Source organism: Ursus arctos, unplaced genomic scaffold, assembly GCF_023065955.2.
Source record: "Ursus arctos isolate Adak ecotype North America unplaced genomic scaffold, UrsArc2.0 scaffold_15, whole genome shotgun sequence".
Taxonomy (NCBI): Eukaryota; Metazoa; Chordata; class Mammalia; order Carnivora; family Ursidae; genus Ursus; species Ursus arctos.
This window is the reverse complement of record NW_026622819.1, coordinates 46,214,689-46,341,323: the sequence shown is the minus strand read 5'-3', so window position 1 is coordinate 46,341,323 and position 126,635 is coordinate 46,214,689. Positions and strand designations below refer to the sequence as shown.

At 40.9% G+C, this 126,635-nt stretch overlaps 4 protein-coding genes across 10 annotated transcripts; all 4 read left to right on the top strand.

Annotated features, from left to right (window-relative positions):
* The first annotated feature begins 5,298 nt into the window (after positions 1 to 5,298).
* On the top strand, positions 5,299 to 7,918 carry GARIN3 (golgi associated RAB2B interactor family member 3). The gene is made up of 2 exons (XM_026510661.2): positions 5,299 to 5,907; positions 6,725 to 7,918. Exons 1-2 carry the CDS (start codon positions 5,299 to 5,301, stop codon positions 7,916 to 7,918), a joined length of 1,803 nt encoding a protein of 600 aa, XP_026366446.2.
* A 17,792-nt stretch (positions 7,919 to 25,710) lies between these two features.
* Positions 25,711 to 33,154, top strand: MED7 (mediator complex subunit 7). 2 transcript variants are annotated; one of them, XM_026510857.4, is made up of 2 exons: positions 25,711 to 25,794; positions 31,818 to 33,154. In XM_026510857.4, exon 2 carries the CDS (start codon positions 31,835 to 31,837, stop codon positions 32,531 to 32,533), a length of 699 nt encoding a protein of 232 aa, XP_026366642.1. In that variant the 5' UTR covers positions 25,711 to 25,794; positions 31,818 to 31,834; the 3' UTR covers positions 32,534 to 33,154. The 2 variants fall into 2 exon arrangements, with proteins under 2 accessions (XP_026366642.1, XP_026366643.1); XM_026510858.4 differs by having other exon boundaries at positions 25,787 to 25,899.
* An 11,371-nt stretch (positions 33,155 to 44,525) lies between these two features.
* HAVCR2 (hepatitis A virus cellular receptor 2) lies at positions 44,526 to 60,782 on the top strand. Its single transcript, XM_026510855.4, has 8 exons — positions 44,526 to 44,678; positions 46,808 to 46,867; positions 48,091 to 48,429; positions 49,523 to 49,606; positions 53,212 to 53,252; positions 54,710 to 54,836; positions 58,168 to 58,204; positions 60,237 to 60,782. The coding sequence occupies exons 2-8, from the start codon at positions 46,813 to 46,815 to the stop codon at positions 60,394 to 60,396; spliced, it is 843 nt and encodes a 280-aa protein (XP_026366640.2). The 5' UTR covers positions 44,526 to 44,678; positions 46,808 to 46,812; the 3' UTR covers positions 60,397 to 60,782.
* Positions 60,783 to 73,961: 13,179 nt separating this feature from the next.
* HAVCR1 (hepatitis A virus cellular receptor 1) lies at positions 73,962 to 96,204 on the top strand. Of its 6 annotated transcripts, XM_026510852.4 has the most exons (9): positions 73,962 to 74,572; positions 74,924 to 74,981; positions 77,485 to 77,823; positions 80,738 to 80,821; positions 83,799 to 83,903; positions 86,735 to 86,790; positions 90,078 to 90,189; positions 91,082 to 91,118; positions 93,510 to 96,204. In XM_026510852.4, the coding sequence occupies exons 2-9, from the start codon at positions 74,936 to 74,938 to the stop codon at positions 93,622 to 93,624; spliced, it is 894 nt and encodes a 297-aa protein (XP_026366637.2). In that variant the 5' UTR covers positions 73,962 to 74,572; positions 74,924 to 74,935; the 3' UTR covers positions 93,625 to 96,204. The 6 variants fall into 6 exon arrangements, with proteins under 6 accessions (XP_026366637.2, XP_026366638.2, XP_026366639.2 ...); XM_026510853.4 differs by lacking the exon at positions 80,738 to 80,821 and having other exon boundaries at positions 74,339 to 74,572; XM_044388545.3 differs by lacking the exon at positions 73,962 to 74,572 and having other exon boundaries at positions 74,589 to 74,981.
* The last annotated feature ends 30,431 nt before the right edge of the window (positions 96,205 to 126,635 follow it).

The window sequence follows — 126,635 nt, the reverse complement described above, 5'->3', positions numbered from 1 at the left end:
GCCTACCAGCTCATTTTCTTTGTAACCCAAGGCAGAAGCAAACTGATTTGCATACTGGCCCTCAGGGGAAGAGTCAAGGTGACTGCAGTCTTTTTCTGACAGCCAGAGGTGAAACAGAAATCAGGTTGGCTTCCTGAAGTCCTAGGTGCCTAAGGCTAACCACAGCTCATCCCACGCCGCCACCGTGCTTAGCAGCATTGACATAAAAGTACTGTGGATTGTATTTTAGGCCAGGGGATTTACCCAGCAGATACATATTGTGTACTGTATGGAAATCTCCCCACCCTCACATCCTGCCCTCGCTCACAATGCCCTCTTGGGTGGCATATTCATTAAAAAGGCTATATATAGCTGTCTGCTTGCCTTGGTTTTCAAAATAATACATGGGGAACAAAAGTTATTGACTTGAAACCTCTTCCCATGATAAATATGCAGACTTCAATCACCTATAATCTTGCAGGTCGAGGTCGACATATACTCAATATATCATACATAGTGTTTTCACTTTGCACGTCTCTTTAATCTTAGGCCAATTAAAAATATATGGAAAATTATGCTTAGAATTGTGGCTTTGGCAGTTTTTTTTTAAAGATTTTATTTATTCATTTAAGAGAGAGAGCACAAGTGTGGGGTGGGGGAGGGAGAGCGAGAAGCAGACTCCCCACTGAGCTGGGAGCCCGACATGGGCTCCATCCCAGGACCTGGAGACATGACCTGAGTCAAAGGCACATGCCCAACCATCCAAGCCACCCAGGAACCCCAGCAGTCTTTCATACAAAATAATTACTGTTGATTTTAATATCGGGATGGGTGTTACTAGGTTTACCATTCATTCAACTCATTCACTATTACCCTAGCATATATTTAACTGCCCTCCTGTTTTGTTCTCTGTTTCTACCCTGTGTTCTCCTGGATAGTGAGCTTTCTGAAATTAAGGTTGTGGCTTACACATGCTTCACTATCTTCTTTGTTAAGAAAAATTACCCACTGGGCGCCTGGGTGGCTCAGTCAGTTAAGCATCTGCCTTCTGCTCAGGTCATGATCTTGGGGTTCTGGGATGGAACCCCACATTGTTGTTGTCCAGCTCCCTGCTCAGCCGGGAGCCTGCTTGTTCCTCTCCCTCTGCCCCTCCCCCTAGCTTGTGCTCTCTCTCCCAAATAAATAAAATCTTAAAAAAATAAGAAGTAAAAAATAAAAAATAAAAATTACCCAAAACTTGTAAGTAAAAAAATTGAAAAGCAGGCCACATGTATTTTCAGTGCCATATTAAAGCATTCCTTAACAAGCCAGCCCAAGGATTATTTAATTGTCTAAGAGAAGGAAGTAAGACAATGGAATTGGATCAGTAAGTTATGACTGAAGTATTGCTATCTATTATTTTTAGCAGCTTTACTGAGATACATTTCACATACCATAAAATCCATCCATTGAAACTGTACCGTTCAGTGGTTTTTAGTATATTCAGAGTTTGTAACCATCACAATGTAATTATTTGAGAAAATTTTCAGTCCCTAAGAAGGCTATTGACTATTGATTCAAGTCTCAGAGTCTGTGAAGTTCTGTAATAACTTATAGATTTTTGTTTAGAAGAGATGCAAATGATTTCTGGCTTGTAAAAAAAAAAAGATAACCCCAAAGGTTAAGATTTTATAGCCCTGTAGAGATTTAACCAGTTTAGTAACTAACCTGGCAATGTTCACCTGACATTCTTTTTCCAGTGCCAATGACTATTCCTTGATTCTCCTTGGAACCAGCTTTACCATCCTGCTGGTTCCCGCATTGATGGATTAATTAAATCTTCAAGATGTTTTCATTCTATATTTGTATGACAGTCATGTTTAAAAAATTTTTTGAGACTTACATTTTGAAAACCTGAATGCTCTTAGCACAATAATGGGCAATAGAATAGCCAATCAGTAAATATAGCCTGACTTATTGATCTCCATTTTACTGATAGGGGATGTGTCAGACTTTTAAAGGTTGGGAGGAGAGAATAAATTTTTGAAAGGTCTTAAAGAGAAATCAGAAAATAAATTTGGAATGATTTTTTATATTTTGGTTCTCAATTTCTGAAGTTTTGAACTAAAGAGAGTTACCTTCGAATGAAGCTATTTACTTACTTCTTTTCTATATCAAAACCTGAATCAATGAATATTCTAAGAATAGAGCTTTACTGAAATGACATTTTTATAAATCTATAAATCTTAAAATATTATCTATTTTTATGTAAGTAGTATACGCAACAAAATAAAATCTGAAATGTATAAAAGAGAATGCCCTGGAGAGCAGTCTCCATCTCACCATTTCCTTCAGCCAACAAGTTGCCCTAAGGTTGCTCCTGTTTGTTGCCAGTTTCTTGCACTTCTTTGCACACATACATACACACACATAGACACACACATGTTTTAAGAGTTTTGATTTGAAAATATATGGCATACCATACATGCTATTTTGCAACTTGCTTTTTTTACTTACTAACATCTATTGAAAATTGTTCAACACCAGTATATATAATAGTTGCCTTAATCAAAACAGGTGTAGCAACTGATCATTTATCACTTCTTATGCTGCTACCACACTCGTCTTAGCCATCATCATCTCTTGCAGAAGCCACCTAGTCTCCAGTTCTGTCCCCCTGCACCTCTACAATCTCTTTTCAACATGGTGGTGAGAATGATCCTTTGTCTACGTCAGTCCGATCATCTCCCCATTAGAGCAAGCCAAAGACCTCACAGTTCTACAAGGTTTGTCCCACACCATATGCTTCTCCACTGTTGCCACAGTTGCCTCTTGGCCTCATCTCCAACCACTTTCTTCCATTCCAGTCTTGTCACCATCACCATAGACCCCTTGGTGTTCCACTAACACACCAGCCATTCTCCTACCTCAGAATCTTGGCTCTTCCCATTCCCTTTGACTGCGAGGCTACACCCCCAGATGTCTGCACAGCTTCCTCCTTGACCTCCTTTAGGTCTTTGCTCACATATTGTTTCTCACTGAGCTCTTCTTGACCACCACCTCTAGCTCCCCATTCACACAGACTCCCATTCAGTTTGCCTACTTTATCTTTCTCCGTAGCAGTTATCATCATTTTACTCATTTATTGTCTGTATACAAGCTCTGTGAGAGCTAGGGTATTTGTCTGTTTGTCCACTGCTTTACTCTTCGCATCTAGAACAGGGCCTGGCACAAAGTAGGCACTGAATTGTCATTAAATGGGTGAATGTATGCTGCACAATACTCGTATATGTGTGTTCTATTTGTGTGACTCAGTCTGGCATAGTTTAACCACTGCCACATGTGCTTTTGATCTCTTGTGACCTTGAAGAAGTTGTTTAACTTCTCTCAGCCTTGATTTGCTCCTTTAAAAAACATGGATAGTAATTGTACCTAGAGCTGCTGTGAGGATTACATTTTTAAAGGAATGTGAAGTGGTTAGTAACATGCCTAGCTTATAAGTTAGAGCTGCTGTGAGGATTACATTTTTAAAGGAATGTGAAGTGGTTAGTAATATGCCTAGCTTATAAGTTCTTAAAAATATGATTATGTTTCCTCTCATTATTTATCATTCATCAGAAATAAACTTATGGGAATATATGGTTGACTATAATATAGAAAAACCTAACTTCTTATTTTTAAACCTTAGAGTGTTAACTTTTGGTGACTGTCTCCTTATAATAGAACATAAGCCACTTTGTTCTTTTTTTTTTTTTTTTTTTTGGAGAAGCCACTTAACATCTTTAGGAAAAAAAATGTTTAGCTCTTCAGAGGTACGACCTTTATCTCTGCAATTCCATTTTCTAGCTGGTCCCCAAATTCATACTTGCTCAATCAGTTTTGTGGAAAAAACAAATAGAAGAATTAATCTCAATGGCTATAAGGAAGTTTGTATTTATGGGAAGGCAACAATGTTTCTGGTACTGTAGTAGGCGCTAAGGATATAAAAAAGAACATTTTGGGGGCACCCGGGTGGCTCAGTTGGTTGGGCGTCCAACTCTTGATCTCAGCTCAGGTCTTGATGTCAGGGTCATGAGTTCAGGCCCCGTGTTGGGCTCCATGCTGGGCAAGGAGCCTACTTAAAATAAATAAATAAATAAAGTTTTAAAAAAGAACATTTTGGGGTTGAAATTTATTTTAAGACCTCCACATGGTAATTGTTGAGTTGGGGGGGGCACATTTTTATTTTAGAAGTAGTCTTCTAACTGGAGGAGGGGGAATTTGGATTCATCACCTGTACAAAGTAAAAAAAAAAAAAAAACCCTCCAGAAAGATGTCTTTGCCATAATTTCTCTGAAGAGCTTTTCAAAGAAGCAAAACACCAGTGATTTATCAGGTAGACATCAAGAGTGAAGCAGCAGACATACCAGTGCGGGAAATCCTATGGTGATTCAAGATCTGTATGAATTCCTGTGGTTCCCAGTAAGTCCCCACGCATATTGCTAACCGCAAATAATTCCATATTTGGTGCAGAATGAGAGTCTAATGGTAAGCCGTGCACCTTGAGGCAGAGAAAAAGTCCTGACCTGAGTCACAAGACCTGGGATGGAATCCAGCTCTGCATTCTGGTGCTGACCAAGATAATCCTGAGCCTTAGTTCATCACCATAAAATTGTGGTTTTAAAGTGTCACCTCCTTCATATGAGAAAATGGGTGAGAGAAGCCTCCATACCCTGAAAACCACTCTACAAATGGAGCTCTGGTTCTAACAGGTAGCAGAAGCCCCTTTGGGCCATTTACTCAGCAACTCCTGAGTGCCTACAGCACTGCGCTCTACACCGGGGCATGCAGAACGGCAATCCCAACAGGATCCCTGCCCTTAGCAAGCACACAGTCCAGTTCCAGGATTGGATCCTCAGGACATAATTTAGCAGATGCAAACATACACTTGCAGGAAGATAATCACTATAGGGATATCTGTAACAACAGTGAAACTGGAAGCAACCCAGATATTCACAAAAGCAGAATGGTTTCATACACAATACATCCTAACATCTTGACTGAAAGAAGATGCAGCCTACCCCCACCTCCACCCTGGCAGGGTCTGCCTGTCCCCTGGGGGAGGTGTTGGTTAGTTTGGGGGGGGAGACTAGTGACCCTGCCCCCAGGGGGTGGCTGCTTGGAGGCTGGGACAAAGGGGTGTGTGATGGGGACAGGTCACAAAGGACGGTGGAGGATAAATGAGGTGGTGAGAGGAGATTTAGGCAGAGCCCTGCAGGGAGATGGGCAGTTGCCTTCACTCCCTCTCTCTCTCAAGGACTCGATTTGTGGCTGGTGGAGCTGTCTCAAATGAAGAGAACTATGAGCAGCGAGTGTTTGTTACCTTATTACACGGCCCACAGCTACCGTTCAATGGGCGTGTTCAATACCTCCATGGGGGACCTGCAACGACAACTGTACAAAGGAGGAGAGTATGACATTTTCAAATATGCACCTATGTTTGAAAGCGACTTTATCCAGATCAGCAAAAAAGGAGAGGTGATCGATGTACACAACCGCGTCCGAATGGTGACCGTGGGCATTGCATCCACCAGCCCTATCCTCCCCCTACCTGATGTCATGCTGCTGGCTCGACCAACAAAAATCTGCGAAGAGCATGCCAGACACGCCCGGACCACCAAGGGGAGAGGTCGCAAGCCCACAAAGACCCTAGAGCTCACCAGGCTGCTTCCCCTCAAGTTTGTCAAGATCTCCATTCACGATCGCGAGAAACAGCAGCTGCGCCTGAAGCTTGCCACTGGCCGCACTTTCTACCTGCAGCTGTGTCCCCCTTCAGATGCACGAGAAGACCTCTTTTGCTACTGGGAGAAACTTGTCTATCTCCTGAGACCACCAGTGGATAGCTGCAGCAGTACACCGACCCTGCAAACTGGGGACGCAGCCACCCTAGAGGATGACAAGTGCCTAGTGGTAAGCATCAACAGAGACTCAAGAGCATGGGGCAGGGTGCTTTGGGAGAGCAGCTCAAAGCTGGCCCTGCAGAAGCTCTGGTGCTCTCTGAGGCTCACCTGGGAAATGCATTCCACTTGAATAGGCTCAGGGCTAAATGAGCCCCGACTAGGGGACTTAACACCCCTAGTGCTTCTTTTGTCTTGTGGTTCTGAGTGCTTCTCCCAATTTTTCCACGAGGCTGAATTTCAGAGAGACCTCACGTATCAGCTGTTCTGGTCTCATACCCAGGGTTGTAACTCGTTCCATCCATCTGGGCATCCTGATGGCCCAGTCTCTTCTCGAACACTTACCCCAACCCAGTGAGCCTCAGCAGCTATGAAACATTGCTAGCAATTAGGAAGTCTTTCCTTCATTCCATATCCCTGTGACTACCATGTGCTGATCAAAATCCGGACCACCCATGTGTGTCCGCACATGCACGATTTTCGCAGCCACCAAATGAAAATGTGTGGATCCCTTGACCCAGCAATCCTACTTCTAGAAATCAGTCCTGCAGAGATATAAACACAGGTGTGTAAAAGAAAAGTATATGAGGATGGTGAATTGTATCAGTGCTTTCCCTGGCACTGGCATTAAGTAAAAACCAAGTGACCACTTGGCAGGGGTGCTATAGATGGGACCTTGCATCGAGTGAGAGCATAGATTTGATCATTTCAAGGGTCGTTCCCATTAGAAGCCCTTGAATTGCTCAGCTCCAGCGCCGCGTTGAGAAAGGAGCGGACGGTTCTAGTCTCACTTTATCATCTCTTACCTATTTCTCCTCCCCCTGGCGCAGGCCGCAGAGCTCCATAGAGAAGGGGATCAGGATGAGTTCAGGCTTCACAAGCCCCGAGACGTGTCTCGAGCCACCTCTTCCGCGTATGCGGGGGGAGAGGGAATCCACCACGCCTACCACAGAATGCTGGGCTCCCCTGCAGTCGCGAGGGCTGCCGGGAGTGCGGAAGGAGCAGGCGCCAGGGCGGCCGCGGGCATGGCGGGGGCGGCCACGAGCGCTACCACGGGCTTGGCCATGGCTGGGGCGAGAACGAGCTCTTCATCAGGCGCGCTGAGCGTAGCAGCAACCAAGGCGACAAGTACAGGCCAGGTAAGCGCGGCCCTGTCTGGAGCCACCAGCAGATGTTCAGGAGAAAGTGGATCCAGCAAGGCCCTCGCAGGTGCTCTCAATATCTCCTCAGAGGGTACGAACGTGGCGTTGGGTGCTGCAAGCATGTCCTCGGTCGGTGCTTCCACCCTCACGACGGGGGCTGCCAGCGTCTCCCCAGGGAGCAGCACGAGCGTGGTGTTTGCAGGCGCAGTGACGACGGGCCCACCTGCTGCAGAAAAAGCCGCATGCACCGTGGTAGGACCCCTGGTCTCCACCTTGCAGAGTGAAGGCTACATGAGTGAGCGGGATGGAAGCCAGAAGGTCTCCCAGCCCGGTGCTGAAACCCGGAAGGGAAAGAAAGAAAGAAGAGAAAAGAAGGACAGAACTTCCACTAGGAAAAGTTCCCGTCACCACAGGACAGGGGAAAGTCACCACCGGACAGGAGGGGACAAGTCGACCCGGAGATCATCCTCCCACCGGTCCATATCCGGCCACGACAAAAGAGATGACAAAAAGGAAAAAGGGCAGAGCCACGGAAGAAGCAGAGGACACAGCTCTCGCAAGAGTAGCAGCCACAGCCCCACAGCAAAGGAGTCAAGGACAGCTCACAAATTGGGGAAGATCAAATCTACAAGCAGTTCAGGTGCTGTAAGTAAGAAATCCAGTAAAATTGGCTCTTTCTTCAGGAACTTGAAAGTCATTCCTGGCTCAAAAACAGTGGTCACATCACAGGATAGAGGGGTAGACTTCGTGGCTAAGTCAATAGAGAAGCGCAACATAGAGGCCAAGTTAGAGAAATGCCCGGGCAGCGAAGATCTGGAGATCTCTGGTACCGTGACATCCGAGACAATGGAGACCATAATCATTGAAGGTAAATCCATTTGAATAGGAGACCAGGCAGGAAGCTGCAGTGGAGACCCAGCCTCAGGGAAGAATCCCTAGAGAGTCAATTCTAGCTTTCTCTAATAAAGGAAACCATGCAACTCCAAAAGAAATGCTTTCTCGTTTGAATGTCTATATCCCCTAGCCTGGGAGTGACCTCACAGTGGCTCCTGTGATGTGACCCATGCTGCAGCCTGAGACCCCAGTCTCCAGTCAAACACATCCTCACCTCCCACCCATGACCAGCAGAGCCAGTAGGAGTGCCGTGCTTTGCCTCAACCCCTTTCTGCCTTTGTTTTCCCCAAGACCATGGCTACAAGTCACAGACTATAGGCTGGAAAGCACCACCAATACCATGTTCCCATGCTCTTCTTTCTCTTCCCTAAAGGTCCCTGAACATGGACTTTCAATCCAGTCCATAGACTAAAGACAGGATTCATGTCTTCTTGGGATAATCCGGAGGTAAAGGGGGTATAGCCGCATTTGTAGACGTTCAGAATGAGGAGTTTATCATCTAGATCAGGAATTGGCAGCCGGAGAACCAAATCTTGCCAACTGCTTGGTTTTGTAAACAAAGTTTTATTGGAACATAGCCACAGCTATTCATCTGTATATTGTCTATGGCTACTCTCATTAAAATGGCAGATCTGAATAGTTACAACAGAGACCTTATGGTCTGCAAAGTCTAAAATATTTACTATCTGGTACTTCACAGAAAAGGTTTGCCCACTCCAGATCCAATATTAACAACTCTTCCTCCTAGGTATATACTTTGGAGAAACTTTCTCATATGCTCACCAGGAGATAACTAGGAGAATGTTTACAGTAAAACAATTTGTAGTAGCAAAACTCTGGAAACAGCACAAATGTTCATCCAATAGGAGGATCTATAAATTGTAATATATGACTACAGTGCATATTAGGTAAAAGTGAAAATGGATGGCAGCTATTCATGTTAACATGGATGAATCTCACATAATATCGAATAATAGAAGCAATAGAAAAATACAAAGGATATAGTTCCATTTGTAGAACAATTCAAAAACAAGATCAAACAACATATTTGGGGGTACATATTTACTTAAAGTGTAGAGAAAAACGAAACAGTAACACAGCATTCAGAATTGTAGATATCTATAAAGTGGAAAGCCGAGAGGAAGATCTGGAAGGCACAAAGAACTTCAACAGAGTGGAGATTGTTCTGTCAAACAAAGGACTGTGCCCATGGTAATTTATTATGGAATCTTTTTTTATTTTAACATCCCTGAAATCAGGATGGTTTTTAAATTGTTGTCAGCCAGGTGGCAGTTGCCACCTTAGAAATACCTTAACAAATTTCACTTACATTTTCCTATTAATATATGCAAAAAGAGGTAGATGACAAAAGACCTAAATCTGAAAGATATCTTCCAGTCAGTATAAAATAAAAATTCTAAGTGATATAAATACTCAGAATTCAGGAACACAGAAAAGCCATAGATATGTTGTTAAGAAATAATAGAATAATCGAAAAGGTTGTGTACAAATGAACTGTGTAAATTATGTATGCATGTGGAAAATAATTCCAAAAATAAAAAGTCATACTACATTAGGAATGAGATTATAAATTTTAAAAATGCCTGTTGTGAAAAAGAAATAACATTGTCTTTTCAATTTAAAAAAAAGTTGTAGATAAGTTTCACAGGTCTATGAAAATCATTAAACTGTTAACAGATGATAAAAGTTGGTTTTGAGAAAAATGATTCTGAGAACCAGGTGTGTTTGTATAAGCCTGGAGGTCATCGCCCAGCTTTGCAATTCTTTGCTTATTCTGACAGTCGTGTCTGCTAGGATGGAAGTTGGGTTTCCAGTAAAACCTGGGGACTTTCTCTGTAGAACAAATTTGTGTGGCAAAGTGGGGGAGGTGAGAAACGAGTTACTCTCTGGAAGGAGTGGTGGTTTGGGAGCATCAGGGGGAAGTCCTTCTCAGTTGCTCTGGTGGGTGGCTGGAAAATCCCACCTTGTGATTTCCAATATGCAAAGACCAATAGATGCAGGGGATTAAGGTGTCCTTGGAATTGACTCTTGAAGCAGTGGGTACAAGTAGAAGGAGAGAAAGAGTCATGTCCTCAAAGACATGATAGCGCCTTTGGAGAAGCCTCCTGGGAATGTGTGAGGTTATGGGGTATGGGAGACAGATAAAGGGGGACTCATTCAAAAGCTTTTGACTCAGAGTCCCAAATTCAAGCTATGCCAGAGATTGAATTATTGAAGATACAGATTCCTTAATCACATGATTCTGTAGACCATGGCTTTGTCTTTTGTCCTTCTCTTAGTCTTGTTCTGTGCATTCCTACTTCGACACCCCAAAGGGCTTCTTTAATATAAACCTTGTTTGTCCACCATGCAGGATGTTAGCTGAGAAGACCCATGATTTACACAAATGCCTCCAAAGTAAAATGGAGGTGGGGACTTGCACACTACAACGTGCTCTGCCAGGCACTTTCTCTGCATTTCCTTTTCTATCTTGACAGCTCATCAACAGACTCATGCATAAATACTTACGTATTTAAAAACAACAGACCTCTTCCTCCTGAGGGAGATATCAATTGGGGCATCAAGTCAATATACCCTATCAGATAAAGTCAATATTTTTGACAGCAATATTCATCACCATGGTAGCAATTCTGCTGCTGCAAGTACAATGATGCAGTGGATGGTTGATTACTAACCAGCGTCCCAAACATAAAGTCTGGCACACACACAAAAGACAAGAAAGGGATCTTTGGCCGGCAGCAAAATAAGGTTATTCATGGTGTTGTTGTGATCGAATGGAGTCCTTCAGACACAAGATGTGCTATGGTGGGAAGAAGCAAGGTGCCTCAAAATGTTGAAGGCAGTGTCAAGACTGATGGTGAAAATGATGGGAAAAAATGCAGCAGGGACAGGCCACACAAGGCTTTGAGGTCATCTAAAGGATTTTAACTTCTGACCGTAGAGTAATAGGAAGCCACTGAAATGTTTTATTTATTTATTTTTAAATATTTATTTATTTGAGAGAGAGCATGCAAGTGAGCACGCTTGCACACGCACTCATGCAAGTGGGGGGAAGGACAGAGGGAGAGAATCTTCAAGATGACTCTGCACTGAGCTTGGAGCCCGATTCAGTGCTGGATCCCACGACCCATGAGATCATGACCTGAGCCAAAACCAAGAGCCAGACACTTCACCGACTGAGCCACCCAGGTGCCCCTGAAGTGTTTTAAATGAAGGAGTGGCTTGATCAAATCTGAACTTTGTAAAGGGCACTGTGGTTGCTGTGAAGGGAAATATCTGGGAAAGAAGTTGTTGATATGTGACCTTTTGTCATTTCCTGTCTTTTGCCACAGGACCCATAAAAAGAAGAGATTGGAGGGGATGTTTTGAAAGATACATTTCCATTTGAAATATCCATGTGGGGTAGTCAGTCCTTCAATGAAGGACTTGTAGCCACAGCTGCTAGGAGTGCTGACCATGGACAGCCTTCAGCTGGCAGTGAGTCTGGAAATTGCCTCTGCTTCAGAGAACTCCCTCACCCAAGTAACATTTTCCAGAGCACACAATAAGAGTGGATTGATGTGGAGTGTGAAGATCTGGCCATCTTATCCCAACACAGACCAACTCTCAAGAGCCGTTCTAGTTCAAGAGCTCCCAGTGGAGCCTGCATCATAGCTGGGCTTTACCCTGGGTGCACTCCTGCTTGCGTCCTTCCCTTCCACAAGTGCTGGTCCTAGGCGTGCTTCTTAACATCCCTCTCACAAAATGCCATCTCAAAATCTGCTTCTGGAAGAACACGACCTGTGATGCTGTGCTAGCATAATGTGCTGTGATCACCTTCCCCAATTCCACTAACCTTGTGAAAATAGTTGGTGATAGCCGATAAGGGTATAATGCACTCTACACGGTTTGAGTTTAAATCATTTAAAAATGAAATACATTTCCCTATTGCAAAATTGTATCTATTTTAGAAATTTTAGAACATGGAGATATGAAAATGAAGGAAACATGCCATTGATTGCCTTGATAATGCATTGCTTACCCCAAGATGGACCAGTTAGACTTATGCTTCCAGAAAGATGGAGTAGACATATTTTCTCTATTCCTCTCATTGTTTATATGACTAAAGATCTATTAGAAGACTCTGAAAGATGGAGAGAAGAAGACAGACCAGCCAGGAATTCTAGGAAATGAGAACAACATGGTGATGAGTTCCTTGGGTTTTCTTTTTGCCTTATACATTTCAGACTTGGAGCTGCAAAGAAGCTGGCAATCCTGGAAAAAAAAAAAGTCCCAACAAAAGCTTTATCTCTCTAGCCAAAAGACCAGTAAAGGAGCAGCCAAGAAAGACACTAAGCTTTAAGAAAGAAAGAAAGAAAGAAAGAAAGAAAGAAAGAAAGAAAGAAAGAAAGAGAGAGAGAGAGAGAGAGAGAGAAAGAAAGAAAGAAAGAAAGAAAGAAAGAAAGAAAGAAAGAAAGGAAGGAAGAAAGGAAGAAAGGAAGAAAGAAAGAAAGAAAGAAAGAAAGAAAGAAAGAAAGAAAGAAAGAAAGAAAAAAGAAAGCTTTTAGACAAGGATTAGCCCAGCTAAACATCCCAGAAAGAAACATGCTCCCTAACTTCCCACTCATGCAGGCAAGGGTTAAGGGGGAAGTCTAGACTAATAAGGCATCCCATACTCCCAACTGGGTGGTGTCAGAGAATGGCAAGTAAGCAGCTAGGGCTTATATCCAGCCAGCTGGCAACGAAGCTCCTCCCCACTCATCCCCATGTCATTGGAGACCATGTGGGGAGCTGGAAATCTCACCATGCCAGAATGTAATGACAAGCACCTCCAACCTCTGCTATAGGAACTGAGGCCAAGTGGGATATCTGGACTCCTACACTAGTAACAAGATGGTGTCCTTCTCCCACCCTCATTCCCTTGCTGGAGTAGTGTCAGAGGAAGCTTGTTAAAAGAAGTTTATATAAGACACAGAGTCTGCTAACATAATACAAAAATGTCCAGGCTTCCACTGGTACATCACTTGTCTTACTGAGAAACAGGAAAATCTTACACTGATTAAAAAAAAAAAACAATCAAGAGTGCCTGGGTGGATAAGTCAGTTAAGTGTCCAAGTCTTTATTTTGGCTCAGGTTGTGGTCTCAGGGTGCTGAAATGGAACCACACTGGGCTCCATGCTCAGCGGGGAGTCTGCTTAGGATTCTCACCCTCTGCCACTTCCCCTGCCCTGCATACATGTACACATGTGCATACACTCTCTCTCTCAAATAAATAAATAAATCTTTAAAAAAAGACAATCAATAAATGGCAGCCCTGAGATGGCAGATGTTAGAATTATCTGACAGAGATTTTAAAGCATTCATAAAAAAGCTATTTGGAATATGCCTAAAACACATGAAAAATAGAAAGCCTCAACCAAGAAATAGGAGATGAAAAGAATAACCAAATGGAAATTTTGCAACTGAAATACAATAACTGGAAAAAGAAAAGAAAATCTCAGTGACTGGGCTCAGCAGCAGAATGGAGGGGAAAGAGGAAAGAATCTGTGAAATGGAAGAGAGAACAATCAAAACTACCCAATATGAGCAACCCAGAGAAAATAGACTGGCGGAAAATGAACAGCGCTTCAGGAAACTGTGGTCCTAGAACAAAAGATCCAACATTCACATCACTGGGGTCCTGGATGGAAAAGAGGAAACGTGGGGCTGAAGAGATGCTAGAAACATCCAAAATTTGGCAAAGGATATAAACCTACAGGGTCAAAAAGCTGAGTGGATCCTAAACAGGAGAAACCTAAAGAAATCCACAGCAGTCCAAATCACAGTTAAATTTCTGAAAACAAAATATTAAAAGCAACCAGAGGAAAATGATGCCTTACCTATACAGGAAAACAATTTGAATGACAGTGGATTTGTCATCAGAAACTAAGGAGGATGGAAGACAGTAGCACAATGTTTTTTCGAGTGCTGAAAGAAAAAAAAGGAAAACCCAAAACCTATGCCCAGTAAAAATATCGTCCGGGATATTTATTTTATGAAGCTAGTGTTATTCTGATAACAAAATCAAAGGTAGTACAAAAAGAAGACCATTATTACTCATGAATATGGATACAAAAGTTTCTAACAAAATATTAGCAAATAGAATTCAGCAATATATAAAAAGAATAGGACACAATGACCAAGCGAAGTCCTCCTGGGATCAGGAACAAGGCAAGGATGTCAACTCTCATCACTCTTATGCAACATAGTGCTCGAGTTTTAGGCAGTGCAATAGGCAGGGAAAAAAAAGGCATGCAGATCAGAAAGGAAAAAAATAAAACTGCCCTCGTTTGCAGGATACATGACTATGTACATTGAAAATCCCAAACAATTTACAGAAAAGTTCCAAAAACTATGTGATAAAAAGGAGATAAAAATAATAATAAAAAATAAAAAGTGAGGTCAAGTTTGAAGAATACAAAACAAATCACATTTCTATATATTAATTACCAATGAACTCATGCAAAATTAAAAAAATTAAAAATACGATACCATTTACAATAGCTAAAAAAATACTTATATGTAAATCTAAGAAAACTTATACAGAATTTGTATGCTGAAAATGACACAATGTTGAGGAAAGAAATCAAAGGTCCAAGTAAATGGAGAGATATATGTTCATGGATTGGAAGTCTCCTCATAGTAAAAATTTCAGTTTTCTCTAAATATAATATAATTCCTATTAAAGTACCAGAGAGAAATTTTGTAGATATAGACAAGAAAGAACTAGAATAGCTAAAATAATTATGAAAGAGAAGAATAAAGTGGGAGGAATCAGTCTACTTAATTACAAGACTTGTTGCACAGCTATAGTACTCAAGACTGTGACATAGGTGGAGGGATAAGACACTAAGATAAATGAACAGAATAGAGAACCCAGAAACAGACTATACAAACATTCCCAATAGATTTTTGATAAAGGTGCAAAAGCAGTTTAATGGAAGAAAGAGTGCCTTTTCCAAATACGGTGCTAGAGGAATTGGATATCTATAAGCAAAAAAATTAGCCTTGACCTGATTTTACACCTTATTTAAAAAAAAAAAAGAACTCAACATATATCACAAACTTAAGTGAAATGTAAAACTATAGAACTCTTAGGGGGGAAAATAGGAGATAATCTTTGGGATCTAGGGCTGGGCAGAGTTCTTAGATTTAACACCAAAAGCATAGTCCACAGAAGGAAAAATTGATAAATTTGACTGCATTAAAAGCAGAACTGTTTGCTCTTTGAATGATCCTGGAAAGACAATGAAAAGACAGGCTACAAACTGGGAGAAAATATTTGTAAAAGACACATCTGATAAAGGACGATTATCTAAAATATATAGAGAACTCTAAAAATTCAACTATAAGAAAACAAACAACCCAATTAAAAATTGGCCAAAGACCGAAATAGACACCCACCCAAATAGATACACATGTGGCGGATAAACATACAAAACAAACAAACAAAAAACTTTCCACGTCATATGTCATCAAGGAAGTGCAGAGTAATGATGAGATACTGTAACACACCTATTAAAATGACCAAAATCCAAAACACTGACCACAACATGGGCTGGGGAGGATGTGGAGAAACAGGAACTTACTCATTGCTGGTGGGAATGCACAATGGTACAGCCACTTTTAAAGACAGCGGTGGTATTTTACAAAACTAAACACACTCTTATTATGATCCAGCAGTTGTGCTCCTTGATACTTACCCAAAGGTGTTGAAAACTCCACACAAACCTGCACATGGATAGCAGCTTTATTCATAAGTACCTGAACTTGGAAGCAACCAAGATGTTCTTCAGTAGGTAAGTGGATAAATAAACTGTGGTCCATCCAAACAATGGAATATTATTCAGCAATAGAAGGAAATGAGCTATCAAACTGTGAAAAGACATGAAGGAAACTTAAATGCATATTACTAAGTGAAAGAAGCCAATCTTAAAAGGCTACATACTGTATGATTCCAACTCTATGACACCCTGGAAAAGGCAAAACTATGGAGACAGTAAGAAGATTAGTAGTTGCCAGGGGTTTAGAAGAAGGGAGAGATACATAGGTTAACTCCAGGGAATTTTTAGGGCAGTAAAACTTTTATATGACAGTCTAATTGTGGATAAATATCATTATATATTTAGCACCAAGAATGAACCCCAATGTAAGTTATGGACATTGTGTAACAACGATGTGTCAATGTTGGTTCATCAATTGTAACAGATGTACCAGTCTGGTGGGGAATGTTGATGGTGGGAAAGGCTATGAGTAGTTGGGGGAAGGGGTTATACGGGAACTCTACACTTTCCACTCAATTTTGCTATGAGCCTAAAACTCTAAAACTTTGAACCCGAAAGCTCTAAAAAGTAGAGTCTATTTAAAAATTGTACTTACAGAGCTTTTCAGTTATGGAATTACGGAGCTTTCTCCTGAACCCTGGGAAGAAAAGCTTTTTATCCCTTTGGGCATGACTTTTCACATGCACTTTGAAATGCGTGAGATTGCTATCTCTAAGGTGTATATACTCAATGATACATACCTAGGGTGATAACAATAGAACTAATCAATGTCAAATCTTTTTTAAAACTTAGAAGCCATGTGATTTAGTGACTTCCAAACTTTTGGTACAGTTTGACCTTTAAACATTTTTTTATATGAAATCTTAAATAGAATCTATTAAACAAAGAGTCATGAAGGTGTAGGTGCTCTGGCTGAAGGTGGGGATAGAGTGATCAGGCTAAAGACCTACCAGTTAGGCTGCCCTTTGCCTCCGTAGATACCTGGAAAGCATTTCCATGACTTAGAAGCTACTGATTCTGCCTAAGATTCTCATTTTGCTGAGAAGAGATACGGCTTGCCTAAGATTATCTACCAGTCTGGTGGAACTCTGATCTTTTGACTCCCAGACCAGAGCTTTCTCCACTCTGCTCAACTCTGATTAAATTGGAGGGTTCCTCAGCCCAGGTTAACATGTGCTGGAGAACAAATTGGGACTCAGGTGTCAGAGCCAGAGGAAGATGATAAGGGGACAAAGTAGATTCAGAAGGAAGATAGCCAAATCCTGCATAAGTCACAAAGACTGGAGTCTGTATACATAGGGTAAAGGAAAAAATGGGAGTCTGAATTCATAAAATCTGTCTCCACCCTTTGGAGGCCCAAGGTTCTAAGAGAAGTTCATTTTGGACCTGAAATAGGTAGAACCAAGTGGATAAAGACCTTCTCAGATAACCGCAGAGAAACAGCTCCCGGGCTTGCAGTGGGTTGGGCCACTCTAGCCACAGCCCCTAGGATAGCAGCTGACATTCAGTAGATGAGCAATATATATTGATGAATGAACAAATTTATTAGAACACAAATACGTCATTAAACTCTAGAAATCTGTCTAAGAGGATATTGCCACCCATGCTTTCAGGAAAATAATTCCAATCTTTGAATGATAAGAGTCCCTCAGAAGGACCTCTCCTCTTTAAATGGTAGCACATGAACTACTGATCCTGTCTTTATTTAAAATTGTAATATTTTATCCATCATGGATGGAATTTTTTTGCCTTAATTTTTATCTTTAAAATATTTCAGTTAAATAATATTTATCTTGGGGCACCTGGGTGGCTCAGTCATTAAGCGTCTGCCTTCGGCTCAGGGTGTGATCCCGGCATTCCGGGATCGAGCCCCACATCAGGCTCCCCTGCTGAGAGCCTGCTTCTTCCTCTCCTACTCCCCTTGCTTGTGTTCCGTCTCTCACTGGCTCTCTGTCAAATAAATAAATAAAATCTTTAAAAAAATAAATAAATAATATTTATCTTGATTACTGAGTTTTGCTCCCCCTCCTTAATTTTGCATCTGAGGCAAGTGCCTCACCTGACCCTAGTCCAGTCCCAATATGAAGTGATATCAAAAGCAGGCAGCCCCTAACTGTACACACTTGCCATTCAGAAGACATGGAGTTTTTCTTCTTTCTTTTGCTTTTGTTCAATATCAATTTTTTACCAAAAATATATTTAGCCCTGGCTATGTGGGAAGTAATGTTGGGAATGTTAGAGCTGATGCCAGGTAAATCAGGAACTGAACTCTCGCCACATAAATAAAGCAAGTGGATAATTACAACTTAAGGAAGAGAGGTGCTGTAAGTACAGAAGAGAGGCTATAAGAGGTTTTAGAGGTAATTTGTATTTGGGTGATCTTGGAGAAATCCTTTGGAGAAGGTCACATTTGAGATGGACCTTAAAGAGGACCTTAAATGGGTGGACTGTAGCCTAGAGTCTTTAGGGAATGTGTAGGAAATAAATCAAGCAACCTATGAAATGGGTAGATCTTGTGATGATTCCAAAACAGTTACGATAATGGCTGGGCTACTTTTTCTTTGGTGAAATTCCACATCATAATGTAAATGTGGACTCTAACTACAGTAACAGCTACAACAAATAATCCGAAAGGGCTTCCCTGCCTTTTCGTAGGATTCTAAATCCTTTTTTAGGTTCTTCCGCTTGTGAGAGCTAACTGAAATTGTCCCTTAGTGGGACCTCGTATGCGGGGAAACAAATCTTGCTGTCATAAAAGAAAGTGTGAACTGGGGATCTTTCCCAAATGCCAGGGTTACTGCTGCCCCCTCCTGCCATAGAAAGGTGTAGCAAGCAAAGCAAACTGCCGTCATCCTCTCCTCCCATTTGCCAGAGGCAGGTCTGGGTTGTTGAGATTGTTATTAGTGAGAAGGTCTGTAGTACCCATGAGACAATAACATGAAAATGGTGGTTACACATTGAAACTATACAGCAGATTGTGGGGGAACAATACATTAGCCACGACTCTCACCCAAAGTGCATTGTTTAAACAATATATATGAGCTGATAAAAATCATATGACAGGAAGAAACAGGGACTGGAGATGAAAAATTTAATTTTCCAGCCTCCATTTTTCTATCTGGGCTGATTAACAAGCAGAGACACAGTGTAACTGACTAGTATGAGCTCACAGATTTTTATTTATGAACTTGTCGATCAGTGATAGAGGTAGTTAGACCAACAAAATCAAAATCAGAGTAAATAGTGCCAGAACAATTGGACTCCCACATGCAAAAAAAAAAAAAAGAAAAAGAAAGAAAGAAAGAAGAAAAAAAAGGAAGAAGAAAAGAAGAAGAAAAAGAAGGAAAGAGGGATGCCTGGGTGGCTCAGTTGGTTGAGTGTCTGCCTTAGGCTCCGGCAGGGTGATAATCCCAGGTTCCTGGGGTGGAGCCCCACATCGGGTGGGCTCCCTGCTCATCAGGAAGCCTGCTTCTCCCTCTCCCTGTGCCCCTCCCCCTGCTTGTGCTCGCTCGCTCTCTCTGGCAAATAAATAAATATGTTGAAAGAAAAAGAAAGAAAGAAAGAAAGAAAGAAAGAAAGAAAGAAAGAAAGAAAGAAAGAAAGAAAGAAAAGGGAGGAAAAAGGGAAATATGGGAAGAATCTTTGTGACTTTGGGTTAGGCAAAGATTTCTGATATAGAATACAAAAAGTATAAACCATAAAAAGAAAACAATAGATAAATAGGACTTCATCAAAACTAAAAACTTCTGCTCTTTGAAAGGCACTGTTAAGAAAATGAAAAGATTAGCTACAGACTGGGAGGAAATATTTACAAAACCCATATCTGATAAAGGATTTACATCCTGGGTGTGTATGTGCACCTGCAATCTTACAACAGAATAGTAAGAAAACAAAAAAGCCAATTAAAATTTGGACAGATAGCTCTCCAAAGAAGGTGCATATGGCAAATAAGTACACAAAAGATACACAACACTAGGGAAATGCAAACAAAAGCACTAGGTAGCTATTAAGAAGTAAAAGGAAAATACCAAGTGCAGTTGAAAATGCAGAGTAACTGCAAGTCTCATAGTTTGCTGGTAGAAATGAAAATGATACAGCCTCTTTAGAAAACTGCTTGACACTTACATAGCTAAACATAACTATTATAAGGCCTAGCAATCCCATTCCTATGTAGTTTTTCAAAAGAAATGAAAACATATGTGTATATGAATATTTATAGGAAAATAACCCAAATGTCCATCAACTGGTGAATGAATAAATGACTTTTGGTGCATCCACACAATAGAATACTCCTTGTCTGTAAAACGGAACAAGCTATTGAGGCATTCGACAACACTGATGAACCTCAAAGGTTTTTATGCTACGTGAAATGTCCACATACTGTATGATTTCATTTATATGACATTCTGGAAAAGGCAAAGCCATATGAACAGAATCAGATCAGCGGTTACTAGGGGCTGGGGGTGAAGGGAGGGGGTTGAATACAAAGGGTGCACAAGGAGAACCGCTTGGGGTGATAGAAGTATTCTATATCTTAATTCTGATGGTGGTTGTTCTAGGACAGTATGTATTCATCAAAACTCATCGAACTGAAATTAACCTGAAGTGAATTTTATTATATGTAAATTATTCGTCATCAAACTAATCTTAAAAAAATCAATAGGGTAGAGAAAATATTTCTGCTGCCATTTAGGCTCAAATGATAGTGATGTCTTTTATGATGTGCCAAGTTCCTAAAGGTAAGATGCCAGTGACCATGGACCCCTGCCTGTTTCTGCCCCTTATCTACCACTCTTTCTTGCTCACTAGGTTGAGAGCATGCAGGCCCCCTCTGTCTCTGTAACTCGGGAAGATCATGGCAGCTTTGGGCTCCTTGTACTTGCTATCTTCCAAGTCCTTGCATTGTTGTCCCCTGTCATCATTCATGTCCTATCTCCAAAGTCACCTCTGGGAGAGGCTTCCCTGACCACTCTCAATAAAGTAGCTACCCCCAAAACCACACAATTATCACATCATTTTATATTGTTTTTTTCCTCCATAACCCTATCGCTATCTGAAATTCTTACTTGTTTGCATGTTGCTGTCTGTGTCTCTCCATTAGAAGGCAAGGCTTTGTCTTTTTTACCTTCTGGAACAGCCCCTGGCACAGTAGATATGCAGTAAAGATTTGTCAAATGGCCATATTCCTTGTCAGGCTATAGAAGACATCTTTCAGGAGTAAACTTTCCGTTTAGAGTCTGAAAATATAGCCACATAAATAAATATTTATTACATGCTAAATTTTCACTAGCCTCTTTCCTTTCACAGTATGAATTTCGTATCATTATTTATTTGTCGTTTATTGTAAAGAACACTAGCCCGAGAGTTAAGAGTTCTAGATTCTAGCCTCGATCCTGCTACTGCCCGAGAGACACTGCACCTCTGGGTCCAGCAATTCAATTTTCGGGAGTTTATCTCAAGGAAAAAATTGGACCTATGTACAAAGAGATATGCACCAGGATGTTCATCCAGTGTATTAATAATAGCAAAAATTTAGAGGAAGATAATTTCACACAATGGGGCCTTGGCTAAGTAGACTGATTTATCCTTCAATGTCACACAGTGAATTCATTTGAAAATGATGATTGAATTCATTTTGTTATTTATACAATTAATATCCATTGAGTACTTGCCAATTTCAGCCACCATTCTGAGGGCTGAGAATGTAGCAGTGAATGAAACAAAGGCCCTACACTCATGAACCTTGTATTTTGATGGGGAAGAAAGACAATAAAAATAAATATACTGCATAATATGATATCACATGATGATAAGTTCTATGAAGAAAGGATAATGCATTGTAAAGGGATTGGGGCAACCCCCAAGAGAATGATTAGGGAAGCTGCTCTTTTATACAGTGACCAGGAAAGACCTCTCTGAGAAGGTCACATTGAACCAGAGACCTGAATGAAGGGAGAAAGTGAGGCATGTCAATATCTGTGGAAGAGAGTTCCAGGCAAATACAATGCCTCTGAGGCAAGAGTTATGGTGGCAATTTTGAGGGGAAGAAATAAGGCCTGGGGAAGAGTGAGCATGGAAAAAAATTGTAGGAAATTATATTGGGGAAGCAGCCAAGGACTGGGTTTTGTAGGGCCTTATATAGGCCATTGTGAGGACATTAGATTTTTATTGTAAATATGATAGAAAACCTTGGAGAATTCTGAATAATGATAATTCTTATATTTTAAGACTGTGATAAAGAGGCTAGGGGAGGACAAAAGTAGGAACAAGGAAACCATTTAGAAAGCTATTTTGGAAGTCCGGTTTCTAGTCCTGTGGCATGGATTAGGACCATAGCAGTAGGAATGGTGAAAATTGGATATATTTGGGAGTTTTACTTATTCTAAATACAAGTAATACAAAAGGCAAGTGTGGTAGTCTCAGTGGTGTACAGCAGAAAGACAACTAAAAGGTAAATTTTTAGATTTGAGTCTTTGCAATCGAGTCAAGTGCAATTGAGTAAAGATGTGTGACAGTGTTGGATAAGGGGTCTGAGGACAAAGGAGAGTGTGTTGCCAGGGTCTGGATATCACCTGGATTTTATTACTTGGATGAAATCCCACTAAGAAATGAGAACTGAGTCCTGGGGCAATTCAAAGGATCAAGTGTGCCAAATGTTGCTGAGTGTGGAGTAAAATGAGGACTAAGAATGACCATGGGAGGTCCTGGTGTAGGTCACACTGAATAAGGAAAGGGTTAAGATCTAGGCAGGAGAGATAGGAGGCCCCTGACTCCCCTGACTCCCCTGACTAGGCTTATGCGGGGCTACGTGACCAGGCTCACAGAAATCCCAGATGTGGAGAAATGCTGAGGCATACAAAACCAGAGATAAAGGGAACAAACCAGATCGCCTGGCCCTGAATGTTAGGGAGTTTTTATTTTTTTTTTTTTTTCTGGCAGCCACATTGTAATCACAGAAACTGACCAGACCTCAAAGAAGTAAGCCATTAAGGATGTTATCAACAGTCCTTGCTCAAACCAAGAAAGCAGAAGACTTTCAAAGCCACAAACTTCCCGGTCAGTTCTCAGTAAAAGACTGCCAGTAAAAGCCCACAGTGGCAACCCCTCTCACTCTAGAGTGCTTTTTTCTGTCCTTTCTGTTCTCTCCTTCACTTAATAAACTTTCACTTCACTTCACCCTTTTGTGTGCGTGAGATTCATTCTTTGACTGTGAGACAAGAATCCTGCAACCCTGTAACAACATTGTTCTTAGTTGGGGAGAAAGTCTGATTGGAGTATGCTCAAAAGTGAATGGATTTCTTCAACAAATACATTGATATGGGGGGAAAATAGAGATGGAGAAGGCTATTAAAAAGAAATCCATAAAGGGGTGCCTGTGATCAGTCGGTTAAGAGTCTGAGTCTTGGTTTTGGCTCAGGTCATGATCTCAGGGTTGTAGGATCGAGCTCAGTGGGCTCCATGCTCTGCCGGTAGGCTGCTTCTCTCCCTCTCCCTCTGCCCCTCTTTCCCTTCACGTGAATGCCATGTGCTCTCTTTCTCTAAAATGAATAGATAAATCTTAAAAAAGAAAGAAAAAGAAAGAAAGAAAGAAAGAAAGAAAGAAAGAAAGAAAGAAAGAAAAGGAAAGAAAAGAAAAAAAAGAAAAGAAAAAAGAAAAGGAGACGAAAAGAAAAAAGAAAAGAAAAGAAAACCATTCAGGTCCAAGGTGGAGTCACTTGCCCCCAGGATAGCAAACTAAGACTTCACTGCAATTTCAAACTTCCCAGGAACAGAATTATGTTATTGGTATTTTTAAAAATTTTTATTGAAAGTTTTTTTTCTTTTTTGAGTTTGTGATCTGAATTTTTTAAAAAGATTTTTATTCATTTATTTGACAGACAGCGAGAGAGCACAAGTGGGGGGAGTGGCAGAGGGAGAGGGAGAGGGAGAGGCAGGCTCCCGGCTGAGAAGGGAGCCCAATGCGGGGCTCCATCCCATGACCCTGAGATCATGACCTGAGCCAAAGGCAGACGCTTAACTGACTGAGCCACCCAGGGTCCCCAAGGAGTGGAATTTTATTTGTTTGTTTATGTATTTATTTATTTATTTTATTATGTTCAGTTAGCCAATATATATTACATCATTAGTTTTTGATGTAGTGTTCAACGATTCATTATTTGCACATAACACTCAGTGCTCATCACAACATGTGCCCTCCTTAATACCCATCACCCGGTTACCCCATTCCCCACCCCTGCTCCTCCCTTCTGTAACCATCAGTTTGTTTGCCGGAGTCCAAGAGTCTCTCATAGTTTGTCAAGGAGTGGAATTTTAAGCCAATCAATCTGGAATTTTCTGGTCAGCACCAAATGAGGTAATCTGTGGCATGGGCCACTGCCCCTCACTCCCAAAAGAAGATGAAGTAATCTTCACAATAAGGCCCCTGCTCTTCCCCTTAAGGAAGTTTTGTGAAACAAAACTTTCTTTTGCTAATAACTTCTTTGCTCCACCCTCCTTTCTATAAAACCTCCCATTTTGTACAAATCCTTAGAGTTCCCCTTTACTTACTAGATTGGATTCTGCCCAATTCATGAATAGATTAATAAAGCCAATTAGATCTTTCAAATTTACTGGGTTAAAGTTTTATTACTTCAAGGAACCTTTAGATTAAAAGGTAATTGAAAGACACATCAGCCAGTCACAAAGATTTATTAGATCCTGAAACAACTGGTATCCAAATACTGACTTGATTTTGATTATCTTTTTTTCCGTAGGGATAGAGAGAGGTGGGGGAGGGGCAGAGGGAGAGAGAGACAATCTCAAGCAGACTCCACGCTAAACACAGAGTCTGACTTGGGGCTTGATCTCATGACGCTGAGATCATGACCTGAGCCAAAATCAAGAGCCGGACGCTTAACCAACTGAGCCACCCAGGTGCCCCTGATTTTCATAATTTTAAATAATTGCTAATTTATTTTTAAATGAAATGGTTCTGTGGTTATGGGGAAAAATAAGAGTCCTGTTTTAGAGATGCAGGTTGAAATAATGTCTAGTTCTAATGGGTAGATACTCATTGAAGGTGGATGAGTACATTTCTTTCTACTTTTTTATATACTTGGAACCCCATAATTTTGTAAACAATGAAATTCAAATAATCTTGTTATAGAGAGGTACAATTGAAAACTTTTATTAGAATAACAACCTTATTTTTTATGTCCAATATGCTCTTGTAAGATTCCCACGAATTTATAAGTTTGTGACTTATGAAAATTACCTCCAAAAGAAATCCTTGACTGATATATTTTTTAATTTGTTCATCTGTTAACTGTTAGTATAATTAGACATGTTTCAATTTCTAAATGAAAATAAATATGAATGTATAGTTAAGAAATGGAAATTGAGAATGTTATTGATTCCCAATCATGTTTACAAATATTTCCAGTTTAAAAAGAAATTTAATGTTTTTTTTTTTAAGATTTTATTTATTTATTTGACAGAGATAGAGACAGCCAGCGAGAGAGGGAACACAAGCAGGGGCAGTGGGAGAGGAAGAAGCAGGCTCATAGCGGAGGAGCCTGATGTGGGGCTCGATCCCATAACGCCGGGATCACGCCCTGAGCCGAAGGCAGAGGCTCAACCGCTGTGCCACCCAGGCGCCCCTTAATGTTATTTTTGACAGTGGGATTAGAGTAGATGTAGTTTAAAAACTCTGCTTATATGTGTTTTCTAACTTTCATGTAAAGCATATGGATGCCTTGTTTAATTTTAGGCGTTAAAAAACAAGAAAAAAAAAGGAGTGACGCTATCAGCCGCTACTTTTACTGATAGAAGTACTAATACACGTCCCCACTTCCAATCTCGCAAACAACTGCCTAAAGAAGGAGATATGCGCAGGCGCAATAGCGAGCTATTGGTTGGAGGCGGGACTAGAGCCTCGGCTAAAAGACAGCTCTTTCAGCCAATCAAAGGACAGCTTCAGGGGCTTCTTCCTGGAGGAGGCGGCCGGAAGTCGGATTTCGATTGCGGAGGCGAAGGCGGCTCCAGTGTAAACCCTGAGCTGAGGTGAGTGGGCGGCGACGGCTTGGGGCTTCGTTCCGCGTGCATTTCTCCTTCCGGACCCCGCGGCTTCCTCAGGGCGGGCTAGGAATGGGGGAGCCCTGGCATGGGGTATGCTCTCTCACCTTCCTGTCGCGCAACCCTTGGAGGTTGCGGCCTCGCCACTGCTCGTGGGGCGCCGGGTGGAAGGTGCTCTCGGCGCGGCGGGCTCGGGGCTTCCTCCGTCTTGGGGGGCCGAGTCGATCGCAGGTTGGGAGACCTGAGTTCTGGTCCCGCGCCGCTGGTTTCCTAAGCTGTGTGGTCTTGGCGAGTCCTTTAGCCTCCGGCCTTTGTCAACTGAGAATGACCATCCCTGCCATCCCTCCCCGGGGAGCGATCCTGAAATCGGCTGAGTTAGTGGGGGTGCAGGAAGCCGGCTGATCCCAAGCCTAATGGTCACATTCATCTGTAAAGTTAAAAGCTGCCTTCTACCGGCCCCATTCACCGTAGACGAAACGAATCAGGTGTCTGGGGGCGGGACCCTGGAATACCTTCTTTTTGGTTAAGTCCCTAGCTTGGAGCAAACAGTATAGAAGGTGGATCTTGAGTCAGATAACCGTTTGTAGCGCTTGGCTCTGGTACTGAAGACTTAAGATTTTGGAAAATTTCATGCTAGAGAAGTGATAGAGAAATAAACGTAACTTGTGTAATATGACAAGTTCCTTTTGTACAGTTAAGATTCATAGATTACTGATACAAGAGAGCTTGTACTGTGTAACGAAAAAGACCCAGGATAAGAATTCTTGCTGTGCTTTTTACTAGCCATTTGATCGGGTGCAAAACGCTTCACCTTTTTGAGACTCGGGAGCTTCCTCTCTAAAATGAAATTGACAGTAGTATTTAACTCATAGAATTTATAGGAAGACTGAGAGGATTTAAAACGTACCTGTCACGGAGTTGGCCTTTGGAGTTGGCCTTTGGAAAACGGCAGCTCGAATAGAGGAATGCCCATAAGTGTTGGGAAGCCCAAAACAGGATGCCCAACTAAAAATGCTTGAGTGAGTTGAAACTTGGGGTGTCTAAAATCGCTTTTGAAGTACCAGATCAGTGCTAATTCTCGGATTTTGGTAGTAATGTGGTTATAAGGGAACATTCTTATTTTGGGGGAGACCAATAAAACAAGTGAGGGAAAACGTTAACATTTGGAGAATCTGGATGAAGAATATGGAATGTTCTTTGTACTTTTCATTCAACTTTCTATAAATCTGAATTTATGTTAAAAAGTTGATTATCACTATTTGCAGCTATCCTGTGTTATAAATCAGTGAAACAGGACACGGTGTTTATAACCCCGGCCCCATGAAGTTTTACCCCTTTTTCCTTAAGGGTTGCATTATATTATATATACATATTCTATCCACTCATCCTGATGTCATGGATTATTTCCGACTTTTCCTATTCTTTTCAAACATTGCTGCATTAAACACCCTTAATACAGATTTTTATGTACGTACAGATTTTTATGTACTTGTGATGTAGGAAAGATGTTACAATTTGAAGCTGTGGCTGCTGCTGCCTGCCACCCCAGGATTATGTGGAGCAAGTGATTTTCTACCTTGGGGTTGAGAGAAGTAAAGATAAGGGGAGTTGCAAAAGGACTTTAATATGTTAAAGTCTCGCAGGATCCTGGAGGAATGTTAAAATCTGCCTATCTCAAGTATTTGCGAATGGGCTGCAGGTTGTAAGGAGATTTAATTTTATCTACATTCCTTCTGCCTTTGTTTCCCACATCACTTTCTTTCATTTTTTTGTTGAGAATGCCATCCCAGTTTTAGAATCAGGCTTTTAGCTATTCTGGTCCTGTAGGGAAACCGGTTGGGGTGGAAAGGACCCACTTACCTCAGTTCTCACAGAAGCCATCATCACAACCACCCCTACAACACTCTTGGATAGTGGGCCAGTACCACCCAAGAGAATATGGGAGAATTCTCACACACAGCTGACAGGAAAGGAAACAAATATATATTTGGAATTTAATTTGCAGTATCAAAATTCTAAATGCTGATATTCTTTGAACCAACAATTCTACTTCTAGAAATTTATCCTGTAAAAATATTGGTACAAGTGATGTGGGAAACAAAGGCAGAAGAAAAATTATTAAATTTCCTTACTACCTACAGCCCGTAAAAAAGTCCTTGAAACAGGCAGAGTGACATTCCTCTAGGAACTCAGTGGCCTTGATGTTAGTACTTCTCTAAGGGAGTAGCTCAACCCTCAGGATCCTGTGAGTCTACTTTAACATAAAAATTCTGTTGGAAACTTCCTTTGTCCCTGTGCCCCAAATACATGTTAGCAATCATCCCCCAAGTATATGACCCACTTATATACATCTGAAGGGTCTCATGACTGAGTCTTTACTAACCAGTAATGACCTTTCCTAACAATAGCTGGACCTCTCAGGATCTTGGAAACCTTGTTCCCTGGGAGGCTTAGACTGTCCCTAACTCCCTCTCAACTTGAAAGTATTTAACGGGTCACTCCTCAGGACCCTAGTGCCCCTCTTTCTGCCCACTCATCTGTCCCTGTGCTTTAATAAAACCACCGTTTTGCACCGAAGACGTCTCAAGAATTCCTTCTTGGCCTTCGGCCACCAAACCTCACCAAGAACATTCCAAAAGAACTACGTCAAAAGGATAGTGTGACCTCTGCTGGAATCCAGTGCCTGTTACATAGAAGGTGTTTTAATATTTGTTGAATAATGGAATATTTGAAATCTTGATAGTCTGTTAGATGAAAAGCATACTTTTTAGAAATTTGCTTTTATAAGTGTATCAATCTGAATATTTTCCTGCCTTCATTCAGCGTATGCATTTTCCTTGTCCTCTTTTTTTTGGACAGGTTTTAAAAAATAGAGGTTAAAAAAAAAACACCTCATCCAGGGGGCCTTTATTGAGGATCTTCTAGGTGTTGAGATGCTGCAGGTGGAGTTGTGTACAAGACAGGCAGTTCCTGAAGTCCTGGTGCTTTCCTTCTGGTGGGGGTGGAGTCAGAAAATGTTTTTTAAAAGTCAAAGTAGAATTTCTAGTATTTGCTCTTGGTTAGCTTGCAAGCATTTTTCTCCCAGAAGAATGGGACTGTCTTTTAATTTTGCTTATGATACATTTTCCTACTGGAATTTTTAGATTTATTTTTGGTAGTTAGATTTGTTGGTCTTTTGTAGTATTCTTAAAACTTGGTATTAGTTACTTTTTGGCTGTTTCCCTTGATAGGTTGTAAGTAACACTAGGATGGAGGGGGTGTTTTTTGTTTATCCTTGAAAGATAGTATAGTGTAGTGTTTGAGATCTTTAGGCTCTGGATCCTTTACTACTTAATCTGTGACTTTATGCAAGTGGTTCAACCTTTCTGAGCCACAGTTGTTTCATCTCCAAAATGGAAAGAGCAGATTTTCTCACAGCCCTGAGAAAAGTAAAATGTCTAGCACATAGTATGTACTCAGATATTATCTGTTGTCAAAATCATCATCCCTGGATACTCATTGTCCTATATTAAACAATAAACAATCAGAAGAGTGAATACACATGAAGGGTGTTTGTACCTATTTCCAAATTCCATTGATTTCCAAATTCCCTCTTGAAATGGATGAAGCTGCTCAACAAATATGAAGCCTCCATGTGCAAGGTTGTGGACCTAGAACTATGATACAGAGTTCTTCCCCTCATGGAGCTTATGATCTGGTCAGGAAGAGAAATCAGATACTGGTTCAGAGAATAAAAGAAGGAAGGTAGGATCTGTTTTTGATGCCAGATCAACTAAGTTACTTCTTTAGAGGTGACATTTTAAGCTACTGCCTGAAGCAGGAAAAAAACATGGAAAGACCCAAAGGCAGAAGAAGTGGGTATAGTTAATAGTGTGGAGATACTAGATTAAAGACAGTTTTGCTAGGATATAATGAAACAAGGAATGTGGGATGAAAATAATTATGCTGGCTATTATTTGGAAGAACTGTAGTGAAAGCAAAAAGCAAAATGGTTTCCTGGGGAAACCATTATATTCCTGGCAAGAAGAAATGGTGGCTTGGTCAGAATTGATGTACTTGAGATGGTGGAGGTGTGGAGTCAACAGGACTTGATAAATTTGTGATGATAGGGAGGAGAGGAGGTAGTTCTTGGGGGGGCGGGGGTCTGAATGCTATATGAGCTATCCAGAAGGAGTTCAGACAGTCTGGATTGGAGGTAGAAAGTACAGAGTCATAAACATAGAACAGGGTTTCTCCACTTTGGCAAATTTTGTTGACACTTGGGGCTGAATAATTCTTTTTTGGGGACTGTCACATGCATTGTGTTTAGCAGCATCCCTAGCGTTTACCCATCAAATGCCAGTAGCACCCCAGCCCCCAGCTGTGACAAGTAAAAATATCTCCGGACCTTGCCATATGTCTCCTAGGGGACAAAATTGCCCTTGGTTGAGAACACTGGTAGAAATGGTGTTTTATAAAAGCCGTGGAATTGACTGATACCACCCAAGGGAAAATAAAAAGCAGAGGTCTAAAACTGTTGGGCCATAGACCACAAAGACTGTTGTAGATAAGTTCTTCTTGACCCCACAGAACTTGACGATTTCTGGAATTAATTACCTGTATTTAAAAGTTGAGAGATTCTGCATAAAATCTGGATTTTTGCCCTCTTTTAAGAAATCAAGAAACTGAGGAATAATGAGTGTTCTTTCCCACATGAATGCTAATGGCTGGAGGTTTTGAGTCGTAATTCATATGAATCCCTGCCCCAGAGTACTTGACTGTTTATGTTGCCTGCCTTTCCCCTTTGGCACTTGAGTTTGTGATTCCCAGTTTAGAGTGAGAAGAGGACCGCAGAACAACCCTCTGAGACAGGTAAGTATTAAAATTTGGGTAGAAGAGTGGCAGTAGAGGATATGGAGAGGGAGTGGCCAGTGAGGTAGGAGGAAAACCTAAACGGAGGCTCACAGAAGCTGAGGGAGAAGGGACGTGTGTTGAAAAAGAAGAAAATACTGCTAAAAGATTGAATAAAATCACCTTAGAAAAATACCCGTTGGATTTGCTGGTGTGGTGATTGTTGATGACCTTGATGAGCAGTTTTGTGGAGTTAAGAGGTTGAGGCCAAATTGGATAATGACAAAAATGAATATACAGAAGCAGTGACTTACGAGTTGGTAAAGTTATAGTAGATCATGATGCCTTTTGACTACTGCCTCATGGGTTCTCAGCAGCACCCTATTCACCATTGTGGCTTGGCAGAACCTCAGGGCTGCTCTTGTTCCCCTTAGTACCTCACAAATCCAAGTGTAAAACTGCCTCCAGTGTACTATTTGTCATCTTTGGTGTTGAATGATGGTGTCATACCTTGAAAATCTGGTAAGAGCAGTTTAAATGGCACTCAGGATCTTCTCATTTTATCATCTACCTAAGCTTAAAATGGAACCTCTGTTTAGAGCTTATGTGGCCATAGGGATACATTTGGGTTTGAAATTCTGCAGTCGATATAAAAAAGTTAACGTGTCCATAAAATGTAGTGTACATTGCAAGGAAAAAGGTATGGAATTAGGCCATCATTTCATCAAAGAAGTTCAGGTGATACCAGCTATCTGAAATACAGCAGTGTTAATGTTATAAGTAAGTGTTTGCTTTTGGAAATCAACCTATGATATAAAACAAGTGATTGTGATATGAGATGGTGAGATAGCATGTGTGATGCTGTAGAGAGGGGTAGAGAAATGACGTATCTGGTGAGGGGTGTGGGATCCAGATTTTATTTATAGATGAAAGTATATGACATACATATTTTTTGTGTGTGCCAATGAAAGTCTTAAGCAGAGAAGGAGAAATAGTTGGATGATTGAAGATATGCTAATTAGAAAAAGATGACAGCCTTTCCATGTTGTTTTAGAAACTAAGGAGATCATTTTGTCCTGGGCCCCAAACTGCCAAGGAAAAAAGGAAAATATTGTCTATAGTACCCAGTGTGACAGGTTTATTTTGTAGCTCTACTATAAATCTTTTTTTTATTTCCATAGGTTCTTGATCTTCCGCTATGGGTGAACCACAACAAGTGAGTGCTCTTCCACCACCTCCAATGCAGTACATCAAGGAATATACAGACGAAAATATTCAGGAAGGCCTGGCTCCCAAGCCTCCACCTCCAATAAAAGACAGTTATATGATGTTTGGCAATCAGTTCCAATGTGATGATCTTATCATCCGCCCTTTAGAAAGTCAGGGCATCGAACGGCTTCATCCTATGCAGTTTGATCACAAGAAGGAACTGAGAAAACTCAATATGTCTATTCTTATTAATTTCTTAGACCTCTTAGATATCTTGATAAGGAGCCCTGGGAGTATAAAACGAGAAGAGAAACTAGAAGATCTTAAACTGCTTTTTGTACATGTGCATCATCTCATAAATGAGTACCGACCCCACCAAGCAAGAGAGACGTTGAGAGTCATGATGGAGGTGCAGAAACGTCAACGCCTTGAAACAGCTGAGCGGTTTCAGAAGCATCTGGAACGAGTCATTGAGATGATTCAGAATTGCTTGGCTTCTTTGCCTGATGATTTGCCCCATTCAGAGGCAGGGATGAGAGTAAAAACTGAACCAATGGATGCTGATAGCAACAATTGTACTGGACAGAATGAACAGCAAAGAGAAAATTCAGGTCATAGGAGAGACCAGATTATAGAGAAAGATGCAGCCTTGTGTGTCCTAATTGATGAAATGAATGAAAGACCATGAAGGAAGTTCCTTTTTCTTTTTGCTTTTCTCTTTTCCTTTCCAGTAAATGGCATATATTTGTTAATTTGCTCTTGGAAAGTCGAGAGAAAACTAGAAGTCATGTGAACGGCTTGACTTCAATTACGAAATGTCACAGGCACTGTATGGCAAAGCAGAGGCAAATGAGTATATGTGTACACACATTAAGAGTAATCACCTTAAAAGGAAAGTGCTGCAGTGTGAAACATTCTTGGATTTGGAGTTGCAGAAAACGTTGAAGATACCCTCAGTAATAGCGAGCTTTCATCTTTGAAAAGTAGATTTGTCATTTGCTTTAAGAATGATAGATAAATAAAGGATATCAAGCTGTATAAATGTGAAATTATAAAATCTTTAGATTTATTTTAGTTAAAAATTTACTTGATCTCTAAAAATGTAGTATAACGTGTTAAAAGAGAGGAACCCCATAGAGTTATAAAACAGCAGTTTTATTTTTCCTCTTCACTGCTTCTGTAAACACACTGTCTCAGCTTCTTGTTCCTACCCTGGATAGGTCTATTAACTTTTTTCCAGTCTCTCAGATAATAAATCCTTTGATCACTTTTTGTTACATTCATTTTAGTAAAATGTCTATGTAATTAGCTGTACGTTTCGTTTAATGCTATACTCAGACTTGCTAAGGCTGGAAGTCTGCAATGGGATGTAATGGATTGGCAACAGAGACCGTTGGTTTGTGTACTGGAGATGCTTGTTCCCCTGAGAGAGAGCTGCCATGCCAGGGTCTACATTTTTTCACTCTTCTTGGGTCTACATTCAGCCATGGAACTAAGTTCTTAGCAGTGGAATATGGGTGCAAAAATTCAGGCCTCTTCCATAACAATTTCTTGACGTTTTCCTCCATTTTCTTCTCAGCTGCTGGTTGGATGGCCACACCTGGGATAACCTTGGAAGCCACTTGAAGATGGTAAAGGTTCAGTCAGTGGGGTCTTTGAATGAGGACTAGGCCCTCCATTTATTAGCCACCCATCCACCCTTGCTGATTTGACTATGTGGGCGGGAAGTCAGCTTGTTTTTGAGCACTGACAGTTTATTTCTACACCTTCTTTCCTGCCATCTATCCTCTCTTCCACCAGGGTCTTGGTGGAGAATGTACTTTCTGTTTGAAGTTCTCTGCTGGTCTTTCCCTTTGTATAGGCCAGTGGTTCTCAGAGTGTTGTCCAGCAGCATTAGCATCGCCCGGGGACTTGTTCGAAATGCAGATTCCCAGACCTCGCCCTAGACCTACTTAATCAAACTCTGCGGGTAGGGCCCAACAAGCTGTGGTTTAAAAAAGCTCTCAGGTTCTGATGCACGTTCAAGATTAAGAATCACTGATAAGGGGCTCCTGGGTGGCTCAGTAGGTTAAGCAGCTGCCTTCAGCTCAGGTCATGATCCCTGGGTCCCAGGATCAAGCCCTGAATCTGGCTCCCTGCTCGATGGGCAGCTTGCTTCTCCCTCTCCACCACTTGTGCTCTCCTATACTCTGTCTCTCTCTCTCAAATAAAATCTTTAAAAAAAAAATCACTTATAAGGGGGCCCTGGTTGACTTAGTCGGTTAAGATCAACTCATGATCTCAGGGTCCTGCATCAGGTTCCCTGCTCAGTGGGGAGTCTGCTCCCTCTCCCTCTGCTGCTCCCCCTGCTTGTGCTCTCTTGTTCGCGTTCCTTCTCTCAAATAAATAAAATCTTAAAAAAAAAAAAATCACTGATAAAAGTAGTACTTTTTCCAGATATCTATTTTTAAATCTTCCCCCAGTTCTTTGTTCCCAGTATACCACCCTTCAGGATTTGCTCTGTTGAGGTTTCTAGTCCTAAAGCTGGCAAAGTCCAGTTTAATGTGGCCACAGGCTTATTCTGTATGTGAAACATTCATGCATCCTTTTCTTTTAAAATCTCAGGAGTGTAGACTGTTGCCAAGTAGATACCTCTCTATTAGGCAGCTAGTTGGCCAATTTTTTTTTTCTGTATGTGTTTGATACAGATTTTCTGACACAGGGACCACAGTCCAGGCCCTCAAGATTAAATTGGAGGGGGAGAGGAGCCCCACATCTGCTTGCGGAGGAGCAGCTGGATGTTACATAACACTTAAGCAAATCTCCAAAGAAATCTTGTCTTTGGCTTCAACCATTTTATAACTTGGAGGATGTTGGGCTAGGAGGTACTAAACCAGTTTTTGGCTGCTTTGAATTCTGGAAAAAGCTAAATAAGTCACGTAAGAGTCACAACATCATTTGTATGAGTGTGTGTGTGTGTGTGTGTGTAGGGAGTATTAGGAGTTAAAATTCCACGAGTAATCTTAAATTCTGACTTCGGGAGGATCTGATCTTGGAGGTCTGGGTGGCACTTGACCAAAACTAAATACAGTTCTAATGTGAACTGTAATTAGAATGAGATTGGGAACACTAGTGGTCTGATAGTTGTTACAAGTTTAAAAGTTACAGTCTTTTAATCTTGTGAAGGTCAAAATACATCTCTGCCTAGTGGAATCTCTGGAACAGTCTGGTACCTCCTGAAATTACTGATTCCCAGACCACAGAGATTCTGACTTCATTGTTCTGGAGTGGCGCTTTGGCGCTGGTTTTAAGAAATCTCTAGATGGCTTGACTGTTAGCGGGTAGATTGTATTAGTACACTCTGCTCAACCTAGTTGAAGCAAAAATTTTCAAAAAAATTTGAAAAGAAAACTATCCTGTTGCAGGATTGATGGATAAATTGAACATCCAAACTATGAAGAGGAGTAGTAGGATTCCCAGGGCAACTGGGACTCAAACTCCATTCAGATCCCTTCTGTTTCTCTTGTCTGGTTTCTTTCTGTTTGTTCCATTCTCTTTACAAACCTGCTTTTTTGTGCATGGATGGAGAACATGGCTGCTAGCAGTTCCCAGGTGTTAAGTCTTTGTGCCCCATTGTTGGAAAAAAAGGAAGACTAATTAACCAGCCCAGAGGTGGAATTGGGGGTGGTATTTCTGATTCCAGCTGGGCCAATCAGTTGGGTCCTGAATCCTGTAAGAATTTGGCAGTCCCCCAAATGTCCATGTATTGGAGAAGGTAGTCCACCTCTCAGGAAAGGAGGTGCTGAGTTGATCATATTGTAAAATTGAGCACATGTAAATTTTAGATAAAAATAAACAGGTTGTGCTTATTTATATTCCCAAACTCCCCACCATCACTGTTCATTTATTAAAGTATTCATTTAGTGAAGAGTGTGGTCCTCTGCCTGACACTATCTAGTTACCATGGAAATGGAGAGTGGGGAGGAAAATGGAAGAAAGATAAACAAGAAAACAAATGAATTAGTTTTTGAAGGTCTGAGTTTGTGTCTTAACTATCCAGCCATTGCAACAGTCAGAAGAATCTTGCTTCTAATTTTATTCCTATTACCTGCTCAGAATTCCTTGTCCACATTATCTTTTCAAGTTATGTTTACATGTTCACATTTGTTACGGGTTTTGGAAGGGAGCTTCATTTGTTTTGTGCTGTATTTCAAAGAAAAGGCCTGTGCTTGGTTCTGAGGTCGCTGAAAACTGATACAAGTGTCTCGTGAGGAAATAAAAAGCATGATTTGGGTGAGAAAGGCTATTAATGGCTGCAGCATAGGAAAGAGGTTGGAGCTAGAGAAGCAGATGGAGGGCAGATTGCAGGCATTAGATGGTCAAGGGAAGAAGTTTGCTTTATCCTAAGTAAATGGGAAATCAGTGGCGAACAGAGAGCTTTGCTAGCGCTGTTATAATCACTTTACATACGTAAATTCATTCTATCCTTACAGCATCCTGATGAAATCAGTATGACTGTTTACATCTATATTACAATGAGGAAGCAGAGGTTCAGAGAGGTTATGTAATTTACGCAAGGTCACCAAGCTAGTGAGAGGCAGAGACGGGATTGAAATCTAGTTTCAAAGCCTAAGCGCTCAACCTCCGTATTTGAGCACCTTTCTACTGCATCGTTTAACTAATAAGTCACAGTGGAGCCTAGAGTGGAATCCTGTATTTTGATCCTAAAGTCCATACTCAAGACGCTACAGGACACTGGGCTAAGGGAGGAGATTTGTAGATGGAAATGATAAGCTTCCTTTGAACATGTTAAGGCATTTATGTCTTAGGTATCTTGAGATACTGTGTTTATAGCTAATCTTCCTCAAAAACTGCTCTTGGTAGGTGTTGTTCCACTTTATGAAACTTGAGATTCAGTTTTGTGCCTTGCCCAGGTGGTGTATCCAAATTAGAATCTAGGTCAGAAGTTGGTAAACTTTTTCTGTAAGGAGCAGGTTAGTAAATATTTTAGGCATTGAGGACCATGAGGTCTCCGTCTCAACTACTGAACTATACTATAGTACAAAAACGGCCAGACGGTATCAAGCCAATGAGTGTAGCTGTGTTCCAATACAACTTCATAGACACTGAAACTTGATTTCGATAATTTTCACATTGTGAAATATTCTTTTGATTTTTCCCAACCACGTAAATAATCCTTAGCTTGTGGACTGTACAAAAACAGGCAGCTGACTGGATTTGGCCCACAGGCTGTGATCTAGGTGGTTGGATTCAAAACCCTGGAGGGTGCTCACAAAACCAGTAATAACCAGAGAAATAAAAATTATAGGATTGTTGTAAGGCCTAAATGAGGTTATGGCTACAAAGCACTTAGCACAATTTCTGGTATTTAGTAAGCTATCAAAGGTCAATTAGTATCTTTCCCGGTAAGTCCTTTGTCTTCATTGGGCATTGGACTCCGAGATTGAAGAACTGTTTTCAAATTGCAATGTGAAGAATCTAACAGTAAGTGGCACTCTTATCTCAAGTTCAGAAGCTGCAGGCGTTGAGTGGGCTGGAGAAACTCAGGTGCTGCTTTTGATACTGAGCTTGTTTTTATTCAACAAGTGAGACTAGTTGCCTGTGCCTTTGGCCTGCAAGATCTTTTCTCATGGAGAGAACAGGGTGTGAATTTTTCAAAATACTTAGTATTATGGTGTGAATACAAGTCTTTTGATCAGAGTCTTTCTTTCTTGGACAAGACCTGGGGAAGACCTCGGCACTATTGGTTAGTACTGAGTGAATAATGGTGACAGATGCTTCTCACATTTGCTTAACGTACATGACGAAGGTCTGGGAAGCTGCTGGTTCCCTGCCCCCCCACTCGGATTTGGAGTAAGGGAAGATAGTCAAAGGATGGGAGTCCGATGGGGAGGTGAGGCTGGGCTGACCAGGAATGCATTGTATCAACTACAAGGAAAGTTGTCTTTTGGGTCTTTACTGATTTTCTCATTCATTCATTCATTGATTCATTCAACAAACATGAAGATCTGCTATGAACACCAATCAACTGTTAAGAGCCATTCAAGGTGAAAATACTGACACAGAAAGATATTCCAGATATGATAAAAGCAAGTTTATAGCCTGTGTGTAGTCTGAGTTCATATTCGTGTCTATGTATATTCAAATTGGAAAAATAAAAATGATTTCATGGATGAAGAAAGTGAGACTCAAGAATGTAACTTGCTATACACCAAGGACACTTCAGCTAGAAAATGGCAGAATTAAAATTCAGGTTTAAAAGAAAAGAAAGAAGAAAGCATTGAGAGAAAGAGCAAAGAGAATTGGGGCTCCACTATTTATTGGCTGGGTAGCCAATTGAAACTCAATTTCCTTAACTATGGTAATTCTTATGCCCATCTCATAGGGTAGGTACTGTTAATGTTGAGAATGAAAGAGAAGGCCCCTTCTAATTTTTTCTGAAACTCATTTGTCCCCAAGCAACATACACAGTTAGGTCTTGGGCTTGCTAATCATCTCTGAAGAAGTGTCCGATCTGGAAGGGCTAAGGGGTTCCCCGGGAGGCATACATGGTGCATGAGCCTGGGCTGCTTGAGGAGAGAATGATTCAAAAAAAAAAAAAAAAGGCACAAATAATAGCAGAAATGAAAAAGGGGCATTCCTATAGATTTTAGGACAGTATGAAATAATATGAAAATATGAAATGATGAAATAATATAAAAACATTATGGAAAACTTTATACCAACAAATGTGAAAAATTAAACAAAATGGAAAATCCTTACAGAATTATCAATATTGGTTTAAGAATAGAAAACCTGAATAGGTTTCTAATGATTTTTTAAAAAATTTACCAGTAGTCAAACTCTTCTCACAAAGAAAAGTGTTCAAATAGCTTTGCTGGCAAGTTCTACCAAACATTGCCAGAAAAAAGAAAAACAAAACAAGTTTATTTTATATAGACTCTTTCAGAGAATAGATAAAGAGGGAACATTCTCTTTTTATGGACTAGCATAAATAAAATACTAGCACATTCAACCGAGGCATATGTAAAAATAAAAGGTAATGTTTTATGGGCAATCTGTTTATTTTAGGAATGCAGAGTAGAAAATTAGTGTAGTCTGTCACAATAGTAGATTAAAAGAGAAAAGTCACCTAATCATCTCAACAGATACACAAAAGGCATTTATAAAATTTAGTATCCATTCATGAAAAGAAGAAAAAAAGTGGCTTAGATATTTAGGAACAGAAGAGAACTTTCTTAATGTAATAAACAGTAACTCCATAAAACATACAGCATAACACATACCCAAGGTGGAAGCTGAAACCTTTTCTTTAAGAGCTGGAATGAAACAGGATGCCTGCTACCAAAACTTCTGTGAAATAGAAACTAGATTTTCTCTCCAGCATGGTAAGGGGGCGGTGGGGGGGGGAAGTAGGATTGAAAAGGAAGAAACAAAACTGTCATTATTTGCAGGAAATATGACCGTCTATATAGAAAATTCAATATAATCTACAGATAATTTATTAATAAGAGAGTTTACTGGTTGGAGGGGGAAAATCACCGTTCAAAAATGAAGTGGATTTCAGAATACCCAAAACAAACAATATAAAAACTTAAAAATAAGATACATGTAAAATAGCATCAATAATATGAAGTACCCAGGAAAAAGTCAAGGTATTAGTTAAATATCTCTATGGTGAAAATTTAAACATTTTATTAAGGGATATTAAAGAAAATCGAGATGTAAGAGATTAAAACACATTTATGGACTGGAACATTCAATATTGTAAAGAGGTCAAATTTACTCCACAAAGTGGGAGAAAAATACTGTATTTATAGCAGATTAAATCAGCAGAGGACTAGTATCCGAAATATGTAAATTACTCATAATTTATATAAATAATGATCAATTTATGATAAAAAAGCATTTGTCCCCTTAACACTCCCCAAATCCAAATGGTTCATAAACAAAAGAAAAACTGCTTATTAACCTTGTTAGTAAAGAGGAAAATGCAAATTAAAGACACAGTGAGATGCCATCATATCCTTTACCAGTTTGGAAAAAGAACCAAATCTGGTAATACTAAGTGTGGATGAGGATGTGGAATAGGAGAAATTCTTATACACTGCTGGTAGATGCTCGGGAAACAGGCATTCTCTAATAAGTTTCTCCGACCCAGTAATTTCGCTCTCAGAAGTATACTCCAGAGAAGGTTCTGTATGTGTGCACCAGGATTCGTGTACGGGAATGTCCAGGGTGGCATTGTTCATGATAATTGAAACAGAAGGCGAAGTGTGTACCTAAAATATAGTGAACAAATAACTTGAGGCATATCCATTCCCGGAAAAGTATTCAATAGTGAAAACAAACAATCTACAGGAATACACAACAGCATGAATGAACCTCACAGATAGACCTGCTGAGTAAAAGAAACAGAACACAAAAGCTTACAGATGATAGGATGTCATTCATATGATGTTCAAAACCAAGCAAAACTATACCTATAATTTTGGAATGCATACACAGGCGGTAAAAGCATAAGAAGATGAATGATTACTGCAAAATTTAGAATAGTGATTATCTGTACGGGAGGAGCAAGGTTTTGTGATCAGGAAGGGACAGCGGGTTTGGAGTGGGTGTCAGCAGGACTTGAGGAGAACTGGCAATGTTTTACTTTTTGTTTTGGGTCCTGGTTACCCGAGTGCTTGCTTTATAAATATCCGTGCACTATGAATTTATATGTGCAATGCTTTGTACGTCTCTTATGTTTCCCAGCAGACAACAGTTTCACCTTAAAGCCATATTGTGACATCATCATGCTTCCATCGTCTTGGAAAAAATTAAAAAGTCTGACGGGACTGTGACTGGCAAAGTCATGGAGCCTGTGTTCTCACTGGCAGTGAGAATGTCAACTGGCATGAGTGCTTTGGAAAACTGCTCAACCACATTCTTGTAACGTGGATGCCTATGAAAAGAGAAAAATGCGACTGTAGGTCAGAGATGAAGCGGGGAATAGGAAAAGAAAAGAAAAGAGAAAGAGAGCTTCCTAGATTGATGAGGACTGTGTGCTTTGAACGGAGGAGTATGATCGCGTCACTACCCGAACCAAGAGTGTACGACTAATAAGCCAACAAAAGAAAGAAGAGGTGCCCCAGGATGAGTGACCACTCACACAGCTCCCCACCCCTGCGCGGTCTGGGCAGGAAGTAGCCCTGCATGCTCAAGATGGCACTGCGGGTAGGAGTTCCTGCGGTGACTCATGCTCAACAGAATTGTCTTGATGGTAGACCCCTTTTCATTTTTCAGTTTCGTCCCTGGGAGGCTCGCTGAGCTACCGAGGGTGAATCATTTTACAGCCCTCCCCACTTCTCTCCTCTGAAGAGTGCTGGTTATGTGGGCAGGGGCAGCATTAACTTCCCTTAGGAGTTACTTGCTGGGCAAATACTGGGATTTCTCAGAATGCTGACTTGTCCGTGCTGGGCTACTGTTTTCTATGCTGTACGAAGAGCCCTGGAGAGGGCTCTAACTGGCTCTTGCACTGGTTTGAGAATGACCTTAAGCTTCATCTCGCGGGCATTCATGTAGAGTTACTAAAAATAAAAACTGTCCATAAACACGAAAGCTCTTTATCATCTCCCCGGTGTTGTGAAGAGCATGTCTTTGTAAGTTAAAAAGCACTTTATTAGTAAAATGCCTTTTTTTTTTTTTCCAGAAGAAAAAGAACCATGCGTATTTGGAAGGGCAGGTTTTCTTTTCCCATCTCTCCATCCCATCCCTTTCTGGGAGGGCATCCGTAGTGGCCAATTGCTCTTGCTACCCAGAATCCGTTTTTCCTCTTGAAATGCACCACACTTTTTCTTTGGGGGAATCACCTTCTTTCACTGTAGAATGAACACAAGGTTTGGGACTATGACTCAGGCTCAACCCAATTAGTCCTTCTTGAGCCTGTGGACGCAGATAGATCAGGAATGAGTCTGTGACCCAGTGTGGGCCTTTGAGGGAATGTGAATCACTGGACCTGTGGGAGAGCAGCCGAAAGATGTTCTTGGTAGGTGGCTGGGTGCTTGGCGGGTATAGCGGAATCTGAGGAGGGAGCCAAAACCGGAGCCAGCCAGAAACCAGGTCCCCAGTGACCTCACTGGCGCCATTGAGTCAAGTCTGCCTGCAGCTGCCCTTTTCAATAATGTCAGTCAATAAATTCACTTTACAGTTTAAACTAGTTCGAGTTGGGTTTTCTCTTAACTGCAACCTAAAGACTCTGAGGAAAGGTTTATTGTCATAAGAACAACACGGAGATCTAGCTATGAGAGGTGGTCCATAGCAAGGGAGAAATTTAGTTGCCTTGTAAATGTATCATCATTCTGAAGACCTTGAAGTTCCCTTCGGGTACGCCCCGGATCTCTGGCCTGAAGTCGCCCTCTCAGTGCCGGGCCTGGTGGGGAAGGCAATGCCGAAAGCAACCTGACGCAAAGGAGCGCACTGAGACCACAAAAATCAACGTCAAATAAAAATAAAAGGACTTTCATTTGAGGTGGAGTCTTTGAACTGACAGGTGGTTTAATGGGGAGTATACGATATGTTTTGTACCTTCTCCCAGATCCCCTTGTGTTCTTGATGTTCCTAATTGTCCACGGGTGAGACATTCTTTCCCGTGATACACCCACAAGAGGTACTGGCATGAACCTGTTTGTATATTTAGAGATGAGCACGGAAAAATAGCTGCAAGGAGATCCATTATGTTGACAGTAGGTATTTTGTGCTGCTGAGATCATGGTATTTATTTATTTATATTCCTATTTTTTTTAAAGAATTTTCTACAATGAGTATGACTTATATGGAGTATGACTTATATAATAAAGGAAAGTTTTCAAGTACTGTACAGACACCAGTTTACAAGCACTTTATTTATTTTTAAAGTTTTTGTTTAAATTTCAGTTGTTAATATACAGTGTAAAATTAGTTTCAGGTGTGCAATATAGTGACTCAGCACCTCCACGCGTCACCCAGTGCTCATCACGACAAGTGCCCTCCTTCGCTCCCATCACCTATTTCACCCATCTCCCCGCCCACCTCCCCTCTGGTAACCATGAGTTTGTTCTCTATAGTTAAGAGTCTGTTTCTTGGTTTGTCTCTCTCTTGCTGTTTCCCCTATGCTCATTTGTTTCTCTGCTTCTATGTGAGTGAAATCGTATGGTACTTGTCTTTCTCTGACTGACTTATTCCGTACAAGCACTTTTAAAGGGAAGTCACATGGCTAGACGCAATCTGGAAGTCAGAAGATCTAGCTCAAGTTTGCTTACCTTAACTTCTTACCCTTAACATCCGAAGTTAGTGCCTCCCTTTGCAAAATTTTGGGACTAACACTACACGGAAGCTAAAATGTTGTAGTTTAACTAAGAGAGGGCTTCTGATTCAAATCAATTATACATAGGATTCCTTAGGTAATCATCTCTCCAAAACCCATTCTTCTGCAGCTCCCCCATTGCACAAAGTAGATTCTAATTGGACTGAGTTTTTCCAGATAATCCCATCTGTCTCACCCCTGTTCTCTTGTCTCCTGACCTGGGTCAAATTCTCTAACTTCCATTTCATGAATTTTGTCTAGTGGCCCTTTAGTTATCTATCATTGTGAATTCTAATTACACATAATCCTAACGTTTTCATTTGGTGCTTGGAGGCTATCTTAAGGAGCCTGAGATTTTTCTGCCACTTTTCCTGCTGCTGAAGGAGAAAAGCAAAAACACAAACTTAACTCTACTGGGGTATTGTATGCAGCACCCCTCTACGGGATCACAGCCAACAGTCAACAAGCACACCTTATGAGAGAGAATACAATACACAACACAACTTTCTAAACAACTTGGAAATGAATTAATTCCCATATGAAAGGCTTCTTTGCTGAAAACACATTCAAGGGCTCCTTTTAAAAAGCAAACTCCCATGGCATGTAAGTAAAGACTCATAGGCCTCTGTGGATCTTTTATGATCAACTTGACCAATAAACTGAGACATGAGGTGTCCATTTCAAGGGCACGATAACATGGTTGCGTTCACGCCATGTTTTCATCCAGTGGCAGCCACAGGGCTGTAATAAAGAATGAGGAAGTTCTATACGAGCTGGAATGGAGAGATCTTTGGAACAGAGAGTTGAGGTTAGAAAGAAAGATGCAAGCTGATTGAGGTTAGTCCCCTACACGTAGAGCGAGCGGACAATTGTGGCGGAATCCGAGGCGCACAGGACCAGCTGTGAAGCACTCTTGCCGAAAAGTCAAACTGAATCCAACCAAAGCTCTAGAGCTAAGTTTCATTTATAGGAAACACACAGAAAAGAGGAATAATTTGAATGACACCACAAGGAAGTGGGCAAACCCAGAATGTGGAACATTCTCCAGAACAACTGGTTTGTACAACCTGTCAGTGGCGGGGGGGATGGAGGGAAAATTGTCCTGGATGAAGATACTTAAGAGACCTAACAACCGAATGCAATGTAGGGACCTTGTTTGGGCCTGGATATAAACAAACATATGCTGGGGTATTTTTGAGATAATCAGGGGTAATCTGATTATGGACTGAAGAATTAGGTGCTAAGACATCGTTATGAATTTGGTCATGTGTGATAACGGTATTGTGGTTATGCAGCAGAATGTCCACTTTTTTCTTTTTTAAAGATTTTATTTATTTATTTGACAGAGCACGAGAACGAGAGAGCACAGGGAGCCTGACATAGGGCTCGATCCCAGGACCCTGGGATTATGACCTGAGCTGAAGGCAGATGCTTAACCGACTGAAGAGCCCAGGAACCCCCAGAATGTCCACTTTCAAAAACCAAAATGCACATTGAAGTCTGTAAGGTGAAATAACATGATGTCTGGGATTCATTTTAAAATAGAAGTTGATAATTTTGAATCTGTACTTTGGGAACTCATACTTTTCTCTCTGCTTTTGTGAATGTCAAAAAAGTTTTTGTATAAAACAATAAATAGAAAATGTAAGGTGCAACCCAGGTATACAATTTGTCTAAGAGAGGAGGGAATAAGAATATATATTTTATTTTTTCGTGTTTGTGTTGGGGTATACACAAGAGACTTAGGAAAACAGAAACCTACAGGGTGGGTGGGGAAAATTGGTAGACTTGGGGGGGTGGGAACAAGGCTTCTTCATAAAGCTTTGATATTGCTTTGAATTTTAGCCATTTGGATGAATTATCTAAATTTTTTTTAAGAAACAAATAAAGGTTAAATAAACACGAAAATGCTCAAAAACAGCTCCCTATACACAGAGAAAAAAAAGAGAGAGAAGGGGTTTAGAGTAGATTTCTAGGCTTCTTTATGTCTAGACTACAATGAATTAATAAATTGTTAATATTTTATAAAGCTGGTTCCAGTAGTAACTGTAGAGATGGACAGAAAACAATAAAAACAATAAAAACAATAAAAAATTAAAACAGAAAAAAAAAGAAAAAACAGAACACAGAATCTGAGGGCTGAAACTTTTAAGAGTGTTGACTGGGGTCGTGCAGTAAACATGACCTCTGCCCCCATGTTTAATCCATTCTGCCTTCCCCTTGAATATGGACATTTGCTGGTTGTTATTAGTTACATAGGCAGACATATTAAGGGCAAATATGAAATTCATAGAACAGCTTATAGTGGAAAAATCTGGAGCTTGGGGGACTCAGCTCTCATTTGAAATTACCAATCATGTGCCTTTGGGCAAATCAGCCTTGTCAGGTCTCAGTTTCCCTATCCATAGGCTGAAGAAATTGACTGCTGTCTCTCGAGTAGCTGCTACCTCTCTGATGCTAGGGAAATACATGCATAGGACGAGAGCTCCGTATTTATATTAAATGGATTTAGTGCCATAAGGATGAGCGACAAGGAAGTTCAGCAAGAAAAGACAGAGGAGGGCCACAGGGCTCTCAGAAACAATTCAGTCTGTGAGCTCACTTTTGTAAAGAACCATTGGCTTTTAAGGTTCCCAGACAAATGTCACTCTCCCAGGGCTGAGACTGTTGGGGTCTGAGGTGTTACCTCCGTGATGGAGAGTGTGGCTGGAAGTCCACACTTTCTGACAATTCATGCCCGAAGTGCCTGGGGTGGGAGGCAAGGAGACATCTTGTGTACGTGAGATGAAATACAATACTGGGGTCCCTCAACTTCCTCCCGCGGTGGGGAAAAAGAAACATTCCAGAAAGGAATGTGTCTTTCCTAAGTGGAAGGGCTTGAAAGTTCAGGTCCAAGTCAGAATATTAGAGCAGGGCGCTGTGCCTATGTCACCGAGCACAATTTCCTCATTTTCTACATTTTATAAATGAAGGAACCAAGATACAGCAAGGTTATATGACACAGCCCAATTTGTGTTAGAACAAGGCTAAGAAGGAAGCTCAGGAATGGCGTGAAAGGGCCCATAAATGTGAGGATAAGGAAGATGCCATTCACTGTGGTATTCTCCAGCTCCCAGTCCAGTTCCTGACGCACAGTAGGTGCTTCATTAACACTGGTCACATGACCAACCAACTTCCTGATCTGACTGACTGAACGCACGGATGCTGTGTTCCTACCCTGTGTTCCCTGGTAACCAGCGGGACCCACACATCATCCATTTCACACAGACGATTACGTCATTGGAGATGCTCCAGGCCTCTCTCTACTTGCTGGGAGTTTTCCTGACTGAGAGACACGTTGCTTCCTCCGAGTGTCGCTTCCTCTTCGTTGAGACTAAGGGATAAATATCAGAGACTGACAGGATGTGTGTGGTGTAGCATGACAGAGAACTGGGGTTTCCTTTGATGTAACTGTAGACTTGGCAGCAATAACAGAGCCAAGATTGGTAGTCAGGTGCCCTGGTGTGCTGGGCCAGCAGTTGGGGACCGTGGCCGCCGCTCCTGTGACTGGGAAGGAGATTCGATTGCAAGAGCAATCTCCAGTTCCACTGGAGAATTAAAACTAAACAGAACCATTATTTGACTTGTCTTCTTCAGAATCCATGGTTTCACCTCTTCCCTTTGACTGCGTCCTGCTGGGGCTGCTAGTACTCACAGGTAAGTCTGGGCACAGGCGTCCACAGCTGGAAACTACAAGATAAAGATACAAGGATGGTCATTGTAACGTTTGTAATAGCAAGTATGGAAGCAACCTAAATGTCCACCAGTCGGGGAGTAGGTAAATAAGCTGTGATATACGGTGCAAACACGGAGGCCGACTGCACGTAGTGATATGACCCTGAGTCCAAACATCAATTGATAAAAGAAGGTGTGGAAGGACGTCTCTATCAGACTTTTATTTGGGTATGTGTGTTGCAGGGAGTGGGAATACACAAATGCTTCTTAATGTGTGCGTTCTGGAAAGGGGAACTGGAAAATGGGAAGGAGCAGGGAGAGGGAGTATACTTCTCATGTACCTTTTATACTGTTTAATGTTTTACTATATATATATTTATTAATATGTGTATGTAAAGGCAATTAATTTTAAACCTTAAAATAGCCTGTGAGTGGTTTCAAATACACAAGCTTCTTATTCAGCCAATGTTTTTCATTCATTATGTGCCAAGTGCTTAAAAAAAGAGAGAGAGGGGTGCCTAGGCGGCTCAGACGGTTAAGTATCTGCCATCGATCAGGTCATGATCCCCGAGTTCGGGGATCGAGCCCTGTATCAGGGTCTCTGCTCAGCGGGGAGCCTGCTTCTCCCTCTCGCTCTGCCTTCCACTCCCCCTGCTTGTGCTCTCTGTCAAATAAATAAATAAAATCTTTAAAAAGAATTAAAAAATTAAAAAAAAATAGAGTGAGATTTATGTCAGGTTAACTGCCTTTCATCGATGAGCAGTCAACTGTCCCAGACCAGTGAGCTGTTTTACTGGCAGACAATGACACATTTTCTGATTACCCGTTTCCATCAGCCTTGCCCTCTGGTGTTCACAGGGTTGGACCACAATTCTCTCTTAGGGCATTGGTTCTCAAAGTGAGTTTCTGAGAACAGCCATCTTAACAGCTCCTGGGAACTTGCTAGAAATTCAAATTCTTATACCCACCCCAGACCTATTGAATCAGAAACTCTAGCAGTTGGGCCCAGCCGTCTGTGTTTTAATGTCTTCCCAGTGATTCTGATGCCCCTCAAGTCTGAGAATCATCGTCATCATGAATCATCTTCCAAACAGGACAGCAGCACTGGTTTCCTTTTAATTCTATAAGGCACTACTTGCATTTTTCTTGAAACCAACCAACCTCACTCATTGTCTGGGTCTTGCTCTCTTTCCCTCTTTATTCAGGGTCTTCGGAAGGGGTATACATAGCTGAAGTGGGTCAGAATGCTGATCTGCCCTGTGTCTACTCTGCAACCACTTCTGAAGCTCTTGTGCCCGTCTGCTGGGGCAGGGGATCCTGTCCTGTGTTCGAATGTCATAGTATGGTGCTCAGCACAGACGGAAGGAACGTGAAATATCAGACCTCCAACAGATACCAGCTAAAGAGGAATATCCACAAGGGAGATGTGTCTTTGACTATAGAGAACGTGACTCTAGCCGATGGTGGGACCTATTGTTGCCGGATCCAATTCCCAGGCATAATGAATGATAAAAAATTAAACCTGGAGTTGGTCATCAAATCAGGTGAGTGGACCTTTGTATGCCTTCTTGAATAAAATCACCTGCAGGTAATATTAAATACACTGATTGGTCTCCCTTCTGATCTCCCCAATTACAGCCATGGGGGGGAGTCCTTAAGACCTAAAGTTTAACAGGCTCCCCCAGCGATGCCCAGCCACTTTTAATTTCCTTCATCTATTTTAAAACTCATGGACAGGATCTATAGAATGGGAGGAAAGGTCAAGACTGGTGGTTTGAGGGGCGCCTGGGTGGTGCAGTCATTAAGCGTCTGCCTTCGGCTTAGGGTGTGATCCCGGCGTTCTGGGATGGAGCCCCACATCAGGCTCCTCCGCTAGGAGCCTGCTTCTTCCTCTCCCACTCCCCCTGCTTGTGTTCCCTCTCTCGCTGGCTGTCTCTGTCAAATAAATAAAATCTTAAAAAAAAAAAAAAAAAGGCTGGTGGTTCGGGAACCTGACTGCTCATTAGAATCACCTGAAAATCTTTTTTTAACACCTATAGCTCCTTGGTCCGCACGCACCCACGAACCAGAGAAATCGGTGTCTCTGGAGGTCGAACCCGAGCCCTAGGATTTTACCAAGTCTACCTTACATGAGGATTGAGAACCACCGGACAGTGCACGTGTGGCGTGCATGTGCTCATGCGTTTGTTTGAAGATTTACAGAGCATAGAGTGTGTGGCTGATGGAGCTGAGTTCAAATCCAACTTCGCCTCCTAACTACCTGTGTACTCTTGGGCAAGTTATTTAAACTCGGTGAACTCCTCCTCTATGAAATACGGTAATTCCTACCACACAGGCCCTTGGAAGGACTTTACGAGGTGTTTTATGAAAAGCGTTCAGTGTGGCCTTTTGGGTGGCTGTTAGTTCCATTACTAACCATTAGACCGACCGTGGCGATGCTGACTGTAACACGCCTCTGCCCAACATTTGACGGGTGCCCTGCACTCCATGAAGGGGGCCGGGTAGGTTTGGCAGTTGGGCATGTGCTTCTCTTCATTTGTTGCGTTTCATATTTTTTTTCTGCTGCCCCTTTGACTCTCTGCCACAAGCTCTCTGCTCTCAGACGAGCCGCATGCTTATGTTGGTTTCTGGTATTAGCCAAGGTCACCTCTGCTCAGACGCCATGGACAGACTCCACTGCAGCCTTTCCGTGGATCCTCACCGCCAAGGGACATGGCGCAGGTAATGACGCGGAAGGTGTAGCAGGAAGCCTTCGGGTGTTGTCAGAGTTCAGAGGATTTGGAGTATGGGAAAGAGACGAGAAAAGGGTTTGAGTGGAGGCGTGAAGGTCCCTGGGCACCTGAGATGTTGTATGTGGGGAGGGCTGGGGTGGGGATAGACCTGGGCTGCGAAAAAGGAGCCCTGAGCTAGGATTCAGAACTAGTCACAAGAAGCCCTGTGACCTGGGCCAAAACCTTTCACTTCCCTGGATCTCTGCGTCTTGTTCTGTCCAAGGAGAGGGTTTAGAGACTTTGGATTTTGTAACCTAGTGAAATTCCCACTCCCTCCAAAAACAAAATCCTGGTGGTCTACATATTTTGCCAAATAAGAAAAAAAAAAATTCTACTAAGGCCATTATTGCGTTAAAAAAGACATGTTTTTAAATTAAATAAATTTAGTCTAATGAAAAACGTATTACATTGCCATTATTTTCCAATTGACTCCCAGACTGGGGTGTTTTGTCATGAATTGGCTCCAGTCCATGTTTGGGGTTGGATGAGGTGATTTGGAGGATCTTTTCTAACTAGAATGAAGCCCATCATGTTCTTTCAATTCCAGCCTCAGGAAGAGCAGCTAAATCCTCTGAGTAATTCAGCAAGGACTTCTCCATGCTGTTCTGGTAGAGAAGATAGGGTCAAAAGAGCAGACTGCAGGTCATACTGAGCAGGGAAATTCATCTTAAATGTCTCCCGTCAGATTCCTGGTCCTTTGTATACTCTCTGGGGCTCAGTCTTCCATTCAGTAAGATGAGGGTAATAACAGGTACACCCCATATCTTAATTTCATAAATCTCCTGAGTCCCACCTAAAGGGATTTAAATAAGAAAGGGTATCTCAAGTGCTTAGCCCAGTATTTGATCATAGCATGTACTCAGTACATGTTGGTTATTGGCTTTAATGTTACCAGTAAGATCTGGAGGCAGAATGAGATTGTGGTTAAGTATGTCAGTGACAGGGTTCCATTATCAGTTCTTCATACCAGCTTTGTGAGCTCAAAGTAAAATTGCTCAAACTCTGTGAGGCTCAGTTTCCTTACCTCTACATTGGGGGTAATCCCAGTGCCTATTGCATAAGACTGTTGTAAAAATTGAGTGTGACAATGTAGGCAAAGTGCTCAGCGTGGTACCTGGCTCACAGAAAGCACTCAAATAATAGTTATTATTGTAAGTTTTCAGTTCTCCACCGGTTTAGTCTTTGGTGGTTCTTTAGTGATTGGTAGCCAACATCTCTTCTGTGATTAGTAAGAAAATTAAATATGGTAGGACCAGATGACAATCCTCATTCCAAAAGGAATTTAAAGTGTAAAAACCACATTGGTGGAACTGCTAAGTAAACATAAATCTTAAACACACGCAAGATTTTCTAAAGTAAATCCAGTTTCTGCTTCCCTGTAGTTAACCCTAATCAAGTCGTACCCCATATTTATTGTATGCCCATGTTCCCATCCTGGGCTCCAGCGTTCTTTACGTCACCACAAGTGGGCATTCACTATATGCCCACACACCTTTCTGAAGAGGAAGGGCATTTCCTCAGGGTTGTCCATATCATAAACAAGTCCTTTTCCCTTTGGTTGTTACCTGTTAGTTCCTTCCCTCTAGGGCAACAAAGATGGGGTCTCCTCTTCAAAGTCAACTTTGGGTAGGTGTACGTACCTTTTCTTTTAATGTGGAATGTGGGTACATTGAATATGTTTGCTATTCAGTGGAGTGGAACCTTAACAAGTAAAAGTTCCAGGGCTCTTGGAAGCTCCTAAACATATCTTGAACATAAAACAATGTCATGTCCCTTCCAGATGAAGGAGGCAGAACTAGGTCATGGTGAGTTCTCAGCTCTGGAGGTAGACTTGGTTTGAATCTCAGGTTTGCCAATTACTGGTTGTGTGATCTTACGCAAAGCACCTCTCTGAGACTTGGTCACTTCATCTGAAAAATGGAAAAATAATAATACTTATATATTGTGGTGCAGATTAAAAGATATTATGCAAATAAAGTGCTAAGCACCATGTCTGGCAGGTGATATGTGCTAGATGGTAACTATAAATTTATATACTTTTAAAACCATCACATCCCACCCCCGCTCCCCGCTCCACTCCAGCCGAGTCTTGGGTTCCCTAGAAACACCAACACAGATTTTTCTAACTGTCCCACTCACCTTGGTTGATGGCTATCTATGTGAAATTAAGCAGTGATAATAAAATAGAGCGCTGTTGGGTTATTTTCACTGTAAATTGAAACAAAAACAAAGAAAAGAGAAGTCCGTCTTGCCATTTAGACCAAGAAAAATAGTTACAGGGAAGCAGAAACTGGATTTACTTTAGAAAATCTTGCGTGTGGTTGAGATTCATGTTTACTTAGCAGTTCCACCAATGTGGTTTTTGTACTTTAAATTCCTTTTGGGTAGTAATAAGAGCAAAGGTAAGTGGAAGAGAATCTCTTTTATTTCCTTTTTTTAAAAAAAATATTTTTGGGCTAAGAATATTAAAATTTGACTATTAAAATCATGGCTTGTTAAACCAGGGGTTCTACCTGAAAGGACTTAGACCTTTAGGCTTCCAGAAAGTGGCCATGACATTTAAGAAGTTTCAGAGCCTCTGACTCAGCCAGAGACATGAGCAGCAACCATAGTTTTCCCAAAGCTGGACAATCTATTGATCTTTAGAAGGCTGCGTCTGTGAGGTCAGGGCCTGTGCCCATCCTGTTCGTGGCTCTGCCGCCGTGCCTGGCACAGAGTAGGGGTGTAGACATGTTCATCAAATGGATAGATAGATGAATAAATAAATAGGTAAAAAGGAAAGAAGGTGAGCTGGCAACCAGGCAATGTGACCACTTGGTAGTGACCATGCCAAGGTGAAGGTTGTTGAAGGCAGCATAGTTCGGAGTAAAGGTTTGAAGCCATGCAGACCTAAACCGGAAGGCCATGTCTGTTATTCACTAAGCTGCATGACCCTGGGTAAGTCCCTTCCCTTCTGAAGTCTCAGCTTCTTCATCTGTGTAATGGGGCTAATAGTCCCTACTTTAGGAGAATTGTTTTGAATGCTAAATGAAATACTTTGCTCAAAGAATTTAACACAATGTCCACTCATGGTAAATTATAGCCATGGTTATTATTATTTTCATTTTCAGACAATTAAATACCCTGTCTCTCTTTTAATGAATACATGTAGAACTTTTTCAAGAAAATTAACTTTTGTTATCTTTCAAAATCTAATTACAGTATAATGCCTGCGTGAGTGATATCAATGTTGTTGGAATTTTGCAGCCCTCTTTGGGGCCTTGTGGACACAACAAATGACGTATTCAACCGAAGTCTTCCTAACAGAGGTCTCCTTTTCATGGAACCTAAGTAGTTGGGTTCATTATCTGGTTAAAAAAAATATGGTCATCCTAAAATTGATTTGCAAGTGTTTAGAAAATTTTGTTGGTCTCACGATTAATTATTGTATAAGAGTATAGAGTAGATTTAATTTCAAATAGGATTATAGGCATCTTTAGGATTTTTTTTAAAAGATAAAAGAAAACATTCTTGACTGTTCTGTTGGCTATTTTTTTTTTTCTCTCTTTATGGCAGAGACACAGACACTGGAGGCTTTCCATGATAAACAACAAACTGTAAGTGACTTTGTGTGTGAGTGTGTGTGTGTGTGCGCGCACGCTAACCTTATGCCCAACGCAGAGAAAAGAAAGTTCAACCTTAGTCTTCCTCTTGTTTGCTCTCTGCTTGGGGAAAAAAAATGCTTAATCTCCCTTAGCCTCAGAGCCCTTGGCTGTCACATGTTGGTGATGCCATTTCTAACTGCATGGGCCTATCATAAGGGTGGAATGAGGGGATGTAGGTCAAGTGCCTGGCACATAGGAAGTGCTAGAAAACCAAAACGAAGAAGCACTACCCGCTTGTCCCTCTTATCCTATTTCAAAATGTATACCACTGTGGAGGGTTCAATCTCCATCTCCCTAGAGTATATTTCTTCTCATTTCCATGGCAACCCCAATGAAAAAGGTTATTTACATTTATTTATATATGGCAAGATACTAGTCAGGAATATTTTAAGCCAAGAATTTCTATATCTAACTCCAAATAAATCAATATTTTAATTAACCACAAATTTGGTGTCTCCCACCTTCTCAGAGTAAAAGGGAATCCCCTAGATAGCAAGCTTATAGTAGCGACTTAGACATTCTTTGGGGACACAGCCAGGAGTCTGCCTTCATTTGTCTAAGTCCCCGATTTGTGTATTCACAACTGGGGCTCAGCACTTTGTCTTTGCCCCTCCCCCTCTCTGTGACCAAGGACTGAGTCTAAGTACCTCTGTACATCCATAGTGTTTGACGTGCAGTATCTTGCCCGTAACACTCCTGCAGCAAACGTTTATTGAATAAATGGAAGATTTAATTCCTTTGACTTTGTTTTAAAAGTGTTTACTATTATTGTTTTTAAAGGGACTAAAATTTGGGAAGCAGAAGAATTTTCTGACTCTCAGTCAAAAAATCCAATTGATTAGAGCAATAACATAATAGTTATCACTGCTTAAGCATTTATTGTATACAAGGCCCTGTGCCAAGCATTTTATATTTCTCATCCCTTAATTTTCCCCAGAACGCTACACGATGGTGGCAGACCTAGGACTTGAACTCAGAACTGGCTGGCTGCAAAGGCCTGGCTCTTAAATCACCGTCTTTCTGTGAATATGGGTGTTTCTCTACAAGACACCAAGTTTTGACCACTCTGAAACTCCCTGGAACACCAGGGGACCTTGAATGAATGGGATTCTACTCTAAAGCCCATTTTTATTTGGTGGGAGAGGGGAGTCCATTTACTAAGGGCTCCTTGTGCCCCCAACAGCATAGAAGTGACACATTTTATTCCCTTACTAACTCCGAAGAGTATGCACGTCCCTTTCTTTGGTGGTTGGAGGCCTATCTGGAAGGAGACAGATCATGAGTAGTCTCAAGGTCCCGGCACTCCCGTGGTGCCGTGAAAGGGACGGTCCGATGCACAAGTCATGAGACTGGCTGAGCACACAACTGATTTCTGGCCATCTGCTGTAGTTCTGTTTGTGTTTCCGTAGCAAATACCCACATTGGCTAATGAGTTACAAGACGCTGGTGCGACCACCAGAATAGGCGTCTACATCGGAGCAGGGGTCTCTGCTGGACTGGCTCTCCTTCTTATCATCGGTGCTTTAATTCTCACGTGTAAGTTGGTTGGTGCTTTAATTCTCACGTGTAAGTTGGTTGGTGCTTTAATTCTCATGTGTAAGTTGGTTGGTGCTGCTTCTTTCTCCCTCTGATGAGGAACTGTTAAAAAAGGAACTAACACAAAAATATGAGTTTATATTTATACCTGAAGGTGATAAAACTGAATACTCTGTAGTCCTCCCAAACCTACCAATGATACTAGCTATGTTTTTATTCAACACTTACCAGGTAATACACAAGCATTGTGCCTAATGTTTTTCCTATATTTTATCGTCACCATCCTACGCAGTAGGGAGTATTTATCACCGTTTTATAATGCAAGAAGCAGAGCTACAAGAGAGTATGCCGCTTTGCCAAGGTTTCAGGATCCCTAAGATGCAAAGCTGGTCTCTTACGTTTGGCTAAGAACACAAACCTCTTTAAGTCATGAATTAGGTTTATTCGGAAGTAAAACAAACAAAATTTCTCTCTGTGCATTTTCCTACCTCACTTGTTCCTATCTTACCTGTTTCCTAACTTACTTGTGCAGGTCTTTAGAGAGAGGTGGCAAGTCCTTTAATCAAAGTGTCGGGGGCCAGGATTGCAGCATTCGTGTTTTGCTCCTTCATGGCACTCACACACACATTGCTTTCTAAGTTAGTTTTATTTAAAAAATCTTCTTAAGGCATGGCTTATATGCTTGAACTGCATATTTAAAGTATGTTCAAGTTGATGAATTTCAATAGATGATCACACTTGGAAACCTATCACTACAATCAAGACCCAAACATTGCCATCACCCCAGAAGTCTCACACACTGTTGTAATTGTGATATATTCTCTTCTCTTCAAGGGCAGAGGCCAAGGCCTTATATCCTCGGGCTTAGTACATTCTAGCAGCCTTTCCTACTAATACATAAACATGGACCACATATCGGGTGACCAGTTGTCCCAGATTTGCCCAGGACTGATGGGGTTCCTAGGATGTGGGATTCCAGTGCTAAAACTGGGACAGTGCCGGGAAAATCAGGATGAATTGGTCACCCTAGTTGTGTGGCTTAAAGCTGCTGAGTGCTTTATGTTCATTAAATCCTCATAACTACCCTACTGAGAAAGACACTAATATTATATTAATTTACCAAATGGAGAACTTATATGCTGTCCAAAGTCATATGGTTAATTGATAGATATAGAAGACAAGATTCTCCTATTCCTCCCCATTATGCTGTTCTGCTATTATTGGTAAATGGATTGTTCAAAGAAAGAAGCTACCCCATCCACATTTACCTGGGTTTACTGAGAGGTAGTCGGGGAGTTTGTGAATTGATCATATGAATGTAATGCCTACAGGTTGATCAAGAACAACAATAGACCTCATTACCTTTTTGAGTCCTGCGATGGCCTGGTATTAGGGGCCATTCTAGTTTGTGTAAAGAGGCTTGAAGTGAGGTTTCTTCTCAAGGGGAGAAGTCTGACACTTTGTACCCAGGTCTGTATTACTCCGAAAACATGGCTACTTAGAAGAACAGATGGGAAAGTCCTGTTTGATTTGTGATCTTTTCCCTAGAAGTTGCTGGAGAAAATCTTAAAACCAAGGTGACAGGTGTTTAAGTCAGGACATCAAAGCCTTTAATTGGCAGCAATATAACCAGCATTCCTATATCTTTCTAGTGCACTCTCTGCAATGAGAATCCATACCTTGGTACTACTCAAACCTCCCTCATTTCTCACTCAACTGGTGAAGTATCAAAGACCTGTTCCATCTCCTTTGCCTTAGCCAAGACTTCATTCCTCCTTTTATCCCTTTCTCCAGAATCATCTACCTCTCCCTTTTTATTTATTCCACTTTCATTAGCATAAAAATATGTTCTAACTCCCATATTCCTCCTTGGCTGCTCCCATTTCTCTGTTCTTTATGGGCAAATTTCTCAGATGAATTTTTCCAGCTTTGTATCCCCAGAACTCTTCAACCCATCCTTTAGCTTCTACACCTGTAGCACCAAGGAAATAGTTTTAGTCAAGCCCACCGACAACCGCCATTTTCTAACTCCAGCAGACACCTGTGTCTTCATTGTAGTCAATCTTTCAGCAATATTTAACCAAATCGACTCTCACTCATTCTAGAAAGTCTTCCTTCTCTGGGCTTTTAGAATACCACTCTCCTACTTCATTAGCCATTCCTTTTCAGTCATTTGTGTTATTTCTTTTTCTGCTTGACTTCTAGATATTGATATTCCTTAGGTGATGACCTATATTTCCAGAGGCTTAAATGTCATCCTTAATGTCCTTCTCCAACTCAGAGTGTCCACACAGTTGATACCTTCACTTAGATGTCTCCCACATTTACCATGTCCAAAATGGAGGTCTATAGTCCATATTCCGCCTTCCCAGAATACAACTTCTGCCTCTCTGGTGTTCCCCATTATAGTGTTTCACTACCATCCATCTGGCTGCTTAAGCCAGAAAGCCAGAGACTATCCTTGAATCCTGTTTCCTCCTAACACAAAATCTGATTTTAATTCCTGTAGGCTTTCTCCAAAATACATGTAGAATCCATTCATTATTCTGCATCTCTCTCGGTCACCACCTTACTCTGATCTGAGGCATCATGATCTCTGCTTCCTTCTTCATTTTTTTTATACCTCCTTTTAATCTATTCCTCACACAGTAGCTAGGATGATCTTAAAACACAACCAGCTCTCATATTTCTGCTCTTCAATTATTTCTTATAAGTCTTAGAATAAATCCAAAATTTTGATTACGGCTTAAAAGGTCCTCTGGAGCTAGCCCCAGCCTACCTCTCCAGACCTTGCCTTGGGCCACTCTCTTATTTCAGTTTCAGGAACCCACTATCATCTATATCAGGTGTTCTCGCTGCCTGAATTCTCCCCCGGCTCTTCACTTGGCTGACACATTCTCTTCGTTCAGAACTGAGCATAAAGGTCACCTCTTCTGAGAGTTTTTTCCTGACCACCATCTCCATCATCTGTTCTTGTGCATTATTAGTTCCACAATTAGAGATTATTATTTTAAATGCCTCCTTCACTAGAACACAAGTCTTAAGAAGTCAGGGCTCACAATTCACTTTTGCATCCCCAGTACCTAGCATACTGCCAGGCACATAGGAGATGCTCCATATATTTGCTGAATGTAAGACATGCATCTTTATTACTTACTAGCATAGTCCATGTAATAAATCAAGACACACACTGATAGTTTGATTTATTTCAGTCCAAGGGAGACCAGATTTCCCTAAACAATCCTTGACTCCAGTAAGTTCATTTTATTTCTTATCTCATTTGTTTTATGAAAGCATTTTTTAATTGACTTTTCTTCCACCTTTTACCTAGGGTATTCTTATAGCAAAGAGAAGTTACAGAATTCAAGGTAAGAATAACAGGTGGGGTAGGGGAAGATGGGAATCTTGGAGGCCGCTACTCTAAGATGGCTTTGCTCTTAGGAGTCCTGCCCTAGGATTTAAACTTATACTTCCTTCTTACCTTAGGCATGGATTAATGCAATACCAATTAAACATACTGCTCTGTTCTCCTTTCTGATTTCTCTAGCTCCATTGCCTGAAGTTAAGGTATAGAGCTTATCTCACTATTGATAGGAAATGCTTTTTTTGTATATTAATGGTTTTTTTTCAATGAATTGACCCTTCCAGTGATTGAGCTACGTTCAGACTCTGGGCTGGGCACTGGGTTACAAAAGTGAGCAAGATACCCAGAATCTTCTCTTAGGGCTTTTATACATCAGCCCAGGCATTCTTTTTTTTTTTTTTTAAAGATTTTATTTATTTATTTGACAGAGATAGAGACAGCCAGCAAGGGAGGGAACACAAGCAGGGGGAGTGGGAGAGGAAGAAGCAGGCTCATAGTGGAGGAGCCTGACATGGGGCTCGATCCTGTAACGCCGGGATCACGCCCTGAGCCGAAGGCAGACGTTTAACCGCTGTGCCACCCAGGCGCCCCTAGCCCAGGCATTCTTAACTTCCGTGCCTATTAGAATTACCTAGGGCACTTGAACATAATTTTGCCAACACCAGAGCAAATAAATCAGAATCTTTGGGGATGGGGCCTAAGCATAGATGTTTTTCTAAAAATTTTCCAGGTGATTCTAATGTGGGAACAGGGTTGAGATCTACTGGTCTATTATATTTCAGTCTTGGTATCCATTTTTGACTACACACATACGTATACATATAAACACATGCACACACCTCCATTCCAAATACCCAAAGCTTAAATAACTTCTAGTAGAATTTGGTGATATTTGGTACATGAGTAGAATGCAGTAAAAAAAAAAAAAAATGACTCTGCCTATTGAATACTATCTAAAGACCAAGTATAGATAGTATATTTATGAAGACAAAATACTCTACAGTCAAAAAGTCAAATAGGCCAAATAAAATATTTAGTTATCACTGGCTTTCGATCATCTTTGCCAGGATTTGTTATTAGAGCTGAAACTTGAAATGTGATACTATCCATAGGTAATATTTACGTGCATTAATTCATTATTTGGTTGAAATTATTTGGTGAAATTATTTGGTAGATGTTCATCTCTCTCTATACACGGAAGCTCCATGGAAAATTAGGGCGTTGTTGCTGCATTAGTGTCTGTGTACCTAGATACACACGTGATGTTTAGTAGGCACCGACATAGCTGATGGTTGAGTGAGTCAATGCTCCTTATAGCAGCCCTGTGAAATAGAATGCTTATTATTCCCATTTTACAGACGACATCACTGAGACACAAAGTTTACTAACACGCAGGCTCCATGGGATTTTTGTGTATTATTCACTGCAGTATTTCTTGCTTCCTACAACAGTGTGTAACACACTAAATATTTCTTGATTGAGTGAATGAAAAAAGAAACAACCAACCACCCAACTTGCCCAAGGTCATATGGCTGGTAAGGGACAGAGGCAGAATTCAAACTCAAGTCTTATTGGATCCATAACATATTCGTATTTTTTTCTTTTTGAAATTGTTCAAGCCCACAGAAGAACTGAAGTTACAGTGGAAGGAACAATAGAACCTTTCAAGGAAACTCATGATTTAACATTCTGACATACTTGCTTGCTCTGTTTCTCTGTTAATATATAGTTTTTTTCTGGAACCATTTGTAAGGACATGTCAGGCATCTTCACACTTCACCTCAACACGTCAGTCTGTCCCTCCTTATGATACAATGCCGTTTTTGTACTTAAGGAAATGGAGATGAATTCAAATGTCCTCGATTGTTCCACACATTACTTTATTGCTTTTTTATGGCCTTTTCCTCCTAGTCAGGACCTGATCAAGGACCATGTACTACATTTGGTTGTTGTCTCTTCAGCCAAGCCTGTTCTCTTAACTGTATTCTGTGCTGCCCAGGAGATGCTGAACTCAACTGCAACATTTCTTTCCACAGCCTCGTCAGCTTGGCCAACCCCCCTCCCTCGGGGTTAGCAAACACAGGAGCAGAAGGAACGCGCTCACAGGAAAACATCTATATCATCGAGGAGAACATATATGAAATGGAAGATCCTTACGAATACTACTGCTATGTCAACAATGGGCAGCAATCCTGACAGCCTAGAGGTTTAACCCTTTAAATGCCACCAGATCCCACTACGTCATTTTTGAGCGTGGTATCATCTTTGAAAACTATGAAATGCGTAAGCTAACTGGCTTTAGAGGCTCTGTCCACACCACCAAGCAGAGTTTTTACATTTTCTGAAGATAATTAGCTCCCATAGGGAGGGAACTGTGACCTGTACTGTAGTGAGGCTCAACATTACCTCTGTGTTTCAGCCACCAGGTGTACCCAACTCAGAGACTGCTAGTCAGGGCATTAGAGCTCAAATGGGCTTTTATAGAGAGTAGGAATTCTTAATATGCAGTCCCTGAAATGCCAGGAAATTCGGTCATATGATGGACCCACAAAGCTCCTGAAAATAAAGGGAAAATTATGTGCTGAGGTACGTGCATGTCTTTTTGGGACAGGAAGTCGAAAGAGACCACTGATTTTCAAAAAGATCTGTGACCTATAAAAAGGTAAGAAGCTACTGGAGGAGGAGGAGGAGATGGTCTCGACTCTTCTAGAAGACTTATGCTTCTCTGAGTATTGATTCTTTAACAGTAAGTGCCACTGAAGAGCTCTCCTTTGCCAGTTAGGCAGACTGCGTGGCAGGTCCTGTGGTGTGGCGGGAGCTCCCAGAGAAAAAGGAAGTGTGCACTGCGTGTGTTGTCAAGTTTTGCCTGGGGCACACTCAATGGGAAAGATCTCCCAGCAACTTCTCCATTCATGGAGAGAAGTAGAGCTCTGTTTTTCATAGAAGAAGAAGAAGCAGTGAGTGGGACACAAATTCTGCTGGAAAGAAGGCAAAGGGCTCCAGCAATCTATATTTATCAGCATCAAGTCCTTTGACGGAAAGACTGTGGTCCCTAAGCTTCAATTTCCAGGTGGTGGTAACTTGGTTTGTCTTGCTAATGTGTTGCCTGCCCAGTGCCTGACAGAGCTCTCACACATCACAGGACTTTACTAAATATCTTTGGGGTGAAAAAACATTAGAAAGGTAGACTTCTGGAGAGTCATTTCCTTTGCAGATCTTAGATAGAGCACTTGTCAGAGAACTCACAGATACTCCTAAGCTCTCATATCTGCTCTTACCTAGTTCAAAGTGGTGTTGGTTTCTTAGCATCGTCTCCTAGCTCAGGTCTTTGGAAGTCTGTTACTCTCTTGTCTGTGTCCTCTTTTCTTTTCTTTTTTCTTTTCTTTTCTTTTTTCTTTTATTTTCTTTTCTTTTCTTTTTTCCTTTCCTTTTCTTTCCTTTCTTCTTTTCTCTTCATTTCTTTTCCTTTCTCTTCTCTCTCTTTCTCTTTCTCTCTCTTTTTTTTTTTTTTTTTTGGAGATGGGCAGAGGAAGAGATAGAGAATCTTTTTTTTTTTTTAAGATTTATTTATTTATTTATTTATTTATTTATTTATTTATTTGACATAGAGAGATAGCCAGCGGAGAGAGGGAACACAAGCAGGGGGAGTGGGAGAGGAAGAAGCAGGCTCCCAGCAGAGGAGCCTGATGTGGGGCTCGATCCCAGAACGCTGGGATCACGCCCTGAGCCGAAGGCAGATGTTTAAGGACTGCGCCACCCAGGCGCCCTGAGAGATAGAGAATCTTAAGCAGGCTCCATGCCTGGCACAAAGCCCAATATGGGGCTTGATCTCACAACCCCGAGATCACGACCTGTGCTGAAATCAAGAGTCAGACACTTAACTGACTGAGCCACCCAGGCACCCCTGTGTCCCCCTTTCTGCTGAGCCTCCTTAGCACACAAAGAATCACCAACAGAGACCTGTTGTTGCCTAAAAACTGCCCCTCCCCAGGTAGTGATTAAATGACTCCCATGCTCTATGCAGAAAATATTGGTCATCAGGGATGTAGGCAGCCTGTTTGTTTCTAGAAGTCTTTCTGGCAGTCTTGTGTGAGTTATAATGTTCGGGCTGCATTTAGACAGTTTTGGGAAGTACTGAGTTTCTACAGGGAGATATATAAGGGAGATCATTTTGCAAAATTATAGGCAGCAGCTCTCATAGAAGACAAAAGATTAATCATAAGTATTTTAAAATTATGGAATTCTGGAGGGAAGGGACTTCAGAACGTACTGAGACCAGCTCAATGGTTTCCCCCACAGAACGAGATTCTTATTCTACAAAAGTCTTTAAACAAGGGAATGTATACAGGTTGATCATTACAATGGTGCTCGTAAGAGATTTTTTCATCACCTGGGGAATAGTCAGTTATTGTGATGTCAACATGCTGGTGCAGTTAGAAAGAATTAAGTGGTTTCCTCATTGAGCTGTTTTCCTAATTCAATGAATATTTAAAAGTCTACTATATGCCAGGGACTCTGGTGCTGAGACCAGAGGGAGAGACCAAATAGACAGACCTATGTCCCTGATCACACAGAACGTGTATTTGATCTAAGGAGGGTTCATTCCATTCATTCACTCAGTGAGCATTTATTGGTACCTGCTTTGTGCCGGGCACTGTTCTTGTCCCCAGAAATATAGCAGTGAGGGAAATAGACAAAGTCCCTACTCTCATGGAGCTTACGTTACTTGTCAGAGGAGAGCGCTATATTGCTAAAAAAAAGAGGAAAAAAAGTTCTGGAACAATGTATGAAGTTGATGCTAATTTTTTCTTTTGCCTTAAAAAAATCGGGAAGAATATACCAAAATTAAAATGGCTACCCCACGGAGGCAAATGGTCGAGACAGACGTTTTCCTTTTATGTGCTTTTATAATTGTTTGACTTATTTTCTTTTGTAATAGAAAATTAGATTTAAACATTATAGCAATGTTTTCCTGTCTTCCTTCCTGATCATAGGAAGAAATGAAGATCAGGATAAGTTAGATTCAAGGTCAAGGCTGGCAGTTAGCCAGGACTGGAATCCTGGTTTTCAGAGTAGGATCTATTCTATGTCAGTTATTTGGAAGGGCGAAGTTGGCAGAAATGGGAACAAACAGAAGTATCCTACAAGACTGTTACAAAAAGCCCAGGAGATAAGCAGTCACTCAATTAAAAACAGTGGAATAAGATTGAATGTGTGGCTTGCTCTTAGAAGTATCTTAGGATTTTTCTTCCATAGGGCACTCACAGCACAAGAGGGTCTCCTTGATCTTTTGAGACTGAAAACCATGGTAAGACCATGTTTTATCTGCATATCACTTCTAGATTTGGAATTCCCGAGGCAGAAGTTCCAACCAGTTCAGTCCCCCCTTAGTTGAGTTGTGGGTCCTCCCTATGCCTATTCTCATTTAAACTTAATTTTCATTTAAATATAAATTTGAAAAATTAAGCTGAACACCGTCTTGTCTCCAGTTTCTATTCAGAAAGTCTGGATCCTTCTGGAGATAAGTGTAAATAGATGACCTAGAGCAGAATTTTTGAGATTTTTTCCACCGTCCTTTTCTGGAATTCAGTTGGGAAGTGGGGGAAAAGGAAAGGAGCAGCTGGATCATTTGGCTGAAAGGTTCTCAAGCTTGAGGAGGGCTCAGATTTTAGTCCATTTTCCCTGGAAAATCTGTTCTGAGAAGCAGTGTGACTCAGAAATGTTTCAGGCTCGTAGGTCCTCTGTGTCATTTCTTCAGTAATGGTGACCCCAATTATAGAGGTCATTCCAAGTCACTCATTTACTCTTAGCAGTGATAATCTTTTGTGAATTCTTGTTCGAATTCCTTCTGCTTATGGTGTGACTCTCCTTTTCCAGAGAAAGCAGTGAGTTGGGTTTTTTTTTAATGATTATTTAAGCTATTCATGTGTGGTGGCAGTGGGACATCTGTTTAAATGTGCACATTGTTTTAACGTAATTGTCTTGTGGGTGGGTCGCCTTTGGAAAATATTTCATTATAGTTTTATATTCTGTACTGGCGACCTGTTTTGTAGTAAGTGGATACATTGTCCTTTGTAATATCTACATTTTGTGTTTGTACTTTCTCATTCATTTTAAACCTAGTTCATGTAAAACAGAAATATTTTATACTCCAGTGAAGGTTTTGCCTTCTTCTGGTCAGCTGTGAAATATCTATAATCCATACATCTATATCTCCTCTGTTTTAAACTTTACTTGTAGTTTCATTTGCCATTACTGATCAATTGTGTGCTGAATTTAGTTCTTGTTCAGAAAACACTTCGGTAAAAAGTAACAACTGTATAAATGTAGGGGAAGGTTGTTTTCCACAGTTTTGTTATATTGTAACAAATAGACTATATACTCTAATATATATAGCTATATTATGATATAGATTTTTTTGATTCATTTCTTTATCCCAGAGTTTACCACTGTGTCTTAGCAAATGCTCTTGACCTTAGTATTGGTTGAATCTGACAGTTAAAGTAGGGATCCAAGGGGAAGGAGCTTAAAAGTTTCCAGCTACCTGGGTCTCTGGAAGGTTCTTGGGGAGAGCAGTGCCTTCCATCATTCTGTCCAGCAACCCTCCAATTTCAACAAAAATTCCTATTATATAAACAGCAGCTAAATAGCTTCTGATCACCATGGGAGAAAAGAGTTATCCAAACTAATGGAATCTCAGGTAAAAACTAAGAAATATGATGCTATCTTAGGTAACTGTTTTTGAGTGAATGTGTATACAAGGGGCACTCCGAGTGGGACAGCCGATTTGGAGCCTTACAGTACATTGAAACTAAGTAAGAATTTCTATGAAGTGGAAGACACAGATCTTGTTAGATTGCTTGTTTCCCTTATTCTTGCTTTTTAACTTTTTATTTTGAAATACTTTAGGGTTTACAGAAAAATCACAATGATAGTATGGAGAGTTCCTGTTCCTCAGTTTCCACCAGTTTCCTCTAATGTTAACAGCTAATGTAACCATGGTACATTTGCCAAACTAAGACATTAGCATTGCTATAATACCATTAACTACAGACTTTGGAATTCTGTTATTGATTTTTAAAATTTTAAATTAAAGGCTTTTTGATAAATATAATAGAGTTTAGGTTAAAGGTCAATGTCCCTATTCCCTGTCCTCCTTAACAAAATTTCTCCCCAATCCCACTCCCCAGGAATAATCAGTGTTATTGCTTCGTTCTTTTCTGCCAGCACCATATAGTAGAAGTACGATGACAGCCACATAGATAATTTAAAAATTTCTACTAACAGGGGCGCCTGGGTGGCACAGCGGTTAAGCGTCTGCCTTCGGCTCAGGGCGTGATCCCAGCATTATGGGATCGAGCCCCACATCAGGCTCCTCCGCTGGGAGCCTGCTTCTTCCTCTCCCACTCCCCCTGCTTGTGTTCCCTCTCTTGCTGGCTGTCTATGTCAAATAAATATATAAATAAATAAAAATCTTAAAAAAAAAATTTCTACTAGCTGTGTTAAAAAACGTAAGAAGACACAGGTGAAATTAATTTTTAATAGGTTTTTTTTTACACTCAACCATCTAGAGTATTATTTTTATGTAGAATAAATAGAAACATCATTGACGAGTTCCTTACCCCCCATTTTATGCCTCAAAATCCTGTGAGTATTTTTTATTTAGAGCACATCTCATTTCTGACTAGTCACATTTTAAGTTCTCTATAGCCACACGTGGCTAGTGGCTACAGTATTAGTAAAGTTCTAGACCATTCCCTATTCTCTCTCATGCACACATAAAGACACACATTGCAACTTACTTTCTCCACTGTTTGTAGAAGGCCATTGGTCCATGTCAGATTATATGGGACAAAAGCACTCATTGAGATAACTGTGTAGTATTAAGTAGAACAAATGTGAATAATCTATTAAATCATTTCCCCATCCATAGATATTTAGTTTCTTTTCCATTTCAAATAAGGCTGCAAGGAGCATCCTTTGTACGAAAACCTATGTGTACTTGTGTACTTCCAAGGCATGAAGTTCTAGATATGGAATTGTAGTATCAAAAGTTATGATTGTGTTTCAAGTATTATGACTATAGAACAATATATTTTTAAATAGATATGCCAAATCATTGTATTGCTAATTGGATATTATCTTTCTCAAGGCAGTCATTTTAGAAAACTATTTACTCCAGCAATGTTCCTTTATCTCAAAATAATTTTTGTTTTTTGAAATTTGACTTAAGAACCAGTTTAAGCTAAAAGTACACAGGCCAAGAGACTCTCATAGGCCTGTTCCTTTGTAATCACAGTTATTCATTCATTCATTCATTTCCTTCCTTCTCTCTCTTCTTCCTTCCTTCCCTCCCTCCTCTGTCCCTCCCTTCCTCCCTCCCTCTCTTCCTCCTTTTCTTCCTTCATTCCATCCATGCACCCACTCATCCATCCCAGGAAGAGCTTCCTGTTGGTATCCCTCATTCCACTTTTGCTCTCCTAGGAATCCATTCTCCTTACATAGCAGCCCAAGTATTTTGTTTTTCTTTTTTAAAGTCATCAAACAGGTTCAGTTGCTCTGTTATTTAAAACCTTTCAACAGCTTCTCATGGGACTGGATGTTTTCTGACCTCACCAACCTCTTCTTATTCACTCTATTTCAGCCACGCTGGTCACCTTGCTGCTTCCAGAACAAAGCAAGTTCTTTCTGGTTCCAGCGCCTTTTCAGTGGACTTGTTCCCTCTGTTTGGAATCCTTCTCTCAGACCATTTGCAGATCTGCCTTCCTCATCTTTCCTGGTTAAATGTCCTGTGACGGCTTCCCTGACCACCCGATCTAAAGTCCCCACCTGCCTAGCTTCAGTCTAGTTTACTTCCTACATAGTTTATTTGAGGTGGAGATTCCCTTATTTGTTTACATTGGTTGTGTGTGATTTGTCTTCCCCAATGCTCAACCATAAAATAGTCTATCCTTCATCTCCTAGCCCGGATGCCTAGTACAGTGCTTGGCTCCTAGGCGGCACCAGATAAGCGTTTGTAGACTGACGGACAGAACGAATCTCTGCCTGTTCTGTTGCAAACTCAGGCCACGGCACAGGCGCCCCAGAGACAAAGATCTGTACGTTTTTCCTTCGAGGAAGTCAGAGTTTATCAGGGCAGCCCCATAGCCAAGGAACCGATGACAATGAAAAACCATAAGCATATAGCAGACCGGCCGACCAGATGCTGAATAATACGGAGAAGCATTTTTTGGTGATGTCTTCATTTTGTTTCCCCTCTTTCCTTCCTAGTCTAGTCCTTGTCTCTACCACTTCCTTAATTTAACTCTGTAAAATTCCAAGTGACTCTCAGAGAGTAAAGATGGCCTGGCACACGGCAGGTGCTCCATCAATATCAGTTCGTGAATGCATGGTGACACAAGTGTCATAGATTCTAACGGCAGACCCCCGAGTAAACAGAGTGACCTGATGTATTTTCTGTTTTGTAGAAAAACATGTGCTCTACAGTATAAACGCTTGTATGTTGATTAAAGCATTATTTCATAATCTGCCAGCTTTCTAGGTGCTTGGTGATGTCTGAATGCGGCTTTAGACAATGTAAGTTGCTTTCTTTTCCATCTGGGATAGAGAAAAGGATGGTTGTAATTAGGTTGTGAAAAGTATGTTACACGAATGCAAAAGACTTCCGCTTTTGTAAGAACATACAGTTTGGGGACTCGCTTGATTTTTTTTTTTATTTTTCTTTAGTTAAAACATTTTACAGACATTCTATAAGCAGTACATTGGTACATTCTTGTTTTAAAATACTGAAATGAGAGCGCCTGGATGGCTCAGTTGGTTAAGCATCTACCTTTGGCTCAGGTCATGACCTTGGGGTCCTGGGATGGAGCCCCTTTCAGGCTCCCTGCTCAGCGGGGCATCTGCTTCTCCCTCTGCTACCACCTCTCCCTCCTGGCTCCTGCTTGTTCTCTCTCCCTCAAATAAATAAATAAATAAATAAATAAAAATTAAAAACTGCAATGATACATACATAGCCTTCAACTGAAAGTCCCCCTTGTCTCTGCTTGCCTCCCTACCAGAGAGGACGCTCTGAACATGTTGGGTGGGGGTCCCCATCTCCTTTGCCACGACTCTGCCGTGTAGATACGCACACATACACGTATGTTGTCATTTGGCCGCAGTGTTTTTACAAAAATGGGTTTCTATGAAATAGATTGTTGTGTGAGGTTTTTTTCCACTTAATATTTCTTGGAAACAGTTCTTTGTGAGTGTTCCAATAAAATGTTGACACTCTATCAAAGTAAATCATGAATGAGCAGAGGGTGTTGTGCACATTATTGAAAGTCTCCATGCCCACCGCCAACACAGTGCCTTGCCAGGGGTTTCGACAGAACTTGGTGTATGTTTTGCCTAATTGCTACTAGCACAGGCAGGTTAATTTGGTGCCGGAGTCCTGCAATGGTCTTGGTTTGGGGAGTCCTTTTGAAAACTACCCTAACCCTATCTGACAAAAGCCCAAGGCTGTTACCTGTCTTTGATCCCCCATCTGCCCGCAAATGGATGTGGATGAAACGTCTCAGGATCATGTGATTATGCAGCAAGACACAGGTGAAAACTGAAAGTTTTAATCCAAAGCAAATCTATGATGTCATTGTTTTTAAGTAGATAACATTGTTTTAGCTTCAGGCAGGAAAAAAAGGCCTGTAATCTCATAATGTCTTGGGGAAACATTCTGCTTTCTACAAATTGTGCCCCCTAGCTGTGTGAGCTGGAGCTTGGCTCCCATCCGGCTTTCCGACATTCTTGCCCTACATGCATGACTTCAAAGCTCTGAGTCTCAATCGGCATGTTATTAACATCGGAAAGATGAATATATAAATTCTGTTGGACCATAGTACAGCTCTCCCTCTTTCTTAGGAAAGGGGGCAGCGTGTTTACCTAAACTTCCGAGGGTAGAGACTGGAGATTCACTTTCTGTGCTTAGAGTGTTCCATTGCTCAATCAATACTTGGTGAAACGATGTTTGTTGAGTGACAATAACAGTAGAGCAGACAAACCTGGCTTTCGCTGCTGCATCTACCCTGAGTGACCTCTGTGGGTCCCACACTCTTCCTCTTTTTATTCTTCGTTTTATTCATCTGTAGATGGAGGGGTTTGGCCCCCATTTAAGGTCCCTTCATGTGTAAGCAGTCTCAAAGTCTATACGGCTTTCCAGGCCTGGAGCCTGACCTAACATCAAGATCTGTGCTGAATCTTTTAAAAAGGTCCTAGCAGAGAACACGTACTGTTCCAGCACACTAACATCTCCTCGTGATCTGTGTGACTTAGTAAATAGATCAATTCCCCAGAAAAGATTGGGAGACTGGAGAAACTTAACTTTCAAAGACACGGGTGTGGTAAAGAGATAAAGAACGGAATGCTGGGAGAAAGTTGTCTTTCTCCGTAAAATCCTTTGAGGGAGGGTCAGTGACAGACCACCAGAGAAGCTGGAGAACCGCCCCGAGCTTGCCGGTCCGTAAGTCCTCTGGAAACCAAAAGCTTTGCTGCTTGACCTTTTTCAGTCTGATATGGGATATTAGGACAGTGATGATTGAGCCAAGATGAACTAGGGGAAATTCACATAAAATTAAATAAATGTTTGCATTTCTTGGGAGGTAGGTGCTCATTCAAATAGAATGATGGATTTATACAGTCTGAGTTGTTTATGCTTTTCCTGGGCAACATCAGTGAGAGAAAAGATGTAACGTTGGAGGAAGCCATATTCATTCAGGCTTACTTGAAGGCTGTGTGACCTTAGAGTCAACACGCACCTTTGCTGAGCCTTCCCTTGTCTGTGAAATGGGTGTTATATAATATGGAAATGGGAATGTGTCTAGAGCATAGCTACATTAGCAGTTTGGCTTATTGACTTTTGTGATTTGTAAAGTAAAAACATTTGTAAATTGTAAAAGATAACTAGTTGTATAAAGTGTCATGATCGGTCGAGGAGGAGCCTCATATTGGCTTCTGACTTGCAGGTTTCATCATAGTCTCTTCTGAGTCAAACTATTGGGCTTACAATATTTAGCAGATACAAACAGTTTAGTTTGGTTGGAGTTTTGTGAGGCTTGGGGTGGAAGGGTGTGGTCAGCTTGGGAAGGTAGGCAGTTTTCAGAATTTGGACTTTGGCATTGGGAAGCCATTGAATGCTTTTAAGGTGGGGGAGAGATTATTGAGAGAGAGTGGGAGAGAGACTGGAGAAGATTAAAATAAAAAAATACTCCACTGTGGAGTCTCCACCCCTCCCCCGTGGCCTGTGCCTGCAGGTAGCTGGAGACCACCGCCAGCCTCCTGGGCTGGTCTCATTTTTATGCCCCCACCTCCGGGGAAACTTTCCTGCTGCCGGATGGTCCTACATTAGTCCCTCGTCCATTTGTTCTTACCGATGTGTCGCCCCGGTCATGTGGAAGTGAAATCCCCAGCTTGGGCACTGGATCTCATCCCTCCATTACTCCACACATTTTTCTTCTCCCAAGTCCATTTTTCTTCCTCCTCTGGATCATCTCCATATCATACAAACCCTGCTGCTATTTTTGTCATTTTCAAAATCATTCTCTTGACCATGCTCCCCAACTCCCTCTTCCATTTCTTTTCCCTGTAAAACTCCCTGAAAGAGTTCGCTGCCTCCAACTCTCTCTTGATTTTCCCTTTCCTTGCGAACGTCTTTCTCTGAGGTGTAACATACATCGGGAAAGTAAACGGTCACTCAGCCACCCTTCCCCATAGCCGCTTTTGTCAAGGTCACCAGTGATTCCCAGGTGGCCAAATCTCACCCCTTGACTTTGCAACGTTGGCTGCGTGATCATTGCCTCTTCGCTGGGTGCATTTGTTTCACTTGACTTCCAGGATCCCATTTACCTTTTGCTTTTCCTCCTACCTCCCAGCCCTGCTTCTCTGTCAGTGCTGGTGCCTCTTCCACTCCAGCCTTCTGGGGAAGGCCCCCGGACCTAGTCCTTTGCCGCAAACATTCCCTTGAGTCTCTCGTCTAGGTTCCTGGCTTTAAAGTACCATTTCTGTACCAATGATTCCCAAATATGTATCTTTGTCCTAGACCTGCCTCCTGAACTCCAACAGCCTCCCCCTGAAACTCAACACTTTCAAAATCCAGACTGTTCCTTCCCAAACCCGCATCACATGCAGCTTCCCCTGTGTCTGTTGGTGGCCCTTCCAGTTCGTCCAGTTGTTCAGGCCAAAATCCCTTGGAGTCATGTTTAAGTTTCTACACCTCATATCCTGTAGGAAATCCTGTTTGCTCTGCTTTGTAAACATCCAGAGCCTGAACTATCTGCTCTCATCCCTTCCTCTCTCCTGACATGCTACAAAAGTCTCCTGACAGGTCTTCATGCTTCTCAACTTAGCAGCTGCAGAGCCCTTCTCGAAGGTAAGCCGGATGCCGTCCCTTTGGTGCCCCTGTGGTGGCGCTCCTTCTCAGGGAAAGTAAGCAGCTGGAAGTTCGTGTTTGGTGCCTGAGCATTGTCACCCATTGAGCCTTACCCCTCAACTCGGGGTGCAGCCTTCAGGGGTCACAAAGTTGGCACTAAAGACTAGTGATTCATGGAGGTTGTTTAGTTCAAATTAAAAACAAAACAGAACAACACTATGCTGTTGGGGAGCCTTTAGAACACAATAGAGGTTGTCATGGAGATGGACTTGCCAGAAAATTCAGTCCTACAAAATTGTACAGTCCGTGGACATCTCTGTGCCTTGGTTCTGTGTCCCTATCGTGGCTCTTGCTCATTATTTCTTCCACTTAAACACCCTCTGCCTTTCCCCCATTTTCTGACAATGAACCTCACATGTCACTTTTTTAAGGGATTTTTCTGCCACTCCCTCCTGTCCCCCCTCCTCCTACCCGAGTCAATGAATGCTCTCCCCCCATGCTTTGTGCTTCCATTCGCTTATTTAATCAATACTAATTGGATCCCTTACAATGTTTCAGGAATACTGTCTTAGAGGAGATTATGGTCCAGAACTGAGTACTTTCCAAACCGTAGCCATGCATGGCTATTTAAACCAATTAAAATTAAATTAAGTTAAAATTTTTTTTACCTTCTCAGTTGTACTAGTTACATTTCCAATGCTCAGTAGTCAGATGTGGCTAGCAGCTACTGTGTTGTACAACATCCCTGAGCTGGAATAACCCCATCTTCATGGAAAGTTCTAGCAGTACAAGAGAAAGGGGGGACGGACAACAGACACACACACACACACACACACACACACACACACACAGAGTCAAGGAAAACAAGGGAATAAATGCTGCATAGAGAACTGAATAGTGTAGTGGAGTGACTCGTTGGCTACTTTAGACAGAGGGACCGGAGGGATGTCTGAGAAGGTGACATTTAAGCAGGGGTTGAGAAGAAAAGGAGAAATCTGAAACAGATGGGGTGAAGGAATGGAAATCAAGGCAGAGGGCACCACTAGGGGCGAAAGCCTAATGTGGGGACACATTTGAAAGAACCCCAAATAGCTGGAGCCCTGTGGGAGGAGCGAGAGACACAGCAGAAATCTGAGAGGTGGGCAGGGGCCGGATCACCATGCGGGACTTTGTAAATCTAGGTAGGAAATGAGTGCTTTTGTTTTGTTTTTTCTGAGACAGCCATGGGAGTGTTGTAAGGGGAAGAGTGACACAGTCTGATTATATATTTACCATTTACATCCTTCTGCCCAGTTTTACTAGTTGCTTACGTACCTGTCTCTCCACCTGATTGCACAATCCTGGGTGTTTTCATTCTTAGATTATTGAGTCATGTCCCGTTAGCCTCTGTAAGTGGATAAAAACTGTGGTAGGATTGAATTAAATCAGAAAAATCCTTACCACTGACCTGCTGGGCTTTGGCTGAGTCTCAGAGTATAACAAAACTAGTCATGACGTATTTTGCCTCCCAAATAAATATAAGGTATGACCTACTTCTTTGTGAGGCATTTCAGAATTTGTCCCTCACTTTTGGCAGTGGTCAAGGTGGGGCTCAATATTTTTCCCTCTAAGTATATAAAGCCGGAGAATAAGAGCAAAGTGCGTGTCTAGAAATGAGTGTTTCCCTTCAGAGAACTCCTCTTGTTGCCTAATTGAACTCCAGTGCACGGCATGGAAAAGCTAGGAGGGCTATTACAGATCATATGGTACAACCGTTTTATGGAAAAGGTGAATTTCAGGAAATAGGCCAGGGGACAGCGCGTGCGGAGGCCCAGTGACAGGAAGGAGCTGTGTTCATGCAGGTGGGGCAGAGTCTAAAGCAAGGGGCTCGTCTAGCCAAGGCCTTCTGCAGACAGGGCTGGAGCAGTGCAGCGGCAGGCTTGAGAGGGCACGCTCTGAGGGCGCTGGCTGGTACAGGCCGTGGATGGCCATCTCACTGGATCCCATAACAAAGCTGAAAAGCTGAATTCTCCCACGGGCTCTCTCGATTTCTAAATCCTTGGCCATTAATTAAGAAATGAATTTTTAAACACCATGGTACAAAGTACCTCTGTGGGCCAAATATAGTCTTCGGGTCACCAGTTTGTAGCATCAGGCTTGAGGTCTTTCTCCAAGCGTGGAGACTGCCGGAGCCCGGGGTTCGCATTCCTGGCAGCCCAGGACCCAGTGCCGCAGTATGTCCAGCCCGCCCTCCACGGCTCCGGAGCCTGTGATGGACCGCGCCTAGAAATGGAGCGTCAGTGCGTCCTTGGGAGGAAGTTACTGAATCTTCAGAGCAGAAGGGCAGTTAACGAAGTACTTGGCAGGCTTACACATACTGGTATGGCTTAATAATTAAGAGCAAAAGTCAGAAGACCTGGGCTGGATCCTCAGCTCACTTAACCTCCCCAAGCCTCAGTTTCCTCCTCCTTGAATGTGGTTAGTAGCAACACCTGCCCGAGGGGATCTGCAAGGATTAAGTGCACAGAGCCCGCTATGCAGGTCTCCAAAAACCTTGCTTAGCATTAATGCGTATTTAGGTTTCATTTTCAAAGTTCTCCTACATCCGTTTTGCTCATTATAACAATCCTTTGAGGGAGACAGAGCAAGTATGTTTCATGCTATTTTTACAAATGAGGAAATCAAGTCTTGGAGGCGCTCAGTAACCCCAGGGATCCCCAGCTTCACAGGTGGCAGAGCTGGGATCTGAACCCGATTATGGCCCGAATCTGCTTCCTGAAGCATTCTCCTGTCATCACTCAGTAAGATGTGGTCTGAGTCATGGCTTCCTGTAACACGAATGGTTGGGCACAGTGATTCACGTTCTTGCTTAATTCTTGCTACTGGCAAACCTGACAGTATGACGAAGACTGGGAACTGATCTTTGGAGCCATAGAGCCCAGAGTACCCTGCACTCACCAACGGGCCAGCTGATGCTCATCTCAGAGGCCAAGGGTAAGTGAAGACTAGGCTTTGCTGTGATGTTCCCCTCTTCGAACCTGCCTCTGGTTTCCTTCCCGTTTGCTCCTTCATCCCCTGTGTCGGCATCAGGAGTCAGTGTGGACTCTGTGGGGAAGGAGCCGAACCCAAGGGGCTGCTGTCTGCTGGAAGGTGCAGGACCGTCAGCCACCCCTGAGCCAACCGAGACCCGAAGCTGTTGTGCTTGGTCTCTCATTGCTAACGGGGCAGGCTCATGTGATTCAGCCAGTCAGGGTGAAAGGAGAAGTTGCAAACTGGGAGTTAAGACTTGTTTCAAGATCATCTGGTGAGGGGCACACCTACCAGTCTGCTTTCTCTTTCTTTCAGGCCGTTACCATCATGCAACCTTGGGTAGCCATCTCCAGCCTCATACTACTTCTGACAGGTAAGCGACTAGGTGGCCTGGTCTGGAAGCCCTGAGGATGGGAGTGTAGGAGATGTGTGAGTATGGTGTAGGAAGATGGATATGCTTGGGCTTTGGTGGAAGCTAGTGGGTCAACTAGTGGGCAAAGAACCAGGCTAAATCTTACTCAAAAGAAATTGCTTAAATGCTGCGAATTGCAAAATGCATGGGTAAGTGAACCGGGCACAACGCCGAAGATTGTGTCATATCTTGCCATTTGTGTTTGAACAAACAAACAAAAAGGAGCGGGTAGATAGTCGTGTAAGCATGGACTGACTACTCAAGTGTATGTTAAATACATTAACAGTGTTAGCATGGGTGGGAGGCGATGGGGAGAAAAGACTGGGCTAAGATGGAAAAGAGACTCGTCCTTCATCGAACTATCTTGTGTCCTTTGGTTTTTTTTTTAAATGATGTGCAACTATTTCTTTTAAAAATATTTTATTTCAAGCATTCCATGAGATAGAGGGGAAAGTTAGGAATAGACATAATCTGAAATTTTAAAAACAGTAATTTCCAGAAGTCAGATTATGGGGAAAGTTCATTTCTTATTATAACTTGTATAACTTGATTTTTATGATTAGCATATATTATATTTATAATCCAAAAATGATATTAGGCAAAATGATATAAGAATTCAGTGAAAAAGTCATTTTCTTATTTTATGTAACAATGAGCATTTTTATTCCCAAAGCATTTCCCAAAGTCATAGTCCAATTCTAAAGATGAGTGGTTGGTGAATTTCCGATTTCTTTTAAGGGCTACCTTGACTGCATTTGGCACGATAGGGTTTTTATGCCACTGTTCCAGGAGAGACTTCTTGTTTTTGTTTTTTAAGTGGCATAATTTAGTACATGATTATTTTCCAATTCTCTGTTTTCACAGGGGAAGTGGGCCTCGCTCAGTTGTGGGGCTCTTACCAACTTACGAGAAGGGGTCCATACTGGATTTTTTTAGACTGATTCTAAAGCCCATGGTAAACCTCAACTCCTCCTAGAAGTATTAGAAACCCATTTTCTTTTCTTTTTTTTGAAAAAGATTTTATTTATTTATTTTAGAGAGGGATAGAGAGTGTGATGGTGGGGGGGGATGAGGGAGAGAGAGAATTACAAGCCAACTCTGCACCGAGTGCAGAGCCTAACGCAGGGCCTGATCTCATGACCCTGAGACGATGACCAGAGCCAAAACCAAGAGTCGAACACTTCACCTACTGAACCACCCAGGTGCCCCTAGAAATGCATTGTCTAAAAGTTGATTTCTGAAGAGTTTACTAGACTTCTGCCTTTAAACCAATAATACTTTTTAAAATTAAGTTTTTTATTTTAATTCCGGTATAGTTAACATACTATTAGTTTCAGGTGTACAATATAGTGATTCAACTCCATATATTACGCAGCATTCATCGCGATAAGTGTGCTCTTAATCCCCATCGCCTGTTTCATCCATCCCTCTCTCACCTCCCCTCTGGTAACCATCAGCTTGTTCTCTGTAGTTAAGAGTCTGTTTCTTGGTTGATCTCTCTTGCTCTCTCTTTTTTTCCTTTGTTCATTTATTTTGTTTCGTACATTCCATATATGAGTAAAATCATACGATATGTGTCTTCCTCTGACTGACTTATTTTGCTTAGCATTATATATACTCTCTAGCTCCATCCATGTTGTTGCAAATGAAAGCCAGTAATATTGTAAACAAAACACTAGCTCTGCTTTTCTTATGAGAGGTGTTGTGAGGTGACTTCCCTTGCAATAGCAGTTTACAAAGTTGCCATAAAAATTAAAACTTTAAATGCAATAGAATTTTTCAACCATATTTCTATTGAGACAGCAATCGAATCTGGGGGAGGGGGAAAGCCACATGTATGCATTACCTCTTTAATAAGCGCGTCTACCTGTCCGACATTGAGTGAGATACACACTCATGTATTATGGGGGTGTCATTTGGTTCAAACGTTGTAGAAAGAAGTTTGGCCATGTTCATCAAGAGACCGAAAATATCACTGCCCTTTGTCTTGGTAATTTTTCTCTTAGACATCTGTGCCATTAGAAAACAATCCTAAATACAGGAAAAAAAAGTTTATATTTTTATCTACCGATATCAAATAAATAATGCTTTTAAATAATGTTAATGTAAAAACGCTTATAGTACATTTTTTAAATTGAAGACACAAAGTCCTATGATTACAAGTGAAATAAACTATATAAAAAGAAAAAAGTGAAGGGGCGCCTGGGTGGCACAGCGGTTAAGCGTCTGCCTTCGGCTCAGGGCGTGATCCCGGCGTTCTGGGATCGAGCCCCACATCAGGCTCCTCCGCTGGGAGTCTGCTTCTTCCTCTCCCACTCCCCCTGCTTGTGTTCCCTCTCTTGCTGGCTGTCTCTATCTCTGTCGAATAAATAAATAAAATCTTTAAACAAAAAAAGAAAAAAGTAAAAATAAATGTAAAATTAAAAGATTGAGTCCTCATGCTCTGTTTTGTCTTTCCTTACAGATGCTGCAGTTTCTTACACTCAAGTGATTGGAGTGGTGGGTCATTCCATCACACTACCCTGCACCTATTCGACAGCTAATGGGGTCACAACCATGTGCTGGGGCCGAGGGGCATGTCCCCTCTCCCATTGCTCAGATGAAGTGGTCTGGACTAACGGATCGCATGTCACCGTTCAGAAGCACCCGCGTTATAAGCTAAAGGGAAACCTTTCAAGAGGGAACGTGTCTTTGACCATCGAGAATGTGGCCCAGACTGACAGGGGTCTGTACTGTTGCCGTGTTGAGCACAAGGGGTGGTTCAATGATATGAAACTCACCCTATCACTGGAGATAAAGCCAGGTGAGCTTGTCTTCCGTCTGCCTCTGATCACTTCACGTGGGTGAGCTGAGATGTTTCCAGTTTGGTAGTAACGTTCTCTTTTTTTAATAGGAAAAGGGGAGGTTCCTCCAATCTTGTTTTTCAGTTAACTGCTGGGAAATAGAATAACTTCTATTTGTATAAAATGAAGTGTTCAGACCCATTGTGAGCAAGACCGGAGGCAAAAGGACCTTCCCAGCCAGCAAACTATCTCCTAAAGCAGGGCTTCAAAAACGCTAGTCGGTTCGTGGAAAAGCATCCAGTGTTTCATTGTGAAACAGAGTGAACATTTTTATCAAGCTAAATTTGGTCAAGTTAAAGAACTGCCCTTTTTTTTTTCTCTGAGATGATGTTTTAGAAGAATTTTTAAATGTCCTTAACATTTTAAAACTATTTTGAGAATTTCAAACATATAAAGCAGGTCTTGCCAAGTAGGTATAACCCCCAGCTAGAACAATTGTCAACTCAGTCTAGCTGTATATACGTCGTAAAGGGATATGTAGTTATCCTTCCTCTGCCCTGCCTGGGATTGTTTGAAGCATATCTCATATCATATCACAAAATTGCTTGTTTAAAAATTAAAGTGACCTGATTGCAATACGAAAACATTTACATCCCAATAACTATTCACCACTTGCTTTTAAGAATTTGATGAAATCCAAAACTCTGTCTTGGTGTGAACATCCTCATTTTCTTTACCATTGGATGAATGGAGTGGATTCTTCAGGATTTCCTGGTTTCTGGTGTTCCCTCCTAATGAATTTCTTTCCGCTAAGCTCTGATATCGACAATAGAATCCAAAACCTGTGGCCTTAATAAACTATGTGTCTGTCTTTCTTCCTTTCTTTTTCTTTCTTTCTTTCTTTCTTTCTTTCTTCTTTCTTTCTTTCTTTCTTTCTCTTCTTCTTCTTTCTTTCTTTCTCTTTCTTTCTTTCTTTCTTTCTTTCTTCTTTCTCTTTCTCTCTTTCTTTCCTTTTTTTTTTCCTTTTTAAATTAAGAGGAACTTGGTTTTGCAATCTCCCAACTTTTGGACTTGGTTTGTTTCTTTTGTGAAAACTAGTGACATAAGGTCAGTTTTGATGGAGAAAATAGCTGACCGTGGGGAAAACCATCTGTGGGAAGCAATTTAGGGAAGCCAAAAGAGGCCGGTGATAATCCTGTGCTCTAGACAGATGCGAGGAAGCAGCATGTGGAGAAGAGATTATGATTACAATTTTTTTGGATTTGTGAAGTTTATTATTGGTTTGGCTGAATGTTAGGGACTGACATAGCCAAGAAATTAGTAGGACACTTGTAAAGTGCTTCAAAATTCTTTAACATGTGGGCACTTACAAGGGCAGTGCTCTGTCACATGGGAAGAGGGTCTGTAACTGAGCCAAGGAGACTCTGCCTCCAATAACCAATTCTTGGCTTAAGTTTGCTTGCAGTTTTCACCACCTAAGCTTACTCTTTAAAACTTCTCTTTGGGCTTTTTTCCACCAACATCTACAGTTATAGTTTCCTCGCTTACGCCTAGGGAAAATATTTGCCACTGAAGAAACCAAGTTCATTAGACAATTTGATTAGGTTACCTCCTCTTTGTTTCCCTTACTGTCCTTTGATCAGATTTTTTGCATGTGTGCTCCCCCCCATCAGATTTTAAACTGGAAGGAGGGGATTGGATTGTACTCTTTTCGAAAGTCGCCAACTACACCTTAGATCAGGTCAGCAAACTGTAGCCCCAGGGCTAGATCAGATTACAAAACAGGCCTGCTGCTATATAAATTTTTATTTGAGCAGCCATACCCGTTTGATACATAGATTGTCTATGGTGGCTTCCCCAGAGGTGGAGTGGAGCAAGTTTCCTAAGCCTAAAGTATTTCCTGTCTGGCCCTTTCCAGAAACGTTGCTCATCTCTGCTCATTTGGACTAATGCTGCATATAATAGACACTCACAAATATTTGTTGAAAAAAGATTTTTCCTCTTCAGATTCTAACTTAAATCAGATCTTTTGGAAAGAAAAATTTTCAAACCAACTGTACCCTATTTAAGTGACACAGATTTTCTTTTGTAGTTAGTCAAGTCGAAATTTAAGGAAACTTCTGGCCGAGAAAAAGGTGCCTAGTGAGTTCAAAAGTATACATTCTTGATTCAGTCTTTCACTGGTTTGTTTTTGTGCCAGGCCCTGTGTTCGGGCTAACTTCTGGTTTTAGCTCCGTCTGGCTGACACCCTGACTAAGTGATTTGGAATCCTATATATACCGCGGCGAATCTGGAAAGTCAGCGTTATCAGCTGTTGTTACCTCTTAGGTGGGAAGGAACCGTGTTAAAAGGTCTAGTTTACCTTCTAACCAAAAGTATAAATCATCTGTGTGATTTATCTAGCGTATGCTAATGGGCGTGAGTTAGTCCTCATTTAGGACGCGGGTCCCTCTGTCGGTATGCTACCCGCAGGCCTGACTGGACTGAATGCTATTCATTTGGTAAGACTTCTAGGTCTGGGAACTACTGGTGAAGTCTTAGTCATTCACCCTGGAGAGCATAAAGGTAGCCCCAGGCTCTAGACATTTTCCTTACCTCACAGATGTTTATGAAGATACAGAAATCTGATATGCATGACTGGTCTTCTCAAAGTGCTTCAGTGCAAATCCCAGGTGACATTTTTCACCTCTGAATCTCCCCAAATATATACCTTTTAATGCAGCTGCTTCCTTTTTGCAAGTTTGTCTTCCAAGCCCTCCTCTGTCACAGATTCTAGTTGACCAAGGCCAAGAACTCCGAGTTCAGGGAAGGTTAGTGCCTAATTCTGCCTGGGGACAGTCTCTCATTGGTCGCATTAGTACACAGGCCTAGCACAAGGCTCTTGTTTCTCGCTGCTTGATTAATCCTTGCTTTCATGTTGGTTTCCAACTCCAGCTGAGGTCACCCATGTTCCAACGTCACCTAGGGTCTTTACCTCTACTTCTTCAACGCCAGCACCCACGCAGAACGTCAAGCCAGGTAAACAAATGTGTTTCTTGAGCCCAGGGGTCTTCTAATGAGAGGACGTGGACCATCCAAAGGCATTGTGTTAAGGCAGAAGTACAATGTAAGCTAAGGGTCCTTACCTGGGTTCCAAACATGGGCTTCACAGGGTCCATGAACACCTGGCCTAAATTATATGTACCTTTTTACATATAATCATTTTTAGAGGAAGGGGACACATAGCTTTTGGTCAGATTCTCCAAGGCATTCATTGCTGGCAATATCCCCGAAAAACCAGACCACTGATCTTCGACATCTGATGAAGGTGCCGTGGATTTGGCCCAGTTGAGCACAGGTGTTTGAGGAAAAAGTAGGGAATGCCAGAGAGTAAGGGTCAGGTTAATGAAATTCTGTCCTTGCAAGGAGCTCTGAGCAGAGATCAGCTAGTCCGTTCTGAAGGAAGACCCCCACTTGAGATGAGATTTCAGTGAAGTTAACATTTACTCTGTTTGCTATGTGACAGGAGCCATGCTAAGTGCTTTACAGATATTATATTGCTTAATTCTTATGACAACCCCTGTGCACTATCGGTGTGATTCAATCTCATTTTATAGTTGTGAGAACTAAGGCACAGGGTCTGAGTTCATTGTGGAAAGTTACATGGATAGAAACTACTCGAATCAGGATTCATTCTCCATTAATTTGAATTTTGGGGCATGTGCTTTTAACGACTGGATTGTACCTTCTACCATGAGCACTGAGCTTACTTTTGGATGAATTTGTCTTGATCTGACATCCTCACTGAACAATCCTTATATGATTACCCTGTCTTCTCTGGGCAGTCAATCTACTTACACAGTTTTGCTTCCAGCATCCTTTAATTTATTTATGGAGCATGGAAATAGCAAAAGATGCTATTTATACTGATGAAAAAGTAAACATCAGATTTGGAGGCTTCAGGGATTTAGAACTTACATGTCTTTTTTTTTCCATTCAGTCCACATGGTTCATACTTCAAACTTCTGATAAATAAGAGCTTAGATTTAATACAAATGGAGAATAATTTGACTTAAAGGTAGAGAAATAGCTTGCCATTCTGAGGACAAGTTAAGGTTCAAACCTTCTATCTCTAGGATTAAAAAGATAACTTTTAGTGGAGATTCTTAAAGCCTCCAAAACTCTTTGACCCATTGGGGTAGTGCTGGATTCTGAGGAGTAACAGAGACGTCACAACCTCTTAGCCAGAAAAATCTGATGAAACATTGACTTTCCCTGACTCCTATTGAACCATATGTATATTTAATCAGGAGGAATCTGAAGGATTGGGCCTTGAGCTGAGTTTGGAAGACAGGGCTTTAGGTTAAAACTGGGATTTTAGAGCTCTAAGAGTTTGTAAGAAAAACAGGTCTGTTCGTTCGAGGCAGCTGGAGACACTAGAGAATCTGTTGACTTTCTCAATATTGATTTAGCTTTGTAATACTTAGTTTGTGCCTGCAAATGGGGGTGGATTAGTGGGCTGGGTTTGGTGAGCATGCATATTTAAAGCAAAGATTCAGAAGACAAGTGTCGGCTTATATGTCCATGTGACCTCCTCAGGGATAGTATTCATTGAGCCTTATCCTTGTCTTGATGGTTTTCTCATGAGTTTGAGTTGAGTTGAACAGGAAGGAGGTGCCCGCTGGAGCAGATCCAATGTGGGGACATTTTATCTTTACACCCACGCTCTTCCTGTGCTCCATGCCTCTTGTGTACGCTAGTTGCCTAAAATATTGTGGAATGTTTGGATGTAAGGTTTTAGAAACAGGGAGAAAAGAAAGATGCCTGCTAAGACCCAAACTTGGAAAAAAAAAATTAAGCTCAAGAGGTCTTTTGCACAGATCCAAGTTGAACAAAGTTTCTGATCACCTGACTTCATTGCATTGTCCTGTTCTTAGTTCTTAAACAGAGCTACATCCTGATATAGATTTGAGCATTAGAGAGAAGCAGGAAAATAGTCCAGAACACAAGAAAGGGCGATGTTGAAATGTGAAGGCCACTGTGGGGAAGGGAGAACAGAAAGACCAATGAAAGGTAAGAAAAGCCCAGGTTTGGGAATTCTTGTCCAGCCAGCACCACTAACTTGCTCTAAAATTTGTGGTGCTCTAAGAGGAAAATACATAAAAGTGAAATATTTAAAATGTTAATAAAATACACAAAGAGGCAAGTGACCAGCGCTGCACGTAAGGTGAGATACTTGACAAAAAATAAAGGAGTGATTTTAGAAAGGAAAGGGAAATCTAGCCTTGTACTGGAAAAGTCTTAGTGAGGCTTTTAGGTGCAAAACCGAAGATGAGTCAGATAACACAGGAAATCAGTCTTAGAAAAGGAGTGAACAGAATGCCAGTGCAGAAGGAGCCAGGTCATGGTCCACCAAGAACGTGGCTTTGAGAGTTGTTAATTATCACCAAGGTTCAGACTTTGGACAATGTTGTCACCTTGAAGAGCCCTCAAGGCATTAAATATGGTGAGTCTGTGTTCTGTGCTGTAATGTTTGGATGGATAATGGGGAACTTGAATAAAGCCAGGAAATCTAGATTGGGCTGTTGTGAAGGGGGATGGGCAAATTAGCACAATTTCCCAGGCCCTATTCCTTGGAAGTGAAACGTCACTTATACGGTTAAAAGTTTAATTGGATGTCCTAGGTAAGGTGTGCTGTTGTAGGCTTTGGACGGATCCTAGGAGTAGAACCTAGATCCTGATAAACTCTCCAGATTGTTTTCTAGATCAGATTTCTTCATGATAATGGCATGCCCAGATGGCGGAGTGGTGCCTCAGGGCCCTCTTTGAAGACTTTTCTAAGAGGAAGTTGGAAGGAATGGAAGTGGGTGGGGGCGAGGCATGCCTTCAGGGGATGGCTGGGTGTGGGCACTCCGGGAAGTTGACGGTGATTCCTGGTTTTAGTTTTGTTTTTTATTTTTGCTGGGGGTGGGCATTTTCCTCTACAAAGAGAGCACAGTTATTCTTTTCATTCCAGTAGCTACAACTTCTGCAATGCAGACTGCAGGAACCCAGCCTACTGTGCCGCAGGAAACAAGCACGAGGCAGCCCCCCGATTCACCCTTGTACTCTTGCCCGACAGGTAACTTCATTTTCTTGCCTGGACATCTGGGAGTACTCACATTTTGATAATCGTTGACGCATTGTTAAAAGACCACATTCTGACTAGGGCAAATCTGACATGAATGCTGATACTGGCCACTCCAATCAGCCATGTGACTTGAACAAATGTCTTACTCATTTAGAATCTGGGTTTATCATTTGTGAAATGGATGGAATAACAAGGATCTCCGTAGAATGCTTTTGAGGATTAAATAACGTGAAAAACCTAAGACAAAAGTTACAAGGTGCTAAGTAATAGATACAATAGCAACTCTGACTCTTTAACTTCGAAAGTCTAGAATCCATCTGCCTGACTGGCCCAGGGAGCTTGTGTAATTTGGGAACACCCACATGCATAACACTATTTTTCTTAATCAAACAAACTGCTTTTGACTCCAGACTTACTAGTGGGCTTGCTCTCTTGGGCCAGAGCCATAAAACCATTAAATGCAGCCCTCCGTTATCCAGACCAAACGGGTCAACCATACTCATGCTTCATGGAAGACCCAGACCCTAAGTCCTTCTAGGAAGCTCCCCTGCTGCCCTGTGAGGCTTGCACATGGACACATTGAGATGGGCTGAGGACATCAGCACCAGCACTAAGAGGCATGTCCCCTGAGCCTGTCTACTACCTTCTCCAGTTTTTCCCCACTGTCCCCGTTCTGGGCAGGTCTTGTATAATCTTTGCTTTTCTGAAACCAGATTCACCTGTCTTTCCTGTGGTAGAGAAAGGTGCTGCTGAATCCTCTCATTTGCGCCAGATAATTCTGTTATCCGTAGTGGTTATTTTGGGGAGTGCCACAGGCTGAACCCCTTTGTAACGTGGAGCTGGTTTATGTGTGCTTGTGTCTGTGATGAATCCAAACAGGTCCAGCCTTGCAAGACTCCTCCTTAGTGTCTATGACTCACTGTGCTCAGGAGTTGCCAATCCGTAGGGGCCCCTGCATGGCTTACCTTCTGCCAGTCATTCCTGGAACCTGGTAAATTTAAAATGGACCTGCAGTGAGATTCACAGGGGGGCCTATTCAGCTGGGATTAGATAATGGTGACATTTGGTTTCGAAAGTGGAATCCTTAGTGTGAACTGTTTCTGGGCACAAAAACAAAGTGACAATAAATAGAAACACAAGGTAGCCGCAGTAGGAAGCAGACGTACCGCACGCTTCTAGGGTTTGAGTGGGAAGAACATCGGAGTTGGGAGTCATAGGACTAAAACCTGGTCAAGGTATAGCTTCCCAGAGTGGAACAGACATGGGAGCAGCTGTGTCCCCTATGACTTACGCGATCGTCGCCACCTTGGCAGTGTACCTGAGGGTCTCGAGCCAAATCCTCACCATGCCTGAGCCAGCCTCCAGCAAACCGAAGGCTCACAGGAGCAAAGAATGTTAGTTCTGTCTGGAAGGGACTTTGGTGCTCACACGGCCCACCACCCACATTGGAGAGATGTATGTGCCAGGAAACTGTCACACGTTATCTCACTTAATTCTTTGAAGGCAGGTCTCACTGACTGCCATTTCTAGATTAGGGAGGCCCTACAGTTCTGCTTTAGACACGGGCAGCCCCCAGTTCAGCTGCCAGCTACTAGCTGTATGCCCACGGGCAAGCTGTGGGATTCGTCCCCCCATGTTAATGATGCTAGAAGGACATGAGGTTGGGAGGGGCATTGCACAGTGTCTCTCTCCCCACTGCTCCTTCCAGTGTAACGTAATAATTAGTAACAGCTTTATTTATTTATTTATTTAATATTTATTTATTTATTATTTTTAATAATAAATAAATAATAAAATTTATTATTTATTATTTATTTATTATTTATTAAATAATATTTATTTAATATGGTGTTCAGTCCTTTATGTGCATCATCTAATTCAACAACTTTATGAGGGGTACTGTTAATAGCTTATAGTTTGTTTTTTTAAGATTTTATTTATTTATTTGACAGAGAGAGAGACAGCCAGCGAGAGAGGGAACACAAGCAGGGGGAGTGGGAGAGGAAGAAGCAGGCTCCCAGCAGAACAGGGAGCCCAATGCGGGGCTCGATCCCAGGACCCTGGGATCACGACCTGAGCCGAAAGCAGACGCCCAATGCCTGAGCCACCCAGGAGCCCCTTGTAGTTCTAGCTATATTTACAAAATCCGATGTTTCAAAATTGTTAAAACTTGAACAATCAAAGCTTTAAGGCAGAATATCCTTTTATATTAGGATTTTTGGCAGTATAAGATATACTAGTTTCACAGCTGATATAACAGATATTTTATAAAATACTTCTGGATCAAAGTCTGGGCACATTGGCATCTAACATAGGAATTATATGACACTTGTTTTAGATCTCTTAGTACATTTTACTCATGTTCTGAATAAAACCAATGTAATGTCCAGTCGGAATAGAGCGGTACTGACCTTTGGATGTGCATGTGGCCTTTGGGCACTCATGGACAGGTTCTTAGCTGGCGTGAAAGTATTGATTACCTACCACTAAGTGGCATCCTTAACCCAGTTCCAAGAATGGGCCTCTGCGATTCCCCTAACACTGTAGGTAAAACTGTATATACATGCATTTTTTTTCCATAAAGAAGACAAACTGTCCATTTTTGAAGGGACCAAGACAAAATGGTCAAGAAACCTAAACTTACAGGATAAATTAATACAGCTTAGTAACTTGGTATGACTTTTGCAATGTCTGCAGCATTTGGCCATATCATTCCTCAACTTTTTATTCACCACCAGAAGGCAATGTGAATATATTTAGTGTCTACAGTGAAAATTCAATATTTTTTGTAATTATAATTAATTTTCTTTCTTGTCGAGCAGATGGGAATGGCACTGTGACACAGTCTTCAGATGGCCTTTGGCATAGCAATCAAACTGTAAGCATTTTTCTTCCTACTTTATTTTTCAGATTCACTTGTATGTCTCCCTGCAAGCGAGTTACATTTAGAGAATATTTCTGTAAGGCTAGCCCACAGATTGATTCTTTCCAGTTAAAATTCAAAAAGAAGAAATTTGACTCAAGTAGGGATACTTTAATTAATTAATTTAATTAATTTGAAAAGTTCATACAGGTAGACTGTGTTGTTAGAGTTTGCCTGAGAAATGATATTGTATTCTGTGTACACACACATATACACACAAACACATACTACAGACTTTCTCCTGGCTGAAAATTAGGAAGAAAGAATGAGCTAATTCAAGGAGAATGAGTTAACATGATAGACCAAGGAAGACTTTAGTTATCGTTAGGAAAATAACACACTTTGAATCAGTGGAGTAGAAGCCGCCCAGAACAAAAATACTGTGTCAGCAAACGTGTGTTTGCTTCAACAGAGCCTCCGTCATATTCTTTTCTAACCCCACTGCCATTCTTTATAGAAACTTTGAGGCCACTGTTGAGTTTTTCTATACATAAACCTCCCCAGATGATGACGTATTAAGGTGTTAACATCTTAAATAAATTTGTGACTTATTTTTTTTAAAAAAGGTTTTATTTATTTATTCGAGAGAGAGAATGAGAGAGAGAGAGAGAGCATGAGCAAGGGGGAGGGGCAGAGGGAGAAGCAGACTCCCCACTGAGCAGGGAGCCCTAGGTAGGACTCGATCTCAGGACCCTGGGGCCATAACCTGAGCCAAAGGCAGACACTTAACGACTGAGCCACTCAAGTGCCCCATAAACTTTGTGACTTTGAAAGATGTTCTTATACTTTTTCCACAGCGAGCTTGAGAAACTACAGGGCCCTAGTCTCATGACGCTCATCAAAGCCTCATCTTTGCGAATAAGTTAGACAAATTTATCAATAGGACTGTTCCTCTGGGAGAAGTAAGTTTCCTTTTAGTATGTGCAAATAACTCTCAGAAACAGCAAACAAAAAGAGCTTGAGGTATGAGAATAGTCTTTCTGGTCTCAAGTAGTGAGAAATGTCAACACAGCCATGATAAGAGAAATTCAAGCTCAGGCACGGTGGGATTATTTAACATGGGGTCAAATGGGTTTATGTTGTGTACGTCAGTGACAATAAGAACACTACATAGGAGTGATATACAAATTTTGAACAGCGTATGTGGCATGGGCACTGATTGATCTGATGGATATGGGTTGAATTTGTATATACTTACGAAATGTGGGAACTGCCACTATGTGAATGATTCTTTTATTGCTATACGGCTAGACCTATGCTGGATTTAAAAAAAAACCCACATTCTGAGTGGTGAGATTGTTCTGGACCTTAGTTACCTATAGACAGGTATGTTTAGCCGAAAGTAGAAGCGATTTAGAAGCAAGTTTGCAACAGGCAGCAGTAAAGTCATGGGCCTTTTTTTATCTTGACTCAGGATGTTGCGAGGTTTCCCACGTATCTTGTAATCATGCAGCATACATTTTGACCCAATAGGCCAGCTTTCTGGACTCTATTTTAAGGAGAGAATGGAACGAGTACATGAAGATGTATGAGAAAAGATGTTCATTGTTGCTGTTTGTAATCATGAAAATGTTAAAAACAACTTGAATGTTCAATAGTAAGGGATTAATTACTTAGTCAGCTAAGCGTGCCCGCATACTGCCATTAAGCATGTAGTCACTGCAATGCCATTTACTGACCTGGGAAGACGGTTACTACTGATCGTTTAGGGGAAAGAGCAACCATTAAAATGTGTGTGTGTGTGGGGGGGGCATCTATTGAATATAGGAATTGTTTCTGTTAAGAGAAACGCTAGGAGGATAAAATTCTAGAAGAGTATATAATGAAAAATGGTAATAGTGTTTGTTCTGGATGTTAGGATTATGGTCAGTTTTAGTTTTCCTTTTTTCATGCTTAGCTGCACATTCTAAAATGAATGTGCAGTTTTTATGTAATATTTCTAAAAATGAAAGCAAAGCCTGCCTCCTGCAGCCCCACGTTACATCAAACCACGTTACCCCCCATTGGTAAGGTAGTGACAACACTACCCAGACACTGGCCACTTCCCCTTTAAGCCCAAACACTAAGTACTTTCCCTTGTCCCCCATCTTACTCATAGTATTTATCAGGGAGTACCTAAAAGTGCCTTCCCCAAGAACGCTGTTTAATCTGTAGTTGATAGACACAAGCACGGAGGTTCAGAGAGGCTAAATAACTTGTCCAGGGTCACACAGCAGCTAAATTGAAGAGATGGGATCCTGACTCTAGAGCTTAAACTTTTATACAAGAAGAGACTTGAGCCTTCTCTCTGATCTTCTTTTCTGCTAAATACTTACCCTCTGGGATCTCTTTAGGATTAGAGCTAAGCTATGTAAAATCACTGAGCATGATGCCTGGCATATTTCAGGCTTATTCCAGAAGGTGGTGATCCTTTACAAACTGCACTAGGCTGTTTAAACAAATTTCTGCATCTCCACCCACCTGACAGCATTTCAGGTTGGTTGTTAACGAGGGCCACATCTGTGAACACCTACTTTCGAGTCCATTTATGCAGACAAAGAATCTTGAATTATAACTTAAAAAAAAAAAGGACTATAATCAAGGATCAAATTCAGTAACTAAGTATATTCAGGTAACATCACTAGGTCAACTTGAATGAACAAAAATTATGTTTTCTTTTTTAATATCAGGATATACTTATGGAAATAGCTTATTGATTGTTAAAAATATGTATAATTTACATATAATAAAGTACACCCATTTGAAGCATACAGTCTGAGTTTTGACAAATGCATACACCTATGTAAATACCACCCACTCAAGATATAAAACATTTCTACCATCCCCAAATACATTTTGAATTTTAAATGGTGTTCGAATTTCACCATATGGTTACAGCCTCGGATCACTTGGTCTTACCCCTCTTAAGTCAAAAATAGCCAAAGGCCAATAAAGATAAATGGGTCAAAGTACATTATTTTAGGCAATGTCTGTTTTTAGAGAGGGAGAGAGAGAGCATGGGGTGGGGGTGGGGGGAAGTGAAGGGGCAGAGGGAGAGGGAGTGCGAGAGAGAATCTTAAGCAGGCTCCATGCCCAGCAAAGAGCCCGCTGTGGGGCTCAGTCTCACAACCCCGAGATCATGACCTGAGCCAAAATCAAGAGTCAGACGCTTAACTGACTGAGCCACCCAGGCGCCCCTTAGGGAATGTCTTCTATCCATAATTCTAACAAGATGCTTTTCTGATCCACCGATGTTTCCTTAGCACGCGTCGCTGGCACAGAACCCGTGGATGACCACCAGTAAGGGACTCTACATCGGCCTCTGCGTTACTGCTGCGGTGTTGCTCACCGTGTTGGTTGTCATGGTTACCAAAAGTAAGTCATTTCAGGATTTACCGCAGGGAACGGAGCAAGGGCTCTAGAGGCAAACTGTCTGAGTTCAAGTGGCTCCACATGCCCTGTGATTGAGAATTCACATACATTTCTGTTTCTTAAACTATTCTTTTTTTTTTAATTATTGGCCTATGAAGAGAAAGATGCAATATAAATTCTCCAGAGGTGGAATTAAATATTAAGAAATGAGAATATTTTGGATAGACTCGGGATTTGGAAGGCAACAAACCATTATAATATATACGATTTGTTCACTCCTTTTCCACTCCCCTCAGGAACCAGTTTTTGTCCCCATGCGGGATGATGTTGTTGAGTTTTATAAGACCCATTTAACAGGAGAGGCAAATGGAACATTGGGAGGGAAACTGATTTCTTCTCCTTCTGGCTAGGGCTAGAAGAAGGGCTTCAAAAGGTGGCCCTCCAGCAGTTGTGTTTGTGTATGTGTGTGTGTGTGCACGTGGTGTGTGCATGGTGTGTGTGTGTGGTGTGTGTGTGTGTGTAGTCCGTCTCCTATGAAAGAGCCACAATCATTCATTTTTTAAAATGAAATTTAATTATTAATAATTGCATTAAAGTAAGCCTGGGCATGCGGGTGAATACACTAAACCATTAATGAAAATGAAATACTTTATACCAAGATATTTCTTTGGGTCTTACTGACTCAAAAGGAGTTACCTGAGTAACTCAGAAATTGTCCAGTCTGCCCCCCCCCTTTTTAAACATGCTTTCTTCTAAATTTATTTTTTCAGGCTCTAGCTCTGTATAGATTTTGTTCATAGGAAAGTAGTAGAAATAATATACTTGTTTGAAAAAAGATCTCATAAACTCTTTGGCTGACGTGTTTAATTTTCTCTTCAACTCTTCCCCAATTTAGAATATTTATGCATAAGAAACAAGCCGGAACAACTAAAGTAAGTTTGAAAGGGTTTGTGTCAATACCTTTTGATATTTCTACTCTACTAAAAATAAGGAAAATTTTTTTCTCTGTCTTTCTCCTCTTTTTCTCCTAAACTCTTCATTTTTTACCCTAGATCCTGAAAATCTAGCTCGATGAGCACCTCTATTGTTATCCACAACTTCTAGTGATACTTTTAGTTTTCTGTATTTCTCTGGAATTGTGCCCTAATTACTACAGAAGGAGCACCTCAGTCTTAACCTCTTAGAGCAAGAGATCACAAATTTTGTTTGATGGAACATTTGAATGAGTTGTTTGGTTTGTTCTTTAATTTCATTCAGTGCTTTGTTTATTGAGTGTTTATTGAATGTCTACTATATTTCAAAGAGATGAACAAAACAGACAGAAAACACATAAGCAAATGAACAGAGTCCTTTTAATGCTTCTAGAGAAATACCATGGGGGAAAACAGAGCAATGTAATGGGCTATTTGAGGGAGTCCCGAAGGAACAGAAGGCAGCTCTGCAAAGATCTGGAAGAAGACACCTCCAGGCTGAAGAAGTGCAAAGGCACCATGGTAGGGCAAGTGCCTCCAGCTCTCCACAGTTCCCCGCTGTTCCATTCCCAGCCTGCTCTGCTCATTTGTATTGGCGATCTGGCCTCTTAGGTATTGGAATTTACAATTTTTGTAAATCCATCCTACTGCCCAATGAAAACTTAAATCCCCTTTACTTGCATATGGCCGGTGGTCATCTGCTAGAATAGTTGTAACAGTAGGAAGCCACTGCTTACTTCCAAATCCAAGTAGCTTGCTTCATTGGTACAGCTTGGGCATTACAGCAAGGTCTTTGATTCAAAATCCATCCCTCTTAGATTGCCACACATTATCTCTAGTTCTCTTTCATTGGATGTTTGCACACAGTCTTTCCTAGATCTGAGTTAATTACATGAGCCAGTCCGCTGAGTGCACCTCGAACAATGCCCAGCGCACTGTAAGTGCTCCATGAACGCTGGCTTTCTAGTATTGCGGCAATGCACGCCTGACATAGGTGCTCTTATTCTCAGCATACAGACTGGAGAACAGGTTTGGAAGTGTTAAGTGACATCCAAAGTCACACCACACTGCAGGTAAAAAACTCAGTTATGGGTGTGGGACTCTAAAAGACCTAAGATGGAGTTTTTGACTATGTGCTTCCAAGAATGGAAGAAAGAAATTACTCCTAACAGGCAGAAAAGCAGGGAACATAGCATCCTTTTAGCCGATCTCTGTTCTTTCACGGCTAACTTTTTCTAAAGGCTGACTTTTTATCACCCAATCATAAAAGAAAGTATTTATTGTAGAAAATCTTATAAAATATAAAGAGACAAGTACAAAAAACCTTGAGTATTTCTTCATGACTTTTTTTTCTTTCTTTCTTTCTTTGCAGTTATATCACACTGACTCATTTTAAGCCACTGACATCTAACCTGTTCTCACACATGTATGAGTGTCACTTAAAGATCAGAGCTGAGTGAAGCCTCAGTATGTTCCATTATCATTTGTGGGCAGGCTTAAGTAATAAAAATAGGCACTTTCTACCAATGATAAAAGAGCAGCTGTACCAAAACTGCACACATGACCTTTCTGTACACGGACCGTAGGAGTGTACGTTGTTATGCAAGTTGTCTAACCCATGGCTTTCAAATTCAGATCGTGGGCGCAGTAAGATATCTGACACCATGATTCAGTATACACTTATGTGAAGCAACACTGTTTTACTGTAGCCAATATGTTCTTTTTTTTTTTTTTTAAAGATTTTATTTATTTATTTGACAGGATAGAGACAGCCAGCGAGAGAGGGAACACAAGCAGGGGGAGCGGGAGAGGAAGAAGCAGGCTCATAGCGGAGGAGCCTGATGTGGGGCTCGATCCCATAACGCTGGGATCACGCCCTGAGCTGAAGGCAGACGTTTAACCGCTGTGCCACCCAGGTGCCCCTAGCCAATATGTTCTGATACAGTTTGTATCTGTGTTTATCCTAAATGCAAGTTGTAGACCGCTAAATAGATTTAATAACCCTCTGCGGAAGAGTACAATCCACGGTTAGAAAAACAGCAGCCAAACCATTTCTTAGCTACCCTTGAGAACACGCATCTTGGTTTAGGACTTCAATTCGACGTCTGACACCAGTCTTCTTAGATTTTCGATTTTTTTATTCTATTACACAAGTTTTCTCAAGGAGAATACTTAGGTTTTCTACCTGCTTATTAAACAGACTCTCCTGCAACTCAATATGGATCTCCTATTCACTTCGTAGGGCTCTGGGAGTTGCAAATACCCAGCCTTGCCTGCAGGTACATAAATGTGCTCGTCGTGCTTTAGAAGTGGTCTGCTTTTCCTTAAAGACTCATGTTATTCTTTCTGTAGCATGGTTTCGTTGAACGACCCTCGGACTGGAGCTTTGCAAAGTGCAGCTGAAGTGGGTGTCCGAGCAGAAGACAATATCTACATTATCGAGGACAATCTTTATGTCATGGATTAAGACCCAGTGGCCCTCTAAGGATTTGTGCCCTTGACTGCAGACGACAGTGACAAGATATCACCATGTCAGAGTTCCTTTAAGCTCTAGAATGATTTTTCTGTCCATTTCAAATGATATTCCAACATGCCAGTTAGGTTGGGTAGAGACTTTGGTTCCTCTGTGTACAGTCAACCTCATTGGTCATAGGGTCCTAATTTTTTATGCTAAAACTCGTTCAATCTTTCTCCCAAACATGAACACTTAGAATTACATATTCTCTTTGGATCATATGAACCTTATATCCATCAAGAATTCTCACTGGTGAGACAGGAGAAGAACGACCACCTTGGTTACCAAAGCTGTCAAGAAGAGCAGACTAGGAGTTAAAATCTGCAAATCTGATTTGGGACTTAAAGGACTTCACTTGGAAGCATTTCATGATAATCTCTTGTTTTTTTACCTTGTAACTCCAAATGTTACATTTTGTAGGTTCCCCAAGGCTTTCAAATCACGGGGATACACAGGTTTTTATTTCCCCCATGGGGAAATAGAAGTGAGTCTGATTTCACCATTATAGGTCAATCTGATTTCGCATGGCTCTGGAAATACACGGTATTAAGGCTTTCCCTGGACCCAGGGTTTAGCAGTTAGAAGAAACTAGGGTAGTAAGTGGACCAAGCAGATACCAGGGAAAGAAAATCAGTTACCATATGACTTATTGCATGGTATTTCTGCTACACCTGTTCCAGTTCCAAGCACTTGTACAGACAATTGTCACACTCTTTGAACTAATTTTTAGAATGAGGCAGGGAAGAAATAAATAGAAGGAAAAGAAAAGGGAGAAGGCTAAAAGGCTTCCTGCTTTAGAAAAGTTACTTTGCAAATATAATAGTGTTGTTTGAGAGTGTTACTAGTTTCAATCAAAATTCTAAATTGTCCTCAGACCACTGCAATTTTTAAAATTGTTTTGGAAGGATGAAGGTTTTTTTTTTTGTTGTTGTTGTCTTGTTTTGTTTTTTAATAGCAAAGCAATTCCAATGCTATTCCTTTTTTTACAGTGCAATTAAATTTTTGGTTTTTCCAGAGTTAAGAAAAGGCTAATGGTGAGGATATTTTTAGTCACCAGAAGCATTGCTACATGAAAGGTTAAGGAGGCTGGGTATTAATTTCAACCTGAGTAGACCCTGAAATAACTCCTGCTTAGGGTTCAGAGTTACACCATAGTGGACTAGGAGGGCAGGATGCTTGTTTATTTCTGAAGACAGCATCTTTGACATTGTGTTCTGTGGCGTTCTAGGAAATGGACAGGACCTCTGCATAAAGGTTATATGGGCAAATAAGATTGTTAAATATGCTATGCTGGGTTTTCCAAATGGGGCCAAGACCTGATCGGGCCCAGGAAATTTTGCTTAAACTGTAGTGTTTTTCTTTTAAATTCAAGACAACATGCATAAACATGGAGATTTCAGAGTAAAGCCTGGATTTGGAGCTTCTCTGGAAAGACCTGGCAACATTGGACAGCATACCTACATAGTCAGGGCCCCCTTAAATGGTGCTACATCCCCTGCCCCCTGCCCCTAGTCCTCACCTTTCCAGCGCACACACATTTGTTCCCTGCTTTGTGACTGGGACTTTGGATTTATGACAGCTCTATTTTTCATACCCTTCCTGGAGATTTATGATGGCACATTGAAAGTTCTGGGAGTATTGTTAACTTTGTTAATCCAGCATTTCCAAAACTTGCTTGAAACCCATGAACACAGAGACTACTGGCCTAGCCAGTAGCGTTCTGTGAAACAACATGTAAAGACACGGGAAAGGAGGTGGTACGCAGAATTAGGACTAGGACCTGAGTTCTAGTCTTAACTCTTAATAGAAACACTGGATGACATTAAGATGAATCTTTCTTGTTGCCTACGTTTTCTCATCGATCAGGCATAATTATTTCCATAATTATATCGGTGTGTAGCAGTAATTCCAATGACATGTAACTTCAAGTCTTTGGAAAGTGGAAAACACTACAGAAATGCAAAGAACTTTTTGGTTTTGGTTTTAGTTTTTTGTTTTTTTGGTTGAGTTTGCAGTAATAGCAGATTTAGCCTTAGTGCTTAGTAAATAATTTCAGTGGTGTTGCATTCATATGTCTTTTGCCATACAGTACTTTCTGGGGGGCGGGAATAATGTATCTTTTTTGGAAAAGCTGATACTGGGTAATTTGGCTAATTTCATACTGTAGAAAAATGTGTACCATAGTGGATGAACAGGTGAGAAGGGAGGTAGGGAAGGTATTAGTTAATACTTAATTCTTTCTGTGACTATATCCATGTTGTAGAACGTATTGAGTTTTGTTTTCAATCCTTCGAGACAATTGAAGTTCCATTTTCTATAATTTATCTTGGGATATGAGGACACTGGCATAAGTAAGATATTCAAACTTGGGAAATTTTGCACGTCTTTAAGAAGTAGCAGAACCAATCTTTCACTAATGGCTAATCACTAATCACTAAGATCATTTTGTGAGTACATGAAAATATGAGGGACTCTTTGTGACTAGTTTCATTTGTAGGTAAGCTCATTAAAGATTTTTGTTTTCATTTTGAAGATTGACTTGTTGCTTTCTCAGGTTCATCTGTTAGTTGGAGCCTGGCATCTTTAACTTGGTGTGGACTCCCAGGACAAGGGCAAGTAGGGAAGATTTAACTCCAGTTCCCCCAGGAGCTCCAATTTAGTAGGGAAGAAACCCCCAAACTATCAATTCTGGTACTAATTAATATGGAGGGGAAAAAGAATAGAGTGGTACCTGGGCTTCTCAGCTGTGGCATTTGGGGCCAGATAGCCCTTGGTTATGGAGGCCCTCCTGTGCCTCGTAGGATATCTGGCAGCTCCCCTGTGCTCTACCCACTGGAGGAGACAGTTGGGCCCCTCCAGTTGTGACAACTACAGATGTCTCCTGAGACGTATTATCACCTCTGGTTGAAAGTCGCCGTGAGAGAGATACCTGGAGGATGTGGGTGTTGTGGGGAGTGGTGTCACTTCAGCTGGGTTGGTCAGGAGCTGCCTCTGAGTAAGAGGTGACATTTAAGTTGAAACCAAATGGATGTGTAGGCAGTAGCCTCTTCAGGGGGTCCACCAAATGCAAAGGCCCTATGTCAGGAGGAAGCTTGCGTACCGAGAGAAAATAAGGTGTGTTCTGAGCACTGAAAACCAGTATGGCTGCAGCAGTGACACCCCCCCCCCCCGAAGACTGGCAAGAAATGGCGCTGGTAACTGGCAAGTGCTGGGTAGAAAGGGCTCTAAGAACACATCTGTTGGAGAAGAGTCCCACTCTTGGAAAACAAAGCACGTTTGCATATTTGGGATTAAACCTGCTATCCGTCACCAAATTATATTGTAACGTGCCTTAATGTGCTTCAGGGACACTGTTCTCAGATCAGACCTTAGGAGTTAGTGTGGTCGGGGTAACAGAAGAAGGGGAAGGAGAGGGGAAGGGGGATGCATTCTGGCAGTGAGAGGCTTCCCACCGGGCTGCGTGAGGGCACCCAGGCCTAGCAAGAGGCGTCCTGGAAGAAAGGGACGGGATGCCAGTTTGGCTCCTATCACCCTGTGCCCGGCACAGCTGGATCCAGTCTCCCAAACTCGCCACTCGCAGTGGTAGGGTGGTGCCGGGGTGCCTTCCACTGGCCCGAAATAGATTTTTAACATAGTTAGGTGTTGATGTGTACTTTTGCAAAACAAGGCATTAAAACCGTGATGTAATGGATATTGTTTAGGATGACTACAATTTTAAAGTTAATTAATCTAAAACAACTCGAGTGAAATAGCCAAAGGGCAATGTGAGGATAGCAAAGGTCCTGTAAATGCATGAAGTCAGGGAGGCAACAGGTTAGAGCTGCTGGGAGGTTATTAAAATACAGAGTCCTGGGCCCAACTCCTAGAGATTCTGATTCATAAGACAGGTGGGACCTAAGTATGTACGTATGTATGCATGTATTTTTAAAAGATTGATTTATTTGAGAGAAGGTGGGGAGGGGCAGAGGGAGAGGGAGGGAGAATCTCAAGCAGACTCCCCACCAAGCAGGGAGCCTGATGTGGGGCTCGATCACAGGACCCTGAGATCATGACCTGAGCCCAAATCAAGAGTCGGAGGCTTAGCCTCCAGCCATCCAGATGCGCCTAAGTATTTATTTATTGTTTGTTTAAATTACGGAAGACAAGCTACGACAAGTTATTTTACATTTCAACCAAAATACTCAGATTTCATGAAAGAGTATGTAGACATAAGAGCATGTAATTGTCCTTCGTTTCTACTTATTTCAGAAGTGAATCTCGGGAAATGAATGCAGCCACTTTATATTTAGAGTGGATGGGTATTTTGATGCCAGTTTGGAGGATAAACAAAATCCCTCAGAGTCCCCCACATACAGGAAAACCGTAAGAAATGTAGGGGAGGCATAGACACCGCATTTCATAGCCTCGTTTGTGCAGATATGTTTCTTCAGGGTTCACAGCGCTCTCTGGAAGGAAAGAAGTAACAATTTGTTCTTTGTTCTTCCTCTGATCAAGGTCTCTTGTCAGTTGATTGCGGGCCCCCTTAGATACACATCCTCCCAAGACTTGGGTTCTGATGACATCAGATTATCTGAGGATGTACAACAGGACGGCACTCCTCCCCCTGCAGAGGCCGGACAGACGACGACTCACTTTGATGTGGCGTGTGAGCCCGGTGTGCGCAGGGCTGTGGGAGAGTCTCATCGCTAAGACTCCCAGGAATCTAACTGTAAAGTTCCCTTGGGTCTCTCGAGGGCCCGTCCAGCTCTGACTTAGAGTCTTCGGTTGCTATTAGTGTCTTTCCCCACTCCCTCCAGTCCTTCCCCCCCAGGGCCATCAGTATAACCTAAAACACCGAGATCTGATCGTGCACCATGTTAGCTGAACAGCTCCCACTGTTCCCCAGTGGGTGAAGGTTCCACTTTGTCATCAGCCCTTCACAGCTTCCTTGTCTGCCTCGTGCAGCCCCTCTCTGCTGTGCTCCGGTGGAGAGAAATGCCTCGGATACCCACTCTCTCCTCCACAGGTCAACTCCCCTTCCAGATATGCTTGCCTTCTCCCTCTCCACTGGCTGTGTCATTCCTCATGGCTCAGCTCAAGTGTTAACTCTTCAGCCTTTTGGACCTCCTCCTCCTAGATAGCATTAAATGCGCTTTATGAATACTTCCGTCCAGCCCTTTTTGCTCCCTCGGGGAGTAGAGTGGAGTACAGTGGAGTACCTCCCCTATGCCAACCACACCACTGACGCCTAGCTCGGGTTACGCTACGTGAGGCCAGGACCCTCCCTAGCACGTGTGGCATCTTTGAGTGAATTAGAAACAGGCTCCCTCCTCCTGGCTGGCACAGCTCTGAGCCAGGGCAGAGACCTGTCAAACAGAGTCTGTACAAAACTACAACCATAACTAGTGACCCTCTAACTCAGTCCTTTGTAATAAAGGTGTTTGGTTGATAATGCTTTTTATACTGAACTCTTTGAGGGAAGTATCTAGCTTCTCAGTGCCTAGCACTCACATGTAGGTGCTTAATACATATCTGTGAACAGGAGTGAATAGATTGTCTGAAAGTTCATTTCCTAGAACCTTCCTGTATGTGCTGGGATGGAGTGGGGAAGGGAAGAGTGTCTTTAAAATTCATTTATGAGATAGGCACAACTCTTTTCATATGAGTGGCTGGAGTGTAGGAGACTGTGTGAATCTCAAGGACTCTCTGAGACCAATAATTTGCAACATTGGCTGGAAATTACAATCACCGGGGAAGCTTGGCCAACCTACCTGTGCCCAGACCAATTGAATCAGAATTTCAGGAGGAGGGGGCCCAGATGTTTATAGTTCTTCAATCTCCCCAGGTGATTTCAATGTACAGCCAAGGTTTGCAAACCACTGACCTAGAGAGAGGGGGAGGGAAAATGACAGCAAGTTTTCTGGTTGTGTGTGACGAGTGCTCTGGAAAACATAACACAGTACAGACTAAAACGAGAAAATATCAACAACGGGCTGGGGCGGTGAACAGCCATGTAGGAATGGGCATGTCTCCAGCTCAACAGCAGACCTGTCCTACCTGGCTTCCATGGCAACGACATTGTATTGGCAGCCCTGGGAAGGAGAAGTCTGGACGCTGCCACGCTTTTGTAAAGCTTCTCAGGAAGTTGGCCCTTGGCTGTCTAGCTGACTGTCCCCGGGCCTCCTAAGAACTGAATGTTTTCTTCCACAAGTTGTAAAAATAAGCAAAGAAGAAAATCCCCTTCGGCCTATGAGGAAATGCTCTAAGGTAACCTTCTTTGTTTTGTACTGTGGATTGCTGAGATGGGGTTCGTTCTATCTGGCAGTTCCGGCACCTTGGATGATGGCCGATTCACGCATTTCTCAATAGAGTCTTTTTTTTTTTTTTTTTAAGAGCAGTTTTAGACTCACAGCAAAATTGAGTGGAAAGTACAGAAAGTTCCCGTCTAAGCACCCTCCTCTCTCCTGAACACACATTCACCTCCACCATCAGCAGCTCTCCCCAGTGTGGGACATTTGGTGTAACTGGTAGACCAACATTGACACATCATTATCAACCGAAGTCCATAGTTTACCTGAGGGTTCATGCTTTGCATTGTGCGTTCTGTGGGTTTGGGAAAAGGCAAAAGGACGTGTATCCACCATCATAGTATCATAGAGAATAGTTGTGCTGCCCGAAAAAGCCCTTCTGTGCCACCTCTTCAACCCTCACTCCCCCCAAACCCAGAACAAACACTAACCTTTTTTTTTTTTTTTTTCGGTCTCACCTCTTCCAGTACGTTATAAGGTTGGAATTGTATAGTATACGGTCTTTTCAGATTCACTTCTTTCACTAAGTAGTATGCATTTAAGGTCCCTCTATTTATTTTTGTGGCTTCATAGCTAATTTCCTTTAATCGTGGAATAATAGTTCATTATTTTGATGTACCATAGTTTGTTTATTCATGGACCTATTGAAGGACATCTTGGTTGCTTCCAAGTTTGGGCAGCTCTGAATAAAGCTGCTATAAACATTCGCTTGCAGGTTAAGGAACATATTTGATGGCTTGCATGGTAAGAGTAGGTTTAGTATTGTAGGAAACTATTAAACTGGCTTCCAAAGTGGCCAGTTTGCAGCCCCATCAGCAGTGAATGAGAGTTCCTGCTGCTGCACGTCCAGGCCTGCAGCTGGTGGGCCATACGATTCTAGTCAGTATGTAGTAACATCGTTGTTTTAGTTAGCATTCTCTAATAACACGGGAGGTTGAACGTGTTCTTATTGTTTATTTGCCATCTATGTATCTTCTTTGGTGAAGTGTCTATTCAGATATTTTGGCCATTTTTCAATCAGGTTGTTGATTTTCTTACTGTTGAGTTTTAAGTGTAATTTGCATATTTTGCATTTTGCATTTGGTCATATGAGATATCTTTTGCAAAAAATTTCCTCCCGATACGTGGCTTGTTTTCCCATTCTCTTGACAGTGCCTTTGCAGAGCTGAACTTTTTAATTTTAATGTAGTCCAGTTTATCATTGTTTTCCTTACATGGATCATGTCTTTGGTCTTGTATCTAAAAAGTCATTGCCATGCTTAAGGTCATCCGGATTTTTTCCTACATTATCTTCTAGGAGTTTTATAGTTTGACACTTTATATTTCAGGCTATGATCCATTTTGAGTTAATATTTCTAAGGGCGTAAGGTCTGCATCTAGGTTTGTTTTTTTTGCCCATGGATATCCAGTTGTTCCAGCACCATTTGTTGAAAAAACAATCCTTTCTCCATTGGATTGCCTTCGCTCCTTTGTCAAAGAGCAGATGACTGTATCTGCGTGCTTCTCTTTCCTGGCTCTCTATTTTGTCCATGTATTTATTTTTCTATCCTCTGGTTAATAGAACACTGTCTGGATTGGTGTAGCTTTAAAGTAAAGCTTGAAATTGGGTAGCGTCAATCCTCTGACTTTGTTCTCCAGTATTATGTTGACTATTCTGGGTCTTTTGCCTCTCTCCACACACTTTAGAATCAGTTTGTCAATACCCACAACATGACTTTCTGGGGTTTTGATGGGATTACTTTGAGTCTATAGATCAAGTTGGGAGGAACTGACTCTTAACAATACAAAGTCTTCTGATTCATGAACATGGAATATCTGTCCATTTATTTAATTCTTTGTTTTCTTTCATCATTTTGTAGCTTTTCTCATATATATCTTATACAAATTTTGTTAGATTTATACTAAATATTTCATTTTTTGGTACTAATATAGATGGTTTTATGTTTCTAATTTCAAGTTCCAATTTTTCATTGCTGATATATAGGAAAGCAATAGACTTTTGATATTAACCTTGTATCCTGCAACCTTGCTGTAATGGCTTATTCCAGGAATTTTTTTGGGGGGAGGGTCATTTCTTTGGGATTTCCTATGTAAACAATTATGTCACACGTGAACAAAAGAGATTTATTTCTTCCTTCCCCATCTATATACCTTTTATTTCTTTTTCCTGTCTTTGCATTGGTTAAGACTGCAGTATGATGGTGAAGAGGAGGGGGCATACGTTGCTTTGATCCTGATCTTAGTGGAAGGGCGTCTAGTTTGAGCTTTGAACGAGGACCATGACTATGAGAACTCTAAAAGAGGTCTTGATATATATACATTCCGTTCTTATCTATATCTCTGGTCTTTTGCTTTCTATTGGAACCGTCCCCTCTGCCTGTGAGCATAACAAACAAAAGCCCCTAACAACTTTCCCTTGACCCTTTAACAACTTCTGGCTACTCTCCTTTCTCCTTCCTTTACTTTTGAGCCAAACTCTTCTGTTCCAAATATCCATTTCCCTGCCTCCCATTTCCTCCTTAAACTAATGCAATCTGGCTTCTCGCTCCGCTCCTCCAATGAAGCCATTAAGCAAAAGTTCAATGTAAGTGCAGTGGTTATTTCTTAATCTTTATCACACTTGACCTTTTTGTAGCATTTGACCCCACTAACTAAACCATACTTCTTAAGACTTTCTCTTCCTTTCGCTCTCAGGGAGTGATACCACTTATCCTGATTTTCTTCCTATTGTTCTGTGTTTGTTCTTAGTATCTGTGGCTGGATCCTCTTTTTCTATGGCCCTAAGTGTTAATGTGCCCCAAGACTCAATCTACCACTTGTTCTTTATTGACATCTATTCCCCATTTGCTGGAGAGCCCCAAATCTCTATTACCGTCAGATCGCTCTTTAGCTCAGACCCAGTTGTGATAATTACATTATCAGTGTTTTCCGAAGTGTAGTGTTGAGCAGATTCGACACAATTTAGTAGTAGAAAAATCCCTTACCACAGATGAAGAAATTAAATTCAGAGACTGACACTTAGAAAGTTCTAGAAACAGGATGTGATTCCATCCACTTTGATTCTAGAATTGTGCTGTCCAATAAGTTAGCTGCTAGCCATATATGGGAGTTTAAAATTTAAATTAATTAAAATTAAATTAAAAATTCAGTTTCTTAGAGTGCCTGGCTGGCTCAGTCAGAAGCGTATGTGACTTTTGATCTTGGGCTTGTGAGTTCATGCCCCACATTGGGCGTAGAGCCTGCTTAAAAAAAAAAAAAATCAGTTTCTTAGTCACACTAGCCGCATTTTCGTTGCTCAATTGCCACATGTGGCTAGTGGCTTCCCTACTGGAAAGCACAGTATAAAACATTTCCATCATCACTGAATGTTCTATTGAATATTGCTGCTCTAGACTTCCTCTAATCACATCTGGAAAAAGTACTTTCCTCCGTCTTCCTTCTCATTCCGCAATGAAGAGGTGATCCTTATTCACAGTTGCTTGTGTAGCCTTCCACAACTTTCTCTAAACAAATGCACATATAAATACCCATATAATACACATTTGTTCTGTGCTGAGGTTTTTTTTTTTTTTTTTTAAGATTTTATTTATTTATGTGACAGAGAGACAGCCAGCAAGAGAGGGAACACAGCAGGGGGAGTGGGAGAGGAAGAAGCAGGCTCCCAGCCTGCTGGGAGGAGAACTCCTCCTGCAGAGGAGCCCCATATGGGACTCGAGCCCAGAACGCCGGGATCACGCCCTGAGCCGAAGGCAGATGCTTAACGACTGCGCTATCCAGGCACGCCCTGTGCTGTGTGTTTTTAAAAACAGGATCAAATTATACATATTGTTCTGTAACTTGCTTTGTTACTTAAAAATTGATCTTAGACCAACTTCCACATCAGATATTTCAAAACTGCCAAATTATTTTCCAGAGCAGACGTGCCATTTACAATCTCACCAGCAGTTAATGAGTTATCCAGTATCTCTGGATACTTGTCAGCATTTGGAGTTGTCACTGCTAAATTTTAGCCAATCTGATAGGTTATGGCGGTACCTCATTATGGTTTTAATTTGTATTCCACTATTGACGAATGATGTTGAACATCTTATCATGTGCTTATTTGCCATCTGTATATCCTCTTAAGTGAAATTTCCATTTGTGTCTTTTGTTTATCTTGTGATTGGAATTTTTTGTTTTGTTTACTGTTGAGTTTTGAGAATTTTTCGTATTTTCTAGATACTAGTCTTTTGTTGGATATATGGTTTGCAAATATATTCTCCTAGTCTGTAACTTATCTAATTTCCTCTTCACAGGATCTTTCACAGAGAAAATGTTTACAATTTTCATATAGTCCAATTGATCAATTTTTCCTTATGAGAAGCATGATATTAGTGTCTAGTCTGAAAACACTTTGCCAAGTCCTAGATCCAGAAGATTTTTCTCCTATAATTTTTCCTAAATACTTAATAGTTGTATGTTTTACATTTAAATTCATGATCCATTTTAGTGATTAATTTTTGTATAAGGTTTAAAGTTAGGTCGAGGTTGTTTTTGTTTTTGTTTTTTTGGGTTTTTTGTTTTGTTTTGTTTTTTTTGTTTTGCCTATGGATGCTCAGTTGTTCTAGTACCATTTGTTGAAAAGTGTATCTTTTCCCCGTTGAATTGCATTTGTACCTTTGTCAAAAAATCTGTTGGTCATATTTGTGTGGGTTTATTTCTGGGTTCTCCTTTTTGTATTGAGGTATAATTGACATTATATTATATTGATAATGACATTTTAATTTCAGGTACACAACATAATGGTTGATAGATGCGTATATTGCAAAATAATCATCGCAATAAATCTAGCTAACATCTGTCATCATACATAGTTATAAAATTTTCAAGGTTCTTTTAGCAGTTTTCAAGTATGCAAAACAGTATTATGACCCACACCATCAATTGATGTGGTCATATGATTTTTCAGTGGATTACACTGGTTAATTTTTTTTGTTGAATCAGCCCTGTACCCTTGAAATAGACCCCCATTTGGTCATAGTGTGTAATTCCATTTATATGTTGCTAAATACTGTTTTCTAATATTTTGTTAAAGATTCGTGTGTCTATATTCTTGAGGGATATTGGTACATAGTTTTTATTTATTTTTTATTTATTTATTTTTTGTATGTCTTTGGCTTATTTTGATATCAGAGTCATACTGGATTCATGAAATGAATTGGGAGTTTTCTCCTCTTCCATTTTCTTGAGAATATTGTGTAGAATTGGTATTAATTCTTCTTTAAATGTTTTTGAAATTCTCCAATGAAACCATCAGGCCTGGAGATTTCTTTTTTCTTTTTAGATTTTTTTTTTAAAGATTTACCTATCTATTTGAGAGAGACAGAGAGAGAGTGGTTGAGAGAGAAAGAAAGAGAGGAGGAAGGGGCAGAGTGAGAGGGAAAGAGAATCCCCAGCAGATTCCCCATTGAGTTTGAAGCCCGATGCGGGGCTCAATCCCAGGACCCTGAGATCAAGACCTGAGCTGAAACCAAGAGTCAGACACTTAACTGACTGAGCCACACAGGTGCCCTGAGATTTCTTTTGGGGAAAGTTTTAAGTTATGAATTCAGTTTACTTTAATACTTAGCTATTCAAATTATCTATTTCATATTGGGTGACTTGTGAAATTTATGTTTCCTGAGGAATTGGTCCATTTTACTCAGTGGTATCTCCTTTCATTTGTGATACTGGTAGTTTGTGTCCCCTCTGTTTTTCTTTCCTTTTCCTTTTTTTTTTTTTTTTTGTCAGTTTGCTAGAGGTTTGTCAATTTTATTGTTCTTTCAAAGAATAAGCTCGTTTCCATTATTGTTTTTCTGTTGTAAATTTCATAGATTTTTGCTCCTTTCTTCTTATTTTTTTCTTTCTTTTGGCTTAGGTTTCCTTTTCACATCTTTTTGCAGGTTTCTGGGGTAGGAGCTCAGATTACTGATTGCGATTTTTCTCCTTTTCTAATGTATGCTTTAGTGCTATAAATTTTCCTCTCCACATTGCTTTAGCTGTGTCCCACATGATCCAGCATGATTTTTATTCGGCTCAGCGTACTTTCTACTTCTTCGAGAGATCCTCTTTGATTCTTGGGCTATTTAGAAGTATGTTGTTTAGTTCCCAAGTGTTTGGAGATTTTCCTGGTAGCTTTCTGTTATTGATTTCTAGTTTGATTTCACTGTAGGCAGAGAACATACTCTAGATGATTTCAATTTTTAAACATTTGTTAAAGTTTGTTTGATGACCCAAGATATTGTCTATCTTCGGTATACGTTCTGTGATAACTTGGAGAAAATGTGTATTCTGCTATTGATGGGCATTTATAAAGGTTGGTTAGCTCCTGCTAGCTGTAGTGTTGTGGAGTTCTTCTATATCCTTCTATATCCTTCTATATCCTGATTGTATGTCCAGTTATTCTTTCAGTTATTGAGAGAGGAGTCTTGAGGTCTCCAACTATAATTGTGAATTTTTCTACTTCTTTTAGTTCTGTCAGCTTTTACTTCACATATTTTTTTTTAAGATTTATTTATTTATTTGACAGAGATAGAGACAGCCAGGGAGAGAGGGAACACAAGCAGGGGGAGTGGGAGAGGAAGAAGCAGGCTCATAGTGGAGGAGCCTGATGTGGGGCTCGATCCCATAATGCCAGGATCACGCCCTGAGCTGAAGGCAGACGCTTAACCGCTGTGCCACCCAGGCACCCCTACTTCACATATTTTGCAGCTCTGTTTCCTGCATATACATTTAGGATTGCTACATATGTAGATGGGTCATTGCCCTTTCCTGCCTCTGGTAGTATCTTTTGGTCCGAAGTAGAATCTATATGGTGATACTATAACCACTCATGCTTTCTGAGATTAATGTTTACATTAGTGTTTGCATGGTCGTATCTGTATTAGTGTTGGGGTGAATGTAGAGCATGAAATCAGCCATAATACCTGGCTTGCTAAAATGTAACACGGAGGCCACTCAGGGCAGGGAAGATTTTGGAGAAAGGCATAGGCCTTTGGAATGCCCAGGCCCGCGTGACCACTCCGCCATTGCGCAGGGAGTTGCCTTCCGGAAACTTTCCTAGCCCAAACAACCACCCTGTGATCTAGGAGATGCAGGCATTGTCCCTCAGGCTGTGTTTAGCAGAACTCGTAGAAAACACAGCTTAGCCTATCGTATCTTTCCTGTAAACAGATCCTCCTGTTTCAGTAAGGCCCCTTGTCTGGAGAAACAGGGATAAGGATTTGTGCTGATCCTGAAGTACCAATAAGAGCGGGAGCAAAGAAGAGCGAAGGGTCCTCGCCTCTGAGCCTTGACTCCTTTGCCTTCTCCTCTCTTTCACAGCAAAGTCTGGAGTCATCTTTTATCCGTTGGTACAGGGATTGCTGGCCATTCCTGGCATATTAGTTTGCTAGAACTGCCATAACAAAATACCATAGACTGGGTGGTTTAAAAAATATATTTTTGGGGGGCGCCTGGGTGGCACAGCAGTTAAGTGTCTGCCTTCGGCTCGGGGCGTGATCCCAGCGTTATGGGATCGAGCCCCACATCAGGCTCCTCCACTATGAGCCTGCTTCTTCCTCTCCCACTCCCCCTGCTTGTGTTCCCTCTCTCGCTGGCTGTCTCTCTGTCAAATAAATAAATAAAATCTTTAAAAAAATAAAAAAATAAAATAAATAAATAAATAAATAAATAAATAAATAATATATTTTTGGGTCACCCGGGTGGTTCAGTTGGTTAAGCATCTGCTTTCATGGCTCAGGTCATGATTCCGGGGTCCTGGGATTGAGCCCTGCATTGGGTTCCCTACTCAGTGGGGAGTCTGCTTCTCCCTCTTCCTCTGCCCCTCCTCCTGCTCTTGCTCTTTCTCTCCATCTCAAATAAATAAATAAATAAATAAATAAATAAATAAAATCTTTAAAAATATATACCTGTATATTTTCTCACAATTCTGGAAGATAGAAGTCTAAGATCAAGGTGTCAGCAGGTTTGGTTTCTTCTGAGGTCTCTGGCTTGCAGATGGCTGCTAAGTCTTACTGTGTCTTCACTTTGTCATCCTCTTTTTGTGTCCTATTCCCTCTTCTTATAGGGACATGAGTCATATTGGATTAGGATCAACCCCATGACCCTTTTAAATTAGCTCTTTAAAGGCCCTAATGCTAAATACCGTTACCTTTTGTGATACTGAAAGTTAAAACATTAACATGAATTTGGGGGCGATACAGTTCAGCCTGTAATAGTATATTTCTATCCTTTTATTCTCAACCTGCTTCTCTGTGTATATTTGAAGTGTAGATAGCTGATCATGCATGCAAACTGATAATGCTTTTTAATCCACTCTCCCAAGCTCTCCTTTTTAACTGAGGTTTTTAGACCATTTCCATTTAATGAAATTATTAATACATTAAGACCTAAGTCTCCCATTTTATATTTCATTTTTAAATTTATTCTGTTTTTCTTTCTATTTTCTTTTTCTTGACTTCTTGTGGGTTACTGGAACGTTTTTTAGAGTTTCATTTTGATTGATCTGTCATGTTTTTGAGTGTGTCTCCTTGTATAGATTTTTAGTGGTTTCTCTATGTATTGCGTAATACATGCCTAACTTGTCTCAGTCTACTAGTGTCAATATTTTACCAGTTTGGATGAAGTATGGAAACTTAATCTCCCTTCCCCTCCTCCCACTCATAATATAATTGTGTTAAATAGTTCCTCTACATTAATTAAGAATTTCCTTCATCTGAGAATGTCTTTATTTCCCCTTTGTTCCGGAAGGTATTTTTACCAGATATAGAATTCATGTTTGACAGTTCTTTTCTTTATGACTTGAAAATGTGTCACTTCCTTTGACCTCTATGGTGTCAGATGAGAAATCCACTGTCACTCAAATTCGTGTTTCCCCCCCCAAACAATGAGTCATTTCTCTCTTCTGCTTTTAAGATTTTTTTCTTTGTCTTTAACTTTCAGAAATGTGACTATGATTTTTCTTGGTGTGGAATGATTTTTTTGATTTCTCTCGTTTGAGGTTTTCTCAGCTCCTTGAATATATGTTTCTTTCTTGCCTAGTTGAAAAGTTTCTAGCCATTATTACTGGTTCCCATTACTCTTTCCTCTCCTTCTGGAACTCCAATGATGTGAGTGTTAACTCTTTTGTTTTAGTAGTTAGGGTTGCTAAGACTCTGGGTTTGTTTTTTGTTGTTGTCGTTGTTGTTTTTGTCTTTTTTCTTTCTGTCACTAGATCAGGTAATTCTATTAGTCTGTCCTCAAGTTCTCTGCTTTTCTCCTCAATTATCTCCACTCTAGTATTGAGCCCATCTGTCAAGTTCTCATTTCAGTTATTTTATTTATTGTATTTTTCAGTTCCATGATTGCCATTTGCTTCATCTTTGTAACTTTTGTTTCTTTGTTCACAGTCCTCAACATTTTTAGGAACAAACTATGTCTTAAAGTAATGGCTATTTATTTAAATACTTCAGTATACCTCTCTAAAATATGAAATAAAATTTTTATGTCATCACCATAATTGTACCTATAAAACCGGTGATCATTATTTAATACCAGTTCATATTTGAATTTCCTGATTTCCCCCTGTCTGTTTATAATTGATTCATTCAAATTAGTAACCCAACAAGACCTGCAGACAGCATTTTGTTCTTTTGTCTTTTAGTTTCTTCTCCTCTCGAATAGTGACTCCTCCCTTTTGTCCATGCCATTGACTTGTTGAAAAACTAGATGAGTTGTTCTTTGAAATGTCCCACATTGTGGACTTCTCAAATTGTTTCATTTCCTGTAAATGAGAAGTTACAGTTAAGTGCCTGATTAGATCCAATTTCAATATTTTTGTGAAAAATACTTCATAGGAGGTGTTATTAAAGTGCTGTTTCTAACAGTAAAACATTGAGGGGAAAAACTTAACTATTTAGTAAAGGGGACTTATTTAAATAAATTATGACATGCCCATAGTGGACAATCAATACTGAAGACATTAAAAAATGTGCAATAAAAAGAGCATTTAAATAAAAATGTGAGAATACAGAGCATGTTCATATTGCAAGAAATGAGAAAAGTTCTTCACCAAAGCTAAGATATGCCCTGAGTGATTATGAATGGCAGGGTCTACATCACAACACTACTGATTAGTGGTGGGATCAATAAGCTATTTAGCCTGTTTTTCCTTTGTAGGAAATAAAGAGAGATACATAATGATCATTCATTACTTTGTGATCATACTAATATAAAACCAATGGAAGCGATCTTATGAATACTTTAAAAAATAATAAAAAATAATAAAACTTTAAAAATTAAAAACTTAAATAAATAATTTAAATTTACACCCCAGAAATACAATGCTGTAAAGAGGGTGTAAATCTCTGTGGCTTCCTGCAGGTCCCCCAATGACTTCAAACTCCCTTCTTTAAAGAGGGAATACGGGGGGCGCCTGGGTGGCACGGCGGTTAAGCATCTGCCTTCGGCTCAGGGCGTTGCTGGCTGTCTCTCTGTCGAATAAATAAATAAAATCTTTAAAAAAAAAAAAATAAAAATAAATAAATAAATAAATAAATAAATAAAGAGGGAATACGGAGTGAAGCCAGACAACACATGCCTGGTTTCGGGCTCCTCTTGCATCAAGAACCCAGAACCCGGGCAAGGAGGCAGACAAGACAAATTAGAAACAAAATGTAAGCGTCCCCCAGTTTAACAAGGAGGGTTTTTAGCTGTTCCTTTTCAACCCAGAGATTCAGGGAACCCTCAGCACATGAATGCCCCACCCCATGGCAGACACACTGGGCAGTCACCCTTAGGCACAGTCCAGGCTGTGTCATGTGGGTACCCCTCCCCCCCTCCATGCCCACTGTAAGGGGCACCAGAGGCCAGCCAGGCCACAGCTGTGAAAGGAGGACCTGACTTCGGAGGCCTCACCATTTCCTCTCTGGGCTCCTTCTCCTTGTATGCAGCACCCCCCCACCTTTCCCACTTCTTATTTCCAAACATCTTCCTCCTCCCAGGCCCTCTCCCCAGACCCACATTGGTTCTTACTGTATATGTATTCTGCAGAAAGCTTTTCTTTGAGGCGGAATAGGGTGGTGACCGGGTGTCCAGGCTTTGGGCACGTGGAAGCGTCTGGCTCTCCCACTTGCTAGCATGAGGCTTCAAGCAAGTAATTCACAACTCTGAGTTGGTTTCTCTAAAGTGTCATTGGAAACACAGAATGTGAGCTTGAAGGTTTTCCAAATATTTGTCATCCAATGGCAGTTTTGCCAGGTTTCCAATGGCAGGTTTTGGAGTTGAAACTGAGGAAGTTTTTTCTCTTCTGTTTTCTCCTCTCTACTTTCCAACTAAGTATTTAGCAGAGAAAAGACTTAAAATAATTGAAAGGAAATATATATATATTTTTTTTCCCCCTGAACTCTTATGTAAAATTTAACACAGCTAAAAAGACAGAGGAACAGATAACAATTATTCTTTTTTCTCTTTGCTTACACCCACTCCCCCATTTATCAAAGGGAAATTGTCATTAGCTGAATATATTCCAAGGTTGTTTCTTTGTACTTTGTTTAGTTTTAAAAGAAATGCACTTAAGAAAAATTCCTTACATTTCCATAGGGCTTTATTTACAATGTATTTTTATATACTTTGCTGGCTAGCGTATTTTCCCCCTTAAGTTCTGCTGCTAAAACCAGCTATTTTAAGGTATAATTTACATACAATAAAATTCACTCATTTTAAGCATATATCATATTGGCAAATATGTACGTTTATGTAACCACCACCACATTCAAGATACAGACCTTTCCATCACGCCAGGGAGTTCCCATGGACCTCTTCGCAGGCGACCCCCTCCCTTCCTCTCTGGCCCTGAGCAACTCCTGATGTGTTTCCTTATCTCTACAGTTTTGCCTTGTTTTAGGACCTCATGGAGATGACATAGTGTAGTATATAGTCTTTTGTGTCTAGATTTTTCACCTGACCTCATGTTTTTGAGATGTTGTATGTATCGGTAGTTTCCTCTTTTTTTATTGCCGCCTAGCATTTTGTTGTGTGAATGTTCCAGTTCTTGGTGACTGGGAATATTACAGGCATTTACGTACTTGGGTGGACATATTGTTATTTCTCTTGGGTGAATATCTCAGAGTGAAATTACTGTGTCTTTGGCAAGTGTACGTTTAACTTGGCGCTGATTGTTTGCGGGAAGATACTTTACTCGTCACAAAACCTCTGTACCAGAGGAAGGCAGCTGTTCCTACTTCACAGAGGAGGAAACTCACCCATGAGGAAAGTTTGCTGCTTGACTCAAACTTTTCTGCCTTTAAACTTTGGACTTGCTAAGACTAAGACATACATATCTGGCATCCATTGCCTTTTTATTTTTTTATGTTTTCTTTCTCTTCCAATCTTTTGTTTTAATGTGAGAATGTAAATTAATTGTTATACAAAATTGAAAAATATAGACATATAAAGAAAAAGGAGCCCCAAATTGTTTATTTCCTCTGCTCAGAGGGGACCGTTGTTCATGATTTTTGTATCATTGTGCCCGCTTGTGTCTGTGTGGGTGTGTTTTCTCTTACAAATACAGTTAAGATTGTGTGTAATCTTTTCTGTCTTGATTGCCACATTCAATTGTGAAGATCGTTTTCCTCACTCCCGCCCTGAAGATCTTTTCACAACAATAAATATACACCTACAATATCCTTTTCAGGGGTTGCTGAATGTTTATATTGATGATGCATTATGAACGTTTATATTCATGGCACATGGCAATTGGTTATATTCAATTTTGTGCTATTATTAGTAATAATGTTATATTCATTTTTAACAATTTATTTGTATCTCCGCCTATTTGCAAAATGTACTTGTGCATTTTGAGATGAATTGATTTTCAGATTCATCATTCTTCAAAAGCATGGCTTTGATTTCTTTCCAAGTTACCTTAGCGGTGTTGGTGAGGGGATTGGGCTCGCTGTGAAAATGAGAAACTGAACACGTCCGAGTGAAGAAACAGCTCTGTTACATAAGACACTCAGGTGGTAGGTTTTGTACTTTGTCTCAATTTTTTTTTTTTTTTTTTTTGGATATGAAAAACATCCCTCCTACCTCACAAAAGAGGAACTTGGAGTAAAAATTTGGCAGCGAAGAGTCTGAGAAGAACAAGTTTCCTTTAACAATGCAACTCCAGAAGTTTCACTTCTCCCTCTTCCTCGTCCCTGCCCAAGTGAGAAAATCTTTTAAAATGCATGGAGCCAGTTGAAAAGAACTTCGATATTAGAGTGGGGGTAGCGCTGATGGCAGGGAAGAGCCAATTCAGTAACCCGCCAAAATGACAGGGATAAAAATAATCCAGTTCCTCTCTGAGAGTGGCCATTCCCAAATTGTCTCCGTGTAGTCACATGAACTAAACTTACTCCCCTTGAGTTCCCATGGAGAATAACTCTTCTCAAAATTCTCTTTGCCAGAGATTAAAGTAAAAGAGGAGAGGCAGTAGAGGAGATTAATTCACACTTAAAATTATTTGTCCACTCCTGCTGCTTCATTTTCTAAAAAGAATATTTTCAAAGACTTGAGGTAGAAGGAAGTTTAGATGATTTAGTTCAGCCTCCTCATTTTATAGATGGGGAAGTCGGTGGAGAATATAATGTTTACATTTCATTTCGATCTTGTTTTCTTTTCCTCTGAAGGTCTAGTTCTTCAATTCTGCTTATGTAACTCTTTTTGAAAAGAGTTCTTTCCCTACTAACTCCTTGATTGCCATGACTGGACTGGATTTTCTAACAGAAAATTATTTTCTTTCTTCCGGGGTCGTGGTTTCGACCTCTCAGGACTATTTCATTCAAGAAATGATCTGTTGAACTTCCTTCACGTAATCCACTACATTTTTCTCTATCTTTAACCTTTCTTGTTTCCTTCCTTCCTGTTTTACAGGAAGAAATAGCCTTTTTCCTACAAAGGCAAACTTTTCATTTACTCTTTTTCCCTCTTTTTGTTTCATAATTTTTTTTAAAGATTTTATTTATTTATTTGACAGAGAAAGACACAGCCAGCAAGAGAGGAAAGACAAGCAGGGGAGTGGGAGAGGAAGAAGCAGGCTCCCAGTGGAGCAGGGAGCCCGATGCAGGGCTCGATCCCAGGACCCTGGGACTACGCCCTGGGCCAAAGGTAGACGCTTAATGACTAGGACACCCAGGCGCCCCCAATTCTTTTTTTTTTTTTTGAAAAGCAATCCATGTCAATTGAAGTAGAAAGTAGCTGTCAACAGCAATCTCTATCTCAGCAATAATTGTTTGGAAAATATAAAAATAAGGTATAAATCCCATTAGCAAGAAAAAGCATATAGTATGTAGTAATGAATCAAAGATGCACAAGACCTATATGAAAAAAAATTAAGACTCTATTAAGGAACACAAGACAACCGGATGTGCCCAGCTAATGAATGGAATGATTTAACGTTTGTAAAGATATCAATTCTTTTTTAATAAATCAGGTCATTTAAGCTAATTCCAATAAAAATTCAACAAGGTCTTTTTTCCCCAGTTTTATTGAGATATAACTGACGTATAAAACTGTATTAGTTTTAGGTTTAGAACATAACTTGGTATGTGTATATATTGCAAAATGATTACCATAATAAGTTTTGTCAACATCCATTATCTCATGCGGTTACAATTTTTTTCTTTTGATGAGAACTTTTAAGATCTACTCTTTCAGCAATTTTCAAATATACAATATAGTATTATTAGCTTCAGTGACCATACTGTACATTACATCCCAGAACTTATTTATCTTATAACTGGAAGTTTGTGCCTTCCAACTACCTTGACCGTGCCCAAGCCATCCTCTAACGGGTTCTTTTTAAGCACTCAACAACTGATTCTAGAATCTTCAGGGAAGTATAAAATATAAAATAGCAAATAATAATAATAATAATAATAATAATAATAATAAATAAAAATAAAACCAAAGGTAGTGGGAGTGTTCAAAACCACTCTTCTTAATATTAGAGCCTGTTACCAAGCCATCATATTAAATAATGTGATACGGTCACAAGAACACCAACAAAAGCCCAAATGCAACAGAATAAATAACACAGAGCACACACATGGCCACATACATTTAGCTACCTGTCTAATATGCTACACAGCATACAACAGAGATAGCATCACCAACCAATGAAGAAAGGATAGATTTTTAGGAGAAAGTAATGAGAAAACTAACTTATTTATAGAAAAAAAAATGTTAGATTTCTACCTCCTATCATATATAATGGTGAGCTCCAGAGGGAGACCAATTAGAGATCCATTGCAAGACCAAACCATAAAATTAGTGGAAAAGCTATAGGCAAATATGATAATAATCTTGGAGTGGAAAAAAAAAGTGATCTGGTGTTTGGATTTGGCAGTACTTATGAAAATTAAGTGTGTGACTAGCCTATGGTTTAATAATCCCTTTCCTGGATATCTACCCCTAAGAAATCCTTTCTCTAGTCCATGTAAGGATGTGTAAGAGATTGGTCATTGAAATATTTTTTTGTGTTAGTGAAGAGTTGGAGGCTCTCATCATTAAGAGAATATATGAGTATAATAGGGGATATGTCCCTACAAGGGACATATTAGAAGCCAAAAGATTAATGTACATATAGTAACACAGATCTCAAACATAGGGTTAAGTAAAAAAAAAAAAAAAAGCAGAATGAGAGCTATAGCCAAATGTTTTGTAAATTGAAAAATAACATACAAGGCAATACTATGCATCTTTCAAGGATACTTACATAGGCAGTGACACTTATTCGATACATTAAAGAAAAGTTGGGATAGGTAAGCAGATATCAGAGAAAATAGGAGGAGGTGTAACAGACCGTGATGATGTTTTGTCTTAAACTGTATGGTGAGCTCCACTCTGCGCCTGTGAAGAAATGCACACGTTCACTCACACAAAGAGAATTTATTCATTGAACAAATACTTATTGAGCACCTGCTGGGAATGAAAGAAAACATGCCACCCAGATCTCAGCATATAGAAATAACCACTCCTGACATTTTGTACACCAGTACTTTTTCCCCCACCTCCTTCTGAATCTTTGACTAACAAAAATTATACTTGTCTGCAGAAACACATTTCCCCCTTTGAATGATATCTTTCCCAATGCTATAAAACCTGCTTTTTATATAAGGACCACAACTTCTTAATCCAGTCATCTGTTGAAGGGCATCTCGGTTCCTTCCACGATTTAGCTATTGTGGACAATGCTGCTATGAACATTGGGGTGCATATGGCCCTTCCCTTCACTATGTCTATATCTTTGGGGTAAATAGTAGTGCAATTGCTGGATCATAGGGTAGCTCAATTTTTAACTTTTAAAGGCATCTCCACACTGTTTTCCAAAGTGGCTGTACCAACTTGCATTCCCACCAACAGTGTAAGAGCAATCCCCTTTCTCCACATCCTCTCCAACGTTTGTTGTTTCCTGCCTTGTCAATTTTTGCCACTCTAACTGGCATAAGGTGGTATCTCAATGTGGTTTTGATTTGAATTTCCCTGATGGCTAATGATTTTGAACATTTTTTCATGTGTCTGTTAGCCATTTGTATGTCTTCATTGGAAAAGTGTCTGTTCATATCTTCTGCCCATTTTTTGATTTGATTATTTGTTTCCTGTGTATTGAGTTTGAGAAGTTCTTTGTAGATCTTGGAGACTGGTCTTTTATCTGTAGTGTCATTTGCAAATATCTTCTCCCATGATCCATATATACAATGGAATATTACTCAGCCATCAAAAAGAATGATTTCACAACATTTGCAGCAACATGGACGGGACTGAAGGAGATAATGCTAAGTGAAATAAGTCAAGCAGAGGAAGACAATTATCATATGGTTTTACTCACTTATGGAACATAAGAAGTAGGAAGATCAGTAGGAGAAGAAAAGGAAGAAGAAAGGGGGGGTAAACAGAAGGGGGAATGAACCATGAGAGACTATGGACTCTGGGAAACAAACGAAGGGCTTCAGAGGGGAGGAGCATGGGGGAATGGGATAGGCTGGTGATGGGTATTAAGGAGGTCACATATTGCATGGTGCACTGGGTGTTATACACAAGTAATGAATCATGGAACTTTACATCAAAATCTAGGGATGTACTGTATGGTGACTAACATAATATAATAAAAAATTATTATAAAAACAAAACAAAACAAAAAACCTGCTTTTTGCCCATCCTAAAAATAACCCATTCTCTTGACCATATATATATATGTCATATAATATATATATATTATATATAATTATATTATTTTATATAATATATAATAATATATAACATATATATTGTTATATATTTATATAATAATATAATATATAAATATATATATATATTTTTTTTAAGAAAAGTTTCTCTTGTGATTTTAAGGTGCAACTAAATCTAGAACCACAGATCTAGACTGATACAGGAGCAAGAGCAAGGCTACAGAGGATTAAATGGTAGCCATGCACATAGTAAGTGTCAGAGCCTCTGACTGTGGACTGTCTCACTTGAATGTTCTTAACCACTCCTCGTTGCTGTTTCCATAAGGCCCAGGTGATATTAGGTTATGTTACATGATGTTGCAGTTAAACAAACAATTTAGTGGTTTAGAACAATAAAATTTTGTTTTTGTTGGCTTTCACTGGACGTCATTGGGGGACGGGTTTCTGCTTGATGTCATTCTCTCTCAGGGATCTAGGGTTGTGGAGCTTTCACTATTTAGAGCCAGTTGCTCTGTCAGGGGGAAGGGAAAATAGTGAGTTGCATGCAAATTCGTATAGACACCCAGCTACAAATGACCCATGACACTTCTGCCCACAGGCACTGGCCAAATCAAGTCACGTGGCCATATCTAACATCACGAGGGTGGGCATGCTACTCCACCATAATCCTGGAAGATAACTGGGATATCTATAGCAATCACCATCACTAAGCCATATGAAATCAAATTGAACTCAACTGCCCACAGCAGCCAGTTATATTTATCTGAGTTTCCACAGTATAATATGACCTGAAAATAGTGATTTCTTTATATTTGAGCCAACTAGGATATCTCCAGGGAAGTTGAATGATGTCCTTTTTCATTTTTTACATCTAGTTCTTCCACTTTCAATTTCTTAATCCAAGTTTTGGGTTAACCAGAAAAACAAGAGTCGGGTTTCCAAGATTTCAGCACTTTCAATTTTATTCAGATGGAAACTCTCTTTTATCTTTAGAGGGTAAGATCCATGTAATAGTGACTTTTTGAACCAGTCAGAACATGTATCCACCCAGGCACCATTTCTCCTTTTCTATTTGTGAGGATGACTTCAAAGGCCAATTGACTCATGCCAGCTTCCTCCTATCGTTGTTTCCACAGCTTATAAAAACCATATCTTCCTAATTCTTTATGATTCCAAAGTACTTGCCCATAAGTGGTCTCATTTAATCCCCAAATCCACTTTATGGTAAAGAGATTATTCAATCCTATTTTACAGATGAAGAAATTGAGGTTCAGAGAGGTGAGACAAGGTCTCATGGAGATTTCTGAAATATTTGCATCTCCTGACAGCCACCCTAGTCTTCTTTATTCTTTGTTATTAGTTTATCTCCTTAATAAATCAAAATATTAATTCATTCATTCATTCATTCATTCACTCAACAAGAACTAGTTATCTGTCGGTTGCCTGGCATGGGGCCAGCTGCAGGGTGTGTGTATACATGGTCCCTTGTTCTGGAAGAGTGCTCTCTTAAAGAAGATACTGTCTGTTGCTCAACCAACAGCCTTTCCTTCTCTTAATATCCTTCTTTAATTTTTTCAGGAAACCAACATATTCCATCTCTTGGTCTCAGAGATGCCAGGTCCCTACCCCAAGCTCGGCAGATGGCCCTAATTGTTTTAAAACAGTCATAAATATGTCATAGGATGGATTTGAGATTTGGCTGTTGGCTTCATTCTAGATAATAAGTTATAAGGGGAAATTTGCTTAGAAGGACTTCCCTTTCCAAATAAAAGTCAAGGAATAATGATGCGAAAGCCACTATGACTGTCCTTTCCCCTTCCCAAAGATGAATTTGATGTTTGGAAGTGTATCAGTCCTCCTGTGATCATGTTGTGACAAACCAACATGGGTCTGAGTCCTTGATGATATTTTTGAATCCCTGGGTTACCTACATCCAGACTTCTTGTTATGAGAGGAGAAAACAAACAAACAAACAAACCCTTAAATGCTTAGACTTCTGTGAATTGGATTTTGTTACTCATAGTTGAATGGATTCCCAAGTGATTCAAAGGACTATTTTGGTGACCGGCTCATACACACACTCTTATTCTTATTTGTATTAGAGTTCTCATTTATTGCCTGTCTACCCCAGCCACTTCCGAGGGACTGTACCTCATCCATAGCTCCCATTTCCCAAATCGCAAATGGAATGATTGAGTTCTTCAAAGGATCTTTCTCCCCATGGAAAAGGCTGATCCTAGGGTAGCCGACTACAGATCTGCCAATGAACTATAGCTTGGGGCCTGTCATGAAAAGAGAACTGGAGGGACTGGAGTTCTCATTCAAAAATCTGGAATTTAGATTGGAGGGAATGAGTCAGTGAGCTCGGAGAGCTGAGTTGAGGGTCACAGAGAGGATTTGGGGATGGAGTGTATGATATAGACCATGAACGAGTTGAAATCATGAGGAAGCTGGTCATGGGGAGAGATTCGGAGAGTGGCGGAGACACCCAAGAGAAGAGTAGAGCAAGTGATGCCTTGGGGATTCCTGATGGGGTACTGATTCCAGACCGTGTGTGCCCTGGCCATGAGTCAGCTCTTCCTTGGGGCAATATTTGCAAACCTCTGTTCTTGTCCTCAAATAAGCTCTAACTAACATACTAGAGAATAACGGCTATATTTTGAGTTACATTTTAAACATCTTCTAACCCCTCTTTCTTGTATGTGTAGTGCAAAAGATAATTTTTTAAAAAAGATGTGCTGGGATTATATGTGAACAACACCTAGCACAGTGGTTAGCACCTAACCACAATTCCGTGACTATTAATTCCTTTCTATTTTCCCTAACAACTAGGCTATAGAGAAGTAGAATGGACTACTTGGAAGGAAGTATGCGAGCAGAAGTGTGACCACATATATCAAGCTTTGGATCGATGGGTAAATTAGTGATCATTTACTTGCCATTTCCCCTCCTAAGATTCCAAGATTCCATGGCTCTCCATGTCTCTGACTGAACCAACTTCTCCAAGTAAACCCATCTATTTTCCTTGCCTTGTATCCATCCCCACAAGGGAATGGGTTAAAATGAATGGTTATACCTAAGGCATATGTCTACCCTACTATATGCCAGACTGGATCCGTATAGATTGAAAAAGGGTTGCTTCCACAGAGGAAGGGATGCAGAGCAGGTAATGACTAGACATGCCCACTATAATAGGTCATTCTGTCTTTTGTGTTCTTCTAACTCTCCTTGAATAGTAGCTACTTAACAATAACTAATATATGTTGGGGATTCACTATTTGCATGGCACTCTGCTAAATGCTTTCCATAGACCATCTCGTTTAGTGCTCACAGCAATCCAAGATGTAGGTACTACTATCTCCATTTTAGAAGGGTAATTAAGCCCAGAGACATTGGGTAATTTGCTTATAGCCTCACAGTTAGTATGTGGTCAAGATGGAACCCAGGTGGTGTTATTTTTCATCCCACAGGAAATCACAAAAAATAAAGAAGCTGATGCAGGGGTATAGAGTGACAGGAAGTTTGCTGAATAGACTCCCATGGTTGACAATAAGCAAGAGAGGCTACCCCTCTACCCCCAGTAAAAGAACTCAGAAAATAGCTCCCTTCCTAGGTTGAAGTCATTTCCTGACCTAAGAGAATACATAGTCATTACCTGCCAAAGTTGGAGGAGATTTAGAGATCTTACAATTCGTTAGTTCTAGACACATTTTGATGAAAATGCTCCTGGTTGTGGAATTCTTTCTTTTATGGGTTTTACTCTCAAGCTCAGTAATTGTCCATAAAAGATGGATTCCTCTTTGCCTCAGACACAGCCCTCCTTCATGTGACTTCTCAGGCCCTTCATGATCTGCCCCTAGCCTGTGTTCTAGCCTTCTCACTTGGCACTTTCATTTCTTCCTTCCTGATTTGAGATCCAGTCATAGAGAAATTTACACACACACACTAATCATAATCCTCATAACACGACATCGTCTCAGTGTTTTTCTACAATAGCCCTGTGTTTTTCTTTTTTCATTTGCTCTTTGTGTGTGTGTGAACATTTAAGTTCTAGATTTCCTTTTTTTTTTTTTTCAAGAGGGAGAGAGGGAGGGGGAAAGTCAGGGGGGGAGGGAAAGAGAGAATCTTAAGCAGGCTCCATGCCCAGTGCAGGGCCCACTGTGGGGCTCAGTCTCACAATCCTGAGATTGTGATCTGAGTTGAAATCTAGAGTCCAATGCTTGACTGAGTGACCCAGGTGCCCCAGTTCTATATCTGCTTTTAAATACTATAATAAAGACCTGTGAAGCTGAAATTCTTTGGTTAGTCTAAAATACCTCACTGTTATCACCACTGAGCTTTTATTCTTTTCACTCTGCCTGAAATTCTTTCCAGGGTACCCCAACCCTCTCCAATGTCCTTGAGGTCTATATTTAAAAAGTGTAGCTGATTCTCTTCTTCCATCTTCAAGACTGGGTTAGGAATCTTCTCTCAACACTCGCATAGTGTTCCGTCCTTCCTCTATCACAACATGCTATGTTGTCTGTTAGCTTGCTTGTTTCCACTAAGAGGCACTAGCCTGTGAGCTTATTGAGGACAAGAATGACTGGTCTAATATTCCTGTCTTAGTGTTCAGCACAGTGCATGGCACACAGCATGAACTCAATATGTAGTTCAAAGGTCGGTGAACTCTTTCTGTTAAGACCAGATGATAAGTATCTTTGGCTTTGTGGACCATGCAGTATCTGTTGCATTTACTCAACTTTGCCATTGAGTGTGAAAGCAACCATAGACAATATGTAAACCTATGGGAATGGCTGTGTTGCAATAAAGATGGGTAGTGGGCTGGATCTTGTCCATGGGCCCCAGTTTGCTGACCCCTGCTATAACTGATGAAGAAATTAATGAGTAAAAATGAATGAGTGGGATTACATTTAACCTCATTTACCAGAAAGTGGTAAATCATAAAGAACTCTTTATTAGAAAACCTGGATTCTATTTCCTTCATGTTACTTGTCTTTTATCTTCTCTGGCCTCCAACAGCCTTGTTTTTATTTTTTTTTTTATTTTTTTATTTTTTTTTTAAAGATTTTATTTATTTATTTGACAGAGACAGCAGAGAGAGGGAACACAGGCAGGGGGAGTGGGAGAGGAAGAAGCAGGCTCCCAATGGAGGAGCCTGATGTGGGGCTCAATCCCAGAACACCAGGATCACGCCCTGAGCCGAAGGCAGACGCTTAACGACTGCGCCACCCAGGCGCCCCAACAGCCTTGTTTTTAAATAGTAATTTAAATAATACCTCCTTTGCTTAAAATTTGAAGCTGTCAGGTCTTTAAGAGTAGGATCTATGCCTTATTTGTCTTTATTCCCAGGGCCTAGCAGAATTCCCATACACCTAAAGTATAACAGGTTGACAAGCCACTTGCTGAATAATTGAAAGGTCAGGGTGAAGCAGGTGTTTGGTGAACCAGGTAGCTGGACCAGATAATTGTGTAAACTCTTAATATTGGAAAAACTTTAGTCATCCAGCTGAATTACCACTATATAGAAGTCCTTCTAGGGTTAAGAACACGGGGTCTTTTGATTCCACATGACTGAAGACGCCACACAAATTGGCTTAAGCTCAATAGAAAATTTATTGGCACATTGATGTGTCTTGTTTCAGGGGTTCAAACTTTGTCAAGGACCAAGGATTCTCTATTTCTCCACTTGCCTTCTGCCTGATTGGTTCTCTCATCAGACAGTCTTCACCCATTGGTGACATAATGGATATCTTTGGATTCAGGCTCATATCCTCACAGCTGAAAAATCTGTGGAAAATAAGGAGTGTTCCTATCTCTCAAAAGTTCCAGAAAATGTGTCAGGGTTGTGTATCCTTGACTTTATTTGGAACAATTGTTCATCCTTGATCCAAACACCATGGCCATGAATGAAATCAATGCCATCTAAATTGTACTGGCTGAGAATGAGGGAGAACTGGCTGTCCAGACACAAACCTCCACACGCAGAGGAAGGCGGCAAAGACCTGAATTACCAAAAACTGCTATGGCCCTCTCTCAAGAATAATATGCTTTAATACAGTAAGACAAATTGAACATCCAGTATTAGGATGTTTGTGAATTCCCTGAAGACTGTCCAGGGACCCTAACCTAGGAAGAGAAGATAACCAAGCCTATTCTCAGTTTCTCTTTCCAGTGTGTGACCCCTTCCAGATGCTAAATTATTATTAACATTTGCATTTCTAAAATAAAAGAATATGTGCACTAAGAAAATCTTTGTTTTAGAATAGCTTTGGATTTACAGAAAAATGATGAAGATAGAACAGAGAGTTCCCATACGCCCTACACCCAGTTTCTCCTATTGTTAACATCTTACACTGTGTAATAGTATATTTGTAATAATTAATAAACCAATATTAATACAATATTATTAACCAAAGTCCAAAATTCCTTTATTTTCACCTACTGGCCTTTTTCCCTTCCAGGAGCCTATCTAAGATACCACGTTACGTTTGGTTGTCACATACCCTTAGGTTCCTCTGGGCTGTTCATATTTTTTCAGACTTTGTTTTATATGATCTCGGCAGTTTTGAGAAGTATTTGTCAAATACTCTGTAGAATGTGTCTCAGTTTGGTTGTTTGATGTTTTTCTCATGATTATACTAGGATTATATTTTTTTGGGAGGAAGACTTTACCACAGAGTTAAAGTGCCATTTACACCACATCATATCAAGGTGCAAACCATCAGTGTGACTTATCTCTATTGATGCTGACCTTGGTTGCATGCCTGAGGTGGTGTTTGCCAGATCTCTCCACTCTAAAGGTAGTCTTTGTTCTTATTATCTTTGCTGGATGTTTTGGAAGAAAGTCACAATGTCCAGCCCACACGTAAGGAGTGAGAGTTATGCTGCACCTTCCCTCTAAGGGGGAAGTCTCTACTTAAATTATTTGGAATTCTTTTGGACAGAAGATTTGTCTCTTCTCCTTCACTTATTTATTGATTCAATCACTATATCAATATAGACATTTATTTTATACTTTGGGTTATAAACCAGTACTAGTTTATTTTATTTTTCAGGTTGTTCCATCTTTGGTCATTGGGAGCTTTTTCAGTTGTTTCCTGGGTTCCGTTAACAATTGCACCATTGTGGGTTCCATCTTCCTTCCTTCCTTCCTTCCTTCCTTCCTTCCTTCCTTCCTTCCTTCCTTCCTTCCTTCCTTCTAGCACTTTCATACTTTCTAGTACAAGATGCTCCAGATTTATTTGAAGTATTTGCTGCCCTAGTCCTAGGATCAGCCATTTCTCCAAAGAGCCCTGGTTCCTTCTACTGGAGAGTGGTACTTAGAAACTAATATCTGGGTGTTAGGTGTGCTCAATAGGTACATTTTTAAAAGTAAAATTATTCTAAAAGGCATAACTAAAAAAATAGTTCAATGCCTTTCCTATTCCTTCCCAACTCTTCTGAGTTGTTTCTTCTTTTTTCTTTCCCTGCTATAGTACAAATAATGTGCTTGTACTGGTATTGTTTGATTGACCACTCTGATCACCATCTATTGACCTCCTCTAAAGGTGAATAGGGTTTGGCTTTCTTGCACCCCCCACTTCCTCTCTGCCCATCTTCCCAATGTATTCATATCATAATTTTGTGTTAAACTAGTAGCCAGAGTTTACATTATCATGACCATATAACTATCTTTCACATTGAGCAAATGTACTATAATTACATATTCTTTCTTGTACAATATATTTGCTTTCCTGATTGTAATCAGTGTCTCATGTTTTCCTTTTCTTAATTTTCTAAATGTTTATCAAAATTCATCCTAAATGATTCAACCCCTTTCTGTCAAAGACCTAATGAATCTATTTTCAAAATACCTAAATGCATGAGACAATCTACCAGTTACACTTACCACTGCCACCTCAAACCTTATCCCTCTGACCTTCTGCTCCAGCCTGCTTTGCTCATTGTGGTAACCAGCCTGCAAAGATGCTTCCCCTTTCCGTCCAGCGAACTTCCTGGAATTCACACCCTTGTATTGTTTCCTCTACTTGAATCTGGGATAGTCTTATAACTTACTTTTTGGCCAACACAATGCAGTAGAAATGATCCTGAATCACGTGCAGGTTTAGGTCATAACCTTTACAGGTTCTTCCTGGGCCTGTTGGAATGCTCATTTTTGAGAAAGCCAGATACTACGTAGAAATTCATTTACTCTGAGACTGCCATACTGTAAGGAAGCCCAAGATGGCTTGTGGAAAGGCCATGTGGGGGGATAGGGTTGCCTGTTCAGCTCTTAGATCTTCTAGGCATCCTATCAATTTGATAAACGTGAGTGGAAAAAGTCATCTTGGATGTTGTCATCTTTTCCATATTGAAGACTTACCCCACATGTCTCAGATCCTTGGTTGTCTATTCATATTTAAAGTGACACACTAAAAACTAGGAGTGCTACGTACATGACTGAGGCTCATGCACTGATGACTTTATTGAAGGACGCTTGTGTTTGTATTGTTGTGGGACACCTAAATATCAATATCTGTAAGTGTTTTTTTAAGGCCATTCAGTTCATCCAGAGATTCAACACCCCAGTTCGCTAGGAAGAGGATTGCACAGTTCACTGGGTATTCAGTGGGAGGTTTTTCTCTGAGTCCCTCTATTTTCATCCCTTCCCCCCATTTTTCTGGCTTCTCTGAGTCCAGAGCCTCATCCAATATTTGTATTTTCACCAATACTTTTATTGTGAGCAATGTTGAATGTATGAGGCTCATTCAGCTGGTTACAATCAAATGAGGTCTTTTTTTTTTTTTTTTTTAATCTAGAGCATTTGTGCATCCTTAAATTCCCTCTCTGGGGCTGGGTGGGATCTGGCTGGCCACTGGTGTGGATGGTCTCATGCCTGTATTACCCTACGGATCACAGGTAAAAGGAGGGTGTAGTGATTTGGGGCATGGACTTTGGGAGCAGGGAGACTTGGGTTTGAGTCCTGTTTCACACCTTAGCTGTCAATGTCATTTATATAGCTCCCTTAAGTCTCAGTTTCTTCATTGTGTTAAATGGGAAAAATATTATCTATTTCTTAGGGTTGTGAGAATTAAATAATACATCTGTATCATGTTGCAGAGTGCCTGGTATATAACCAAGGATTCAATAACCAATGATGATGATCTCAGTCTATTTTACTTACTTACTTACTTAATTGATTAGTTTTATATGGAGCCCAATACAGGGCTTGAACTCACAATCCTGAGATCAAGACCCGAGCTGAGATCAGATGCCACCCAGGTGCCCCTAAGACTCTTTTGGAAAACACATCTGGTTGATTTGATTCCTTCTTTAACTGGTTCTTTGGTTTTGGATAGATCACTGAATCTATAGAGTCCAGCCTTGTAATCTGGTTAATGAATTATTTTTTATGCTCTTCCCCATCAGGTGGCTTCACTTAAAAAGTGGTAGAATTGGGTCCTGACCT

Coding starts and splice junctions, on each gene's coding strand:
- MED7 (XM_026510857.4), top strand. CDS start 31,835: ATGGGTGAACCACAACAAGTGAGTGCTCTTCCACCACCTCCAATGCAG.
- HAVCR2 (XM_026510855.4), top strand. CDS start 46,813: ATGGTTTCACCTCTTCCCTTTGACTGCGTCCTGCTGGGGCTGCTAGTA. Junction 54,837..58,167: donor CGGTGCTTTAATTCTCACGT/GTAAGTTGGTTG, acceptor CCTTTTACCTAG/GGTATTCTTATAGCAAAGAG. Junction 58,205..60,236: donor GAGAAGTTACAGAATTCAAG/GTAAGAATAACA, acceptor TTCTTTCCACAG/CCTCGTCAGCTTGGCCAACC.
- HAVCR1 (XM_026510852.4), top strand. CDS start 74,936: ATGCAACCTTGGGTAGCCATCTCCAGCCTCATACTACTTCTGACAG. Junction 90,190..91,081: donor GGTTGTCATGGTTACCAAAA/GTAAGTCATTTC, acceptor TCCCCAATTTAG/AATATTTATGCATAAGAAAC. Junction 91,119..93,509: donor AACAAGCCGGAACAACTAAA/GTAAGTTTGAAA, acceptor TTCTTTCTGTAG/CATGGTTTCGTTGAACGACC.
- GARIN3 (XM_026510661.2), top strand. CDS start 5,299: ATGAGCAGCGAGTGTTTGTTACCTTATTACACGGCCCACAGCTACCGT. Junction 5,908..6,724: donor AGGATGACAAGTGCCTAGTG/GTAAGCATCAAC, acceptor CCCCTGGCGCAG/GCCGCAGAGCTCCATAGAGA.